The sequence below is a fragment of the Hippoglossus stenolepis genome, chromosome 18 (genome assembly GCF_022539355.2).
Source record: "Hippoglossus stenolepis isolate QCI-W04-F060 chromosome 18, HSTE1.2, whole genome shotgun sequence".
In the NCBI taxonomy this organism is placed as follows: domain Eukaryota; kingdom Metazoa; phylum Chordata; class Actinopteri; order Pleuronectiformes; family Pleuronectidae; genus Hippoglossus; species Hippoglossus stenolepis.
In genome coordinates this window covers 19652722-19771517 of record NC_061500.1, presented here as the reverse complement: position 1 = coordinate 19771517, position 118796 = coordinate 19652722, and the positions used below count along the sequence as shown (strand labels likewise).

At 40.6% G+C, this 118796-nt stretch overlaps 4 protein-coding genes across 8 annotated transcripts; 3 read left to right on the top strand and 1 right to left on the bottom strand.

The window, feature by feature from the left end:
• The first annotated feature begins 12406 nt into the window (after nt 1–12406).
• On the top strand, nt 12407–41213 carry xrcc4 (X-ray repair complementing defective repair in Chinese hamster cells 4). Of its 3 annotated transcripts, none has more exons than XM_035184798.2 (8): nt 12407–12542; nt 16789–16932; nt 20747–20937; nt 24822–24988; nt 26314–26445; nt 26834–26967; nt 29672–29813; nt 40123–41213. In XM_035184798.2, exons 2-8 carry the CDS (start codon nt 16791–16793, stop codon nt 40223–40225), a joined length of 1011 nt encoding a protein of 336 aa, XP_035040689.1. In that variant the 5' UTR covers nt 12407–12542; nt 16789–16790; the 3' UTR covers nt 40226–41213. The 3 variants fall into 3 exon arrangements, with proteins under 3 accessions (XP_035040689.1, XP_035040686.2, XP_035040687.2); XM_035184795.2 differs by lacking the exon at nt 40123–41213 and adding an exon at nt 30242–35034; XM_035184796.2 differs by lacking the exon at nt 40123–41213 and adding an exon at nt 30242–35036 and having other exon boundaries at nt 12424–12489.
• A 1362-nt stretch (nt 41214–42575) lies between these two features.
• Nucleotides 42576–72136, top strand: LOC118125511 (versican core protein). Its single transcript, XM_047344392.1, has 16 exons — nt 42576–42908; nt 43956–44033; nt 46572–47012; nt 48515–48689; nt 48827–48954; nt 49729–50025; nt 54019–54984; nt 57517–57707; nt 58099–59698; nt 60310–60423; nt 60562–60675; nt 65822–65980; nt 66754–66836; nt 68060–68204; nt 68899–69081; nt 69210–72136. Exons 2-16 carry the CDS (start codon nt 43967–43969, stop codon nt 69464–69466), a joined length of 4920 nt encoding a protein of 1639 aa, XP_047200348.1. The 5' UTR covers nt 42576–42908; nt 43956–43966; the 3' UTR covers nt 69467–72136.
• Nucleotides 72137–73192: 1056 nt separating this feature from the next.
• Nucleotides 73193–100939, bottom strand: LOC118125512 (hyaluronan and proteoglycan link protein 1). 3 transcript variants are annotated; one of them, XM_035184177.2, is made up of 6 exons: nt 100823–100939; nt 83055–83187; nt 80406–80569; nt 78951–79149; nt 77689–77991; nt 73193–77017 (listed from the first exon to the last, which is right to left on the bottom strand). In XM_035184177.2, the coding sequence occupies exons 2-6, from the start codon at nt 83158–83160 to the stop codon at nt 76728–76730; spliced, it is 1062 nt and encodes a 353-aa protein (XP_035040068.1). In that variant the 5' UTR covers nt 83161–83187; nt 100823–100939; the 3' UTR covers nt 73193–76727. The 3 variants fall into 3 exon arrangements, with proteins under 3 accessions (XP_035040068.1, XP_035040066.1, XP_035040067.1); XM_035184175.2 differs by lacking the exon at nt 100823–100939 and adding an exon at nt 100498–100779; XM_035184176.2 differs by lacking the exon at nt 100823–100939 and adding an exon at nt 83677–83801.
• A 13708-nt stretch (nt 100940–114647) lies between these two features.
• cetn3 (centrin 3) lies at nt 114648–118513 on the top strand. The gene is made up of 5 exons (XM_035183820.2): nt 114648–114782; nt 115327–115462; nt 116374–116488; nt 116619–116810; nt 117963–118513. The coding sequence occupies exons 1-5, from the start codon at nt 114766–114768 to the stop codon at nt 118004–118006; spliced, it is 504 nt and encodes a 167-aa protein (XP_035039711.1). The 5' UTR covers nt 114648–114765; the 3' UTR covers nt 118007–118513.
• The last annotated feature ends 283 nt before the right edge of the window (nt 118514–118796 follow it).

The window sequence follows — 118796 nt, the reverse complement described above, 5'->3', positions numbered from 1 at the left end:
TCGAGTTGTCAAAGCTGGGGGGGAGGGGGGGCAGTTGAGCCTGTGCCTGAATAGAGCCTCATGTGACCCATCAATAAGGTAGACAACACCCTGACTTATCCAAAACACTGATCCTCAATCATAATGTGTCAGCAGCTAACAGTGGGAAACACAGACTCTCAGAGGACTCCTCATGCACTGCAGCTCACTCCAGATTGTTTTAATGACGATAAAGTGTTTTTGTTTTCCGGGACACAGAAATAAGATTAATGTGTGTGTGCATGTGTGACTTCCCCCGGGGAGCATGAAACAAGGTCTTACATCAATGATGAGGCAAAAGAAAAACCATCAACTCTTTGAAACTCCGATCAGTTTTCAGTCAATGGCAGATATATCTTGGCGTATGAGAAAAGTAGTGAAAATACTACCAGTGCTGCGACCCCCTGTAGTCGCAGCTATGATAGATCCTATTGGGAACTGTTTGAAACAAATCCTTCCAATATTGTTGAGACATTTCATTCAAGAACAAAAATGGTGGCGCTTCATAAAAAAGTCTTCTTGCTGCACCAGCCAGTCATCACTGTCATTTAGAGCTGTCTTCGCTGGGAGCCTGGCTAAAACCTTCAGAAGCATTTTTGAAGTCCATCTGAAGTCTGTCTGATAAGTCACACATATTGTACTGGTTGTCTGGTTCTGGTGATGTGTTCACAGACTAACTTCTGAATATCAGAAGATTGCCTCAGTGGAGCTGACTTTACAGCTTCTTGTTTTAGCTGTGCCAAACTTTCATCCTCATCTTGGATCAGCCTTCAAAACCGAATCGGTCTCGTTACTTTGTTTCATGGGTTACATACTGCTAATCAAAGAAATGACTTGCAGAGGAAATGCTATAGAATGTGCATTAGTTCCTTGCATTAGTGTTGACATATTATTTTGCTGACCAGTTAAAGACACTGTAGGTTTTACTTGTTTGTTCTAGCTCACGCTGAGAAGGGTTGGTTTTCCTCACAAGACTCCCTGGTTGGGTAAAAGTGAAGCATAAAGTAAACACAACTGTGGGAGGGAGGGGACTGCCTCCTGGAGGTTACCCTCAGAAGACCCCCCCCCCCCATGCCTGGTTACCACAGAGCCTGATACGTTCTCATGGAGGCAGACTGAAACTGCAGCCAGAGAGCCGCTGCACACTGCCAGCGCACAGCTCATTTAGACTGATTACACAATGCGACCAAATGTTTTATCAACAGGAGAGAATACTGTGTGTGTGTGTGTGTGTGTGTGTGTGTGTGTGTGTGTGTGTGTGTGTGTGTGTGTGTGTGTGTGTGTGTGTGTGTGTGTGTGTGTGTGTGTGTGTGTGTGTGTGTGTGTGCGCGCGCTCCTCATAACAAAAGCACAGAGGACTCATTCACAGACATATCCTGGTTCCAATTTAAGAGAAGCTCAGAGGGCTCTTTCCTCCAACTATTTTCTTTCTGTCACTGGATTGCCCAACATCCACCCTTCACCCTGTTCTACTCCTGAGCTTTTTCTGAACAGAAATACATCTTTATATTTCAACACCACAGTGTTTCTCCTACGACAATGCCTACAAACAAAAAGTTGTTTACAACATCTTTAGTCATGTTAGAAGCATGGCTGGTTCAGAATTTATCAGCAAGTCAACTTTGGTCCAGAACTGTTTAAGAACCAAACATTACACGGTCCACACTTGCACTCATAGACTGGAAATAAGGATGGACGACGTGTCCACCTTCTCCCACTATCCAGAAATGAAGCCAAAATACCCTGGATGTTAAAGCTGTGATCTTGTGCAGTTGGAGCCAGAGTCTATGCAGTAGCAATCAGGGAGAGCAGCCTTTGGTAGTAAGGTCCTATCAATACAAGCAATCGACCAATCATGAGTCAGTCGCACTCTCAGCTGTCAATCATAACCCCTCATCCTTTAGATCATCAAATAATTGATTGAAACCAAACTTGCTGGAAAAATAAACACTTGAACCTACATCAGATGTTGATAAGAACTACCTAAACGGACAGAAACCATCTTTGAGAAAGAAATATCTGATTAATAATGTATTTTTACTTTTTTTTTGTTTGGTCCATGTCAAAACCACTAACATGAACACATGCTTCTAATGCGTGACAGACGCAAAAATGAAAAAAACAAAAAGAAAGCAGTCTCTTGGTGAAAAAGCAGTGTCATACATATTTAGGACACCGACAAAGATGTCAAGAGAGTCTGTGGTGATAAGAGCCAACAATGATGTTGGGATGCTGTAAACATGATCACGTGATCTCCGCAGTGAAGTTAATACATTGTCTGAATAATGCAGAGGATTTGTTGCTGTTGTGAACGTGCCTGTGCAGAGAAACCTCCTGCTCTGTTGTTCATGTGTGAAAGACAAACTGCCGGTCAAGTCAGTAGCCAATTCTTAGTCTTTTACCCGGAGGTCATATCTGAAAACAAATGGGGGATGTAGGATTTGTTGCCAGGGATCAAGATGCTTTGGCTTTACTTTAGAAGAGCCGTCATGACTGCCATCTTTATTCACAGTGTATGCTTGCACTACACTTGCAGCAGGTGGTATTGCACCAATTTGTTGTTTCCCTTCTGCTGATAAACCTCAAAGAAGAAGAGGGTTACATAGCTGTTGAAAATAATTCACCGATTTGTTTGTTTTAAATTGAAGTCACCACACTCTGCACCTGAAGGTTTTGTAAAGCATCTCGCTGCTGCTTTTGTTCATGTTTTCTCAGAATGTTGGAGATTTTCTTGCGGTAGCCCCTCCCATAGCCACTGATGTCAGTGGCTCCAACTTGTGGACCAGCAAGTTGTAGATCCGTGATGAATTATCATGAGGTCTTGTACAGACTTCCATGTTACCTACAGAATGAAGTTTAATGACTGTGATGATCCTTTTCATCACATGTTCTGCCAACATATTTGATCACTGCATATACGCTTATAGTGACTCCTACATTAAAGTGTTCTGTTCAGACTCTCATAACTTTTGATCAATATAGCGAAAGATCCTGGTCTTGATCAATAAGGCTCACAGAGATTATATATTAAGCAATAACCTTAACCAAAGAACTGTTGTTGACTAAACCACAGACTCAACTTTGGATGTGAACCTAGGCCTACATAGTAAGGTGGGAAACTAAAATACTTTGGTTCAGCAGCACACATGCAGAACAGTTTATACAGCAAATGGCATTTGAGCACTTTCAAGTGTCTTGTTTATTTAAAGGATGTTTCTATTCATTTGGGGGGATTTATACATCGTCTGTTACGACCTGTCCAGTTGTCAAAGCAGCTAAAGTTATCAATGAAACAGAGAGAGATTGTTTATACAAACAAAAATAAGTGTACAGGTAGGGAGATTTGTTTTTACAATAAACATCCGAGAACAATCTAAATTATAAGGTAATTCACACAGTTTCTGAGTGGTACTATTTGTCCTTCAAAAAAAAGGTCATCTCAATGTATGCCTCCATTTACAATTCATTTTAAATTACAACAGATCCCTCCGTCTTTAGTTTTCCTGTATACAGGATAAAGATGATTTTCCGTGTTAGTTCTTCTCACACCAAACAGACACAGGAAGTGTCTCCACGGGACGATTTAATGCTATTGTTACTTCAGCTGGCCTGGATGCAGATTCATCCCATTCTAAGCCCTCCATGCAGGACTGCTGCTCGAGTTTCTGGGCCCCCCTGACAACAGCTCATGGAGGTCCCTTTAACAGTAAATATCCATAAGCTCCGTCATGTACCAAGAACCCCCCCAGACCCCGATTCAAGCTCCTCTGCCCCTCTCTAGTGCCCCTGCCTCCAAAACTAGGCCAGCCCTAATGAACTTCACTGCCTACATTTATGGACTGTGTTTTAACTGCCCTCCTTGTGAGAGAGGGGTTGATGGGCTGAGGAGAGGGACAGCTGTGGGGCTTTTTTTTGTGCAAATGTTGCTAAATTTCACAGCATCAACAGTGTGCTGGCTTTATTGCCCCACTACATGCCACTGTAATGGAAGCCTTATTTTGAACATTGATAAATAGGTAGAAGTGTGACTCATCAGGGAGTGGTGATGCAAAATAACTACAAAGAGATACAAAACAAATACAAGAGACACAACATAAAAGAGACTAAAAACAAACATAAAAGAGATTCAATACAAACATGTAGAGACTCAAAACAAACACAAAAGTGACTCAAAAGAATAAAATTCAGAGACTCAAAGACACATAGACTAAAAACAAGGGACTCGTAAATATATACAGTTTCAAATCCACCAAAGTGACTCAAAACACAAAGCTACTTAAAATACAACTAGACTAAAAAAATAAAGACACAATTTTTTGTTTTTTTATACATTTTTTAAATACACACAAACAAACCACAAAAAAAGAAACTGAAACAAACAGACCAAACACAAGACTGAATCTGAACACAGGTAGTTCTTCAGATTCAGTCTTGTTCATCTTGAGAGTGAAGACAGAAAAACAATGAACACATTTTCTATGAGAAAAAATGATAAAAACCTACAAAAACTCATTAAGTATATACTCTGTTTTGATATACTTCATAACACATCTTTTAAAATGTGGATCCCAGCATGTGTCTTTTTATTTACTGTGTGTGCATCCAAAAGGTTGGTTTAAAAAATGGATGATATCCATAGTGACATATTAAGCAAATACTAGAATATGTTCATGTTCATTGTGTTGTTCATTGAAGAATCATTCATTCCAATAAAATTGTGGCAATGCTTTGGAATATAGGTTGAATCTTCCCAGTTTACAGATAAAAAAGCATCCACTGTCAAACGTCTCTGTGTCTCTTTGGAGCTGTTGATGAGGGACATACAGAGATGTTTCATATAGCTGTTACAGTTTATTAACCTCATCCATGAAAAAAAGCCATCAATGAGTGACAAAGCCTGCAAAATTATATTTCTGAAGTCTGAACATAACTTCAGTGACAAAGACACCGCTGATCCTCAGGGACCCCAGGGAGCTGCAGTAAGTTGGTCAGGAGTTGTCCTCGGGCAAACACAACTACCAGGAAATGCTTGTTACCTGAAGTTTGAGCTGGAAGTCATTACCGCAGAATCTAGCCTGAAGAGCTTGCGGCTACTGGGTGTAGGCGATGCTGAAGACAGGCGGAAGGATCCCTGAGTAGTACAGAGAAGGGAGAGATGAAAGTGAAGAATTACGGCTAATGATGGAGGAGAGGAGAAAATGAAGGTTGGAAGTCTATTGGAGCTAATAAGACTGTGCTCTGTGGTCAAGCCCTCTGGTGATGCCAGGAGCCACTGGGAAACATGTTTCTGCTTATCTGATATGTCCAGGCAACTTCTGAGGGCTCTCGTTGAGTCCACTGGACAAAACATAGTCAGGGCCACTTTCTCATTATGCAGTACTGTGGAGTAACATAGTGCTTGTTTCCTAATAAATAATGGACAGCAACACAGAAGAAGAAGAAGAATTGTGTAATACACTTATTAATAAAGAATATATTTATGATGTCATTGCATAATTTTTATTATAATCAAATTACCAATGAAGCTGCTCTCATTTACATTAATTTCTGTTTTAATTTCTGACAGCCCAACCTCTCGTTCATAGGGTCACACCGGTGACTGAAAAGTGGCTAAGATTTGCCCCAATTTGCGCTTCTTTAGAAAAAACATTTTTTCAAGCTGAGCTTCATCCCTCACCAAGTTCTTTGTAGATCTGTAAATGGTAAATGATTTGTATTTATATTTTAGTGCTTTCTTAGTCTTGATGACCACTCAAAGCACTTTACTGTTTTGCCATTCACCCTTACAGTGCATCTATTTCTCCATCACTCATACACTGCTGTCAGGAGCAAAGTGGGGTTCAGTATCTTGCCGTTTGGCACCCGAAATAGGTTTGGAATGGGATTGAACCGCCGATCCTCTGGTTAGTGGATGGCCCGCTCTTCCACAGCAGCCCAATAATACAGCAACATTGCTGAAAACAGCAACTTTTACAACCTGTCTGAATATCTGGCCACCATCAGATTTTGTTTTTGTTGCGATATCATGTCACATAACAGCAATCAAGGTAAGTGCAGTGTCATCTTTTAACTGAGAAATTGGAAATGAGACAAATGAAACAAATTGGGAGGAACTTAAAATAGTTCCACATTTTTTATGGGCCATTAATTCTTGCTCGTGCTGTTAATCCAATCATGGTGATTGTTGGTTTTCCAGTAGCCCAAAATCGGCCCTGAATAGCCCTGAAGTTGTCCTTAAAAACAGAATCCAGCTCACCTTCCAAAAACACTGTACTTAACTTTGCAGATACTGTCTTCTCTGCCTGTTCTCATCGACACCTACCAAACCAAACACAGTGCCAATCTAAATAAATGACCCCAAACCCTGGAGAGAGCACAAGTTTGTTGACCTTTTCTATCTCCAATTCCTCAGAGGTCTGTCAGGATCAACCAAACCGAAATTCTGTGAATTCTCAGCAGCTGCTTTTGAGCTGACTATGGGCATGCTCATAAATAAACATTTGAGGCTTGTTATATCATTTAGGCACAAGTTATCGCTGGTTATCACTCAGCAGGAGGAAACCACATTATAGAGGAGAAACTCCTCAGCTCTTGAGTAACCCAGCTTCACTTGGCCCACATAAAGAATATTTGTGTGTGTTTTTGACCACAGATCCAGCTACATTACTGGACAGAAAATAGCATTGTTTAACCAAAATGTTGCTTAACACAGTTGGATTTACGTGTGTATCTCATCTCACACAGCCCCACAGTGGAGTCAACGGATTGTTAGCAAGTACATCAACAACCCAAACTAATAAAAACAATAACAAAAACCAAGGCCAGATATGTGTTTACATAGACGTCAGGAAGTCAATTTGGTTAACTGATGAGGCTGCATTATGAAGGCCTGTGGGCAGGATGGAGGAGGCTGTGTCCAAAACTGTATCCAATTAAATACAGATTATACAATACTTTACTTTCAGTTGTGAACCTTAGCGTCTCAAGTGTTTTGGCCTTGTAATCAATGATGCAGGCCGAACTTGAGGGTACACTGAGGCTAAAGGTAAATCTGACTGGCTACTGGCTTGTATATCAGTAATCTGAAAGCCATGTGGCCCACTCAGTAGATCAGACATCATTACCTCTTTAGCCTTTTTAAACTAGCGCATTCCAATTGTAGAACATAGGACGAGATGGAGAATATCCCTTGTATGTTCTACTGCACTAATTAATGCCTACTGCCAGTTGATGTTATCGGTTGTATCGATGTCGATTTTAGGGACATGTCTTCAGTTGTGTACCTTAGCGTCATTAGTTGTTTTGGCCTTTTAATCACAAGACACCCTCTTCTAAGGCAGACCAACAACAGGTTGATCAGACCTGGGTGCATGTCCCTAGCATCTTGGGGCCCAGTTGGGATCTTTCCTTCTGATCCAGAGCCATTGGCTGCAGTGTGTGATGCTTCTTTTATGGTCTGGCGCAGGGCTTGTCTGTGGATTCCCAGATCTCTGAGCAACCTGATGGTGGATGTTGCAAGGAAACCCCTGCAGCCAACCCTAACTATTTCTCTTCAGCCACGTTGCTCTGCCTCAAATGCCATGTCTGCATACTTCAGCATTTTCCTCTCATTCGCTTCATCAACATTATCCTACCAGGGTACTGTCAATTCTATTAAATAGATGATGTGCAGTGTGTTGGACCAGAGTATCAGGTCAGGTCTTGGGGTGTTAGTTACAATATGTGATGGGACTGTAAGCCACTGGCCCACGTCCACCAACATCTCCCAGTCTCGGGCTTGCTCCAACTGACCACTCCTGGTCCCAGGAGGAGGCCCTCTCTGTCCCTGTTCCCCCTCTCTGACATATTTGTCCTTTGAACTGCTTTTGATGTTTGATGTTCTCTTCGTTTCTATTGTTGCTGCAAGGCATTTGAGTACCTGGTTGTGTCTCCATGTACATGAATACCTACCTTGGGAAAGATGTTACAACCAGTGAGGATGTGCCTGAGGGTAGCTGGAGTTGAGCATAGTGGGCAGGATAGATCCTCGTTCAGACGCTGCTGTCGATTTTTTGGGTGAGGGAAGGACGTCATAGGTTGCTTTAAGCAGGAGGCTAATCCTACTTGCTTCCATTCCCCACAGGTCCTTTAAGCTGATCTTTCGTTTCTCTATGCTCTCCCTTTTTATCCACTGCCCTTGTCTGGCTTGAGTGACAGCCTTTGCACATCTTGCTGCCTCTTCCTGACGCTGAAAAAATATTAAATAAATACATTTCTTACTTGCTTTTCTTAAAAAAATTACATAAATTTCTGCATTTGTTTGTCATCAGGATTATGCAAAAACTAATGCACGGTTTTCCACAAAGGTTTGTGGTAAGATGGACCAAGAAAGAACCCATTTAATTTTGTTGCAGATCCAGAGAAAGGGGCGAATCCATAACATCACTTTCTTTAACATTTTTATATTTTCACCAATATAAAAAAGCATGGTTTTTGATTTAAAAAAAGCTATGAGTAAGTGCTATTTGGTGCAACTTGGTTGACTTTAAGTGGGGTGTGCCATTCGAGTTATAATTATTTTGGTATTGTAAGGTTTTGCTTGGAGAAGAACGAGAGAATGTGTGTGCAAAGTGGTGCAGTCTATGGATTAAACTCAGTTTCTCAGCTCAGACATGTGGACAGTATTTCTTCTTCAAAACTACCACCAGAAAATGATAAAGCTGAGAATTTCAAATTTTGGCTTTAATGCAAGACATATCCTTACTTACTCATGGAATAAAAAAAATAGAATCACTAACTTGCTAATTAATGGAATATTGATTTTAAAATGGAACGTAATTGAGTTGGTGGCTTCTTATCCTATCATATAAAAAGGATTTAGTTATCTGAGGTTTATATGAGTAAGAAGAGATGATTACAAACTGCAAAGTGGGACAAAGTCTCCGATGAACATCCTGTGAGACAGTAAACAGTCTGAAAAGATATTAAAAACTAGTTAATGAGAAACAAAAGCTGAACAGGAAATAATTAGCACTGGGGTCAACAAAAACAGAGCAAACTAACACAAGTTCATTACCAAGTCTTTCTATTTTTTTTGATTTAGTACAGGAGGTCCCCACCTCTGACCCTAACCCTTCAGGGTAAAAAGCAGCCAAGACAATGGAAAGTCCCATCCAGAGTTAATAATATTATCAATCATTCATAAGTTACTCATTATCACTAACACCATATGAGCAGATAGAGCTTTCCTCTCTCAGAGGCGTTCCAACTTTGTTTAATGCCCAGGGTATAATGAAGGTCTAAACACTGCCATAGAAATAATGATAATAATAATCTCATGGTGAAGCTTCACATAGTAATTATACATACACTTACAAAACAATACAGTACAAATTCGCCGCTGCACTTTCCCTAGGCCACATGCCAAGTGTGTCAGCCATTAAGATGAATGGTCCACGAGATATGCGTTCCACATACAGGACAGACAGACAGACAGACAGACAGACAGACAGACAGACAGACAGACAGATGTTTGTGGAATGAATCGGTAGATGCCTTTGAAAGTTTATGGCAAGAATTTTTTAGTCGCCTTGTTTCCTTGCTGTCATTACTGAAAATCATGAAAACTCAATATTAGTTGTTGCTTCAGCCATTTCCACAGGTATTACAATGAATATATCAAAGCGGCCCCACTGAGGCCTTATATGTTTGGGGCTCCGATTTTGGTGCTTTGCCCACTGATAAGTCAGTTTCAGCTTGTTGGCCTTTTGTGGTGAGTGAGTTTGAGGTTGTGAGTTTGTCACTGATTTTTTAGTAAACAAGTCAGAATTATCTTGCAGAATCTCTGACTTCAAATTAATATTTCCCACGGTCCTTGACACATGTGCACTTGGAGGCCGTCTGGGAGAGCTGTACAGGTTATTCAGTCGATTCTAATCATGCTCTCACACACACACACACACACACACACACACACACACACACACACACACACACACACACACACACACACACACACACACACACACACACACACACACACACACACACACACACACTATACGTTTCTGTGGAGAATCAGCTGATGTGGGCCCCCTGTTTCTGTGTGTGTCCTTTAATGCCCGATCAGCCTCCCAAGGCAATTATTCTTGGAGAGAGTGTCTGTTTGCAGAACTCAAATCATGCTCTTTCCGTAATCCCTTCATTTCCCTCTCAACAACATGTGGCAAACAGCTTGTTGCCTTTGCCTCGCTGACAGGGAAACCAAATCAACACAGAGAGACACTGAGAGAGGGAAGAATATTATTGCTTTGACTTGCTTCATCTGTCTGGTTTTTAAGTTGTCCTGAATATATAGCCTTCACAAATTCCCTGTGGAACTATGTCAGGACATATCTAATACTAAAAATATTTGTCTGGTAATCTCAGTAAGTCCATTGTATTAGCTTCGCTACACTGGCTTCCAGTTAAATCTAGAATAGAATTTAAAATTATCCTCCTCACCTTCAAGGCCCTTAATAATTTGCCACCATTATACCTCAAAGAGCTGATAGTACCTTATCAACCCACTAGAGCACTGCACTCCCAGAATTCAGGCTTACTTGTCGTCCCTAAAGTCTCTAAAAGTAGAGTAGGAGCCAGAGCTTTCAGCGATCAAGCTCCTCTCCTGTGGAATCATCTCCCACTTTCAGTTCGGGAGGCAGACACCATCTGTACGTTTTAAGAGTAGGCTTAAAACCTTCCTTTACGATAAAGCTTATAGTTAGAACCGGTCCAGGCTTGTCTTAGACCTGCTCTTAGTTATGCTGCTATAGGTTTAGAATGTCGGGGGACACATGACACACGGAGCTTCTCCTTCCTCTTCTCCATCCTGATCACATCAAATAAAATTAATATCTCATCAATACATGTTACTGACTTGACTTCTTCCCCGGAGTCCCTTTGCCTTATCGTCCGCAGATCCAGGGCCGCGTGGCTGATCATGACAATAATGGCGGATCCTGTATCGTGTTGGCATCTGATAGTGGTGGTGGACCACGATCGAGGTGGCAGCTGATGGTGGATCCTGATGGCGGCAGTGGACAATGACTGTGAACTATAATGGCATCCGATCTTGATGGTGGATCATGATCTTGCTGGCTGCTGACCATAGACTATGATTGCAGCAGGACTGCTTGATATATAGTATTTCTCCTCGGATCCTCGACCGTTACTGACAATAATCCATCAATTCATTGACCTTCAGTTATGCTTTAAAATGTTTATTCTTATCAATGCTGCTAAAACCCTTATCTTGATGATGTTCTCCTTTACACTTGACATCTACTGCACTTCTGTCCGTCCTGGGAGAGGGATCCCTCACATGTGGCTCTCTCTGAGGTTTCTACCTTCTTTTTACCCTGTTAAAAGGGTTTTTTAGTAGTTTTTCCTTGCTCTTGTTGAGGGTTAAGGGCAGAGGATGTCACACCTTGTTAGTTTAAAAAGGCACAGAGGTAATGATGTCTGATCTACTGAGCGGGCTACATGGCTTTCATAGTACTGCCATACAAGCCAGTAGACAGTCAGATTTACCTTTGGCCTCAGTGTACCCTCAGGTTCGGCTTATAACGCTATTGCAATTAAAAGCCTGGAACACCTGATGACACAAAGGTACACAAATGAAGATATGTCACTAACATCCACCGGAGTCTGCATGAACGGGACCAAAGGTGTTATTGATGTGTAAAGCCCTATGAGACAAATTGTGATTTGTGAATATGGGCTATACAAATAAAATTTGATTGATTGATTGATATAGTATGTTGTTTCAGTGGTACAGAACATTTCCAGTGAAATAACGTCACTGCTGATATTTCTATGTTTTAATGTTAATATGTTTAATATGTTTAATATGTTTTAAATGTTTTGAGTGTAAACTTGAAATCTTAAGACCGCACTAATTGGAGGTGTCTCTTTGGATAAAAAGCGTCAGCTAAATGACATGTAATGTAATATAATGTAATTGTTGGTCACATTAAACCAAAATCCTGAATTTGTCTCCCGTGCTCACTTTAGTGGAAACTTTGCCTCAATTTCTTATAATTTCATCAAACTGATGGAATGTGACTACATAGTTTAAAACGTGTTTGAGTTCTGTGGCAGTGGATTCAGGAGGTCCCATCCAACGACGTGCTGCTGCTGTGTGCACTGAACCTCTGTATGCAGACATTTCACATAATGAACATTTGCTGTTTCCATTAAAACGGTTTTAACATGCACATGTAAGTATTCAAAAAAATCAAATCAAATCAAATTGTTGATCGTGGATAATTTCTCTCCTATAAATGAAAATTGGTTGCTTTTGATAAAATGTATTGATGATGACTTGTATGACTTGTTTAACCTGCCTCCCCGCCCCCGAGATCAGCTGTTAAGCTCCGTCGCAGAGTGATGACGTAGAATCCCAGTGCCCGGCGCTGCTGTGGGTTGTGGTTGAAGTGAAGCAAACGAAAGGTGGGGATTTCCTCCGTGAGACAAACCGAGGGCCCGACACGGTGAAGCTGCGGGTGAGATAGAAAGTGGTGGAGGTGTGGACGCTGTGACTTGTAGGTGTTTTAAGAAGAAAACCGAGCCTGGTAGCAGCAGGACAGTGGCTCACCCCCCCCCCCTCTTTTACTGAAGGCTTCGTTTTGTACAGTGTTCGTCTGTGTCGTCACCAGTTGAACAATAATATGAGCACGAACCCCTGGATCAGGGGACGTGAAAGCTGTCCAACAACATTTATAAGCACTGATTTACGATACAAAGGAGCCCTATGGTCACACGTGCTAGATTACAAACTGCTAGGTCTCATCAGATTACATGATAACAAATAGAAACTGTATTGCTAACTTAATCCTGTGACAACTTTGCAGACAGCTGAATATTAGTTGCATTTAGAGAAAAGAAAAGTTAAAGACAGTTGAATTAGTTGGATGTGTTGAAAAGCATTGCTTAGCTGAAAAACCTGCAAGCCAAAGTTGAGCCGAGGTTTTGAAAGTTGGAGTCTGTACCTAAAAGAGTTGAAATGCAGACTCAACAATCGGGGGAAAAAAGATGAATCCTGATTGAAGCAAGATTTCAGAATTAGATTCAATAAATTGCTTTGAAACCATCTCAGCTAATTGAATGTGGGAGCTGAGAGTGGATCATGTCGCTGAAACAGGATATGCGTACAAAGCTGAACGTAGAAATAAATGACTTAAAACCGCTCTAAATGAATGAGGTGGTTCACGTAGAAAAGTGTGTGTGGAGGTAGCAATTGAGTTGAGGATCATAATATCAATGAGCTTTCCCCACAGGGATAATAACAATGTTTATTTAATCAGCCGCTCAGCGACACCTGCTTGTATGTACATGCAAAATGAAGCAGACATGACCATTTCAAAATCATCGAGCTGGAGATGCCTGTAGTCAATCAAGTCTGTGGGGCTGCTTCCAGCTCCTCTGGTTGTTAAAGTTTGTGGAAAAAAATCCATTGAGCACACAGCGTGAAAAAGCACAACGTTGTTTATAAATTAGCTTTAAATTGTGAGTAAACTTTAATTGTGAAGTATATGATGTGGGAGCTACAAGAGAAGTATAAGCATTTCTTAAATGACATCCTTTGAAAGTACATTGTGAGGATTATCTAGTGCTGACATCATTGTGTGAATGACAGACGTCAAGCTGAATGTTTTGATGTTTGAATGGTTGAAATTGGTTGAACTACTGTATGGTAGGAGTGGTTGAAGACTGAAGAAAAACACATGGCAAACAATCATGTGAATGCTGAATCAGCTGAATCTGCTTTAGTCTGTTGAATATCCACCTAAGTTCACCCAGTTAAGCAAACGTTAAGCTATATGCTGCAACGCTTTTCCCCTTTTCTGCTGTCCTTTGAGGGTGAGATGCACACTCCTGCATGAGAAGAAAGTCACACCAAATTCCATTTAACGATTACGTTTATCCAAATACAGCTTCCATAATCACCAATGATTCTCTGAGGACAGAAAAACTGAGGTCATGGGTACAAGTCTTAGCAAAAGTAAATCAAAATTAAAAAGCAGAAACAATTAGTCAGTTAATCGTGGATGGACGGAACACAGATCAACTCAGTGATTATCATACCGGCAAGATGTCAGGCTCTGGTGACAGCTTTTCCATTGTGGGGATTATCTCCTTTACCCTGTTTTTTTTAAGGCTGCCTGCAACTAATAACTAGTTAGACTATCAATTATTCTGCAGCAGTGATCCAATTTAACATAGTTACATTACATACACTGAAATTGAGATCAGGACAGCCGAGTGGAAGAACTGACATCCCTGCTGAACACTGGAACCAGCCAATCCACCGTTTGGAAAAACTTCTTAATATAAACCATCCCCACTTTGTTGAAATTCAGAAATTTTCCCCCCAAAATACAGAAGACATGACCTCAGTGTCCTCACTAACTACATTTTTTTCCAAATGAGATTTTGCTTGTACTGCGCATATATTTACTTGTGAAGCAGGTGTGAAAAGGATGTTGTTAAAGATGAAGCTTCTGTTGTGCTCTGTAGAAACATGTGTCTGGCTGAGTTAGGAAGCATGCTGCTGTGGTCAGTCATTAGTATCCAGCTAACTGAGGTGCAAGTTTCTCTCCTTCACCCTGCTCAGCCTGTACTTACACCTAATGAGAGGTTGTGTATTAGTGCATTACAGTGCTTACAGCGCTGTGATAACACGGTCTGCGTGGAGCTGGACTAATCATTTACAAGAGCCCTGCTCATTTTGGTCTTTACACGACCAAATGGCACTAAGAAAAACCAATGTTTAACAATAACATAATTCTCCTTCTAACATGAGGTCTGCGCATTTTTCAGTGAAGTGAACAGATAATTAATGCCTCACTTTTTGGCTCGCTCAGGTTACACAGTAAATCACTGTAGCAACACCTCGCTGTGTGAGCAGACTTCCCTGAATATCAAACTTCTAACAGCCAACACAACAGTTTGGATATTCTGTAACTTTCCAATAAAACAATGCTCACCAGCAGCCTTATCATCAGAAATAAGCTAAGCTGAGCAACATCGTCACAGTAACGTGATTGACACGAGGTCCGACACTCCTCAGGCTCTAATTGGTTGTTTAGAAATGGGAGCATTGAATTCTCCCTACAACATGTCATTGCTACAAGCATCAGCCATCTTATCTAGTCTCATCTACTACTGTCAGGACATCGTGACAGTTTTAGCAAATATGACTACATTTTATTTTTGTAAATGTAAAATACTAATAGTAATGTTTTCACTGCTGTCTGATTATTTTTCAGCAGGATTATAATCTATAATATATAATAATGTGATTTAAAAACTGAACCAACTTGCACCAAACTTAGTAGAAGGATGAGATCTGGATCATTTACTGATAATTTGAATGTTAGTGCCTCCATGCAGGCAACTGTCATAGCCAAAGTCCTTGATTTCAGACAAAGGTAGTCAAAAAGCCTCTAATTTTGAGCAGATGAACATTTTTAGCTGACATTTTAACATCAAACAAACATGCTCTCCTTCTTTATTTCAAATTTTGAAAAGGCAAAAATAAATAATAAATAAGAATTGAAAATTACATTAAGAATCAGTGACCAGATAATTAAATAGGTGACTCAAGTGTTTGATAGCAGTTGAGTTCACAGTTCTGAAACAGCAAACAGGCAGACCTTGTGTGTTTCCTCTTTTGGAGGCCTTTAGGTTTCTCATGGCCAAGCCTCATGGGGTCCCTGATGTTTGATCCACTCTCTGCGGACCCTCAATATGTCTTTTATTCTATCTATAATTTAATTCCTCTGCCCCCTGCTGAATGCTGCTGCATGGATAAATTCACAGCATATCAACTCATTGCTGTAAAACCAGACCCATAGTCAGGAGGTTGAGTCATTTAGCTGGAAGCTGGAAGCTGTGGTGAGGGGAGGTGAAGCGTCGGCTGAACAGCAGGCTGCAACAAATGCCAGGAAAATGATGTAACAGCAGCGGGAGTGATGACAGGTTTGCACCAGCTCTGTACACCTTCACCAATTAGGGCTGTCAGCTCACTCTGCCAGTCACAAGTTTGTGAACAACCTGTCTTTTAGTGTTTCACTGTTTTGGGTAACATCTGAAGCGACATGCTCATTACAAACATCCTCAGGAAAGAACAAACAAAATCAGGACGACTTTAATTTGACAAAAAAAGACACGGATCCGATTGAAAATGGCCCAGTGAAGAAGGACTTAGGGAATTTAGCATTATATTGTCCGACTTATTGTTCATGTTTCTATCAAACAGACCCGTAGTAACTCAGTATCCCCTGTTCCCATATCCCACAGTTATCATTTCCAGTAAGACTCATCCAAAAAATTGAGTTTGCCACTGGAAATTTGAGGAACTTATTGTTTATTTTGGCTTAAAGGAGACATCATACGTCATAATGTATTATGTGTATGTGGCCTATTGTGATTTTTTTGTGTGTTTTGTGTTTTGTTGAGGATAGGAGCTCCCTTTACCACAGACTTAGCATTTTTTATCTTTGCTGACCTTTGTCCTAGTTAAAAATACACACAAATTATGTGAATGAAGTGATGACAAGAACCGATGAGAAATTAGGTTTCACGTCATATTTTGCAGCAACGAATAACCCCAAAACATTCAATTTATAATGATATGAAATGGTGAATGCAAGAAAGCATCATATTTAAGTGGCTGAAAATCTGGTAACTATAATAAATTAAGCGGTTTCTTTAACCTTGTCTGTTTTTTTGTTGTTTTTTTTGCAGAGATGCACACCTCAGTGCGTGAAATTGATGTCTCCTCTCAGCCTGACTCCACCTACTTCCTGCGGGTGGACTGGAGGGGGCAGAGCCTAGGTTCAGGCTTCCAGTTGGTGCTAACTGATGGACAGGGAGCATGGAGAGGAGAAGGTAAAGACCTAGCCAAGCATGACCTCACAGCACGTCTTCACACGTTTTACACGTCTGACATGACGGATTTTCACTCGCCTGATATATGGTCAACCTCACCTGTTTGACCAAGCACACCTTTCTCACTTCACCTGTGCTCATTTTAGAGAGCACCATCGTTGACCTTCTCAGCTGCTCTGACAGTTACAGCCAGCCGTAGATTTATTAGTGTCCCCTACAACAGCCTGAACCCTCTCATGCCAAGATTCTTCAAGGAGCTGGAATCCAAGCTGGCTTCATGCAGATCCTACAGGATCATTACAGACATCCATTTTGTAACTCATGCCCAAGGATTATTACTGCGTGAGATCTGGGAATTTACAAGCAAAGACAAACACTTTTCTGCCACTGTCCTGAAGCAGCAGCACATTGAGTGTATAACATAGTTTACAAAAACATAAAGTGAATTATAAAATACATAAGAGCCAAAGCATAATGCAAGAGCTATGTCCCATAAGCATACAATTAAAACTAAGTGGTGGATTAAATTTCTTAATAAATGAATGCATAAGTCATTTTCTAAAAGAATCTTGCCATTGATCACAACCTAATATTCCAAATAAGTTAGAAGGTCTGAGAGTTTGTGTTCCAAACACCTCCTGTTATTCTCTTTTTCTTCGCTGAAGTAAGTTTTGATTGAGAGTTCCACATTGTGTATTCAGAGATTTCTCTCTCTGCAAACCACTACTTGTTATCTTGTGTGATTGCGCACTATAACCTGTTAGTTTTAACAGGTCTCTCCTTTGACCTTGGACATCAAAAAGGTGCTTTCACTCACATAACAGCGTCTGGAGGCATGTTTTCCTTTCAGCAGCCTTTTCTCTGAAGGCTCACGCTGTTAGTGTGAAAGAAATCCTAACAGCACCTCAGGATCCAGATGTTTCTGAGCAAGAACTGTTGAGATGCAGTCACTGCATTTGTGATGTAATATTTTCTTATCCATTGTTGACTTTAATTTGTTATCAATCAATCAATCAATCAAATTTTATTTGTATAGCCCATATTCACAAATCACAATTTGTCTCATAGGGCTTTAACAAGGTGTGACATCCTCTGCCCTTAACCCTCAACAAGAGTCAGGAAAAACTACTTAAAAACCCTTTTAACAGGGAAAAAAGAACGTAGAAACCTCAGAGAGAGCCACATGTGAGGGATCCCTCTCCCAGGACGGACAGAAGTGCAATAGATGTCAAGTGTAAAGGAGAACATCAGAAAGATAAAGGTTTTAGCAGCATTGATAAGGGTAAACATTTTGAAGTATAACTGAAGGTCAATGAATTGGTGGATTAATGTCATTAATGGTCAAGTGTCTGAGGAGAAATACTATATATCAAGCAGTCCTGCTGCAATCATAGTCTATGGTCAGCAGCCAGCAAGATCATGATCCACCATCAAGATCGGTTGCCATTATAGTCCACAGTCATTGTCCACTGCCGCCATTAGGATCCATCATCAGCTGCCACCTCGGTCGTGGTCCACCACCAGTATCTGATGCCAACACGATAAAGGATCTGCCTTTATTATCACGATCAGCCAGCACGATGCAGAATCCGCCATACTGGATCCACCATTACGACCTCTGATACGTGATCCACAGATCCTAATCCATGATGTGGCCACAGCCGCGGCCCTGGATCTGCGGACGATAAGGCAAAGGGACTCCGGGGAAGAAGTCAAGTCAGTAACATGTATTGATGGGATATGAATTACTTTGATGTGATAACGATTGAGAAGAGGAAGGAGAAGCTGGAAAGAGAAGCTCCGTGTGTCATGTGTCCCCCGACCTTCTAGACCTATAGCAGTTATATAATCGATATTGTATACATATCATTTTATACAGCCTTACTTTTTATGTCATCACCTCAGCAAGACTCATGACAGTAGACATGTTTGTGCAACTGTCCATCCCAGTCTCCAGTAGGCAGCATCTCAGCAATAACCTAAAGAGATTTTTTTTTTAAAGGTTCAGTGTGTAAGATTTAGGTGAAAGGGATCTATTGGCAGATATTGAATATAAAATAATCCTAGTGATGTTTTCACTTGTGTGTTTCATCAAATTGTACGAATTGTTGTTTTCTTTACCCCACAATGGGCCATTTATATTTAAAAACTTAATATTTACATCAGGAGTGGGTCCTCTCTACGGACGCTGCCATGTTTTCTTACAGTAGCTCAGACTGGACAAACTAAATACCTTTTTGAGTTTTTATAACAACTGTAGCTACCACAGGTTCTCTTTCATTTTTGGAAGGGGAGGGTGAGGTGATGGGCATTCAGCTGCAACATGCAACTTTACCACTAGATGTCACTAAATTCTACACACTGAACCTTTAAATTTGACACAAATCTTTAATTGGACTCAAAGAATAACTAATCACTTAGTTAGTGGTCACCCGTCCCTCACCAGACATGATTTTGACCACAACAACAGGATTTAATGTCCAAATTATGTCAATTTATCAGAAAAGTGTTGAATAAGCTGGGATTGTGTTTTTTTCTTTCATTTCCAAAAGGTCAAAGGTCAACTTAACTGTAACATCATAATGTTCTGCAAAACACTCTTCTGGCCATTATTTAACACTATACATCAGGAACACAAGCAGAGACTGTGGCCATATTTCCTGACTCTGGACTGGCTGGTTGATTCTAGTTCTCTGTAGTTCTGTTGCTGCTGCATGACAAACACTCAGGGTTCTGTTTTAATGATCTAAGCTCATGGTCCAAAGCTCATGGCACAAGTGCAAACCAAACCATTTTTTTCTATTTAATGACAGGAAAAGGTTGCTGCACCAGGTTCCAAAATATTTTGTTTACACCAAACTTGACGTGACTAGCATAATGCGACCCAGACAAGGCTCCAGAGAAGACAAGGAATTGAGAATACGAGCTTTGTGTGTCTCTTGATTGTCTTGTGGACAGGGTGCTGGCTTCTCTGGCAAATCCACAAAATGCTCAATGCAGTAGTTGTAATTACTTCAGCTAGTATTCTTCCTCTTTTCCAGGGGAGAACAGGCAAGTATTTACAAGTTGTGTTACTCACTACTATACTTACTACTCACACGTGTAACGGCAGTAAACAAAAATGGTCCTGCGGCGCACATCGTGAATGTAATGTGACATTAAAATTTGCTTCACGTTTGATCTCTTAATTAATCCTGGGTGTGTTTTGGGCGGAACATGCTCACATCCCCATTAAAAGCCAGGTACTCCTGCACCTCGGTGGATTGATATTATAATGTGGATATATATATATATATATATATATATATATATATTTATTTAAAATTTATTTTGCAATAATTATTGATATTGTTTTATTGCCCTACTTTAAAATAACTTTGAAATGAACACATTGAGACATCTCTGTACAGCCACTGAGCACGATAGGTGACTGCAGACTAGGTTTTCGCCATTCGCTTTCCGCTGCTTCAAGATAGCAATGCACCAGCAATGCGCCTGATCACACCTCATTTTAACATGCTCATGGGTGCTCAGATGCACGTTGCTGCAGTTGCATTTTAATAATGTATGTGCTGGATGGAAAGAAGACAGCTGTGAGTGTATGTCTGAAACTAGTAAAGACACTTGTGTTGCACTTGGCGCCGCATTACCTGGTGTTAGAAAGAACTCTTGGTGGTGTTACAGCTGTTTGATTGCATATGCTTACACACTGCCCGTATTTATATATTTTCCTGTTTTCAGTATATACATTTTTCTGTGAATGTTGAGCAGGTAATTCAGGGTTACCCTTGTTGTGTTTGTGTTCTGTGTGCAGTGAGGGACGCAGCGCTGTGTGAGGAGGCGAAGGAGCTGGAGATGCAGAAGGAGAGGTACATCCAGGACCTCCAGCAAGCACTGACTGGGACAGAGAGCTCCATCACCTACAGCTTCACCCTGACGCCGTCTCCACCAAACCACAGGTCCACGGTTACACTGGCATATGAGAAGGTGCAGAAAGACATCTCAGTAAGTGCCACAAAAACACAACTCTGACACAGAAAAGTCATTAGTCTTTTTATTGTATCTCAGCACAGATAACTGCAGGAGTTGATATACGAGCACATTTCACTCTGGCTTCATGGTCAGACATGTTTGTGTGACTGTGTTTATTTAAATTTCTCTCTGCCCCCACTGATGAGTCACCAGGTTCACTTAAAGAATGTAGTAGTAAACGTAGTAAAACATCAGTAAAATGTGGAGGTGATTGTTGACATTAGAGTCATGTTAAGAGCTGGCACTGTTAATGTTTCACATGACGTCAGTACTGCGTTTACTGTAGATAATGGTGCACCCTCATTTACCATGGCTGTTTAAAACCTCCAGAGAAAAGTGCACCAATGCTTGTTTTATTTTCCTGACTGAACTGAGGAAGAGATGAATGGTGTTAAAGTTGAGTCTGCTCTCACCTTCAGCTGGTCATGTTTTTCTAGAATCTTGAGTAGAGTCGTGGCTTCATATGATGGTTACAGTGGTACCTCACCACAGACGTGCAGTCAGTTAACCTATCTAAACGAATAATGACTACAAAGAATCATGTGTGATGAGAGACATTCCGATCATAGTAAGTTTCTGGGCACAGTCTTTTAAATAGCTTGGGTTGTTGAAAATATGATTTTCATTTGGTTCATAAATAATCTTCATTTCAGCAGGTCAAAAATATATTTAACTTTCATAGTGAACCCTGTGGCAAACTGTTTGCACATCAGCACATTTAGTCTGATTTATCATGTAACAAATAATCCATTTAAATGCACCATCGACTTTACATGTTCAAAATGACTTTTTAAAAAGTCATCAGAGGATTTGGGGACACGTGGTTGAAATAAATTGAAAATGAAAAATCCTATTTTTGACTATCATCTGATTTGATCTGTGAAAAAGAATGTTAATAGGAGTTATTGTTAACTTCTAGCAAACTCCAGACGTAGGAGTTAAAAGTGTAACCTGGGTGTTGACTGAAAGGACTTTACCAATCTGATGGCCTTTGGCAATGTACTGAGTTATCCCTGTTCAGGGGTCAGTTGTGTGGACACATTCATTCATTATGTTGACACAAACCTTTGTTGCCATGGTAGTTATGACAGAATGGAATTGTACATACGTCTTTTGAGGTAAAAGGGAAATGAACTGATCCCATTTTTTACAAATTTTTGTTTTTACAGAAGTGTACTGTTATGTGTCATCAGATGGTTTCGCTTGCTCACCATAAAATTCATAAGTCATAAAGTTATGAGTCATAATGAAAGGCTTCGGTCTAATTCCTGGTCATTTCCCTGTAATCGCAGCCCCTGTCCACCGCTGCAAAACACCAGCAGAGACTCACACATGTACAGGTGTTACATGAGGTGGTTAGCATACCAAACGTGTGTGTTTGGGCTCATGCAGTTTGTCAGCGTGCGCTCTGTGTGATGTGTATGTTTCTCTGTGATGACTGAGACATGTGGTATCAATGTTTCATAAGTGATTCCTGTTATTGGATCAATTGACATCAATAGATTTAAAGTGCAAGGTTTATTCACTCAACTGATCCAGTTTGTGTAGTAAAATCAGACTTTTTATCCACCATTGGCGATTCACAGCTGTTATAGTTTTCGTTGTATAACATTTAATGTGTCCGAAAAATCTGTTTATATCTGGTATATACAATTTGTGCCCAATGTTTTGAAAACAACTATGTGTGGAAAACAAAGGTAAAAGCGGGTGGTTGACTAACCAGAAGGTTGGTGGGCAGACACTGAACCCCATCCCCCTGTGTGTGAGTGGCAAAACTGTACTATAAAGTTCTTTGAGTGGTCATCAAGACTAGGAAAGCTCAATTTAAAAACAAACCATTGACCATAAAAATGTCTTTTTATCTTTTACTTATATTCCAGGGATCTTAACAGGGTGATTACTTGAGCCCAGTCCTCCTGTCCTCTGAAGTTTTGACTCCTGTGTTCATAAGCGTGCAGGCGTATTAATGTCTTTAACATTCACCAGCTCTATGTTAATGTTGCAGTAAATTTAGAATAGGTGGAGTTGCCCTCTGAGGTTTCTCCCTAAATAAAAGTGTCCAGTAGTTAATTAATGTAGACCTGTGAGTAAGAAGCAGCTTTTGAAACAAACGTGTCTCTATGACAACATGAGAAACTTTTTCCAGCACTGTCCAGCCAACATGCTGGTGTCTCAGACCAGTCCACAACATCCTCTTTGACCAGATGCTTTACAGCCCAGATGCCTGAAGAGCCTGCAAGTACCTGAATGTGTTCGGTGAAACTCTAACCATTAAAAGCGTAATACTGACCAAGAGTAGGATGAGGCAACACCTGGAAGTGTTTGCCAGAAGAGCTCAGAAGAGGTATTTCCATTTCGAGCACTATTTTAGCTGGCTGTGTAGTCTGAGGTTATTTATTTAACATTTCTAAGAGGTGGTGAAGTAATGGCTGGCAAATATTAGACACTATTAGACAAAGGCAGAGGGTGGGAAGGAGAGATTAGAAATAAAACAAAAAAGAGAAGACATACATCTGATTTATTGACTTAAATAGAAAATTAATTGTAATGACACGGTTATTGTTATGAAATTGTATAATTAGGGAAAAGTGATACAATGGAAAATTAACAACAGCAGTGAGTCATTGATTAAATAATCCACCGCACTGACTGTTTGTCTCTCTTACCCAGTCTGTACAGACACACAGCTGTGCCTCTCACCTCTGTAAAGGTCACTTATTTAGGGAGGTGATGGTTGCAGAGGTCAGGGGTGATTGGCACTGTTCTGCCTGTTATCTGTGCGCAAACGTGATTAGGGGAAAACTTTATCCCCCAGGGGACAGTCGTCTTATACTGCATGTCTGTGAGAAGGCCAAAAACTTAAACTAACATAGGAAGAAAACAAATATTGTAGCCTGTGGAAGATTAATGTTCTCTAAAGCTGTGCTAATCCGTGTGTTTATGTTTTTATACATCAAGTATGGATCAGATGAATGTAATAGAAGTAACCCCTGGGGATGAATCACAAAGATGTGTCACCTGACAATCTGCATTGTTTTGATTTGCTCTGCTCACATTAGCCTTATTTTCAGCAGCAGACAGCTGTTCTCATGTAGAAAAGCTCAGATAAAGCTGCTGTCCACTGGTGCAACTGGTGATTATAGAGCTAGATGTGTCCCTCAGAAGATGGTGGAGACCAAACACAGCTAAAAAAGAGCTAATATTGCTCTGTGTAAATCAGCAAGTTCACATCAACAACTTTGTAATGTGAAAAAGTGTTGTTTTGAGATGGTAAGTGGCAAAACAAACCTAAATTATTAAGTTAGCTCTAATGAAAAATTGGATATAAATCAATGCTGCCTTTGCTGAATGACATAAACCATTTTAAAGACGGCAATATTTCAGAATACAATCTGTTTCATAATATAGTTTTTATTTATGCTTTTTGGGAAATCATTCTGTCTTCCATCTCTTGCTGGTTTGTTCGTTTGTCCTTAAAAAGGTTAATGGATTTCATAACAAACACTGATGTCTAATACAGTGTGTGTTGCTTCAGTCATCGCAGGTTGGCTTAGCTTGTCAAAAAGATCAGCACAACCTGGAAAACTCAGAACATAATTCTTCCAAATAGAAAAAAGACAATGAAAAACAACTGGAGTTTTTGGTTAGCATCATCAATAAGATCTGTTTAACATTGATAAGAATGTCACACTGGCAGGGTTTTGGGTTTGACTCTCCTCTGTCCCTTCATATACAGAAACTGCATTTGCCATTTAGTGAAAGTCTGTGGGCAACAGTGAAAACACTGGAATTAATATGCCGTGTCCATTGTGCCAGAGTTTTATGATCTTTCTTTCACTTTTGTTCTCTTGCTACAGTTCAGGCTGGGTTCTGTTTTGTTGAAGTCTGTCGCAGAGCCAGCGGAGGCTGTGAGGGAGTTACTGATTCACAGTCTGCAGAAGGGAAATACACTGGACCACCAGAACCAGGATCTAGAGGAGGAGAACCGGAAACTAAGACAAGAACAGCAACGCATCACTGCAGAGTAAACACACATGACACACAGAAACCAGTGTCTCCACTACTCGGAATCAGAAACAGACGGGTTCTACCGAAGAGTTCACTGAAAGTTGAGGGAATATCTGGGATATACAGTACAGTAGTTTTCAAAACATATTTATGACGTTAAATGGTGGTTTACAGCTGGTATATCACTTCAAATCACACTGCAGTGGAAACTAAATAGCTTTACTCCAGGATTTGTACTTAACTTGAGTTTTGCCATCTTCATGCCAGTTTAAACTTCAACTCCAAGACATGTCAGAAAATCTTGTACATTTTACCTAATTTCATGTGTCTGTTAGTTACACTTACTTTGCAAATTATGGTTTTGATTGATTTTGACTGATTGTGCTTGAGTACTAGTGTAATAGTCTACATGTTCCAGAACTATTAGACCTACAGGTCTACAATGTCATTTTTATATGTCATGTCAAATTGTATTGTTTGCGTGCTGGACGTTGTGTGCAGAGCTTTTTATAAACAGTCTATGGTGCAGAGTGAAGTTAAACAATTTTGCATTCATTCTAACTGTTTTTTCAGTTTTTTTATAGTCAAAATCTTCAAAATAAGATTACACGTACAAAGAATCAATTACAAATACCTTAATATATCACCATCCAATATTGATCCAAACAAACAGTTGTTCTCACTGATGTATTCGGGAGCTCTGTGATGCTGAAGAATTCATTCAAACCTTTATTATACAGTGAAAGGCCACTGAGAGCAAGCTCTCTTTTTCAATACAAATATACAGTATAAGAAACAACATCCACCAATGTAAAAAGATAGATTGATAAGCAATACAACAATATAAATTATAAGAAACGATAAAAGTGATAAAACAAATGATGTTGGGTATATTAATCAAAAAAAGACAAACGCACATTTATTTGTATAGCACATTATCATACAGGGTGGTCATTTAATGCACTTTTAAGAAATAAAAGAAGCACAAACGTGCAGATTAGAAGCGTAAAACATTTATAAAAAAGTATAGAATCGATGTAAAGCACAAATTTTTAATTATGTTAAAGTTAAGGCTCAATTATACAACACATTCATGATTATAGTAAATCAGAGTCTGATGTTTTGATGTTCATATGCAGTGCAGCATACCTTCTTTAATTCTTGGCTTTATTTAAAATCAGCCCCTTGACTCCTCCATCCATCACGGTCAGCTGTAGTGGTGTTATATTTCTCTGTGTGTTGGTTTCATAGGAGGTTTATGGATAAAGTTACGAAGAAAAGTTGTGACTTCCACATTTTAAGACTTTTATGTATTTTTTTCTGTGTTTCTTTATTTCTAAGCATGAAGCGATACGTTGGTGGTAAAGAAGCCCTGGAGACAGAGCTCTACTCTCGATTTGTCCTCGTCTTGAATGAGAAGAAGGCAAAGATCCGCAGTCTGCAGGAAACTGTCTCACAACTGCAGGAATCCAGGTTTACCGCTTATAGTTGGATGTTGTCCATGTGTATCTCCTTCAAACTCAGCTTTTGCATTGGAGAAGGTGAAAGATTCCATGTTTAAACTTCATCTGATAGTTCAGCTACTTTCAGATTAAATGATGAACAGTCAGTGTCAGCACTTGGTTATCCACAAACACTACAACACTTTTATCTGTTTCAGATGATTCACCTTCAGATTTTCAGAAATGAACTCACATACATTTACTTTAGAGTAATGAATATTAAAAGAAAATTGTCCACGGAGTCATTTCCTGTGTGGTTAAAATCATGTGACATATATTTACATATATTTCTAAACTGTTGTGTTCCACATTGTAGAACAGAAAGAATAATTTTCTGTCTCTGGTTTCTGTTGTGGAAGTTCTGAGGGAGAGAAAAATAAGGATTCAGTAAAATCCCACCAAACAGCAGCAGAGGAGGATGAATATGGAGGGAGCACTGACGAGGAGCCAGAGGAAGTGAAGTGCACGGCAGCCTCCACTTTACAATCCCGGGGTAAGATCTCTGCCAGTGAAGCCCCCTACTCTTCTGCTTCTGGGTTTTACCTCAAACTTTGCATTGTCCCACCTCCATTAACCCGTGCTCCGGTGAATCATGAAAAAAAGACTGCAAATAGGCTCCTGACTGACACAAAGAATTTCCGTTACAGCTTCTTTTAGTGATTTTTCTTTACCTTGATGAACTTGATTTAACCATGATTTTTCAACCTAATGTAAACTCAACATAATACCAATTCAGAGACAAAAAATAGCAAAAAACGTGTTTTGAAAGACAAACTCTGAGGGGCTGCAAGACAAGCAGATGCTGCTTAGCTTGTTTTTCTGATAACTTAAGTTAAAAACCACCAAAATCTAAGAAGTGAATCATTAACATTTGACTTAAAACTGGTTTAAAAAATCTATTTGGACTCTTCTGTCAGGCAAACAACAGATCCACTAAGGGGGATATGATGCCACTGATAGGCGACCAAATGAAACACATGGTTACCCTGATTAAAACTCGAGATTTCCCTAGATGTGAAAATTACTGGAAATATTTGGGATAAAGAAAGTTTTCAACATATACAATATAGGACTTGTTGTTTTTACACATTTTAAATGTACATATTATTTCTAAAAAAGATGAGAAAAGATAAAACTTTGTTTATACCACACTGGAAAAACTCACTAAGATATACTTTAAAAATGACGATGTGAACCAATATTAACTGTAACCAAAATGAACAAAATATCCAATATATCATGCATAATTATTGATAGAACCTCAAATCTGAAGTACCACATGTTGTAGTACAGAGCTTAGTGAAACAAAAACAAGGCTACACTGCTTTCAGTTTTATTTTTGTGTAACTGAGCCTATTGTTTATTGATGTGTCTCGGTAGGTAGGGAGGGAAAGTTGGTTGGACGGAAAGAAAGAATTTGATCTCAGTAACAGCAGCTTATGTCTGATCACCCCTCCTCCTGCTAATGTTAGCAGTTGTTGAATGAGTAAAGTCAAAATTCTCCATATTACCTCACAGTTTTTATTCCTGTCAAGATTCCTTTAGAGCAGGGACTTTTCCAGGAAGCGTAGTTCCAGGCCAAACTCTTGACTCTATTATTATGTCCAGACATTTCTCTTAGTCAACATGATGGCAGTTGACAGAATGAGTTTTCATACGGGAACATTCACGAAGCATCTACTGAGAGTACTTCATTTTGTCGTTTGAGAGGATTAGTTAACATTAAATCACACAGGGCAGAAAATGGCTGTTGCAGGTGTTCTGACTGTGCTTCAAAGTCACTGAGAGCAGAGAAGAGCAGTAACATAACTTACTTCAAAACACAACAATATTAGTGCTAGTTGTGAAAAAAGCTAAATATAACTTTTCACTTTTGTGAAATATGAGAATGATATTTTTTTGGAGCCGTTGCCATGAGAACTGAGTGTGTTTGCACCATTTCTGTGTTTTTCATGCCCAGAAACTAAGCATGACATCACTGAGAAGGAATTGTGTAATGCAGAGTAGCGAGCCTGCGAAATGACATCCCAGAACACCTTTGAAAACAAGCAGCTTCCGAGGCTGACGTTACACTTCATCAACCTTTACACTTCTGCTCCAATGTGGCCCGGGTGGGATTAAAGTGTCGTCAGCAGGAGGATGGATGTTATGGGTGTAGGTGTGCGTTTAAGATGGATGTGAACAGAACATTAGTTACCCATCATGCAACTGAGACAGATTTTGCCCTTCTCTCAGCAGATTTTTCCACTTTCTCACATGTGTGAATTGTCCACAACCAAGTCGGGTTTCTTTGATGAATTAATGTTATTTTTTTTTTTTGTGGTGACGCACGCCCGAATGTTTCCTGGGACTTCCCCTGCTTCTCTCTGGGAGAAAGCTCGCAGGATTTGTATTGTTTCTGTTGCTAAGACAATAAGTCAGGTTGCTGCATGTTTCCAGTTATTGCCAACAGGTTTAGGGAGAAGAGGGTAGGGAAGAGGATTAGGGGACAGGAGTAAATCTGGGGTTATGGTTTGTGTTTTGTCCTGTGTGGTAGAGTATGCATAGATTCTACTGCTACTGCTGTGAAAGCCGTGCGTGTGTGTGTGTGTGTGTGTGTCCCGCCCAATTATAAAAAAGGTGATTTCTACATCTTCGAGTTCCCTTGGGCACTAACTACCATGAGGTAAATATTTGGGGCTATTATTGAAATATCACAGTAACACAGTAGAGCCCCTTTGTAGCGCAGAGTTTTGGATACGTGGATATGTTATTTAGTGTAGCTTCGTTTATCATTAGTGTTTTTATGTTGTGAAAAAATGCTGTTAAATGCAAGGTGATCACGGGTTGGCAGCAAAAGGTGTACACATCCTCGCTCGTGTGACCCAGTTTTTTCAGTGCCTGAAATCAAGATTGATTGTCAGGCTCATATACCGCATGGCAAACCAAGACCCTCATGCTTCAAGTTATGCAACTCCAATCCCACAGTATGAGGATATTACATTTATTTTTGTCTTGAATTCTGCCTGAGATATCTGATGAGTCAAATTGAATTAATTTTGCAGATTATTTGAAGTTTCCCATCTGTGTCCATAATTCAGGGACAGGATATGATATACTAATGATCTCAGATATTGATTCACAGATCAATTAAATAATATTGACCATCTGTCTCTCCTTTAGGCCACTGTTTTATGTCTGGTTCATGCTCTCCACAGACTCCTCTACACCAAGCCCACTGGATGGCAGCCTAAAGGACATCACAGACGTGGCCCCCTGTCGCAAACGGCGGTTTCGTCACCTCAAGGCCTCGGACCCTGCGCTTAAAAGACCAAACCAACAGACTTCCCATAGAAAGAGGTAGGAGTCTGTCTGCTTAGCATTTCTACCAGCTTGTCATTTGCATGTGTCTTGCTGATTGTCCGTGTTGCTATAGTTTTGTTTAGACACTGTGTGAAAAGTAATTCCTCCTCCATAATATTCCCCTGCTTTATGGTGTCAGTTAATGCCTTTTCTGGAGCAGTTTACTGGCCTGGTAGCACATAAACCATTCATAGAAATCTCCTTAAATGTGTTCATGTAGTCAGGGTGTGACATCTCCAACCTTAAATAGCACACACCAATGCACAATCTATTTAAACACACTTTATTGTTACAAGTTAAAACAACCTCCCTATTTTACTATAGAGAAACAAATACTTAGTGTTATATGGTGTCTTTCTTATTTTCTTTGTGAATTCCATCCCTTTGTCTCATCTTTCCTTTCCTTTCCCTTCCTTTGCCCACAGAACCCCCCTCCTCTTCTTCTTTTCCTCCCCCCTCAACCACACTTGTCTTGAATGGGGAAAATCAAACATCATAAAAGTTCCATGTCAGGGATCTTCTTTATGTCGGGCAATTACACCCAATCTACCGCAGCTCTCTAAGATTTTAACCTTTGGACCTGAACATTCACATGGTTGGAGGATGCCCCCACTAAATTGCTGTTGAGCTGTACGTGAAGTATACACAAGGCTAAAGTGGCAGTAGAGCTAATCTCATTGGTATGGTAGCAGTCAGTTGAAACCAGGGATTGACCACAACACAATCAGTGACGTAAATATGTGAAGGGATGTCGAGAGCTATGTAGCAAAGTATGTGTTTCACAGGGAACACGTGTACATAAACACGCCGCTCTGATTGTTTTTCATTAATTTATGGTATCGTGTATGAAAGGAAAAATAGCACAGTGCAAGGTCAGAATTTGTATTTGACCACTGTGATGATGCAGTTGGGGTATCAATGTAGAAGGCTCCAATAAAACAAACCTGTGTCAACATTTGGTGGCGCTAGAGGCTTGGTGAAGTAAGGCATGCTAACTCACAGGGCTAATTTGCAAGCTAACTACTAATACCAATGACTGTATATAAAGATAGACAACAGGTCTCCTCTTTCTCGCACTGCACAAAAATGAGGCCAAAATAACTCTGATACAGGCGCTGGTCATTTGGACCCAGAGTCTGTACAATAGTGATCATGGAGTGGAGCTGTGGTATCAAAGTCCTGTCTATTTACCCATCCTACCAATCTATAGATTTGTTCCTAGCATTGTCAATAATTAATTATACGTTTTCACATATTATTCAAAAGTCATATTGATGATACCCTACTTTACTTTGGTTTCCAAGATTCCTGTTGTAAAGTACAAATCATAAAAGTTGGAAGTGAAAGATTTTACAAAAATGCCAGCCATACAACATTCAATGCCAACAAGGCAAATTAAAATCAGAGATGATGATTCAAAATAAATGGTTGTATTAAAAGTGATGCAATGTTTTTTTACTACATCACTTTTTTTCACCTTATTTCATATTCTCAACGCACTAATGGAAGTAACAGTGGTCGTTAGCTGTGAGGCGAACTGTAGCTCTGATGAGGTCGGAGGCAGTTTTCGTGTCTCAGACTAAACATGTCCCTCCACACTGAGCTACATAAAGTATGTGACATGTTTTGCCATAGATGACTGCAGAGCTGAGCGGGAGTCAAGAAGTACCTTTATTACATCACTGAACTGAAGAGAAGTGTAGTTTGGTTTGACCATCAGTTTAACCTTTTTCCAGCAGCAAAGCAGTTGCAGCAGCAGTTTCCACTCGTGTCCCCTTCTGTTACGGCCAAGAGAAAGTCCAGCTGTACACCTTTAGGGCGTTTACTGCATTCCTCTTAGAGGTAATATCAAATTCTGCTCTCACGGTTTATTGGCGATAAAAGACCAGTGTTGTCCTGCAGGTTTATGATTTATGCTGCTGGGCTTCAACCACTTCAAGATTATGTCTTCTCTATCAGACTGTCTGTTTTATCTCTTTAACCACCCAAACACATGCTGCCGTGGCTTTAGGCGGGCCAGCTGGTGATGAGACGATCGCTAGAGTCAGCCTCAGGAGGGAAGACTTCTTTTCCATCCTGCAGTTTTTATGTGAATGCACAGCTTCACTAATGAGTTTGTGGAAAACATCAGGAAGCTGCATCAGAACACACGTCATATGTTCATAGTATGGTCTTTGTTGTTAAAACTCTTACAAAGAGCATGGAAAATTATAGGTTACAACAAAACATATTTTCTCACTTAGTCCTAGGTGTCTCTCAATGCATATAGTTGTGGTTTTATTTGTCAGTGGACTGGGACATCCAGTCTCCAGTACACGGGAACTGCTTTCTGCTTAAGAGGTCTCTTTGACCTTTGTTGACAATAGCTACATATTTTCAGTATTTTAAGTATCGAGAAGTTTGACAGAAAAAGGTTTTATGCCCACTTGAGGTACTACTCTACTCTCTTATAACAGCAGTCGGGGTGTCAATGTAGAAGGATCCAGCAACACAAATCTGCTTGGTGGTGCTAGCAGCTTGGTGATGCTTGGTGATGCCTTTTTAGCAACATTTGAAAAGTTTGCTTCAAATATGCTTGAGCATTGGAACAACAGGCTTTAACAGCACTGCAAATTAACTTCATCCACCTTTGACATGTTGGGTTTGAGAGATCGATCTCTGATGTCTCGTTGAGCGTAACATATATTTACCCTGCACGCTGTTTTTTTGTGTTTATGTACAAAATAACTCAACACCACATAGACAGATTCTGACCAAACTCAATCAAAGGTATAGATTAAGGTCAACTACAATATCTTTATCTCCGCAGATACCATCTAAAGCCTATATTGTCACAAAGAAGTAAGAAAAGTATCCATCAATCAAATCTTACATCTTCAGCCCATATTCCCAAATCACAATTTGCCTCATAGGGCTTAACAAGGTGTGACATCCTCTGCTCTTAACCCTAGACTGGAGCGAGGAAGCACCCCCAAAATAAAACCTTTTAAAGAGAAAACAATATGGAGAAACCTCAGAGTAGGCTGTGAGGGATCCCTGTCTCAAGATGGACAGAAGTGTTGTGTGTAAGTTGTAAGTAATTAATTTGAGTAGGCATATTGTATGGGTAAAGCAATCTAGTTGCAATCATAATCCACAATCAGCTGCCACAACAATCCACGATGTGGCAGCACGAGCATTCAACAATAAAGCACAAGGACACCGGGGAATAAGTCAAGCCAGTAACATGTATTGATGGGACATTAAACAGGATGATCATTCTGTTATTTTTTAGCTAGTTGCTGTTGACATACACCTCTATGTGATATTCGGTTTGGTGATCCTGAAGAGGAATTTCTTTGAGTTTGTGTTTACAGAAAGAACTGAAAACGGACCCCTGAATTGAGCAAATTACTCTTTAGGGGAGAACTTTGGAGCATATTCACTGAAGGGTAAATGTGTTTTTTTTTTGTTTGGTTCACCAAATCCTTTCATTTCTTAGACATTGTTGAATGCTGTTATACTCTTGTCTTAACACAGTGCAGCAGGGGGTCCGGGGTCTTGGACTTGAAGTGGGGAGCCAAAGTCAGCCACTGATCTCAAAGGACAACTTTCTTCTTTTCTCCTCTCTGTTGTTTCTAGAGTTGCTGCTGAGTCAGACTATCACACAGTTCTGAAGAACTGCTGCCGCACATCCAAAACCTAGCAATACTACTGCTCTTGTGCCCATGTGTCCCATTCGCCAGGTTTTCATTTGGGACATGGCCATTTAGAAACTCTTCCAAAGCAATGTCTCAATCGGACATTGACTCTGTAGTTGTCCAATAGAGGGTGAATATATCGTGTCTAAGCTCCTCTTAGCACCAATGGCTGTGCCACATGCAGATGGCTGTAAATGGTGCCATCCATCCCCGACTGCTGTCACTAGTTGGTAGTGTTGCCCATTACAGGCTCATTACCAACTCTGACTGCTACAACAAGAAGCAGCAGTGAGCCTATGAGCAGCTGTGGTTGGATGTTTGATGGCTGCAGAAGCTGCCCACCCCCTACCCCCCTGAGCTGGCAAACACTCGCTGTAAAAGAGAGGCCTTTGTCTGAGATGGCTAACTTGGGGGGCTAGAGTTGTTGGCAGCCCTACACCCAACTATTGTTTTTGGCCATTTCCATTACTCCTCAACTCATTCGGCTTCCTGTGATACCTCCATATTTATCTGCATATAGGTCATCCACAGAGGAGACAGAGAGGAGGAAGAGAAGCAAGAGCAGAAAATTAAGGGAGTGAAAGAGCCTGCAGAGAGTTAAATGAAGTCCATATGAACAGAAGACAAGGATGACTAATTACAGGGATTGCGCAACATCTTGGGAGATAAACTGCCTTACTTCTCCCTCAGAGCCGACACATGTTGTGTAGCCGCTTAACAAAGACACATAAATCCAGCTGTAACTCAAAAGAACAAACATCTTCTCTGCAGATTTTTGAAATCAATAAACATGGTACAACATGTTAATTACTGAGCTTTAGAGATGACGATAGCTGTGTTTTCAAACTTTGGACCGAGCCAGACTGTTTCCCTCTGCTGCTTTTTAAGCTAAGCTAAGCATGTCCTGACTCCTGCTCTGTAGTGAATACACAGACATGAGACTGAATATCCATCTTTTCATCTCCCTCTTTATCAGAAAATAATTCTATTTCTCAAAATGTTGAACTATTCACTCATTAACAAAACAAGCATCATTGTGGTCCTCTGGGTTTGACACATCACTAAAAACTAGACAAGTTTTAAGTTTTTATTGTTCAACAGCTGGCTGTTCTGATGCTCATGTTCATTTTTTTTGACATATTGTAGTTATCTGTTAATGTGTCCGTCGGATCTTCAGAAGTGTCAGTGTACTAAGGTGTAAGGTTTGCCTTTGCCATGAAAAAAAAACTTGCAGTGAGACACTCTCTCTCCTTCTCACAGGGACCAGCTCTGTGAACTATCAAACATCGCTCCTAGCCATCACAGATAATCACTGCAAGACACGGGACTGGTAGGGTTTTAAGTATGTGTTTGCATTTTGCTTTACACTAGGATCAGCACCGTTTTTATAGGTTGTTGTGAGCTGTGGAACTCTGTATAACATGTGAATATAGTTTATGAACAGTTTTACTCTCGGCACTGGACCCTCCTAAAAGGATCAATACGAAGATATAGGAAAAAAAACGTACACACACGTATATCCTGTTCTAATTATGTTTATTTTGTGTGATGTATCTCAATATATATATATATATATATATATAAACAAAGTGGGGATCGAACATCATGCTTTGGTCAAACTGCTCACAACTTATTTGCAACCTGCACCTTCAATGATAGACATAAAGTAAGATTAATGAAATATAATTTTTTCCTTGAACATCAGTTTTGTATCATTTGGATATTTTTCTAAGTGAATTACTTCTATCTTTACTTAGCATCCTAAGACCCTTGACTAGTTCAGAGTCCATAAATGGATAAATTAGGTGAAATTGATTTTTAAAAGTATTGGAACATTTGTAATGTGGCTGTGGAAAAGCTAGTACATATTGTAGATTTACTTTGTCACACATTTCAAATGCAGAAGCTTTCTAGCTAACGGCTTGCCAATAACACACGTGATAATATTGCAGTATCAAAAAAATCTTGTTAGAGGTGAAAAGGTTGGTGTGTGGATAAATGTTAAAGTGGATAAGTGCTATGGGAATGAATAATGCCATACAGAATCACATGATTCATATCACATGATTTGTATGTTCCTCAAGCTTCTGCTCCAGCAGAGCACACAAATGATGGCAGCTGATAAAATCATACACGTGGACCATTAGGATACTGAAATGTTCCTCAAATTAATTTAATAAAAACTCTGTCACCAAGCTTCCATTACTTTAACACATTTATGGTTTTGCTTCGTTTGACCTTTGACTGACGCTCTCTTCTTCTGCAGTAGTGCAATAAACTACTGCTTATCTCAATGAATCAACTTCTAATATTCACCTAACAGTAGTGGGTGGAAAGGTCTGTGAAGATTCTCAGCCATTGAGGTCATGGTATCTTCAGGAGTTGTAAACATCGGTAACTGGACTCAAGTTTCTCGAAGATGTTTCACCTCGCATCCAAAAGGCTTCTTCGATTCTCACTGACTGGTGGTGAGTTGTGGATATTTAACCTCTTGTGGGTTATTACCTACCATGAGGGTCATGTTGAATATGCAGGTCGTTGACCCCTGGCCAACTTTTGGGCCGTTAATCCATCAACACTCCTACTCTCTCCAAGAGTAGGAGTGTTGATGGATTAACGGCCCAAAAGTTGGCCAGGGGTCAACGACCCAAGATGGATTAATGGATAATCGTGCAGAGGATCTTCTGTTTTCTTCGGACAATCTGCTGACTTTATACAAGGTGACTGGTTGGAGAGATCCCACAGAAAGTCTGGGTCTTACTCAGACATTTGCGGTCACACATGCAGTCCCTTGCGAAGAATGTTCTGAGGATCTCCGGAGTTCAGTGCATGTCTAAAATCAGCTTATCTTAGGTGACTAATAGTTTGTGCCGCAGACCACCTTCTTTGTTGAGTGATAGTCATATCCAAGTCGATGAAGATGGCTTTACTCACTCCTCTTTCATTTTTTCTTCTCTACCCAAAATAGAGACATTACCATTCTCTACATAGTGTCACTTTGCTTAAAGGGATAGTTCACTGAAAACTCACTCATTATCTACTCACCACCATGCCGATAGAGGGTGGGTGAAGTGTTTGAGTCCACAAAACACTTTTGGAGTTTCAGGGGTAAACAGCGTTGCAGCGAAATCCAATCCAATGACGACTTGAAACGGCGCCATTTACACCGTGTTTTTAGCCTAAATGTCCGCTACCGGAAATAGCGATGCGACCGCGCAGCCTTGGGTAAGAGCTTTTTTTACATTTGAAGATGTGGTCACCATTTACTTCAATTGGATTTGACTGTAATGCTGTTTACTCCTAAAACTCCGAAAGTGTTTTGAAGACTCAAACACTTCACCAACCCCTCCATCAGCATAGTGGTGAGTAGATAATGAGTGAATTTTCGTTTTTGGGTGAACTAAATAAAGTATTTAGATACACTTGGGTCTCTATAAACCAAAGTGGCATCATTTTCCACACATTTTCATTTCATCATAATTATCAATATGATTAACCAAAATTCTGTGTTACATAAAAGCACCATATCCTCAAATATGTTCAAAAGAAGGATATGCATCTTAACTTTATACTCGACAGGGATGTGAATGTAGATTTTTCTTTTCATTTTTCAATTCTGTGAACACCAGAAATGAAATTCTGTTCAACGTCATTGTAATATTTAAAAGGAGAAATTGATATACAGAGCAACTAAAGCCTACACTCTCTGAAAAGACATAACTAGTATCGTAAAGTGTTTTTGTCACAATTTGATGCACTGAACCTTTAAGCGATAGAACTTTGGGTTTAACATAATCTGCATCTATATAAAACATTCCTTCTGCCCAACTTGGTCCAAAGTGAATCTCTGTTAAGTGACGTAAGCAACAGAACAGCGTGCTGCACCTCTGGTATGTCACCATACCAGCTCTGTGGGGGGGCTCCTGTGCGCCCAATTCCTGAGCTTAACCTCACCTCTGAGGATTGAAGCCGCTCACGTCACGTCCCCTTCTGCCATGTGTTGAAGTCTCTGGTGGTCCTCTGTGGCAGCGTGGAACAGCTTCCTCTCTGCAGTGAACACGTCTCTTGTTTCCTGGTAACTGGTTCCAGCAGTGCAGTGCTTTTTGTCATACAGTTGGTATTGATTTAAACAAGCTCAGGGTCTCTCTTCTCATCGTTACTGTGAGGATGGTTTGGAAGCAGAAAGTGTCCCATCTTATGTCCTTGTTTCAGAATCACCTTTATTAGCCAAGTATGTTTGTGCATACGAGGAATTTACGTAGATGATGTCTTGTATTTCTAATTCTAAGCTCACAGTGCTTAACTGGGTTTGTGGGTGGTCCGCAGGTCACCTTTAATTCAGGTTCGCCAGTCATTCACACGTGCAGTTAGGTGAAAGGTGAGATGAGATCTATGTTAGATGGTTTACAGAAGGAGAGGGGGTTTAAAGAATTTTCTGCTTTTGTCCTTTAATTTCAGATTATTTAGTTTTGACAAATCTTGGTCCTGATTGCTTCCTCCTACAGATATCCACATTAATAAGGTCACAGGATTTATCTACTCTTGAATTAAAACCTTTTTTAATGCCATTTTCTTCAGTCAACTTACTTTTGTGCGATGACATTTAGTTTGTTTGTGTAGGACTGATGTTAGAGCCTGCAATTCTTTTTTTCACTTCAATCTAAATGAAGTAATTACCTATTTTTTATCTCTGTTTTTGGTCTCCACCACCATCCTGGCCTGTCTGCTGTGTGCTGCTCAGCAGTTAGTGGACAGTGTCTTTTTTTTTTTTTACAGAAGTTTTCCTGAACACTTTCTCTACTGTGTCCAAAAACAACACAATAAGAGCAGTGGGAGTGAATCACCAGGGTTGTGGAAACTAAACGTCTTATAACCCAAGAGTGAGCTTGGGTGAAAAGATGCTAAAGCGCTCTGTAGAGCTGTAAGGAATTCCAGAATCAGGTGGGCTGATTTAACTTAACGGGTTGAGATGTTTTAATTATTTACATTCATCGCAAACCATCAATGTAGTGCATTTTTACTTGGTTGCTCTAAGAAATCTCACCTATGAAAGCAGGTATTCAAATAATGGCTGAGTGATTTTAAAAAATAACCAGGAAGTGCAGTTACCTATAGTCCACTCTCACAATTCACACAGTTCTTTTCTACTTTGCCGTACTTCTGATGAATTTTGAGGTACCGTCAACAAAACTCACCACCAAAAAATGTTGGGTTTTTTTCACTCTATATGGCTTTATAAGGAGGGAAGTGAGGAAAACTTGTATCCAAAAAATAATGACATGAAGAATCCAGCTCCGCTCAAAGTGGTTTGAAAAATGTAAAAGGCCTTTATTTAAATTGGCTTGAAGCTGTAAAATACACCAACGCGTATCGGACGGACCTGGATTCTTCATGCCATTTTATTTTATTTTTTTTACATGTATTCCCTTTCATGAGCAACAGTGGTTTGAGGGACACCAGTAGCGCTCCTGCCATCTCTTTCATTTACCGGGAAGTGTTCTGGTTCATTCATGGTGTTGAGTTTGCATTGAATTGGGGACAATGAAAATTTGTATGTATTACCTGTTTTTCTCTGCCGTTAAAATAGAGAGAGACCCAGCCAACTATGAGTCTTCACGTTAAATAGTATTTAATACTTTTTTATTAGTAATAAAAAAATCGTTTTACAGTGTCAAAGAGAACTGGACTCATGTTGATTCTATCTTTAAATAATCTTTTTGTCAGTCTCCACTTCTCCCAGCCAAGAAATAGTCTGGAACATCAGTCCAATCTACAAAGAACACATTGGTAAACAGACCAAATATTGTTTTTTAATCAGAGAGTTTTAGAGGTTCTAAGTTTGTTGCTTTTGGACAGACCCTGGCTTGCTTTCTAAGCTAAGCTAGCAAACAGCTCGCTGTAGTTTCATAATCACTGTAGTTGTGAGAGTGGTGGCAGTCTAAACATTTAACAATTTCCACCAATGTTTAAGACTGAAGCCCCCCCCCCAAAAAAAAAAAAATATAGCTCTGGTGACCAGTTGGACTACTGCGTTTTCCCCCTCCCCTCTGTTTCACTCCTTCTCTCCCTTGATCCCCTCTTGCCCTCTCTTCTCTGCTACCCACTGTGCATGTTTGATCCCTCGTCCTCTGTATCTCTGAAATTCTGCTTTCTTGCTCTTAAACATCACATGATGCCACATTCAAGTGAAGACAGAATGCAGGAGCGTCTGTGAAGTAAGCACAGGCCTCTACGTGGTAAAGCACACAGTATTTTGTTGTAGACCACTTAAGATGGGGGAGCTGCTGGGCCTTGATTATACACATGCACACACACACGCACAAACACCTACCTATCTACACACAGGTATAAAAGTTGCCCATGTGTTTCTAGTCTTGCTCCCTATGGGCCACATGATACACTTCCCGTCTCAACAGGAAAACTCTCCTGTAAACCAGCCTCATTAGCCCACTGACCTGTGTGTGTGTGTGTGTGTGTGTGTGTGTGTGTGTGTGTGTGTGTGTGTGTGTGTGTGTGTGTGTGTGTGTGTGTGTGTGTGTGTGTGTGTGTGTGTGTGTGTGTGTGTGTGTGTGTGTGTGTGTGTGTGTGTGTGTGTGTGTGTGTGTGTGTGTGTGTACGCTGCACAGGAGTGACTCCCCTGCAGGATCCAGTAAGCAGCAGACTCCCCAGCGCTCTTCAGATGCTGCGACAGCAAGTTCAGCAGCAGAGGACCTGTTTGAGGATTTTTGACGCATCACTTCCCGACTGTGCTGTACAGATGAACTGTTGACTGATGTATGTTGGTAAAGTTCTGATATTTTTATACTGGATCAAGCCCTGAAGCTCAAGTGTGAGTTTTTGGCCAGGATCAAAATATTGTCTCGACCAGTGGAAACGATATAAAGGCAAAGTTGAGGAAACTACCAGTTCAACATAGAAAGTCACGACCACAGCCGTAAGGATCGGAGGACTTCTTGTCATCACCTTCACCCGCGCCTGCCAACTTAATCTTTGAATCAGACCGTGTAGGTCCCTGTCTGGTAGAATTTTATAGTCATGGGGAGGGAGTTAAAAATTCAAGAAAGAATTATGATTGGACGCAGCACGAGCAAACACTCCTGGGTGCAGGATAAGTCATCAAACAGCTGAAGGTGTTTTACATGACGGGAAAAAACAGACACTTAGATGTAAAAATATTATGAAACTCTGAAAGAATCTTCAAATCTTAAATGTTTAAATGAGAACTTTTCCAGCTGATGACTTGAGTGTTGGTTAGCTACCCTGAGACCTGATTTAATATGAACTGCTTTATCTTTTGGTTAATGCAGCAGATGAATAGTAAAGTATCTGGGCTCCGGCTGTGATAATACACTGGACAATGAAAAACACAATACTGTGATGGTGTTTTACACGTTACAGATTAATCAAGTTACCAGAGTAGTCAACTGCTGGCCCCACCACAGACCAGAGGTTTTAGTGAAGAGCACACATCACTCTGGCCATTCGTTTACAGTATGTATCACAGCATTGTCATCAAACCTCCTCATTCAGTTTCTCCATTCAGTCGTTCCTTTGATCCGTCACCTGACTGTGACGTTCAGGGGACTGATGTTTAGAAATCATTATGTATTTTCAAGACGTATGTGATTCTAAATTGTGATTTTGTGATTACATATTACAAATGTGTCTACAAAATTTGTATTTGTACCAATAAAACATGTAAATATTGTATTTTAAATTGCAATATGTGTGTATTTGTACATGTACGTGTCAGTTTCTTAAACCCTGTTCACACCTGGGAATTAAATGTGTCCCAGATGATCACAGGCACAGGTGTGAAAGCAAAAAGCATCCTGGATATGTTTATGACATGTTAACATCTTCTGACTTGGATGACTCTCAGAGTTGGTCTGGTCTGCTCATGCTCATTTTTTTTATAGCTATGTGACCGTAAATGTGTCCAGAGCCACAATGAAGGACCTTCTCAGCTGATGTCTGTGTAAGACAGTTTCTGAAATTGCATTAGTTCTGTTTGTCCACAACGTCAGACATTTTTGAAAAGCCCATACATATGTTAGGTGACTCCCAGTTCACTTAGTCTTGGATTGGCCTGCTTTTGATTGCAAGTTGAAAGTAAAAGGCTTAAAGTCCTGTTGGTTTGGAAGCTGCCGTTTAGAAAAAGCATCTTGCTGCTGCTGCTGTCACTCATGCTTTCTCCAAATGGCAGAGAACTTTGTGTGAAAGCTCCTCCCACAGCTGCTGACCTGTGTGGTTCCAACCGTAGACTGTATATAAAGATGGATGACGCATCCTCACTTCCTCCCACGATCCTTGAAAACACAAAAAATGTATTCTGCATACGAACGCTACAATCTTGCGCATTTATTGCCATAGTCAGTGCAGTAGAGATCATTGGAGCCAGAGTCTGCGCAGTAGCGGTTGGGGAAGTAGTAGTGAGTTCCCATCGATACAAGCACTTGAGCAATCGTGAGTCAATCTGAGCTGTCTATCATGACCTTTTACCCCATTTTCATAACATCAAATGTATCTGAATATTAGCACTTGAACACATCAGTGTGATAAAAACTACCTCAAATGACAGAAACCATGTTTGTGATATTTCTTTTATGTTTGTTTTGACGTTTGAGGTTGTTCCATGTCCCATCTACTAACATGGAAGAAGCAGTATTTAGGATACAGCAGCCCGCCACAAAGTAGAGATCAAGACGATTTGGCTTCACTTTTCGGGAGCCGTCATGTCGTCCATCTTAATACAGTCTATGGTTCCAACTTCTGAATCAGCAATGCATGGAGCTGGTTCTAGGTTAGGCACCAGCACAGCATCACTGGAAACCGGCTAATTGCCACTAATTCTAAATATACTGTCAAGATGCATTCAGGGAAATGTAGTATCCACAGATTTTGGAGCTTCACCCTGAGTCAGGCCATTCCTCTGCCTCTGCTGAACTGATTTTGATCATTCTTTTTTGTGTCTCTCTTCTAAATCCTTCATTCTTGATGGAAGAACAGCATTAAATCAGTGGAATGACCCTTTAATGTGGAAGTTTGTCTCCCACTCAGGCTTTCCCCATTCTCACTTCCTCCGACTACACCTCCCACTCTCTCTCTGCCATTCACCCTTAATCATCCTTATTCTGTCCCACAACCCCCACCCAGCCTCCAGTGGGCGGTGTGCGGACATGTGCGCCCCTCCTCTCCCATAGTGTCTGCATAATAGTGGCCGTGGAATGGATTTGAACTTGCAGCCAGAGCTGAGAGGTGGAAGAGGTCCGGACACCAGGCGTCTGTGTGAGAGGAGCCGCCGCACCACAGGGATCAAACCTCCGGGACTTTCGTTTGCAGAAAGTTTTCACTGATAACCCGGACGCAAGCCAGCTGGATTTTCTGACTTTTTAAAAATAGCGTTAACAAGGTAGGATATTTGTATTATTGCTAAATTTGTATTTAATTTCCTGTTGAGGTTTCGGGCACAGAATCTAGTGTAAATAGTTTTCAGGAGGGAACATGAAGCTGATGCTCCACTGTGCGCGTCTCTCATCCACAGGAGCAGCAGAGCTTGTGGGTGGGCAGGAATGTTCCCACACTGATAATAGGGAAGGATGAGAGACGTGATAAGTTGGGACCAGTTTGGTCCGTTTACAGCCACTGGTAAATGAACCACGTGATGTGTTGATTAGCTTTATCACCACAGCGATTCTGGTATCTGGTTCCCTGACAGCTGTGAGCGCACATCTGTTCTCTTTGCTCCAGTGTCATTAATGTCACATAAAAAAGAATATTAAATTAATCTATGTAGAAATACGTGCTCCATAGATCCTTTACTAAAGTAAAAGTAAAAAAAAAACACCACTTGAAACAGTTCTGAATGCACAATTTGCCTATGTTGATTATATTCATGTATTTTGACTTAAGTATCAAAAGTATTCACTGGCTCATTTCAGAGTGTAAAATCATCATATACAGTATTGTGTTGTAGCTGGGGACTGATTTGATCTGCTTCATGTTGTTGGTTAGTTAATCATGTTTTCTATCTAAACCCTGAAGTTGCAAAGTACAGAGCAATTAAAGTATATATGATAAGGAGTAGAAGTATGAAACAGGTTAAAGTGAAAATACTCAAGTAGAGCAAGTATTTCAAAACCAATAGAGCTTGAGTAAAAGTACTGTATACTTTCCTCTACTGTCACTAGGTACACTGTGCTGTAATAAACCCTGAATCATATGAAGCTGCTCAGCACTTTCAGTTATGTTTCTCCAGAAGTCATTTACTCAACAGGAAATTACTGATTTATTGTTTGTCTTCTTTTCTCAAGTAAAGATGCTAAAGTCTAAAGTAGCAGACAAGAGAAATGCCTGCATTCAACTAAAGAATTTTTCATTCCTTTACTGTTTTTTCCCTGACACTGAACAGAAGTCAAAAAATGTTATCATTCACTGAATCCTCACTCTTTTCCCGCAGATCGTTTTGAGATGTTTCCTCACATCCTCACATACCTGCTGTGTCTGGTGTGTCTGGGTTCTGCTCGTCCTCAACCAGGTGAGTCACCTGTTGCCCAAAACAATGTGACTGAAGCCTGAAACCAAACTTTGTCACCACTCATCAGTTTTTCTTTCCTTTCCTCATGCGCCTCTTACATAGGCCTAATAACACACGTGCCAAGTCGCAGGTCCAAGACCGACAGTGGAAAGAGATTCATGCTCCAGCACACGAGGACACATTCACTCTGAATTGGAAATCTGTTCTGAACATGTGTTTTCCAGTAATCACACTCTCACTACGTAAAGTTTCTTGCATCTAGCAGCAATCAGACTGTGGAAGCCAGGGTCTGATTGCTGCTGCCTTTGCTGCCAACATTGAAAAGCCAAACTTCCATGGCCCTGAAAAATCATCCATGCGTTAATTATCCTATATTATTACTTATCCTTGAAGGGTCACATTGAGCCTAAAGTGGGTTACACTCTGGAGAGGTCGCCAGGGTCGGCATGTGGACCCCGTTCAGATCTGGTATTAGTATCTGTCCTGGGTGATACAGACAGTGCTGAGTACGAGTGTGAACCCACCCAAATGGATGTTGAGATCCAATCCGAAAGACATTTACACCTCACATTCACACGAATATTTGGATCCTGCAATCACGTAGTCAGCGTCCTGTTTTCGACACTTTTTTGAAGGGGCACTGTTGCTGCATCCTGGGTTTAGGACGACAATAATTGTTATTGATTGAAAGAAATGCAAACAAGCCAGAGTGTTTTTTATCTCTGATAGCAGGATGATAATCGGAGCAGGCAGACCATTGTCCACCACTGATACAGCACGGAGGAGAAAGGTCTGGCTATGCAAGACTGAAGAAAAGGAAACATCCACAAATACTTACAGAACTCATACATACAATTTGGAAGTTTGTTTATGATTATTATCTTGATGTTCCTCAATATTAGCGTTTGGCTGTCAAGAAGGAATTCCATATTTTTTCAATTTATTTTTAGAATAATACATTTTGGTTCAGCTTACAAGTCAATTTGTAATTGTATCCTCATTTCTTTATATATAGACAGTCTTTAGATTTTAAAATGTACTGGTGCGTTTCTCTGGGCTGTAGCACTGGAGTTTGTGAGCATGCAGTACCATTTTGACCACCAGGGGGCCCTTTGAGTAAGTTTAACACATTTTGATGCATGGGGTGGTAGAAGATCTCTATAGTATATCACATATACTACTCAACCGATTTACATGAAATATTGCGGACGGGTGGGACATGACTTTGGTGCTGATCTGGATCACAGCGCAGATCTGACAATTTGTTTCCACTTTCTTTAACATTGTGATTTAGGGCATTTTATTCCCGTTCATTTTTCAGTGAATAATTATTGATCTGGATTCTGCCATTTAATTTTTTGTGTTTGTCTTTATTCGACAGTTGTCACCTACCCTGGACAAAAAAATCTACAAAGCTGAAATAATTGACGATTTCGTTCAATTTATTTCAATAGTTATCTATCTTTTTCTCACAAATTTCAACTTTATTTCCTTCCATTGCATACAGGAACTAGCATTCCCACTAAACGAACTATAGTGACCTGTTATTAGCTCAGCCAGGCGGTGTCTCTGCTGTCGGCTGAAATATCTCAGAAACTGTGTGATGGATTTTGACGACATTTGGTTCTGACACTCATGCTCCCCTCAGAATGAACTGTAACAATTCTGGTGGTGCTCTGATTTTTTATCTAGCGCCATCATCAGGTCAAGATTTTGATGTGTCCTATATTTCGGTTTATGATTTTGTGTACCAACAAAATCCCCATCCCCATCAACCTCCTATGTACTTTGTGTTTAGTGCTAATTAGCAAATGCTAGCATGCTAAAACACGAGACTAAGATTGTGCACACAGTAAATATTATACCTTCTAAACATCAGTATGTTGTTATGCTCATATTAGCATTTAAATCAACAGCCTCTCGAAAACCTATTTGGAACAGTTATGATCATATATTTTATAGGCCTCCTCCTTTAATATACACAACTGTTATATACACAGCCTGTAGTCTTTAAAGAAAAAACATGCACTGATAACAAAAATTCAATTCTCTCATGTATTTTCCTTCTGTTAAAATGTCTATTGGGACAGTACATTTCTACTTTGACAATTAATAATTGAACAGCTTTTACGAGTCTGTATGATTGATTTAGGTTCATGGCTAAAATTTAGGTTTTCCAGTTTTTCTAGCACATTACAGTACAGATTTTGCCTTTCACCCACACAGTACAATGCATATATTTACACTGAGAAGGGGAAAGGACACTTCAACATGCAGAATGGGGAGAACTGGATTAAACCTGTGACCTTCTGGGCCACAGCTCAGTTTTTTGGAAATTTTTTTAGCAGCTAAACATTTTCTTTTAAATTTGTTTTTAATGAGTATAAATGACAAATGAAAACAAACTAACAAAAAGCTTTTCAGACAACTTCTAGTGTGACTCTTGATATGACGTACAACAGATCTAGACAGTAACTGTGTATTACACCATTTTGACACAAAGACACACACACACTCATGCAGGATCCTGTTTTCCAGCGCCACCACACTCAGTGGGAGTGGAGAAGAACTCACCTGCAGCCGGCTCTCTGTCAGGCCGAGTGGTGCTGCCATGTCACTTCTCCATGATGCCAGATTCTCCCAGCAGCTTGGCATACACTCCCTCACCCACCACACACACCTTTACACCTGGACCTCTCCTCCCTGCCGATGCTCCTCACACTGAGGAGGAGCAGCTGAGAATCAAGTGGACAAAGCTGGAAGGAGAGGGAGAGAGGGTGGTGCTGGTGGCCCAGGCAGGGTTGGTCAAAGTGGGGCCAGAATACAAGAGCAGGGTGTCTGTGCCCAGTCACCCGCTGTCGGTCGGGGACGCCTCTCTGATCATAGTGAAGCTAAGGGCCAGTGACGCAGGACTGTACCGCTGTGAGGTGATGCATGGGATGGAGGACACTCAGGACACTGTAAGCCTTAATGTCACTGGTGAGTCAAGCAAACACTCACACACACACACACATACATATACACACACAGCCAATTATTCACTTTTATTGGTCACATTAACAGTCTATGTAAAGAGTCTACAAACTGGTTCATTGCCTGAATCCAGATGTGAGAAGCTGGCAGAGACTTCACTGATGCTTTCAGATGGGGAGGCTCTGTCTTAAATATTAATTCAAGCTTGTGCACATATTGTTTTCATGAAATCTGCACCGACAAAGAGTTTTACATTGTTAATGGTTCAGATAACTACTGATTTAATACTGTGAGACCCTACCCACCTATACTGTGTGTAGTGAAAGGGACAGGGGTATACAGGTAAAACACGTTTTCTGCAGTAACACAGTGATAGCTGTCTGTTCATCCATGGGTACATTGTAAACAGGAGCCGATTCTGGTAGGCCACAGTGTAACTCACTGCCTCCAGGGCAACCTTAGGTTTCCTGTTTACATACAAAGAATAATTACAGCTCTTATAACAATAAATCAAGTTTTTCTATTTTGAATTATCGATAGATATTAGTGTAAAACCTGTGGATTACACCAAAGATTTGTCCCAGACAGAAATTAGATACCTCCAGCCACAGAAAGTCCAATCATTACACAACAGAACAGGGAAACATAAACCAGTCCGCTATTTCAGCTGTCATCCTCAGAATACATCTAACTGTTGTCCAGTGTCATTAGCTCCTTTATTTTCTGCTGGAATCTGGGAGGATATCCTGGCAGAGCTGCAGGAGGATGTGAATAGATGACTGAGCTGGTAAATGGAGAGTTGTTTATCGCTCATAGGGGGCGTCTTTGTCAGCAGCTGCTGGACAAAGCTCTCTGTTCAGTATTAATGTGGAATCTGTGTAAATGTCTGAGAGCAAGGGTTTGCTCATTAGATGGATAATCCTCCTCAGAACGCTTTGGGGTTTCCACTGGATGAGCTCTGATGGCAGGAGCCCAGACATCTTTAATATTCACTGAAGTGTGAGGTCCGATGCAACTTTGACCGTCATGTACAAAATACTATATATAGTATTTACAGTATATACACTATACTGAAGGTCAAATCACTGTCTGTCCTGAAAGGAAACCCCTCTTATAGAAAAAGGCCACTGCACCTCTTCTTATCCAGCAGCACTGAAGTAGATCTAAAGCTATTGATCAATCATTTCCTGACTAGCCAATAAGTCAATCAAGAAATTTTGACAATGAATTAATTGTTTTAGTAATTTTTTTTTTTTTCTGTCACAAATTGGTTTTCTTAATAACATTTCTACTTAGTGTTGGTACAAATAATACAACAAATACACCACAAGCAAAAAAATAACCAAATAATATCTAAATAGATGAATAAAAAAGCGATGACTCAGTAACAATTACAGATTGGACACAAACACCACTCCAAATGAATCATCATGTTGCTCTGCGACTGCAGCCCTCGTCACTGCACAACTCTGCACATATTTATTATATTGTTTATCACTTGTGTCCAGGTGTGGTGTTCCACTACAGAGCCAGCACCAGCCGCTACACCCTGGATTTCCCTGGCGCTGTGGAGGCGTGTCATGCTGTAGATGCCTCCGTCGCTACACCAGAACAGCTGAAGGCTGCTTTTGAGGACGGCTTGGACCAGTGTGATGCAGGCTGGCTCGCCGACCAGTCAGTCAGGTGTGTTTTAAAAGAATTATTTGTCATTGAGCTGGAAGTCGTTTTCAGAGAAAAGAAGGTTTGTTAGGACTTATACATTGACAGAAATAACTTGATATGGTGATTTGCTCTTAAATTCTGTGCGCTGCTTTTTATAGATATCCAATCACCGTGCCCCGTCCTGGCTGTGCAGGTGATCTGACGAACAAGCCAGGAGTGAGAACATACGGCATCCGACCCCCCACAGAGAAATATGATGTGTACTGCTTTGCAGACAAATTTCATGGTAAATTCACAAGTACATTTCACGAAAGAGTGGGAGCAGATAGCTAGCATGACACTGTCCAACCTTTTAAAAATACACCTTCTAACACATTTTGAACTTCTACAAAAAAGGCAAGTTCAAATAGTAAAACATATTTTCTGAACCCACCTGGTTCTGCGACTTCTTGCCTGACTTTTCTCCCTTTTTTCTGTATAGTGCAAAAGTTGTATTGTCTTATTGTGTCGCACGCCACCCATTTATGGCTATTAACTTCTCGTTTGGTCTCAACACACCTTTGTTCATTGTAATAAGAACTCTTTGTGTCTACAATTCCTCCTTCTTGTTTGCATTTGATGCCGCACTTCCCTCCAACGATCACATTGGTTTGTTAACTGCGCCTTTTGTAAAATATGATTTTTTACCTTTGTTAATATTTCTTAGATGCTCCCACTTCTCCACTCAAGGTCCTCTGGTTTCATTGTTGGGCTTTTGACCATATTGCATGATATTTAGAAGCAGCAGCAACAGAATCTGTCCATGTCCACTTTTGAGCCCTGAATAATGACAAGTTTGAAAATGTGTGACATAGTCAAAAGCTCCACAAACAGCAACTAAGGGGGCCATGACTGGAGATTGCTTTAAGATCTTCTCTCTGCAAGGTCAAGATTGATCTGTTAAAGTGCAAAAATATTCGAAGGTATACTTTGGTTTAATGTAAACAGCTTCCATACATTGTAAAAGTGCTTTTACAGCACCAAACCTTTGACTAACTTTATCTTTCTGCTTTGTCTGAAGGCGAGGTCTTCTTCCCTCCATCTATTAGCGTCAAAGTCACCTTGCAGCAGGCAAGAGAGGAGTGTGAGAAACACGATGCCGTGCTGGCGTCGCCTGGTCAGTTGTTTGCAGCCTGGAGGGCGGGGCTGAACAGATGCGACTACGGTTGGCTGTCTGACGGCAGCGCCCGCTACCCCATCACCTTCCCCAAGCCTCAGTGTGGAGGGGGCCAGCTGGGCGTTCGCACACTGTACAAGTACGAAAACCAAACTGGCTACCCAGACCCCTCGGAAAAGCATGGACTTTTCTGCTTCAAGGGTAAGAATGAAAGCCACAGTAGTACTCACGGGTGGAAGTCAGACATTTTCTTGACAAAGTTTAAAGCCATGATCCTTTGCACCCTAATGGTAAGAGTCATATTTATGACAGCCAGCAGAGGTGTTTGTAACTTGAACAGATATGTACGTGACTGTCACAAATGTCGTCTTCCTCTCACATAACATTATAAATAATCATAGTTGTATAAATGATGTAAATCAGCAAAACTTTACAAACTAAAGGCTTCATTATTCTCTAAATGAACTAGTTTGTCCAACAACGTCTAAAATAATGTTCCCTTGAAGGCAGGGAGAGGAGCATGCACAGCCATCTAACGGCTTTCACATATTTTTATAGTCTCAACACCATGAATCGTAAAAATGGAGATAAGGACTCACAAGTCTCCAAGTCTTTTCTGACAAGATTATTTTTAAGATGAAAATGTGCAACAGAAAATTGACGATGAGAAATCCCAGAGTTTTGGTTTGCACTAGAGGACAAGCATATTTCCGGAAGAGTTGAAGTACTGCAGTGGATGCTAGTAAGCAGAGGGATTTTCTATTGGCTCAGATTAAATTTGAGTTTTTGAATTTAAGAAGGCCTGATTAAGTAAAACTCTCCAGGATCCCCAAAAAGTCTGGAAGAGAGAATGTGTTCTGTCCTTTCATGAATCGTCTTGAGACTTTTAAAGCTAACAAGGACAGTTGTCTCTCATGATGCTTTATGTAGTTGGGCATGAATAAATAATAATGATTTTGTTCCTTCCACTCCTGTAATTGGCACAAAGTCATGTCAAGTCAGTTTAACTTTTTTTTCTGAAGTTAGACAAAGAAATGAAAGCAAATGAAGATTTATATGAGAGGCTATAATATATGAATAAAGACAAACAGTTTTTGAATAAAGTTTTTGAATAAAAACTGTATATGACCATTTAAGGTTAAATAAATAAATAGATTTAGGCTGACGCAGCTCTAGACTGATCCATAAGTTAAAATCACTGACACATACGTGACACATGAAGTCACAAGATAACTGGAGCTGACTTCATAAACGGCGAGGTGTGTTATGGCTACGAGCACACTACAATCTGCAGTCGCCTAAAAGCAGTTGAGCGTAAAGACGAGGAAACACAGAGGGATGAGAGAGAACAAACAGTATTAAAACCCAAACATGAGAAGAATGAACTCCCACTATCCTGTTTATAGTGGGGCACTTTTTTTTTTATGAGGGGAAAAAACCAACTCCTTGCACTCTCACACAGATACTGCAGAAAATGGACAGGTCCCTAATGCTTCACAGCTGGACCCTGCCCAAAAACACACACACACACACACACACACACACACACACACACACACACACACACACACACACACACACACACACACACACACACACACACACACACACACACACACACACACACACACACACACACACACACACACACACACACACACACACACACACAGATTGACAGACAGACTGACACAGGGAGGAGAAGGTGGAAAAGAGGGGGATTGCAGAGCTACTTCTCCCATAAGTAACATCATCGAAAAAACACAAACCTTAAAAAGAGAGGTCAGCTCAGTGTGTGCAGTGTGAAGTAGATATGCAGCAAAGGAACTGAGTATACACTTTGAGTATGATGCTTTACAGATGATATAATTGCAAGCAGTCTCATGTCTGGCAGCATCAAGGTACTTTCTGGACCTGAAGACTGCGTGATGTTTTCTGCCAAGCATTAAGTGAGGTGGCAGAGCTGCAGGAGAGAGTTAATGTACAGAGAAGTGACAGTATGAGGACAGACCCCAGCCCAGCCAGATGATCGCAGCTCGCCAAACACATGACATCATATCTGGGCAGGGCCAAACACGCAGCCAGGGTCGTGGTGCGAAAGACCAGAGCAGAATACGGAGAATCCCCAGAGTCTGCAGGCCAGTCAGCAGTAAACACCACTAGTATGTTCCGCAGTGGAAGAAGTACTCAGATCCTTTACTCAAGCAACATAATAAAACAATGTTAAACTGTTAAAATCACAATCTCAATTAAAGCAAAGGAATGGACCCTGGCAGCTAGGTTCCACTATACCATTACAATGGAAACAAAGTTGCAAGTGCACCAGAGGGAATGGAAGATGACACTCTGATTGTTTTATTGCACGTTACACCCAAAATACACCCATGATCTATAGATACCAAGAAAAAACCCTTTGAACCACATAGTGGATTTGGAAACAAACCAAATGCACTTGCTCCATGATGTTAACATACAACCCGTAGACCTCTTGAAAGTGAAACAACTGGACAATGACTGTGTTTGAACCTGTTGTCTAGCTATCAATATTGTATCATATTTCAGAATTCCAAAATAAGCAGTATTTGAATAGCATTAAAATGGAAAAACCTCACGCAAAGGTACGTCACAATCACACGTAATACTTAAGTAAATCTACTCAGTTACTTTCCTCGTGCTGGTAGAAAGAGTTGGAGGACGTGTGGAAGAAGGGAACCCCACCTACCCCTCACCCCATCCATCCTTACGAAGGAGAGTCAATTACATCTCGTTTATTGGAGCATTATGTCAGTGACGTTCAAAGCCTGCTGCTCACTCCCAAGACACTAACTACATGAACTCAGCACTTAGACACACACAAAGCACAGCATTGTATGTGTGTTTGGGACCCTGGTTTCCTGCCTTTTCTCATATGGTATGTATTCCACATAATGAGATAGAAATCTTCACTAAGCATCAGACTATTTTGAAGAGGTCTTTGCGAGAAAAGCCTTGTGGTCTGTTCAGAGTTGTGACTAGTGTTTGTTTAGAGTAGAAAGAAGAAGATGGATTTAAGTTTTAGCGAGGGAATTACTGTATGTCGCTCTCTGGACAACATTTCCTGAAACAATTAGGCTTTCAGTCGCTGTTATTTTTCTGACACCACTGGCTCTGTCGTCTCGGGGCCTGAAAATGTTTTACTCTGGACACGTGACTTCATGTTTCAAAAATCAAAGCTGCTACATTTCCTTTTATAGTCTGCTGTAAGCTAACGGCAGTCCTACAGCAGCATGATTAGCATTTTCTAGATAGTGCCAGTTTCTTTTTTTGAGTGAGTCATGATAATACTGCTTCACTGTGCAAACATCTCTTCTTGGATATAGCTGAAGGGGGCTGTTTTCTAACAAGCCAGACTGTAGCCCACTCTTGACAGATTAGGGAATAATCTCCACTTCTGTGGAGCATTTCCCAAAGAATACCATGTTGATTATTCCACGGTTATTATTATCTCGACATGTCAGTATAGTTTTTGGCAGAAACCTTTTTGGTGTGGCATTCATACCCAGTCAGACATCAGAAATGTGATACTCAGCCTTTTGCATATACAGCACATGACGTGACGGTCACAAATATCAGAGAGAACTTCAAGATATCATTCACTGGGACATTCCTACAAGTTTGTTACGCAGACAATTCTCAAAAATCGGAACCAGCCAGATGTATGAATAGGCAATTATGTTTTCACCCTGACATGGATGAACTCTGATATGGAAAATTATGCTGAGTTTCTCCTCCCCCTCCCCTGTGACGCCTGTGTCATCCTATCTTGCATAGTTTTATTTGCATGTAAAATATGATTTAAACGATCATATCAACACCAAACAAATTTAGCACAGATATTTAATCAGTATAAAACATGAGCTGTTTATGAACATATTTAATTTAAAACCATCTAACCATCCTGTGTGTGTACCATCAGGTACACACACAGGAACCATCTAATCACACAGCTTCAGTTTCTATAACATACGCAGCAAAGTCAAGCTGAAGATTATAGTGTTAAGAAATCAGTCTGCATCTTAAATGAACTCTTGGTTTCTGGGTGGATTTTTGATGAATATAGTGACTATGGCAACATGTTTAAGAAAGTTTAAGTTTGAGCCCCATGTTTCTGTAAAGGTAAGATGGGAATATTTTCTCTGCCTCCCTCTCTTACAGCCTATCTACCAGAGCCGACTACCATGAGCCCAGCGACGACTCCAGCTGTGTACAAACCTCACGACCCAACATACGATCCCCACACTACAACACTGTGGCCACTCTCAGACCCTGAAAGGGCTGAAATTCAAACAAGAAGACCAGAGCCGGCTGCATACTCTCCAACAGAGAGGCCACACACAGCCTCACCAGATCAACTTGGGGCCCTCCACACCTCCCCCCACACCACAGCTTCGGTGACCCCCACTCCCAGCTTAGACAACGATGATGTTCAGAGTTTCGGCATCAACAAGGTGGAGTCGGTACCAGTTAGAGGACACGTTGTGGTCCCCATGGAGCTCCCTCCCTTACCCACCCTCCCCTCCCAGACTGAACAACTTGACATCTCCCAAGGGGGGGGGGAGGGGGGCCAGGCGGGGTCGGGCCGAGGTGAGAGCGGGCAGGGAGGCAGCGGTGACGACGGCTCCAGTAGGGCTGAGGCAGGAGCAGTGGAGACCCCATCACAGGTGTCGGCAGAAACCGTATCAATACCGAGTCGGCTTCTAGAAACGACCATGGGGCCGGAGCTGAGCGTGGAAACCACATTGAGACCATCACAGCTTCCAGAGATCACCCCACAGCATGTTGGCCCAGGGATGCTCACCCCAGAGGTCGTCACCCCAGAGGTCGTCACCCCAGAGGTGCTCACCCCAGAGGTCGTCACCCCAGAGGTGCTCACCCCAGAGGTCGTCACTCCAGAGGTCGTCACTCCAGAGGTCGTCACTCCAGAGCCGTGCCTCCCTGTTGGTAGTGGAGATGATGGGCGAGAAGATCCTGCTGTGGTTTTTAAAGAGGACGTCCCCACTAGAGCGACGCTCACTTTTGACCTCGACCAATCGTTGTCCATTCCTGCTGTAGGTGAAGAGTCATCAGCCAAACCCCCATTCCATCTCATCATCGTCAATGTGCACAACCAGAATCAGTCAGGTAAGCAAGTCCTTTGGTTGTTTTATACCTTCCCTCATTTCGCAGCTGATCACACACACCATATTGATTTTTGATTGAGTGTTTCCTATTTAATCCTATTTTTTTATTACAGAGAATATGGTTTAGAGCTGCTTTAAATATTTATACAATGGAACAAAACATTATTGGTCACTTGTGTTGTATAAAGACCAAACTGTAATTGAGGGAGCTGCAGTGTTATTTTTTTATATCGTAAAACTTAAGTATCTACATCACTAGGAGTGCTACTTAATATTTATAAAAAATATATAAACAAAACAATAAAATATACAATTAACGTTCTCCAAAGTACGTGTTGGTAGGCATATATTTCTGAGCTGTGGACTGAACCATGCTAGCTGTTTCCCCTCTGCTGAGAAAGTAGCTACCTGTACTTTCCTTTAAAGGATAAGTTTTGAACATACAGTAACTACTCAATTTTTGAAGATGTTTTATGTCATGTCTCCACAATTGAAACCTATATTTGTTCGTATGTGAGCTGCAATGCATTTCCCACTGCACCTTTTTTTTCAACCGTCTTGGGCTTTGGGACCCAATAGTTCCACGTGGAATATGAAACCGCTGGGTCTTTTTCTTTCAGAATGACCTCATGTTTGTTACGGCGTGCTGTCGGGGACTAAACAGTAATCTTTGTATTTGTGCACTCATCAATCCACACACACACACACACACACACACACATACAAATTCACATTGTTTGCAGAGCCAGATGTGGAAAGTTATGAAGTCAGTCATCTCCACTTGGCCAGTTTTGTAGCTTAACATGCTGTAAACACATCACAGCGCCTCCCATGGGAAAGCAGTGGAGCCCCTATATCACAGCAAATCTTTCTTTAACTTCACCTTTCTGTCTTTTTCTCCCACACAATGATTCTCTGGTGGTCTGATGGAGTGATTGGCCTCTGTTCTCTTTGGCGGGCATGTCTATAGAGCTGTGTGTTGACGTTCAGGTTTAAATGTCTGTCAAAAGAGCTGGAAACAAAACACTGAGCTTGACCTTAATTTCCTTTTTGCTTTCAGGAGCTGCCTGAATTTCTGTAACTAACAACTTATCCAGAAACCTCTTTCTTTCCCCATATTTTATTTGTTGTATCACCACCATGGAAGAATGACAGAAGGCGTCCAATAGGCATACACCCCGGGGCCTTAGGTTCTCAGGGGGCCCCAGAGCTTGATCCTCTGGTTAAAGTGATTGTTATAAACATTTATTCCTGAATAGTCCAAGAACTCAATGAAAAAACAGGGATATCCCAATCATTTTCAAATCCTTGATAATAATATTATTAGTAATATGGAGTCTGCTTGTCTGATCTGCCACTAAAAAATATTTTCAGATGTATTTTCCTGATCAGTTGGTTAATCATTCTCTTAAACCAAAATTACAGAAAATAACATAAAATAGCAATTTGAACTTCGCAGTTGGACATAATCAGTTTCAAGAGTTTATTTTATCTGACCAATTGTCCAAAACCCAAGATGTTAAATTGATCTCACATAACAAAGAAAAAAGTCAAAGCTTCACATTTAAGAAGCTGGAATCAGCAAAAACAAACCTGCAGATTAAACAGGCATGATAATGAAAGGGACTTCTTATCAGTAATACAAATATTGGAGGATGGAATGACAAACATATTTCAGTCATATATTTTGTTTTGCTCAATGTTAAAGATATTATAAAAACAAAGAAAATAAAAATAACTATAAATGGTCCTTAACTTAGTCATTCTGGGCTTGTTTAGGGCCCTAAAATCATTAAATTCACCCCTACATCAACCACCCCCCCCCATCCACAGCCAAGTGGTGCCATCTCTACTAGTTGTATTTATTATTGAAACGTTAAAGGCCTATTCAATCACATGAGGCCCACCAGCTCACTGTTTCCTCGAACTTGAGGAAATTGGAAAAACTGAAGCGTTGATTGTTTTGATGTTAAGTCTCTCCTCTTCCATGAGGTATCAAGTTTGGAGTTCCACGGAAACTTTTGAGACATTGGGCAACACACTGAGGCAATCGCAACTGGTGAGATTGGTTCAGTTTAAAGACTGTAGCCCACTGACTGGTCACAGTGTTATGTCTCTGTTCGTCCTCCTAAAGTAACTGATACAGTAACTAAACTCAGGTGTGTGCTCCCACAACACAGTGTTCATGTGTACAATGACGTCGAACTGAGGAGAGACAAGCATTCATTGTCTGAGAGCAGCCCCTGGCACCAACTGACCTTAATCATAAGCAACACAGACCCGACTGTTTACCGTCCAGCTATTCACTTTGGCTCATTTTAATCAACATCAGAAATGAGCTACTTTTGGATCCTGGAGTGAAACCACTGATATATAGGACTGAGAAAAGATAAGCTGTTCTCAGGGCTGGTTTATTGAACTTTTTGCATTATCTTGCCAAGTATTAGGGTGAGGAGTGCCTGAGTGTTGAAAACTAAACCCAGGCAGTCACCTTTTATTTTCTTTTAACACTTATTTATTTGTTTGTCTCTAGTTGACCACATCCTGGAAATCTTAAACCAGCCTGGAAACAGCATCGCCGGCTCCCAGTCCCTGTTCCCCCAGATCACTGACCTTTCACATGTGACCAGCGAAGCTATCCAGGGCAGCGGAGACATAGACTCTCTGGAGCCCTCACCCATCAACCTGCCTCCAACTGTCAGCTTTTTCAATGGAAAACACGAGGTAGTTGGACGTTTTTAAGGATCATCTTGGTTCTTTCCAACCTGAGTTTATTTTTCGTAGTTTTGTCCGTTGTTTCTATCATTAATGATATTGCTATAATATATGTTCTCGTGGTTTGTCCTTGGTGTTTTCTTGCTGCTACTTTTGCAGTTTTTATTGGGATTTCAAACGAGTTTAATCAAACAAAATGATACAGATTTTTTGTGCAATAAGAAGAACAGCTAAATCAACCTCTGAAGAGAAAGTTTTGGGTTATTGCCTATAATTTTTGGTTAAATATTTTCATTTTTTTGTCCATGCCCATTACAGTTCAGTTTTGATTTGATCAAAATGTGACACATTTCCCCATTTCCTGTATTGACCTGTCTTCCTGCCTCTCTGATCTGACCAGGTGACATTTGAGCCAGAGCAGCCAGAGGAAGCTCGAGGGGATCAGTTTGAGACGGCTACTCCTGTTCGAGTAGAAGACATGGAAGTGGAGGAGAAGGAGGACGGGGAAAGCGTGACTCCTTTTGACTACAGTGTCTTAGAAATCCAAACAGAGGCGACACCGCCAGAGGAAACCAGTGATGCAGTCACTCACCCTGCAAATATGTATCCAGATGTGGTAACAGACTCGGACACTGACGTATACAAGGTCCCTTATGTCTTTACAGACTTTGAGAGCGTCAGAACTCAAAAACCAGATCAGATCACCACAACCCCAGCCATGCACCATGTCTCATCACTAGCATCCACCACACTATCAACACCAGTCCTCTCTGGTGTCTCCCAGCCTGTCATTGATGTTGTCTCTGCCTGTGAGGACACACAGGGTTCTCCAAACTGTGACACAGACGCTGCTACACAGGAGGGCTCCGCACATGATGCTTTGCCCACTCCAGCTGCAGACAGCCGGTTGAGCATGATTACCGATGAGGCCGAAATTGGGGGGACGGAGTTACCAACTTTTATCCCAGACACACAGTCACGAGAAACCACCACACAGACTCAGACTGAAGACTTTGAAGCATCTGCCTCCGGAGATGAAGCTTCAGGACAAGATGAAGCTTCAGGACAAGACCCACCGGAGACACCTGGACTTACCAGCACACACCCACCGATTTATTCGACCCTTCACACCCAGCAGCCTCAACCTGCAGCAGGTACCGAAGTAACAGAAGTCCCTGAAGTTTTACAGGCTGTTGACACAGTTACAGAAACAGGCTCAGGTGCGGAGCAGCTGTCTGGAGAGAGGGAGGTTTCTGAGGAACAGCGCAATCTGGTTGACCTTCCCAGAGAGGTTGCTGTTACTGTTTTACCAGCTGTGGTGGAAGTTTTAGAGCACACCACTCTCCCTACACACATGAAGAACACAACCTCTGAATCTAGCACATCAAAACCCTTCACACATCACTCCTCTGCTGTCACAGACGATAAGAAACATCCTGCTGTTACCGCTGAGCCTGCACCCACAACCTCTGAATCTAGCACATCAAAACCCTTCACACATCGCTCCTCTGCTGTCACAGACGATAAGAAACATCCTGCTGTTACCGCTGAGCCTGCACCCACAACCTCTGAATCTAGCACATCAAAACCCTTCACACATCGCTCCTCTGCTGTCACAGACGATAAGAAACATCCTGCTGTTACCGCTGAGCCTGCACCCACAACCTCTGATGGCGACGACACGCACCCCACCAACCCTTACAGAGACCAGGCTCTACAGTCCACCACAAGTTCCTATAAGTATGTAAGCCAGCCAATGCTGTCCACCACATTGTACACATTCGACCAAAGCACCCACTCCGTCCCCCAGTGGGCACTGTCCCCCGACCCAGCTGCCACCCCTCTCCCAGAGGATGATTTCGTGGATTACGACAGAGAGATTGTCCCTTCTCTGGTGGAGTCGCTGCCTCAGATACCAGAAGAGACCATGGCCACAGAGCAACCACAGGCTGGCACTGATTCAGCTTACTCTGTGGAGGCCAGCACTGTGAATGTCAGAGGTACTGTTCTGGAGCTATTTCAATGTTGTCCTATTCATAGGATGTTTGAGAATGAGGAAAATCCATAGTTTCCTTAGCCTACAAATCTACCTGTGTCTAAAATCTTTAAATTGTTTGTTTGAAAAATAGATAGGAATTTTCTGCCATGTTCTAAGACACACATTATAACACAAGTCATTGCCAATCAGAGCCAGGGCCGATTACGACCCGTGTCTATTGTAGGGTCGTTTAACGCCGATTTTTTTGTCTGCGATTCCCACTGCAGACAAAAGTTAGTGGGTGTTAGAGAGGCTTTTTAACCACTGGAAAATGGGTTGAAGAGAAGTTGACATGTCCCAGGAATAGAGGGAACATCTCTAATAATCCTCGTAGACATGGAGCAGCCGTGCACTGCAATTTAGCTTCGATCTAATTAGAATCAATTAATAGAAGTATGTTGAAAAGTTTAATTTATTTTATCATGATAACCTTGTGTGGATGCTTTCTGTAGAACAACTTGCACAAGTAACACATAGGTTCCATTGCGGTGACAGGACATGTCATCACTGCTCATGATGCACTTACGAGCATGTTATTCATGGGTTTTCCTTTGCATTGGGCTATTTGTGTAGATCTCCTACCGTGCTCAACTGGTGTGTGTCAGAATGGAGGCTCCTGCTACAAGAGGGGAGCACAAGATATCTGCGTGTGTGCACCTGGATACACTGGGCAGCACTGTGAAACAGGTACACACACACACACACACACTACGCTATCGAGCACAGAGACAGATAACTTTATATATTTTTTTACAAACTGTGCTGACCCCATAGTGACAGATGGATGGCGTGGAATAATAACAGGCTTGTGCTGTGTGTCTGCAGATGTTGATGAGTGTCAGTCTAACCCGTGTCTGAATGGAGCCACCTGTCTGGATGGAGTCAACTCCTTCACCTGTCTCTGCCTGCCCAGCTACGCAGGAGAGCTCTGTGAACAAGGTCAGCCCCTCCTCAATAATTACATTCAATAACTGTTCAAGATGAAAGCCCTACGGGAAAATTTTTCATCAACTAACACTTTACTATAATTCAAGTCTTATTTGTATTTGAAATCTATTGGTGATAATAGCTGATGGAATGTATTTCATGTGGGACGAGGAGCCGGTACTCGAACCACTGACCTTCTGGTTAGTGAACAACTTGCTCTAACTCTAGCTCAAGTAACAAATGGATACAAGTTTTTTCAAAAAACAATAATATAGTGTAATATGTTCACATTAATTCAATAACTCAACCCTTGCAGCCAAATCCTACTTTGCAGGATTGACAGTGTGGTGCCACGTTGCAATCAAAACACCTATTTATCCAGATCATCTGAAGCACTTTATTTGAAGGTAGAACTGAAAGTGGACGGAAGCCTGAAATGTTGCTAATAGTCTCTCCTGTCCTGAATATTGCTGAATATTATTGTCCTACTGAATATTATTGTTGTGTGTTTGTATGAGACATTCATTTGTGAATAGTCAAAGCTTTGACAGACAGAGAGAGATGAGGACAACAAACTGACCTGAATGTTTTTGGCTTTTGTTTTTTTTAGGGGATCATCTAGACTAGTTTGGTTATTCAACACACTTCTCACATCTTGCAAATTTTGTTGAAATATGTAACCCTGTCACATGGTCATGTTACTGTCCCAGTGGTAAACATGATTGGAGACTTGTGACACACAAAACTATCATTACGATTAAAATAGCTATTCATAATTAATATTGATGTATACTGAATAATGTTGGATTACAGTTTCATAATAATAATAATAATAATACAAATGTTCAAAGCTTCAAAGCATTCAGGTCAGATTTTATGTTTTTTCTTTCAACACCTTGTGAAGGAAATATGTAGAGGTTTCTTTATCACATGGCAGCTACTGTTTGTTGACAGGTTAGTTTCTTTTTGTCATGGTGTTGCTGTTTTATCACTGATTATAAGCAAAACTACAAAACAGTATCCGACCAAAAGTGAAGTTATATTCTTAGAAGCGATCTTATCATGTGTAGTAGGCACCCATGTGCACACAGGTGGATACATAATGTAGTCTGAGGTTATGTCTCTGGTCTCCAGCTGTCCTGCAGCACTGGGCGTTGGCTCCTCGGCAGATTAGTTCCAGCCTCTCGTCCAACATTTCTGTCATTACTCAGCAGCTAATTGAGGTTCAGGCCAACAAGTCCACTCCAGGGATTAATATTTTCCATGAAAATTCACCAGCTTTAAGGGGCTGACATTTTAATATGTCTTCCTGTTATTCTATGCGCAGAAGTAAGGCGTTATTATGTTAGAATATGACATGATAAGGCCACATTCCTCATTACATACTACAGTCTAGTTGTATATGGCGTAACATTAAAATAATGGCTAATGCATCAGTTCAGTTATTCTAGTAACAGCTTTAATAGACAAGGGATTGTCAAAGTCCATTGTCAAAGTTTATCACTGACCTGCCTACAATTATTTCTTAAACTTGAATGACTGAGGACATATTGTACATTAATACATTACACAGCTTTATGCATCATATATTGTTACATGTTTACAAAATTCACACATTTATACCGACTGAAAGCTCCTTTTAAGCTCTTTAGGAAAAAGACACCAATTTTAAGTTTTGCATTGTTTAAGTACAATGTAACTAGAATGTAAAAGTAAAAGTACCTACTGCCACTATGCAGTATGCAGAATGGTCTCTGTCAGATTCATATTACCTCATACTACATGTATAATTATTAATGACGCATTAACATTAAGCAGAAATAGAGGGGATTCTAGTTTCTACATAAATCTGTGACTTAATTTACTGTTCAACGTACTGTATATTCTTATTTACATTAATCTCCAAAGTAACCACTAAATATAAAGGTAGTGATGTAATAACTATGTTATGGCCTCTTAACATGTTGTAGGCATAGATGAGTATGAAATAGCATTAAAGTAAAGCACTCAAGTAAAGTAAAAGTTATTAAGTAGTAAATGCACTAAGTTAATTTTGATCAGCGTTGGTTTAAATATATGTAAAATTGAACGTCTTTATTTATTAGTGTATTGTTTTCAATCCTCTTTTCACTACCACTGCATTACAAAAAGTTGTATAAACAAGAAGTGGAAATCTGAGTGTGCAGGGTGTATCAATGTGAATCCATTTAAAGGTTGTATGCAACTTGGATGTAAATACAATCCCTGTGTAGTTTATACAGTGCATCTTCATACAGTAGTTGGCAGACAGAGGAGCAGACACAGATGTCCTCTCGTAGTTTTCTGCCAGTGGAAAGAAGGAGAAAGAAACAGATAATTGCTCCATTATTTTGCCAGAAAGCTTTTGCAGCTGTGTGGCTAAATACTGCCTCAGACTTATTAAACTCTTTATTAAAGTCAGGCTCCCCCTCATCTTCTGGAAGAGGCACTGTTTGGGCTGGCCCTCTGTACCCAACCAATTCCCTCTTTATATCAGAATGGTGCTGTGTGACTTCCAAACTGCCAGAAGGAGAGTCATGGATTACTGCTCCGCATTTATTAGTGGGCATGGAGACCTCACCTGACCCTCCAGGTGGCTACACAGTGGAGTTGTAAAGACGAAGTGGGCTGACGATAGCTAATATCCCAAAGCCTCGACAGCAACTTTCCATCACGGCTTTATTGGCATGCTCATTATCCTGAAGCCATTGATACAAAGCAGCCATTGTTTACTGAGCCTGCCAAAGCAGAGAGCTGATTATATAGTTTAAAGTCATTGCATATCAAACTAAATGTGTGTGTTAGGCCTGAACTGTGTGTAAGAGGGGTGTGTGTGTGTGTGTGTGTGTGTGTGTGTGTGTGTGTGTGTGTGTGTGTGTGTGTGTGTGTGTGTGTGTGCGTGTGTGTGTGTGTGTGTGTGCGTGTGTGTGTGTTTGACCTGCAGACAACTGGAGAGTTGTGAGGGTTAATGAAGTCCATCTTTATGTTACTGAGCTTATTGAATGAGGGGCCATTGTTCCCCAGCTGGCCCTCAACTCCCCGACTCTCTCAGTCTCTCTCTCGCTCTCTCTCTCGCTCTCTCTCTCTCTGGCCTGAACAACAGTTTGATGAGAAATAAACAAATCGGAGCTGTTGTGTAGCTGCAATAGGCTCAATGTTACAACACTGTGGGTCCAAACCAACTTGACAGTGACAGTATTAAGAGCCTTGTTCCAAACAGGACTGTTACACGGAATGTGAATTATATTTCATCACACACTATAAAACCGACAACCACATCCAGACTACAACATTTCTGAATCAGAGAAGATGTGGACATCTTCTGTTGGTTGTTTATTGAGAGTTTGGAGCAGTTGCTCTATGTGACCTTTTTGGTTCGAACAAACTCGGGTCTGTTTGGCTGTTTAGTGCGACTTGTTCGGGCCATCGTGGAAGCTATTCTAACTCTGCGCTTGTGCCGTGTTTTGTTTACATCTATTTATTCATTTGGCCAAAGTGACCTACAAATTACCCACAGTCCAGGACATGGGCGGATTAAGGTGAAGTCATTGAGAAATGCCTCAAATCAAAGTGCCACAATGTTGCAGGTGCATTCAAGAAAATAAAGTGAACAGTACGTGCCTAGAATAGTTTTTTCGTTTTTGAGAAAGTGCTTTAGAGTCAAATTAATTCAGACATTTTGGATTTCCTTCCTCACAGTGACAGTAGGACTAGTCATCTTTCATTTGCAGATCATATGGAACGGAGGTCTCACACACATGCATGAGGTAGTTGAGGTGGGTGGGTGCTGTGCTAGAGTTAACTCTGCTAGCACCAATAGGAAGCCTGCAGAGGCTCTGTGCTTACTTGTATTAACATGTGTTTCTAATCTGATCACAATTGCACAGCTCTAAGTTCGTCAGTGCAAACCTGGCATGAGAGCGCATCTCTACATGAGTTTCCAATGAGCACTATTGATTGTATCTCACTTCCCCTGCATACATGTAAACAAACACGTGCATCATTCCCATTTGCAGAGACTAAATAGGTTGTTGTTTTTGACTGGTGGGAGGCAGCAGTGCACTTCCCATGCCTAGTCTCAAGAAGGAGAAATTAATACAATAAGGACTGGTCCTCTTCTTTGGTGTGGTCCATACAAATCAAATCAACCAAGATGTGTGACGCATACTTCTCTATGGGCTGTTTTTTATTTTCAGACATTGTGGACAAAGCAAACTTGTGCAATCTGAATTCGTAGCTTCAATGTTTTCTCGACCTGATAGAAATTAATACTCACCCCAACCCTTCCTCTGATTGGGTTACGTTTAGTGTTAGAGATGAAATAACATCACGCCACACAGGGGCAGAGTAGGGTCTTCATCCAACTTGGAGGGAAAATAACATGAACGAGTGTAAATTAGTAAGTAGGCTACTTCAACTTACACAGAGGACAACAGTTGGCACACAGTTAAAAGAGCTCTCATGCGTCCCAGAACACCTCTGAATGTGGTCTTAGTGATCAGATCTCAAATGTGTCAATGTGTCTTGGGTGCATTCACCTCTGTACTTAGAGCTGTCCACCAGTGACCAGATCACTTGAAACTCCTGTCAGTGCCAGGTCTGAACAGGGCCAGATAATAATGAAATGAGGAGTGACATTAGCTTTCTTCAGCTGGACGAAGCTCAGATGTGATGCTGCACTTTAGACCATTTGCGGATGTTGAACTGTCCGCGCTGCAGCCTTGCCAGAAGAATGTTAACAGTAGTCACAGCCAGAAATGACCAGTGGTGACATGACTTGTTGATAGGTGCAACATTCTCAGGGAAAGTTATGTCATCATATCATAGTATAATTTCAACGACACTTCAGAACGCAGACTGAAGGTGCTGGGGATTGAACCACTTACCTTTTGGTTAATGGACAACCCTCTCTACCAGCTAAGCTTTCAAAGTATCATCAAGTACTGTGAATCCACTGCTGAGTCAATACAACTGTCAGCATGCTTATTGTTTGTATTAGTACAGGATCATACAATAAAATCTTCACCACAGGGTGTTTATAGAAACAGTATGTTATTGTAAAGCTGATGGTGTTTTTACAACTTTATTCAATATTAAGCAACACAGTTATTTCACTATTTCCTTGTGTTCCTCTCCGCAGACACTGAGGTGTGTGGATTTGGTTGGCAGAAGTTCCAGTCCCACTGCTATAAGTACTTCACACACCGTCGCACCTGGGACGCTGCTGAGAGGGAGTGTCGGCTGCACGGCGCCCACCTGGCCAGTATCCTGTCACAGGAGGAACACCTGTTCGTCAACCGTAAGTCCACGATGTGGCACCGGCGCAGTCCAATCGAGCTACAGCTGTGTTGCGGCATTCTCCGTCATTATAGATAGAAGATAGATAATCGTCCTTAACTTAATCTTCCAAACAATTCTTATGATCATTGAAGTCTACTGAGAAGCTGAGCTAACAGGTCGACACTCCAAGTCCAAATCCAACGTCAGATTAAAAAATATATATTAACTCTATTTTTGTGCCTCCCATTGATAATCACAGTAAGCATGCATCTCTAAAGCAGGTCTAGAACTGTGTTGGAGAGCTAAAGCCTCAATGCTGTGTAGGTCTGTGCTGTAATCCACAGATGAGTGTCAGGAAGATAGAATGAGTAATAAAACGTAGTTAGTTCAAACAGAGAGGAGACAAAGAGTTTCCATGAAAGACCAAAGCCCATTGTGTTTTCAACATGTTGACGTCCAGTTTATTTGTCAAAGCTGTTGACTGGGAAGAAATGGGCTTGTGCAGTTTCCAAACATTTCCTCTGCTTCCAGCCGTCTCTCATTTGTTCACACCCTTGATTATTTTCCTCTGCCCCTGATGCCATGCACATGTTCAAACCACAAACAAGCTCTCCTCAAAAGCATGTGCAAGGGGATAATCCTGATCCCATGCGTCCAGATAGCCACTAACCAGCTGCTTTATGCTAAAGGTGGAGGCTGCTCTCTGACATTAAAACCTTCCCCATGTTTCCTACTGTGTGAGTTACATCAATGCAGACTCAAAGTTAGTTTCTGGTGTGTTTTGCTCTGCAGGCCTGGGCAGCGATTACCAGTGGATTGGCCTTAATGACAAGATGTTTGAGAGGGACTTCAGGTGGACTGATGGCCAGCCAATGGTAAGACAATCACACAGTTTAACAGAGTGGTCCGCAGACAACTGTGTCTGCTCTGTCTCTACCGATGGCAATGTCATTCGTCCTCTTCCATCTAGACTAATCTGAGTCATTGTCTATTTGATGGATTGCCAAGAAATTGAGTGCTGACATTCTCAGGTCCCAGAGGATGAATCAGGCTTGTTTTGTTAATCCTCTGACTTTTCCTTTATGGCACCGTTAGGTTGACAATTGTGGTTTTGGGTGAAATATCTCGACCACCATTGGATGGATTGTCATGACATCTGGTTCAGGCCTTCATTCTTTAGCATGAATTGTAATAACTCTGGTGACTTTCTATTTCTTTTTCAAAGAAGCAGACAAGGTAGAGGTTTAACAAGTTTTCTTTTCAGCATTATTTAAGGTGCTGAGTAGGGCTGAAATATTTAGTCAATTATTTAGTCCAAACAGAAACTATTTATAAATTGTCCATTCAATCATTGGACAAAAGTAGTCAATATTCACCCATCCGGGCCTCTTCAATCTGAGAATTAGCTTTTTTCTTTCTAATTTTAAAATAAATTTCAACTTTTGGTCAGACCTAACAATTTGAAGATGGCAACTTCAGCATGTGAGCTGACTTATGCAGTGGAAATGGAGGATGATGAGAGGAGAGGGACTGAAATCTGACACTGGGGTGATTCTGTTGTAATGTGTTATCATTCAGAATAAGGGCACACCCTTACTGGGGTGAACTTTGTTAAGAGTTGTATGTGTGCATACAGTAGAGTACCTGTTTTGTACAGGACAACAGCATGCAGACAGTCAGTGTGTTCATTTTCTCTTTTTCATGGTCATGTCTAATTGTACAAACTATACAAACTAATCTTATCGGTGGATTTCAGCCTCAGAAAGCTTTTAGTCTGTTTAAGGCTGAGGTGATGGTTGTCTCAGTAGCACCACTCTCTGGTCTCTCAATGACTTACACCCAGCCACATGTGATGAAAAATCCCCATCCCCTCATGGGGAGAGGCAGGGATTCCATGGCCCTTACACAGACATATGTTTCTGTATATTTGAGCTCTATAAACCGTGGCAGGGTATTAGTGAAAATCATCTTAAGTTTCCGCATATGATGAACTGGTGACCCAGTTTGGAGATTTTTAAGGCAGCGTACAGAGGTATTAGGTACTGACTTAAGCCTTTTTACAGTTCACAGTAAAGTAGTAGAAATTGTGTTCTGACAGCAATACGACCACTGGAGGCCGAACCAGCCGGACAGCTTCTTCCAGTCAGGAGAGGACTGTGTGGTGATGATTTGGCACGAGGGAGGACAGTGGAACGATGTGCCCTGCAACTATCACCTGACTTTCACCTGCAAAAAGGGAACAGGTATGGTCATGAAGTAACACACAAAACTCTCAAAATAAGATTTCTCTGACCCTGTTGACGTTTGTGAGGGGCTGTAAGTCGAGCTGCTGCTAACATTTCCTCAGCTTGTCTTTATGATAACTTAAGATCGAGACATCCGATGACTGAAATCCTTCATCTGGTTAAAATATGTAATTAAAATCAACCAAGATCTAAAGTTGAATCATAAAATGAAACATAAAATCTAGATAAAAAGTGAATTTTGACTCTTTCATGAGACAGACACAACACTGACAAATGTACAAAGGGGATGTGATGCCACTGCAAGTGACCAAATGAAACGCACCGTTATCTCGAATAACAAGTTTGAAAATATAATAAAACACAATATTATTTAAGAACGCGACTCAACAACATGAACAACACAGGTCTAGTTTTTTTTCAAACATTTTGGAAAAATGTGGAAAAGTTACATATTAACACTTTAAAATGACTGACTGTATGAAAACAGAGACTGGTCCTCACTAGCAACAAGATGAGAACTCAGCTCTATCATATATTTTTTTAGAAAGACTAACAAAAGCTGCCTCAGTCACTTATCATGTTTAAATCCGATGCTCTCCAGATCAGATCTCAGAAAAGTTAAACTCCAGTTTGCCCACTGCTACTTTGTATTTTTGAATTTAATTTCTCTTTTTTGTTTGCTTCAATTAAGTGTCATGTGGACAGCCCCCTGTGGTGAAAGACACTCGAGTGTTTGGGGCCATGAAGCCTCGATATGAGATCAACTCCCTGCTACGCTATCACTGTAAACAGGGTTTCATCCAGAGACATGTCCCTACGATACGCTGCCGTGCAAACGGCCAATGGGACACGCCCAAAGTCACCTGCACCAGCCGTGAGTATTAACATCAGACTGTAGGACGATGTACTGTATCAGCACTTTGCTTCATTATTACAATCCTGTACAATGTTTTGAAGTGTTCTCACTTATTAATCTCTCTTCTTATAAATCTTTTCTCTTAGCTGCAACTTACCACAAGTCATTTGCTCCCCGGCACCGGAACAACAACAGCAGCAGCGAGCAACAAAACAGCCACCAGAACCATCACATTCATCACAGCAAGAGTCCTCAGAAAGAAACTCAAAACCAAGAGCAACAGCAGAGTTACAGCAGCCTGCAGAGCTTCTGGAACCCTTTTCAGAAGCGAGTCCAGCAGCAGCTGAGGGAGAAGAGGGAAGTGCATGTCCAAACACACAGGGAAGATCAGATGAGACACTGATTCGGTTTGTGGCTTTTATAAATCAGCTATGCTGCGGCAGCCAATCACAGCAGGCCTGCCATCACGGAGTCATCGATAGACAGATAGAGCGGTGTACTGAACTGTCTATCAATGGCTCTGAAAAGAACAAGAGGGATGTTTCACCAGCACATTGTCCACAAACACTCCAGGATCTGAACAGTAACACAAATGAGAAGTTAGTATATTCAGCAAGTTAAATCAGATTATATCACACCTGCCTATAATGTCACAATGTTCTTAACAGGAAGGTGCTGTAATCACGTCACTGTGTGGTTAACTTAATCGTCAGATACCACACAGCTGGTCTGTGACATCAGATTTTGTTTCTGTGTTCACTTTCTCCTGAACCGACAGAGAATCTGAACACACTTTGTCAACCCAGTGACGTGTGGGAAATCTTAGTTTAAAGGTACCATGTGTTTTTTGTATTTTTATGAACCAACAAAGATATATAACATATTTAGATATAACATATTTACTTTCATTGTTTCTCAACGAAATGAGTATGATCTGTGAGGCCTAATGCTATAAACTAGAAGGGAAGGGAATGGATCTTAAAAATTAGTTTTGGCTACTGCTTTGTTAAAATAAGAGGTAAAAGAATTGAGATTTCCACTTGTGCCTAGCAGCTCTTAAAAAACCAAAATGTCAGTGGTCGAGTTGTATTGTGGGTAATGTAGGCGTCAGGTTGTGGAAAAGACGAATAATACTATTTACTGCATATAAAGATGGACAACACGGGACGGGAAGTGTTAATTTGTCCAGTAAAATTGGAGTTGGTTAGTCATTTGATAAAAACAAGTTGAAACATCATGGTTGAAAGCTAAGACTGAATCATGGTTGGTTTAGCACATGTATCAATGGGACACTTCATCCCCAGATTGCTATGGCATGTCTGTGGCTCCAAATGGCCAATATGGTGGGGCGTTTGTATCCGGGGTACTCTAGCTTCATTTCTGGATAGTGGGAGGAAGTGGGGACCCGTCATCCATCTGTATGTACAGTCGATGGTGTTAACCATGCAGCATGAATGGAACAATAGGTTTCCATCCAAATGTAGAGCATGTATTTGGAGAAAATCTGCAAAATAAAAAGGAAGTGAATCCACATTTCCACCAACACAGCTCCAACAAAGAAACCCACATGAGAGAACATGATGTAAATCTGACATTCCTGTCAGTTTCATACGAGGAAGGTTCCAGACTCCTCGTCGCTCCAAACACTTCTGTGGTTTTCCTCTCTTTATGTACATATGTGTTTATCTACATATCCACATAGGTAGATGGAAATCCAGCTGATGCAGAAGTGCAGTGTTACATGAGTGAACTACCTAGGCTACCAAAACAGGGCCCAGTGATATCTTCCTCTGTGTCTGTAACCCTTCCCTTGTCAGGTTGTAGCAGCTCTTCGAAAGTCTTCTGACTGGTCTTCAGCTGTCTTGTCTTTGTTGGCGTATTGCTGCATTTCTTGGCACATTATCACTTCACTGTGACACAGAGACAAGATGCTAACATAACTCTGTAAACCTGTTGCTCCACAGTGCTAATGCGCCACTATTGGTCTAAATTCACACAAGGTACCTTTAATATTGGGAAGATTCTGCACATAACTAAATAAGCAGTAGTGTCAGTCTCAAAACCAAAACACACTATTCATTGAAATATTTGTGTTTTATTTTAATATGAGCCCAGTGGTTTTGAGAATAGTTATAATGTTATTGATAGACTATAAAAAGCATGAATTCATCACTTTAAATTATTATCATGAAACATCTTCACTTTGTCTAGTTTTGGGCTGTGCTGCTTACTATGACAATTCTTTTTTACTGGTTTATCTCCCTTGTAGTTTTTTTGTACAAAATATTTTAACACAGAAAATGATTTTTAAAGGAGAGATGGGAGATTTAAAGAGCGGCACACAGAGCTAAAGAGAGGTTATGAATGTGTGTGCTGTGGCTATTAATCATAGGATATATAATATAGATACTATATAAAGCCATATGAATTTAACTTATTGTATACTTTAAACCTATGAATGGACTGTGATATCAAATGAAGGTCATAGGAAGTAGTTCTGTTATGATGACTTCCTTTCTGTTTACTGTCATGCTGTTTCTTGCGGAGAGAACTTCTCATCATTTACATGAGTGGATGTTCGCTGCGTCTGTTTAGCAACCTTAGCTATTCCAGCTGTTGGGGCCTCTTATTTTGCTGTGGGTATTTTTGAGAGTATCTCGCTTGAAAATGTTCTACATAGTTATGCTGGGTTTTGTACGTGTTCTCAGCTACATGTAGTTTGTTGCTTTCTGCTGCACATGTGGAAACTGTGTTTTTAACTCAACTGATATGGGAATGTGAAAAAGCCACGTAGAGGCAACTTAAACATCATCAACAATATTTTGTAATTGATCCTGACACATTGTAGGTAGATACATTTTCCTTTTTATATATTGTTTGTCTATGTATATGCATTTTTTAAAAGTTCTTTTTCTACTCTGTGTGGTTGATCGGGTTTACTGTGTCTGTGGCACAAGAGCTTATGTTTTATGTTACTGTGTCTTTTTCCAGTCAAGTTACTGTAAAATGTTCATCATCCTGGTTTCATTGTCATTGTCAGCTGTGTGTGCAATAATACCAACTCATACCACAACCTGTTCTGTTTGTGGAGTTTTATTCCGAATCACAGTATTTGAATGAAGAGCCTTGCAATAAGTTCAATTATTTCTTTCTTGATCTGGGTGGTAAACACTGACTTGAGGCAGTTTCCATTCCAAAGTATTATAGGTATATTTCCAAACACACAGTTTTATTTCAGAGGATTAAGCTGTAATGGAGAAGTGCAAGAGCCCGGTGCATGTAGGTGACACACTCACATGATTTGTGAATATAGGCTATACAAATAAAAATGTATTGAAGATTGACACACAACACTTGTTAGCTTGGAATATTTTATTATTTTTGACAATAGGCAGAAATATAGAGTATATCCAGACTCATCCTTTAACTCAGCTTGTCAGTCCGGTCTGCCATAAGAGAAGAGTCTCAAAGGATGATGTCTCGTGAGTGCTGAAGAGTTTGAGTTAGCAGATAAGGACATTTTAATTAAGTTTCTTAGGCTTCCATGTTGATTTTCACCTTTATAACAATAACTATATGTTATATAGTATAAACATTACATAGGCTTATTTGTAGACTTCTGAAGTAAATGAATGCGGATGTAAAGTGCTTTGAGATCATGTATGTTATGATTTGGCGCTGTATAAACGAATGGTGGTCTGACACCTGAGTTGTCCTACTTTGCCACAGTCAAACAAACAGCCTTCTACAAACGTAAAAAACCCAACACGTCACCTACAATGTCGTCACTCAGTTCCTAAAACAGTTATGTGCTTTGGCAACATTCTGTATTTCAGTTGCAAAATCCACTGAAAGCAGCACCATGAATGGCCTTGGTGTTTCTGTCAGGAAAACATTTGTGTAAGCAGCGCCCCTCCCTTTGGAAACACGTTGAGCACATTACTGCATTACACAGGAACTGCACCTGCACTCTCTCTGCAAACAGCCCTCCTAAAGTCCACCTCAGCCCAACATGAACGCTGCTGACTTTTATTTTCTTTTGGGATGTCTCATAAAATGTCATGATGTATTTTTGGATGATAGGTCACCTCAGTGAGTCTTGTGTAAAGAGACAGAGACAGAGACATAGTTTATGTATTCGTTTATTGTCCTTTGTCTTTGGGTCCCTTGTATGGTGCAGTTATGAACTTAGCTCCTGATGAGAAAAGTTAGTCACACAATACACGAAAAATAAAAGGCAATAGATTTGCTGTTTCTTTAAACCTTCAAAGACATTTTGTGAAATATGCGTATTCACTTTTTTTGCTGAGCGCTACACGAGAGGATTGATGCCACTCTCATGTCTGCACTCTAAATATGAAGCGTGATCTGCTTAGTTCTGTATAAAGACTTGAACTATGGGGAAACAGATAGCATCTCTCAAGCTTTCTAATAAACAACCTACATTTTGTTTAAGTTCAGTCAATAAGTCAGCTTTAGAAGCAGGACACTTGCTGTTTCCATCTATTTCTAGTCTTTATGCGATGCTAAGCTAACCGGGTGCAGGCTGCAGTTATCATCAACAGACAGATATGAGTCACAATCTGCACCTGTAAAATTATTTGATGTATTAACATTAACATTCACATGTTACATCTTGTGTTTAATTCGTACTCAAACTGAAATGTAAAAACAACCAGTCATAGTTTTATGGTTTGTTTTCCAGCTGTCACTGTTTTCTCAGCGTGGAAACTCTCTGCACACCCTTCACCAGGCTCAGGTGGATGACCTCAACCAGCGTCTGTGCAAGCTCGAACTGGGTGTGCTAAAAATGATCAATGTGCACCGTTAATGATACCCCCCGATGGAAGAAGCCCTCAGCACCTCCATGCAGGAATTATTGGTATTTTGAATGTATTGTATTTCTGTCTCCTTCAGCAGGCCGCTGCAGGTTGGCTGCTTTGTCTGAACGGTGAGCCAGAGACAGGTCGACCAGTTCAGAGCTGAGATAGCAATCAGGTTGCCAGTTGCTGCCAGGAAAAGCATGCTCACTCAGAACCTGGCTTAGTCCCATCAGTGACCTCAGCGCTCTGTACATTACTCTGTGTTTGTTCTGTAAAAGTCAACATGTTGTTTATTTTACCTGTCATCCAGAAGTGGGTTAAATCTTCAACAGTGTCTACTGTCTGCCCAGAAAGAGCAGTGTTAATAATGGCACCTGATTTATTTTTTTGCAATTTTTTGCAATTTTTATTCATTGTATTAACAAACAAGTAGGGCATTTTAGTCTAGTTTTGTTTGACAGTTTTTTGTTCATTCTTAACTTTTAGGTTTTAACCATTTTGAGGCTTTGGCTGTCTTTAACTCACTTTACAACATACTGTCCAATGTCTGGGTTTAGCTTGAGAGAAGCGGTTAAAACAGATTTCCAGATTTGAAACCACTCATTCCTTCGGGAAGCCAATAAGCACCAAAGACAACCATCTGAAAGTAATGTTACATCCACAGCCCCTGATATTGTTACGTAGCTTATCTTCTTATAAATGTTAATGTGCTGTCCTGTCTATTTTTATGGTTTATCCCAGATGTTTTGCTGCTGCTCCCTTTAAATCTTTCAGTTTGTGCACCTAGCCCATGAATTTGTTTTCCCTTTGCTCTCCACTACATCATCATCTGAAGACGTTTTGGGCAGCTGAGCTGTCAGGAGCTACAAAGCGTCATTCCACCTGTAATGTTCAAAAATAACTAATGTCCATTCATCCACATATCAGATTATTGTTGAGTTATTAACATTTGATGAAAATCATATTGTTTTTATTGTTCATTTGCTCACTCATAATTTTCACGATGAAAAAAAATCATCACAACTTTTTGTTGACAAAGTTGATAAAGATCAAATGTGTGTTCTGAGCAATATTAACACTTTAATCCAATCTGTGCTGACACAAAAATACCCTTTAAAAGACATCCCACTACGGCATAACAGGTAAAATTATAATGTTTTTCTATTGTCCCTCTCAGATTTGCACGTGTAAGGTTTGGAGCGTTGGGGTCACAAATGGGTCTAAAGCTTTGGCTCTGCTCATTCACTATAAGAAACTACAGTCTTTGTATCAAAAATAGCAGTTTATCAAGGCGCTAGATAGATAGTGTGTAGATTTACACTGAGAGCTACTTTGCTGTGTGCTTGTTGAAGCTATGTCATGCTGTGAAGTTGAAGCCAAACAGAGATACAGCCACAAAGGTCTACTTCATTGTAACTATTCTGCAACACGATACGTTTCCTAATATTGCAAGGAATCTTCTATTGCCAGATAAGATGAACTATTGTTTGCCTCATCCTCTTTTCTAGATATCTTCTTTATGTTCAGTGCAAAATCAACGTCTTCTTTTAGGACTGTGGATTTTTGTACTTTTACCACTTTTGTTTATGTAAACCAAAGCGACTTGGATAGTTTGGCAAGAAAGACAAAAAAAAATTATGTAAATAATTCGACAGTATATCAAAAAATATTCATTAACAGAAATACATCTTCAGATAATCACATTCTACATACTTAGAAAACAAGCAATGCTAACATTTGGATGTTGCTTTTTCTAATAATTTTAGTGATGAGACTGATGTTTGGTCCAACACATTTGTATAAAAACCTAAAATACTGGACGATATGATGAAGTACAAAGTACCAGTCGTAGCACCTTGTTAAGAATGGACAGCAACGATCAGTTTGGTTGTGCTAGGCTTGTGGTCCTATCTGACAAGTTTGAGAGGATCTTAGCGACCTCTGTTGACGCCTCATTTCAGCTGCATTTCATGGCTTGCAGTTGTTCCTGGTCTTGAATAAAACAAGATAAGTGCCCAAAGTATCATTCCAACCATGAGACATTTTGCTGTTAAATTGTTCTCAGTTTATATGCGTGGTTCCTTCTTACTTCACATGCCTAGTCCATTCTTGAAAGACAGTATGGCTGTAGCCCACCCTATCAACCCACCCCTCTCAAATGCATAGAGTGCTGCAGGAATGAGTCCTATATTCCAGAAATAAGTTAGTATTTTTGCACTACCGGTACCTTGGCCCTGAAGTCTGTCTGTGTTTGTTTTTTTAATTTCATGAATAAATTACATCAGTACACACCCACTCATGATTTTTCTAAGAGTTACGTGTCTTACAAGTTGGAAGCTCGGTGGTGTTAAAGTTGTGTGTACATGATGTAGTTGCTTTATACCCTAACATTAGCCTTTTACTTCTGGGGATTGTATTTAGACTTCAAAAATGTTCTTTGGGGAACAAAACATGTATCATGAACTTTTGTTTTTAAAAGAGCTCATTACAATAATCATAAAATGAATGGTAAAATCCAATTGTTTATTTATTTTATTTTCTTGAGGGAACCAGTGTGATGTTAACATCTGCATTGGCTTATAAAAACACATCATCCCTGAAGCACTCTATTGATTAAATAATATGTGTAATCCAACCCTCATAGAGTATCGGGTCCAAGATTACAAAGCAACATGACATGACAGTAATGTCATAAGGTTTCCATGAAAAAATTATCACAGTTTGAATGCATTTGTTGTCTCTTTTTCTCTCACTAGTGTGTGTGTGTGTGTGTGTGTGTGTGTGTGCATGCTAATGTGTGCTGTCCGTGTGCGCAGGTTGTTTGTATGTCTGTTTTGTGTTTTAGTTGTTGCCCTTGAAGCAGTACACTCCGTACAGCTTGTGCTTTTTGTCGGGGAAGCCGCTGAACCTGACGGCAGCTTCTGTGGGACTGCAGCGCCGGCGGGGGCTGGAGATGGGATAACGGACACTGCCATCGGCCAGCCAGCCAGCATCACAGCGGTCATAACCCAGCAGCTTCCAGGCGGCGTACATCTGGCCGACTTTGGCAATCTCAGCACCATCTTTTTGACACGCCCTGACGGCCTCGTCATAGGTCAGCTTAGAGGGATGGATCAGGTAGTAGAACCGGCCTAGGTAGATAGAAAGAAATGTAGATAAAAACATCATGTGCAATAAAATATGATAATAAAGCATAATATGTACAGAAAAGAGTAAATGTTTCAATCTACTGACAATAATCCTCTTATATGCAGATGACACTGTAATCTATACTCATGAGAGAGATGCTGAACATGTGGCTGCTTAGATGTTATGAAGAATGAAAAGAGTACAAAGTTGAAAAGGTGTTTGGTAAAACTTGTGGTGGAATACTCCAGTAACATGCAAAGTTCACTGGTAAAACATAGCCAGTATCACACTTACGACACATCTGGTTGTCTGGGCTAATGTCTGGATAAAAAGCAAGTATATCACCCATCTTACATGTATCAGAAACTTACAGCTGCAGTGGGTTTTTCTATCCTAAGTCACCTTGAAGCATGCCATCTATACAATTCAAGTGAAACCCACTGTTGGTTGAATTCCTTTACTTGTAGTAATGAAAGAGGGCTTGCATTGCAAGAAGACACATGTCAAACACAGAGACACTCCGGGCAAACTCAGTGAGTAACTTTTCTTTGTTCAGCCAACAGTGGGAGTGGTTTGACCCCTCAGCCTCCTTGTTTTCATAGGATAATTGTCCTTTGGTGAAATAATAGTAAAACCAAACACACAGTTAGAGAGTATAGTTAAAGTCCTTTACCTTTGTAATGGGAGGTGAAGCAGAAGACATCGTAGTGGTTCTTGTCCTTGTCTCTCAGGCCATAGTTGCGAATGCCTGGTACTGTGTTCTTGCCGCCGCATGGTTCCCTGGGGTTGGTGATGGGATATTGGACCGTGCCATCATTCAGCCAGCCTGCATTGCACCAGTCCATCCCTCCTCTCCATGCATCATACAGCTGATCGAAGGAGGCCACGATGGCATCCTGGTCATGACATGCCCGCACAGCATCGTAGAAATTGAGGTTGTAGCGACCCAGGCGGGGATAATATGGGAAGATAACCCCTATATGGAGAGTTGTGAAAAAGAAAAAAGAGAGCAGAGAAAGAGAAATGATTTACCTGCAGTAATCAGATACAACTGGTTCTGCTTTCGGACATGCTCTGAATTCTGAATAATTTCCTGACATTGTCCGGAGGGGCTGTATGTGAGAACACAAATGTTTTTTAAGAGTTTCTCCTGCCAGCCCCCTGGTAAAAACTCTGATAATGCCCCAATGAGAAAACAGCAGGAGATCCTCAGGAGGATACACTGCGAGCAAGTAGTTGCGATGATGTTTCAAACACACAACATTTACAAAGCTGAAAAACACATAAAGAAACAAATATCTCAGGATGCAAAAGCGGTGTTATGCACGTAGAAGAAACAGACGAAGATGTCAAGAGAGCTTTTGTTAAAAGGGCCCGATGCCAGTGTCAATGTGCTATAAACGAAAACAGTGAATTCATTCGTTATGAGCTGCTTCTGAATGCTGGACTACCTCTCTTCTGAACGCTCCAGAGACTTCTGTGTTGTTGTGAACGTGTCTGTCCGGAGAATCTCCTGCTGTCTGGACTCAATTGTGTGGACATTCTCTGCACAAGTGTTCACGTCTGAGAACTGCTTGGGATCCATCCTCTGGGCTTTTCAATTAAATCTTAAGATTGAACCTAATGACAGAGAGTGAAAGCACATTTCTCTATGTCAGCCTGCTGCCAGCGTTTCTGGTTTCAGGCAGTAACGGCTGATGTCTCTGGCTCCTCTCAGGCATAATGAAGCTGCTCTGACACTGATGTGCGCTATGCTTACAGAAAACACTTGCTCCTGACATTCCCCCAAGCAGTCTCTGCTGTTGGAGCTAAATTTAGCTCCACTGCAGCCTGTTACAATATAATGAAGTTAAATAGACGTTTTATTTTTGGACAGTTCATGAAACGTTCTCATTCTTCCCCATTGTAAAGACTTGCTTTACCCAAACATCATACCTTCAAGGTCAAGAGACACCACCACTGTTCCATCTTCCAGCCCATCAATTACTTCACATTTATATCTCCCGTAATCCTCCAGGGTGATTTCTGTGATGACCAGAGAGGCATCCATGGGAGAAGAGCCTTGTAGGTGGACCCGTCCATGGAAACTGCCATAACTTCTCTTGTGATAATCCATGACAACAAAAACATCCACCTAGAGCAAGATGAAGAGCAGTGAGTTCATGATGCCAAGATCCTATGCTCCAAAATTGAGTGCCGAACATTACTCCTGTAAAATGGCAAGGGGGATAAGAATTATGAAATCCAGAGCATCAACTGACAACTTAATAAAAAGATCAGCATGTGACTTTCTGTTAGGCAGCAGAAAATAGGGCTCTGTTCAGGCCTAAATTCAGATTGTGGTTAAAGTTAGAAACCGAGCACATTGATAGATATGACTAGGTCTAAAGAAAATCAGGTTTTTGGTTGGGTCTTCTAAGGGCACAAGTGACATGTCAGCTTTGTCACATTTAAAAAGATATATTAGTTTTCTTATTTGTATAAAGAAGTAATTAAATTGATTAAAACTATTTTGATGAATTGCACAAGTATCATTAGTTTTTGGACAAAACAAAACACTTGAGGTGGGTTGACTTATTATAGACTAAAGGATTATAGTTTTAAAATATATTTAATCAACAGATTAATCAGTAATTAAAATAGCAGCTCTACATTCATTGTTTTTACCACAATGTTTCTCTGAGGCCAAAAGAACATTTAGAATTATATTTTAGACCTGCATTCTTTACATTCTTCTCTTTTCTAGTGCATTGTTCACATTTCAACTGTGGATCAGTGGAACAGTTCCAGCTTTGCTTGTACTGCGCATTTGCATTGCAGCCCGTTCTCCCAGAAAAGGCTTGCTAAGGGCAAACTAATTACAGACAAAATGAACACCTACGTTCACTGTTAAATGATTTAAAGGTCCAGTGTGTAAGATTTAGGTGAAAAGGAAATTGAATATAAAAATAATCCTAGGTATGTTTTCACTAGTGGGTTTCATCTAAATTGTCTAAATTGTTCTTTTCTTTACCCGAGAATGGGCCCTTTATATTTAAATACTTTATATTTCCATCTGGAGCGGGTTCTCGCTATGGAGGCCGCCATGTTTTTTTACAGTAACCCAGACTGGACAAACTAAACATCTTTTGAGTTTTTATGACAACTGAAGGCTGCCACAGGTTCTCTTTCATGTTTAGAAGGAGAGGGTGAGATGAGGGGCATTTAGCTGCAACATGCAACTTCACCACTAGGTGTCACTAAATTCTACACACCGAACCTTTAAAAAAACCTTCACTGTCAGCATTAAACGTTTGTGACATACATGAATACAGGTACAATTTGAGAAATTGAATTTTAAAAAACATGACGCAGATTCAACTATCTGCCAGTAATAAAGTGACCACTAACCTCTTTCAGGTAGTCTGAGGTCAGCTTGGTCCATTTGATCCTCATCTTGCGATTGGGTGCCAGTGATTGGTCTCTTTGGATCTTGCAAGGTAAGGTAGCGTTCCCTCCTCGCCTTGACACCACCTTTGACTGTTCTGCCATCACCGAAAGTTGAGGGCCATTTTCTGCAACACAGAGGCACACTCAGAAATCCGAGACAAATCCACGTAAACAATGCACATATCAATTGCCACTCTGTGTGGACCTATGCTCTCACACACATTTTGAGAACAGTCTTATTTTGCTGATGAAATTCAATATATCGTTCTAGAGTATAAGTGTTAAAAGGAATAGATGAACATTTTGCAAATACTCCCATTTGCTTTCTTTACAAGGTGAGAGAGAGAGAGAGAGAGAGAGAGAGAGAGAGAGAGAGAGAGAGAGAGAGAGAGAGACTAACAGAGGCTGAGTGAATCAATGAGCTGTGTCTACCTTTACAATGAAATAAGACTTTGTCCACTTGAAGAAATAGAAAATCTATATTTGTAGTAGTGGCCCTAAATAAATCAATTTATGTGAAACACTTAGAAGTGTAAAAATATTTTGGTTTATTATGAAACTGGTCAGAAGATGTCAGCTGAGTAGGCAGTCTTTCATATGTGGCCCAGGACACATTCATGTTCACTCAGCTAAAAGAATGGCCACCAAACACACAGATCATCAAATAAATACCAACAGATCTGCAAACTTACTAAAAAGTAACAGATAATATAAGATATATAATAAATAAATTATCACCAATCAAATGAAAAAAACTAAACTGACTGAGTTTGCGCTGGTTGAGGAGATAATCTGAAAGTTATGAGAGAAACCTCAGTACAGTTTAGAGGTGAGGCTGCAGAGTGTCACTGCTGAGATGATTCTAATGGATGCTAATTGTAAGTCGCTTTGGATAAAAGCGTCAGCTAAATGACATGTAATGTAATGATTCAGGAGCTAGAGCTGAAGAAGCAGTTCAGAGGAACTGCAAACTCTCATGATCCATTATACACATTGGATCAATGGGCCATTAGCTCTTTAACCAGCTGGACTGATAAAAACATGCATGCTCATGCAGCAGGCAGAGTGACATGCTGTGCTGGTCAGGCAGAGCACAAGGAGCAAACCAATGTGAAAACCCTGTGACCGAGGCTGGAGGTCTCAGCAGCAGATCACATGCAAATATAAATACTCTTGTGTTCACAGGCAATTCTTTCATTTTGTACATTTGGTTTGACTTTTTGGTGATCACTTGTTTCCCCGGCAGGATGTCAGACAGTAGGACATTACTTAACTGCTCCTGGAGATAACATTTATCGATTTGTTTCACCTATCAGAGCAGCACAGATCCAATCTCAGGAGATATTGGTGTTAAGGGCTACCAGATCTTAAAGGAATAGTTCAGGAAGAGCTTTTCTGAGCATGAGTTGAGAATACCATGTGGGTAGGCTTTCAGTCTAAATGTATTTCAAATTCTAAAGAATAAATAAAAAATTAATCTGAATATTAGATGTCGGCTAATCAAGGTAAACAATGGTGGAGCCAATCCTCTAGATGCTGCCATTTAACCGCAGCAGAGGAAGATGGAGGGACTAACAGAGCTGCAGTCAAAGCTAAGATGATGGAAAACCATGTGGAAATGTCACATTTAGTTTCATGTGTTAATGTGAAAAATGTTCCAATCTCATTATCTCACACACATCTGACGCGATGATAAATCACATGATTCATACACGTCAGTATTTTTCCAATAGTTACTTTATTTATTCGTTATCTATCATTAAAAACAATTGTTTGTTTTTTCAATGGTTAGTTATTGTCTATTTTAGGGAGTGATTTAGTTTACTGTGTTATTAAATAGTTGGTAATTGGCTTGTATTCAATTGTTTGTTTGTTATTAATTAGATATTACTTATCTAGTTATTAGTTCATTTGTTGGTTTTCAGGCAGGGTACACCCTGGACAGGTTGGGTTTTTGGACTGGGGGAGGAAGCTCTAGAGGAAACCCCCACAGGAAGGCCCTGTCTGTCCTCCAGGTTGGAAACCAGTGAGACAACAGTACTACCCACTGCATTATACTGGGCCACTCCTCCTCTCAACATAACAACATTGAGCTGGGCACATATACAGTACAGCAGGATTCTCTGTAGTTTATTTTTATTGTTTTTGTCCTAAATGTTTGGGTGAAGAATCTAAACTTAAAAAAACTATTTTTCACAATGATTAAAGTGCACAAAAACATTTTCATGTGTAAATCCCCTCTCTGATAGCCAAATGAGATAGACAATCCATATCACACCAAGCCAATAATCCCTCACATAGCAGCCTTATCAGCGAGCCACAGGCACAACACACTGATAAACTGAGGAAACAAACGACACTGCAGAGTGAGTGTCACGAACGAAACACAGAAAACAATACTGGAAAAGGTCTCAAAATAATTTCTAACAATTCAGTTTTAATTGTTATATTGTCAACTTGTATAATATACAGTAGTATTGGTGCACATTACATAGTAAGGGCAAGACCTTGCAAAATCTAAGAGAAAATGGCTTGGCGACAGTGGAAAAGGAAAAGCTCCCTTTAAAGAGGAAGAAACCTCCAACAGAAGCAAAGTGAACGTCCACTCACCTGTGACATAGATGGTTCTGGAGTGCTCCAGTTCAGGGTACAGAGTGTCTAAGTCGTTGTCTGCTGCACTCAGAGAAATCAAAACACAGATCAGCACGGGAATCATCTTCACTCACCAACTGGGGTCTGATCACTGCAGAGACACAGAGAGAGGGAGGGTGGGGGGGTTACAGTTCAGCACGTACAGTAACATGATGCTGAGGACAGAGTTTTCCTGTAGTTATATCACATACTGTCAGTGCAAGACCCAGAGAAAGGAACGTTATTCATTTTGTAAGCATGGTCTGCAGCTCAGCTCAGTGGGATACAGTGTTTCTCTCTGCAGCACTGTTCCTCCTCCCGACAGAGCTTTTGTTACTGTGGCAGAGCAGAATATCCTGCATCCTTCACACTTAGCACATCTGCAGCCAAAAACACAACACCTCACATTTTCTTAACTAAGTTGCTCAAATATTCTCAAAACACAAAAATTACAACGAAATTATAGAAAACACAACTTGTCCTTGATGCACAAACCGGACGTCCCATGTGAGGCTACGCATTACACAGGACTACACATGGTGGCAACACACTGAATAACACCGCAATGCAAACACACAATCTGAGTATATACTGTACATACTGTGCAATAAATATTCTGTCATCCAGCAGCGTGAGGAAGCAGCATGTCCCTGTGACACTGACAGTCCACAACTTCACTGAGAGACTCTGCCACAATGCAGCGTCACCCCCACACCTCGGGCTTCATTCACTCTCACACACACACACACACTCTCACACTGCAGCCCATCCTCTACACACACACACACACACACACACACACACACACACACACACACACACACACACACACACACACACACACACACACACACACACACACACACGCACACAAATTCCAAACAGAACAGGATTCACAATCTTACTTCCACTTAAAGGGTGTGTTTTATGGAACTTCAGGGATGCCAGTAATGAAACTAAATTGTTTAATCGAATCCAAATCAAATTTTCTGTTTGTGTGTGTATGTGATGTTTGGAAAAAGAAAATCTAATCAATTCTCAATAATCAAACTTTCACCTTCGTGCGTTCCTGGTCGCTGAATACTCTTCAGATACTCTTGGCATCTAGCACGTATCTGGGCTGCATGCAGCCTGTGACAGTTCATATACAGTAGATGGTGCATTCATGTGGTGTCGGAATAATCAGAATCATTAGTTCCCACCTGGGAGTGTGTATGTGACATGAATCCTTCCTGAGTCAGATTCAGTTTTGTTATTGACTTTATAAATGACCTTTTCAAAAAAGTTAAATGCAAACAGAAATTATTTTTGAAACCATCATCTTCATTTAAATAAGGGCAGCCCTGGACTTCCATAGTGTGCTGGTGTAAGGCTTGTGTGTGAGTTTGGTGATAGTATGCATGTGAGGGGCCAGTCATTTGGATTTGGTTTGATCCCTTCTACAATTCCCCCTCCCACCCTTATCTTCATTCACCCCCCTCTCCAAAATGCTGATGCGCTGCCCCCCCCCCCAACCAGGTGCAGTTCCTGCAGTCAGCAGAATAACCCTGCAGCGCATGCACACACACACACACACACACACACACACACACACACACACACACACACACACACACACACACACACATCACTCTTTACCCCTCCCTACCTGAAAATAGTCATTACGCATACCAGGATGGGGTGATAATGCGATGGAGCACGGGGAGTGAGTGGGGAAAGATGTGATGTGTCCTTTTTGAAGAGGAGAAAAAGTTTGAGTCAGACTGTTCTCTGCAGGACATGCAGCCGGGGAGCAGGTGATGTGTGAAATGAGGATGGAGGGAGGTGATGCCACAGAGATACAGCTAGAAAAAAAATCTACAGCAGGGATGGAGGGAGGGGTGAGGGCTGAGAGGACTCTGCAGCAGCAAAAATGATGCAGGGGAATCGAAGTTTCAAGCTCTATTAGCTCCATTAGCAGTTGTTAACTCAGACCTATTCAACTGTTTGTGAAGGAGAACCACCACATGGATAAGACATCAGCAGTATGTGTCACTGCGTCTGCGATCTCTACAAAAGGTCTACATGTGTCCTCCAGAGTGACATCATTCCTCGGCCTCCATCTGTGTGGAGGGTAAACAAGGCCCAGGTCTTTAAAGTCCAGGTGTGTGTGTGTGTGTGTGTGTGTGTGTGTGTGTGTGTGTGTGTGTGTGTGTGTGTGTGTGTGTGTGTGTGTGTGTGTGTGTGTGTGTGTGCTCTTTTACAGTTATCTTGGTGTGAACCAGTTTGAAAACATTTTGGGAAAGTGAGGACATTTTGGCCACTCCACATTTTCTGACCCACTTTTAATGGACTGTTTGGGGGTTAAGACTTAGGGTTAGAATTAGGTTTAGGTTAGGTTAAGGGTTAGGGTTCGGCATTTAGTTTGGATGGTTAGGTTTAGGGCTAGGGAATGCATTATGCCAATGAGTGTCCTCACTCAGATAGAAGTACAAACATGTGTGTGTGTGTGTGTGTGTGTGTGTGTGTGTGTGTGTGTGTGTGTGTGTGTGTGTGTGTGTGTGTGTGTGTGTGTGTGTGTGTGTGTGTGTGTGTGTGTGTTTGAGGACATATGTCTGGATCAGTTTGTGTCTGCAGAGCATTAACACATGAGGCACTCTGAGGGAAATGTTTTTGGCTGCGTATGGGCCTCACATACCTCGTGACCCCGGCCATCAGAGTTGTCAAGTTGTTGTATTATTCATTTATTTAAGATCATGTTGGGCCCTTTGGCCTTCATTGATAGATCAGTACAAGTGTGAAATGGGGAGAGAAAATGGGGAAGACACACAACAAAGGGGCGGGTTGGAACCAAACCTGCGGCCACTGCAAGAGGACTCAAGCCTCCGAATGCCAAGATTTATTTTTCTTTGTATTTCATTTTCCAGTGAAGATTCAAATGGATAACACTAGGGTTGGGGAATTTACAAGATAGATTCCAACGTCGGTTGTTTTTTTTTTAGGCCATTTGGCGATTTGTCAGTTAATTTTTTGGATATGATGGTCGGCCTCCGAAAATTAACTCAACCGCATAAATTGACCTATGAACTGGCGCTTATCATATGTTATATTAAATGTTATATATATTAATTAATATTCATACATTCATTCCTTCCTCCATCCTGACTTGCTCGCTCACTCTCACAGAGCGGTGAAGTGAGATCCGATCACAAGTGGTCACAACTCACCATATTTGCATTGCTGGTACTGGCTTGCAAATTTAAAATCAATCAATCATAAAATCAATCATAAATTCAGTTAGCAACTCAATGGAAAAGTTAAATTACAAAGCCAAAAGCAATAAATAAATTATTCAGATGTCCAGTTCTCAACACTCCAAGTGTTAGTGGTACAAATGCAAAAAGAAAAAAGAGGCTAATTAAAATACAGCATTCCAGGATCACAATGTTTTCTATAATTAATAGTGTTAACACATTCATCAAATTATAATAACACATATGGGGGACACTTAAAGATTAAGAGATTAAATTAAGAGACAAAATCAGATAACAAGTTGACTCACAAAACTTACATCACTCCAGTGTCAGATTATCATACTGGCTTAACTTGCATGAAACTTGCAAACATTCATGTTCACAAGCCAAGTATTATCTCATATTTATTTTAAAAAACAAAAACAAAAGGAGAGCAAGAAAAAGAAAACACTTCTCGCTCAGATGAGATCAGACTCAGTTACTGGTAAAGTCAGAAATAGTTTGCAGATGGAGCTGAAGTAATCTGTTGTCCTACAGAGAACAGAGGGACCCCTCCCAGGCCCTGAATGCCAAGTAAGTGATGGGATCTGTGACCGGGCCAGTTCAAACACATGCACTTACATACACACATCAATACTGTGGTGACAATTGTTTATTTTGAAAGGACAGCAATTTGTGTAGTCATAGAGTGTATGTGCTGGCATGTTTGGGATCATGAAGTCAGTAGAGATAGTAATATTTTTTCACCAAAATCATTTGCAAAACTTACAGATGATATCAGCCAACAAAATGACCCTGAAACCCTGCTGGCTCTTTTTTAGCCACTTTAGCAGCACAGCTTTAGTAAAGTTGGCTGGTCCACCACTTTGATTCCGACTCATCTATTACAGTACTATAATATGGACTGCCATGAAACACATTTTGTACAGACATTCATGTTTTCCAGAGGATGAATCCTTGTGACTTTGGGGATTTCTTGACATTTCTACTAGAGCCATCATGGGTTGTAATTTTGTGGTTTTAAACAACTTTTCAGACATGAATGTTTCCCCCAGAGTGAACTGTACAAACTTTGGTGACTGAATTTGTCCAATAGTTTGGTTTATGATCAAATACCTCCATCAGCCTCAGCTGTATACTAACTGTATTCCAATTGAGGGACCGCATCCTTATGCTACATTTGAAGACGGATTGCGTCACAGCCGTACGATTAGGCCCATTTCGAAGACCAAATGCGTCCGACAATGCATCCTTTCATTCCGGAGCAACAGAGGCTCCAACAGGTAGATCCTTCATGGGCCCCGGAACTCAATGCGCTTCGGTGAGGAACTGTGAAGATCGGACGTTGCTTACACTTTTAATTGTATCAGGGTTCAACACAACCGAACAGCTTGTGGTACATATTTTAAAAAACAAGGGGCATTAAAATGTCCTCCGTAGAATGCACCATCTCAGTTTAGTTCAGACTTTTCGGTCAGCAGGGCCCACAAAGGAGGCAGCTTTCGTGGTCTGCATAGAAGAAGAAGATGGCCGCTAGGACACAGCTACTGCGTTTAGTGCTAATTAGCACATCTTAGCATGCTAACAAAATAAAATTAGATGGTGAACGTAGTTAACATAAAAAAATCGTACACATGCTGCTAGCTTTTTGCTCAAATCACCATTGTGTATTCTCATTGAGCCCCTGCTGTGGTTGTAGATTCTTGAGGCATTTTCCAACCTGCATTGTTTTTTCTGGGTTGAATCAGATTCTGGTTTCTTGGTTTTTCACTTTTAGTATGATTTGCTTAATAATAATAATAGCTATAATTCTGGAATGGTTTAGTTATGGTGGGTATGTGTTCTGACTATGATCTGACTCAGGGTTAAATAAGTTTGAGCTAAATTAGCTCATCAAGCCGGATGCACTTCCTTGCCACCACAATGACTCCAGACATTCAGGTGGACATTTGGATCTTTATCATGTTTTTTTAAAGGATGAACATTATCACCAGGCTTTCAGTCATGAATTTCTCTTAAGCTTTATAGCTTCTGCTACCATGGTAATCAACATCCAGATCAGTCTTCAAATGCTGCATTTTGTTTGTTTGTTTTACCATATATGCATTATCACAAAAACCCCATGGCCCATGACTTCTGATGAAACCTGCATTCCGCTTGAACTATCCACAGCTGAATATGGTTCTAATCTGCTTTGACATTCAGCAAGTTGCTGTTCAAGTTGGCTGTCTCTTGTAGTGTAAAATGATCTCAAACTGATGTAATAATTTGTAGGACATTCAAATTATTACAGAAATCACAAAGCAACCCAGTGCAATACACTACAGTTCAGTAAATCCCATCAGACTTATTCTCAATGCCGACGCTACCATAATATTATACCATATAGTGTAATGAAAGACTGAAACATGTAGTACTATAGAGCACAAACTCAGCGCTTCACAGAACATGACATTTCCCTCTTTTCTAACTTTGAGTATTGTCATTCATGTGTCACAGCCATTCCAAATCAGTTTATTATCATATTTACAAACGATAATGTGGCTGCTTTGTAAGGTCAATAAGGTCCCAGATCTTGACAAAACTCAAATAAATCATGTCATTTACTGGCAAAAAAACTAACCACAACAAATGTTTGAATGTGTTCTCACAACAGCCACAAGGGTCAAACAAAATAAAACTGCTCTCACACTGAGGTAACATAAAACCGATTGGCAGCTGGGCCCTTAAAGGGGTTTCCACAGTTATGTGTACTGCTGCTTGCAATCGCTTATGAATCATTCCTTAAGGTTGCACAGTCAGTATGTTAACGTGTAATCCTTTGAGGTTGGGTGTCAGTGTGTGTTCCATGTAAATATGTAAGCTGTTTTAAGAAGTGGAACTACAGGATTTAAAAAGCCCCCTTTTAGAATGAGACAATCAAACTCTCAGGTTAAACCATCACAAAGAAATACAGCTGGCACCAACACAGAGTTTCCATTCCTTGTTTGGTTATGCTCTTGTCTTGAGTCAAGCGTTTCTGTTAACACCAGAAAAGCAATTCTTCTCGGTAATATGGTCCATTAGAGCCATGTTTATACGACCTTAAACCTCCTTTCCAGATGATAAACACAGAGCTCTTTCAGACATTAATGGCTCAATAACCTTCTGCAAGACAAATGTACACATGACAACTAATCAAAGTTTAGTTGTTTCTTTTTTTATCTTAACAAAAGACACATTAAATGGGCATGCCCCTGATTTTACATGTGAATGTACGTGCCCTGTTTTGGGGCTTTGTGTTTTAAAGACCCTAATGTGTACATGTGTCCTCTGAAACACAAAGCTATAGAGGGAGTTGTCGTGAATATTGATTGGCGTTAACAGCAGCCAATAGCACTGAATGTGCATCACGCCGCTGCAGCTCGTGACGAAAGCCCTCAGTTGTAGATTCCTTGTACACCAGATGCTATGATTTATAGTCATTGGGAGGGAGACACAGAATAATGAAATGCCCCAGAGTTCAGGATCCAGGGTCAAACGGTTGAAAGTGGATTGGTTTTATAACTTTTTACAAAGACTGAGTATTCCCCAGTATAAGGTAAATGGTCTGTATTTACATGGCGCTTTCCTAGTCTTGATGACCACTCAAAGCGCTTTACAGTAAAAGTTTTATTTTGGCATTCACCCTTTTGTTGTATGGGGGTAATTTGGGGTTCAGTATTTTGCCCAAGGACACTTTGGCATGCAGATAGGGAAGATTGGGGTTGAACCGCCGCCCTTCTGGTTAGAGGACGACTGCTCTACCCCCTCAGCCACAGATGCCCAGACGTATACCCCTCCTTCCACCTTTATAAAAGCCTGATACTGGTTTGATGGTTTGAACGAGTGAGTAGAAAACACGCCAACACCATGTCACCAGTAGAAGCCTGAACGTCTAACATAAGACAGGGCAGATGCATGTAAATTCAAGATTCACTACACTTGGCCATGTTTTTTCATTTGTTGAGAATAAGTTTGCACCATGCCTGCTCTTAGAGTGCCTGTTTCTGAAATCACCACACGTAGCAGCCAATCAGCCAAGCTCAGAGTTGCTCAAATGTAACCTCTTGCACCAATCCGTGTGTAGCTTCAGATAAATATTGAAGCAAGGAATTCAGTGCAGCGTAGAGAAAACATTTCCCAATGCACGCTGAGGTTACAGTTGGGACATTTCTCTGGTTGACTCTCACATACTTTCAGGGCAAATAAAACATTTGCTCAGCTGAGGACCATATTCATCTCACACACCCTCTTCTCATGAGGTTACATCCATTTTAATATGTTTTCAACACAATCTCTGTCTATAGGAGCATTTTAGCTCAGCATCAGTAATGATCCCCATCCATACTATTACACATGAAAACATATACCTATTGACCATTCACATACATTGGGCATGCGTGTGCCAGTGTAAACAGGAAGCTGATCGTCTACTCTGCATTAGGTTGCTTAGATACTGAAAATACTACAGACGAAAAACAACAATGGTAAAAGCAAGAGCAGGGATTTCTTTTTTGGACCGATGGTGAGGTGGAACTGTTACTGACTGTAAGTGTTTACAATCGAGTCATTACTGATAAGAATCAATCAGTAAACTCTGTAGAAGTGTGGACAGCAGGCATAAACGTAGCAGCCAGGATGTGTTTTAAACCTAAAACATATTAGTGTGGATGTAGCCTATTGCCGCTGTACTCTATCACCTCTGATCTCTACATTACATGCACCTAGTCCTACTGTGAAACACGATTTTCTGATTTGACCTAATTAAATCCACATTTGGGATGGTGCATTGCATGTCCATTACTTATGGAAGTGCATCATTACTTCATGTTACCCTTTCACATAGTGTGAATTTATAAAAGACAACTTGAATAACCAAATTTCAGGGATTGTTTATTAAAGAATGCGTCCCTGTCTTTCTTTGTGTCCTACAAGTAAAACTAAGCTGCGATTGGAAGCTGTGCTGCACATAGGGCCCTTTTACACTTGCCAAGTGTTTCATACCTGTATTAACTCTACATGCAGTCTAATACACTTTGATTTCCAGTTTAAAACTCCAAAATAGGACTGGATAAATTAACGCTTAATAGAGAAATCTGAGAAAATCGGACACAATTTTTTCTTCAATCCCTTAATCACACTTTTTCCAATCTGCATACATTTCACTGTTAATTATTACAAAGTTTTCAAGATTACATGAAAATTGGTGGAAGGCTGTGGTATGGGTCCAAATGTTTACTGTTTACCCAGGGTATAATGCAAAATCTGGCATATTTAGGGAACTGATATGATAAATGGTCTGTATTTAGGGGCAATTTGGGGTTGCCCAAGGACACTTCGGATGGGGAAGACTAGGATCGAACCGCCAACCTTCTGGTTAGATGACGACCTCGCTATACCCTCAGCCACAGCCGCTGCAGCTTGATTAAATTTAAGGGGACTGTTGGGCCTTGGCAGAGGTACAGTGTGTGCTCTGCTGAGTGACATTCTAGTTCATTAATGGATTGATTCTACGAGGGATTCAAAACTCCACTCAGGCCTGATAAAATGACAAGGCAGAAATACACGGCAACACAGCTGATGATTTTGCTTAAAAATGTAATAATTAAACACAAATCTTGCAGTACAAGTCACAATAAAACATTTAAACAGCAGCGTTATGAGGGATAATTTGGGGCGACAGTGTCTTGCCCAAGGAGCCAAGGATCAAACCACCAACACCTTTCTTTAGAAAGACAACCCGCTTTATCTCGTCAGACACAGCCACCTACACAAATATTTCATATAGGTACTTAAAAATCATCAAATTCTTTAGTTTCTAGCAAACTAGCACTTGAGAACATTCCTGAGGCTATTGACAGATATACGATGAAGCTGCAGAGGGGGATGAGTGGCCACTTGACCCCCACAAAACCTCCTTCAGAGGAACAAGAAATTATGTGTGAAATGTCAAAAAACCTCAGAGATTAGTTAGAGACCCAGGAGGACATGATAGAGAGGAGCCATGACTGATTAAACCAGATGTTAACTAGCAACGATGTGAAGTACATTTATGTTCAGGAGGCAGACACCCTCTCTATGTTTAAGAGTCGGCTTTAAACTTTCCTTTTGACATTTTCCTTTAAATAAAAAATATAGACATTGATAAACCTCTCCATTTATGTTACACACTGTCTTTTCTAATGAATGTTGTAAATATTGTTATGTTGTTGATGTGTTTTTCTGCATGCGGCATTTATTGCACTTCTATCAGTCCCGGTGTAACAGGCCAAATTAACCCCCGCCCAGATTAAACCTGGGTATACTTTGGCCCAGGCCAGAGTATACCCAGGGGATAAACTGTCCCTTCTATTTCTCCAACCAATATTTTGACATTAAAAAATATATTTAACATAAGGGGAAAATTGAACTTTTATATTGTAGCGAGGACTTGCTAGTCTTAGAAGTTGAAGTTTCAGGACGTAGTAATCTTTGATCTTTGTGGAAGTCTAATATTTTTTCAGTTTTTCTGGTTGAAGTAATAAAAGTCTATGTTTTAGAGTTTTAAGATTTAAGTCAGTTAGCTTTCTCACTTAACTTACCTGACAAAGCTGAACCCCCAATAAAATGTTGAAAAATTAAGTAATTCTTGTGTATATCACTCAACACTACTGATATCATGGGGGTATAATCTGGCTTGAGGGGTATGAATTGGCCTAGGCCATAATATACCCAGGGTATAATCTAGCCTAGGCCCCTTTAACCCCAGGTATAGTCCGGACTGGGGGTATACTATGGCCTGTTACACCGGGAGAGGAAGAGGGATTCCTCACTTGCAGCTCTCTCTGAAATAAAAAAGTCGAGGGAGCTGAGGATGTTGCACCTTATTAAGCCCCATGAGGCAACTTGTGATTAGTGAAGATGGTCTGTACAATACATTATCATGTACTGGCAATTGTGATTAAAAACAGCAAACCAAAGCCATTTAGTAATTGACCAAAAGGACATTTTTGACGTTTAGTAATAGATCACCAGCACTTGATTGATGGAACTTTACTAATAATAAACTCAACTAGCTGCTAGAAAGACATGGAGATGACAGCACAAGTCCAATCACGCTGCATTGTTGTAAACTGTGGTTCATGTCAAAAATGACAGACGTAGTGTAAAGAATTAAAAAACTTGGGTAACTGGATTGATTCTTTGACAAGTTGCATAGCACATGTACAAAGAAGCAAAATTATGACCTAGGGACACAAAGCACTACAAAGACACACAAATCACCCACAAAGAGACACAAAACAACCACAGAGACACAAAACAACCAATAGATAAACAAACAACAACAATGAGACACAAAATGACCACAGAGAGACACAAAACAACCACAAAAAGACACAAAGCAACAACAAAGATACACAAACAACAACAACAAGACACAAAACGAGCACAAAGACACAAAACAACCACAAAGAGACATGAAACAACCACAAAAAGACACAAAGCAACAACAAAGATACACAAACAACAACAACAAGACACAAAACGAGCACAAAGACAGAAAACAACCACAAAGAGACATGAAACAACCACAAAGAGACACATGACGACCACAAAGAGACATGAAATAATAACAAAGAGACATTTACAGCCACAAAGATTCATAAAACAATCACAAAGATACACAAATCAACTACAAGGAGACATGAACTTACCACAAAGAGACATGGAACAACCACAAGGACACACAAATCTACTACAAAGACACATAAACTCATCACAGAGACATAAAACCACCACAATGACTCACGTAATAACAACACAGAGACACAAACTAACCACAAAGAGACACAAAATGACCACAAAGCCACACAAAACCGGCAAAATGGTTTGTGGTGGTTTTGTGTCTCTTTCAGACGTTCTTTCAGGGTCTTACTCCTGTAAGACCCTGTGTGTATGTGGCACAGGCTCTGCTAGATGATCCGACAAGCACTATTTGGGATGACTGTGGAATCGATGTTTGACATCACATTTACACAATTACAGATAAACACAAAAAAGAGTTAACACAACATTTCAAAGGAGGCTGTTCTGGTTGTGTCATGTACACAGTGATGTGCTGCTGTCTAGGGGATATCTATCTGATATGACGTAAATACTCTGGAGAACATTTCAGGTCACCCAGCTGACACTGATACTCCTGTTAAACAGATAAGACTGTCACTGCAGAGATTCAGCTAATCGACACATTTGGTCTTTCAAAACAGTTCACAAAAGTTTCATCAAAACTCTGCTATAAATATATTATACATAATGAAGGAGAAGTTCTGTGACATTCTTTAAATAAACATGGAACCTCTATCCTGCCAAACACAGGCTTCATTTTTGGTACCAAACCTCTAGTGTGTGATGAGGCATTTCCTCTACTCACAACGCTTTTCCGTGGGCGGCTCTCAAGTTGATGGGAAGTGATGCAGGTAAGACGCTATATTCAGCACATGCTTTGGAAAAGAAGTCCGACGTAACCATGCACGCCGACATTTGTTAAAAGCTTGTACTGTATGCATTTGTATGTATGTAGGTGGGGGATCAGCTGTACACACACAGCCTGGGGTATTCACAAATAGCTCAGTATGTTTCCTCATTTAACAGCGCATGTATTTTCCTCAGTGGTTAAAGTGGCGGGTTCAAACCAGTTCACCGCCTACCAACCGATTTTTGCGTCACCGTCACACCACCTTGGCTGCTACAAAGAGTCCTTAGTCTGAAGCACAGTAGGTCTGTGATGGCAGGTTCCGTGGCCAGTGCAAAAACAAGAATCAGGAAATGTTTTAAGGGCTCTAATGACCAATCAGCACGCTCCATATGATTTCTTGAACTAAAATATAAAATGTAACAGCAAACTTGTTTTCCATTAATAGTGAATGTCTCCCAGTTACAAGGTTCAAAGCTATCTTATACCTCCATTGTTTTTAAAACTATTAAAACACACCTGTGAGCCGTACCGTTGCTCTAGGTGACATGTTCCCTCATCACCATTAACACTCACACTGTAGTTTAGTATGAGTCAGTCTCACACACACACACACACACACACACACACACACACACACACACACACACACACACACACACACACACACACACACACACACACACACACACACACACACACACAAATGAAGTAAAGGTTCCAAACCTATTCATCTGGTTTATTGATTCCAAACCAACATAGTTGTGCCAAGATTGCATTTTCTATTGATGAATCAGGGAATGATATTAGTTCAACAAAATTTCCCTTGGGATCAATAAAGTATGTATTAGTTTGTTTTACAGGTTAGAAACCTTGTAAATGAGGATCTGAAAATTGGTCCATGTATGTTGGAAAAACAATTGTGAAATGTTCTTGATTTTTGAAAGAACAAATCTTTATTTTGAAACAGACGTACACACTCCTATTGCAGTCTGTTATTTCACAGTTGAGTTGACTACACCCGATCTTCAGATGTTTGCCCAAACATTTGCGAGCTTGTGAATCACATTCTGGCAGCGTTGTCCCGCAGCTCGGATCTGAAGTCCTACACTGATGTTCTGAAAACAGTCAGGATCCGGGAGGCAGAGCCATTTGCTCCTAACCTTTTGTTTGCTCTCTGCTGAAGTACAGCCCAACCACAGACTGCTCCACCTATGACGGATGTGTTTGAGATGCAGCATGATATTTAGCCCATACACAACAATCAATTACTCTGATACTGTGGGAAATGTCTAAATGTTGACTCCAGCCAAGACTCTGTGGCTTGGGGTTTTGGATCGTGCTAGCAGGACATCTTAAAGATGTTGTCCACCAATGTGGTCCAAAGTGAAAGATCCCAACAATTACATGATGGATTATTGTTACATTCCCTTGAGACAGTCATGCTCCTCTGAGGATGAATTCTCCTTTGACTTTGGAGATTATCTGACTTCCCCTCCTTGTTTAATCAAGCACCTATCATCAGGTCAAATTTAAGTTTGTTCAAGTTTGAGTTATGGCAGTTGGTTAGTAGCAGTCTACATGTCCTTCACTTCATCTCCGCTAATATTTTAGTATACAGGGACAGATTCATTCCCATCTAAGTAGCAAAAAAATCCTGTCCTCAAGATAAAACCTCTGAATTTCTCAATAATGCCAGCAGAGCATGTAGACCAGACACCATTTTCAGGATATATGACACTCCAAGAGCCGAGAGTCTCAACACGTCACCCTCCTCCCATCGCTTACCTCTCTCCCCACGAAGGGTGGGGAGGTTATTTACAACTTTTACCCTCACTGAACCGCATCACTGTTTCTTCTAACTGCCTTCCTTGACCCTGAGGAGAGCCATACAGTTAAAGTTAATGTGTATCTTCATCCCAGACGGGTTGAGTGTTTTGAAGATGGAGATGGTCTGCGTATGCAGGGTTCTTTATCAATCAATCAATCAAATTTTATTTGTATAGCCCATATTCACAAATCAAAATTTGTCTCATAGGGCTTTAACAAGGTGTGACATCATCTGCCCTTAACCTTCAACAAGAGTAAGGGAAAAAAATCTAACTTTTAACAGGGAAAAAAAGAACGTAGAAACCTCAGAGCCACATTTATGCCTCCTCTCATAGTGTCAGAGGGGAAAGCCAGAGGTTAAGGTTCAGTACTGGTCACAGTGTCATGTGTGATATGAAACAGGTTCATACCGTGAGTTTGAGGGCTACATCTCTTTTCTCTCCTCCATGGGTTTCTTGCTTTCTACAGATGACTAGAAAAAAATGCAGTTCCCAAGACATTCCCAAGAGATGAAGTCAAGAGAAGATTACCATAGCTTAGTATAAAGACTGGAAATAGTTGGAAACAGCTAGCTTGGCTCTGTCCAATGTAGGACTAAAAGACTGTGTCTCAAGTCAGGAGCCGCATCCTTCGGAAGCCACATTTACATTTACACAGTTGCGCGACTAGGCTGTCCCGATTTGAAGGCTCCTCGAAATGCGGCCGACGAATGTGTCCTACCAACTCTGAGCAATGGAGGCAATGGAGGCAATGGAGGCAATGGAGACACTCTTATCAAACTTTGCTACTACATGAGGAAATTCTGCATTTTCGGGAACTTTTGTCAACAGCATATTGTTCTAGATCTGGTGAGGATTTGGAGCAGCATGACAGGAAGTGTTTGGGATTGACTCCAAATTTATTTGTGTATGTTCTTGGAAATGAAGGAACATGTCACCAAATGTAACAGGTGTATTCCAAACATTGTAAACGGTACACCTGCTCAACAGCATGTAAAGAATGTGTCTTATTGTTGGTGCTTTACAATTGACTTGCAATTCAACCAATATGAAATATGCTCTAATAGATCATTCTGGCTTATTTTGTATTTTGCCCTGGTACAGTAGGTTTGGCCATCAATCCTCTCATTCATAATAACATGGTGATAACCAAATGAATTAGCAATTGGAGAAATAACAGTGGACAAGTAGCGTTGTGTTCAGAACCCAGACAGCAGTGTTTTCTTCTACACTTTCATTTTTTCTGTATGCATCTTTCTCTCTGAATAAATGTTTTTGCTTCATTTATTCCTGTTAAACAGGAGAACGTTCAGAAAACGTGTCCTTGAGTGTTTGCAACACAAATAGTGGTGAAGAGACACACACACGCACAAGTATATAGAGCAACATTGCCTTCAAAGGTCCAGCCAGTAGCAAACACATCACCCAATACAACAGAAAGTTCTATTCATGAGGGAAATACAGAGACCTCTTCTTGATTAACACTTGAACCCACACAGCCCTGCACACAGCAGAAAAAACACACAACACATGTTAATGTGACCACACAGCCACAAATTCATTGGACCTGTTGTTTCCTGGTCACCACTAATTTACACTAATTGAAGTTGACTGTGCATGTGTGCATGTCACTGCACAGAATCACCCCTCTTTTCAATTGGGGGGTAGTTTGACATGATGACATGAGCCACTGCAGCCCACAGTCTCTGTGTGTGTGCGTGTGCGTGTGTGTGTGTGTGTGTGTGTGTGTGTGTGTGTGCGTGTGTGTGTGTGTGTGTGCGTGTGTGTGTGCGTGCGTGCGTGCGTGCGTGCGTGCGTGCTGGGTGGGTGGGTGGGTGCGGGGGAAATGGGTGGGGGTCAGGGTGGAGCCGCCAAGTCTAAGCCAGCACACACACAGAGAGGGGTTGTTGGGCTGAGTGTCGCTCACAGCCCTGATTTTCTCGACTCCAAATCTCTCGGGCTCAACTGCACAATATGGTCGACCACAATTATGTTTATTCTCACAAATATGATCGTCTGCACTGATGGATGACGAGGGAAGATAAAATTAGCAAGTAACATTTTTCAAAGTTTTACTTAAGGAAGCTATTTGTAAGTTTTGCAAAGAAATGCTAATTCTTCAGGGGAAACTAGACAGTGACAAGACCAGCAAATAATATATGAGGGATACAAGATAGAAATAGAAGCAAAACAAGAGTTAACATTTCCATTGCCATCCACCTCTGGAGACATGTCTTGATGAAAGTTTGATGCTTAACTTCTCTGATAGAGCATCTCCAATAAATTGGTAAAGTTGTTGATGCTAAAATTGGCTATGAAGCAAACGCCAAAACTTATAAAGCCCCTTTAGCGGTGCCCTGTGGGTTTTTCTGGTAAACAGTTATATTTGCAGTGTTTGTCACCACAACAAATTGCATGTATATTAAGTGTTTAATGGACATTTTTTAATGTTTAAAAACTGTGCATTGTCACTTTTTCTTCCATTGCCTTCCATTGCTTGTTACTGGGCTTGTACATGTTAATGTATGATGCAAGCAAACAGGCAACCACTTGTAAAACACATTTCCCTAAAGTTCAACCAGTGGTCAAAAACTCTGCGACGTACATTTCAGTGAAAGTATTACGAGTATTGCTAGTTATATGTGTACAACTGGAAGTAATGGTTGTTTTCATAGTTAATCTAGAATGTATATTTATTTTCAGTTTGTCCTCACATTTGAGGAGATGGGTTCAGCAACTCTTTGAAAACTGGCATAAACTATGAAGCCATTATCATAACTGCAGCTGTGGTCGTAGAAGGACACTGACAGTTTGTTGTCTATAGTCTATAAACATCTTATGAAGCACTTTAATGTTGTAACTATACAGCTGGAGCCAAGTGTTACTACTTTATAAATTGGATTCCATGTGTTTTTAATCGATCATATGCTGTAAAATCTAAGTAGAAAATAATAATACTTAAGTAAAGTCAAGTAAAGTACCCAAACATTGGTGAAAAGGTGAGAAAAATGGCAAAAGGGAGTCACCTATGAAGAGGACCCCAAAACCACCAAATCTGCCCTTTCCAATAAATCTAATACTGTGGTGGAAATACATATCAACACGTGTGTATCAACTCCACCAAAAGCAATTACTACACAGCATGACAACATTACTTGTTTTTGCAACAATTTGAGAACAAAAACACTTGGATCCACGGGGCATCAGCCAGGTCTGTTTTGAGACTTCGACTCTATCTCACATACAATCTGTAGTTTGCACAAAACTGCTCCACTTAACAGAACAAGCTGGGCGTCAATCCGCAGAAATCCATGATTTAAACCATCAACTTCACAGGCTGTCAACAAGTATTGGTTGACTATTTTTAATCAGTGATAACGTCAATGATTTAACTACACATTTGAATTCCTTTATTTTATATTTATTTATAAAGTATGTAGCAAAGCTGCTCTATGGACGTATTTTCCCGATGGACTTCTGCTCTTAGACTATTGCAATTATTAAGATTGTGATAGTGGTAGTGGTGTAATGTATTTGTTTTTGACAGTGTCTTGTTTTGTCTTGTACAATGATCTGAAGTTTTATAACATTATGTATTATTCTTACAAATACTTCAGACTGATTCTGAGTTAGTTACAAAACTGCTCACCTTTAACCGCAGTGTCCCTGGTTTGGCTCTGGCCATGCACTTATCTGTGTTTCATGGCACATATCTCAACTGTGGTTCTCCGCTGTGACTAAGATCATTCACCAGTCAGTAAATATGTCACCAGTCACCTCTGTTTAGCACGCAACCGTCTTCCAACAAGAGAGGGACAATAATTTATTGACAAGCATTCTTTACCGAAATATCTCTCCTCGTAAATAACATAAAAATCCTACTTTACCTTTCTCAGTGCTGCGCTGCGGTGAAAGTCTAAACTCTCCAGCGGTGCGGTCTGAAGCGCAGAACGGTTACGCACGTCAAGGTAAGACGAAGCAGGCGGTGTGGATGTTTCCCGTCTCTTGGCAGATCAAACCAGATCCAACTCCTCTGAGAGCTAGCGGAGTGTGGCACAGAGCTGCGACCAGACGCACGCCTCCCTGCGTCTTTGTGTTTTTTACGCACAGGGATGAGAGGAGGCTGCGCTCTGCCCTCCGCCAAGACGCTGACAAATGTGTGTGCGTGGAACCTCCTGTCAGATTTGCAGGTGTGTATCTGAATGTTTATACCTGGACTTAGATGTGAAGGATGAGACAGATGATCCTTTCGTGCCCGTGTCTGCAGGGTTTGGCAATTTGCCTCACTTCACTGCGGTGGGAATCCGCGGGACTTGAAGTGGTTCTGCGGTCTTTGGGTTTTTGTTTTGTGACACATCTCAACAGATGCATCACACCCATTTAGGGCAAGGTCTCACGCGCACAGCCCCGGTTGCTCAATATCTAATGACAGGCTTGATTTGGAGAGTGGTTGTGCATCTAGCTGCTTCCCGTGTGCTGTCAGCTCTATTGAACATCATGTTTGAAGCTGATGTTTGAAGCAATGAACCATATGAAAAAAAGACAGGCTACACTACACAAAGCAAACAAAGACCATGCAGTGCACAAAGCAATATGCATGCAGTTTTTCCTGACCCATTTCATTTAGCTGGATTACTCATCATTATCTGGATAACTGCAACCTAAAATCGAAACCACACTGATGTAACAAGCAGGGCCGAATCCAAGATCTTAGAAATAGTAAGATCATGAGCCCCAGTTTACCCTAACGTGCCACTTTTTAATATCATTTCAGATTTTCCATATTTCACTGATCATATTTTGTGATGTATTGATTCTTTTATTGTCTCTCACATGAGGAGATTGTGTTGGATTGAGGGAAATGCTGCATACAAACATGGCAAATACAAGCCTGAGGTGAAATGACCAAGCAATGTAATCCAAGCAACCGAGGCATTTAGCTCAATGTATACTCACTGTCCCAGGAATCTTGTGTACTTGTTTTAAGATAAATAAATAATTACGTTTAAAAAAAAAAAATACATTGAAATGAACAGAACAAAAACTTCACATGCGGTTGGACTTTAGTGCAGCTGTGGAGGAACAAGCAGATGAGAGCTGCTCTCAGATATAATACTGCTGAATATAAATTTGGCACATTGCTCAAATCTCTGTCTGTTTTTCATGTTTTGTATAAGGTATGAATTCAGTGTTCTCCCGCACATTCGTCCACAGAGTGCACACTTTGCATCTTCATCTTAAACTCTTTCAAAAATATTTCCACTGAAAGCTTACGGCAGACATCTGGTTACCTTATCATTTCAGAAGAGTGTGCAAACACATGAGGGAGTCCCGGCCAGACTATAAACTACAGTCCCCTTAAATTCAATCAAGTTCCACCAAATTTCACATAGATATCAGCTTGATCAATATCCATGAATTATTCTGTGGGAAATCAGTGAAAATGTTGAAAAACTTGCAATTTAAAGGAACTGAAATAAGAAATCCTGCATCCACCCCCTTATTTAGAACCACAGCAATGAATTCTTTCCTGACCCACACCACATCCTTCCACTCAGTTTCATAGAAAGGCGTTCAGCTGTTTTTGTGTATCCTACAACAAACAAACGGACAGAGGTGACAACATAAACTCCTTGTTGGAGATAAAATAAACCAGGACGCGGTCTTCGTGACAACCAAACCTAAGTGAGAGTTGGCCTCATACCTACAGTTAAATTCTGACATTTTGTTCTCGTCACTTTCTGTCATTCTCTTTTGAAAAAACGCTTTGTGAGTGATGAATCCTGGGGTAGGACGGCCTCAGAAGATTTCACCTGTTGGATCCTTTGTAGCCCGGGGACTGAAGGACTCATGTGTGGTCTGTGAGACTTGGAAGTGGGACGGTCTAGTCCCTCGCTGTTGACAATCCGTCTTCTAAAGCACCCTCTGACAGAGGCGGCATCTGAATTGGGACACAGTTGTGGAGAGAATGATGGAAACATTCAGTTTCTTTCATGTTTTAATGTATGGAATGTTCCAGTCTCCGCATCGCTCCACAAACACCTGATGTTTCGGTCTGTTTCCTGAAAGTGACCAGTCACATGATTCATGCACCTCAGTGTTTAGTCGCTTAGTGTGTATATTGAACTTTATTGCATTATGTTTTAATCATCAGTTCCAAACAAGCAATGGGAAACAACGTACATCAAGATATATCAAGTTTCGAAACGGAAACACTTCCATAGCTGCTGCGGCGCCAACCGCTGACCATGTTGATGATATGCAGATCCAATCAGCTGCCAAACTTCAATATAACTTCCTGTTGTTTTTCGAAACACCTGTATACACATGTCCCATTCATGTCACATACCTCACATGCGACAGTTTGTAAAAACACGGCTGTAAGAAACTGATAGCTGAATGGGACGTGTCCCAGAGGAAGCTCTTCTTGAGTCGACGTCTGTGCAGTCAGTCTAACGCCTAATTAGGAACAGTTCCCGGGTGTTGGGTTGGTCTCCTCTCAGACAAACCACATGCTGTGGAGAATGTTTCACAACACACTCACCCAAGAATTAATTACACTCATTATCACATTCCCCCTACATTCATCCATTCTTCTCTCCCCATCTATCCTCTTATCTCTCTCTTGGCATCACCTCATCTGATTAATATGGTACATTCCCATTATACCTACCTTCCCCCCCCCTCTTTACTGTGTCTTAATCCAGCACATCTGTTGTTTTTGGGGTAAAAGACCATTACAGGGACAGTTTGATCAAGACTGTGGAGGCACGGCGCCAAATGTCAAACAGTTTAGTCTTAAAGCTAACAGCCTCTCAGGGTTACTGAGGACATTACTAAAACAAATTATGAAAGACGGAACATTACATTGGATTGAGATTACCAATTACGTGATTAATCTCTCAATTTTCCTGGAGACTTTGTCAGTATTTTGAAATGAACATGCAGTTAAAATGTTTTTCATTAACCTTGGTTCTCAAATTCAGTGTCTTCCTAAGTGTTGGTTGAATGTAGTAGTTGCAGGTCTGAGGACAGAGGTGTGTGCGCGATATTGTTGCACACGTGGCATTTGTGGGGTGTGCACCATTTACTGATTGTTCATTGTGTCTTGGCTGTTTTTCTTTACATATAAACTTAATGGCTGCTTTGATCTAACTCATACCATGTGGCTGGTTTTATAACACTACCCACAGTCTTTCAGTGGCAAGCAACAAATTACCTTCCACCATGAAATGTACTTGTATCAAAAGAAACCTGCAAAATAAGGAAAGAAATAGACAAAACACATGATCTGATCTTAAAGCTGTGCTGATCGATATTTTTATATTTTGGATTAAATGACTGAACAGAGTCAGGTGTAGCAATGAGCCAGAGAGCAGACCTCAGCTCTACAGAGAGTTTTAATATCTGTTGGCTCAATGTTTTCATAATTGTATGGTTCTGCACTACATACAGTACTTCAGGGGCAATTTGGGGGTCTTGGCCAAGGATGGCTTTGTGGACGACTTGCTCTTCTGCCTTAGCCACTTAGCAGATGTATTTCAGCATTAGGGACGCCTTGGTGTTGCATTATGTTGATTTGTTGACATATTATTGTAGAGTTATAATCAAGTCAGTATGTGCATTTGGCATCATAAAGTCAAAATGCACTGCTAACTGTGATACAGTGGTGCAGTTAGCAAACTGGTTCACTGTGCTATGTTTGCTTTGCTGGCATCGTGTTAGTGGCCCGACTTACACTGCAAATGAGCTTGTTAGCAGGAGCTCTCCCAGCAGGTGGCGTCCATCAAACTGAGTCTGAACAAAGACATCCCGATATGAAGTCTGACTTCCACGCATGCATTATCCTGCACTGTTTTCACAGCAGAGCTTCTCTTCCAGAGATCAGCAAGTGTTGCGCGTAATGTCATGAAGAACAATCACCCTGAATAAGTGTGATCATTTCATGGATATACTGATTACTGATAAAAAAACAAGATTTTTTCCGCTGTGATGCTGTAACTGTCTGTGAATTGTCCCTTTTTACAGTGGAGCCCATGGTGCTGTTTCTGGGCTGTGAAGCCAAACAAGCCACATGCACGGCTCCTGCTCACTTTGCTAAAGCTGCACCATAAACTGCACCACTGGTGCGGTCATTGAGCTTTCCCAGCAAAAGGTTAAAGTGATAAAGAGTTGAAAAGGTCAGCAGTAAGGCTGCCAGCTGTAATGACTGAAGAAGAGGTTTGTAGGAGAGAGTAAATCTTGTCATCAACTTAATGAGCTTTGGTCAGAGTAGGAGTGCTCGTGTGATAGAGGAAAAGCAGCTAAGACTAGCAGAATAACAAACCTGTCTACACTGTCCATTTTAATTAAGTCACCCATATTTTTCAAATATTAAATAGCCAACAGTTTGTGGAATGTAAAATATTGCAGCCATATGAGGTAGCTGGACATTCCAAATTCATTATTGTGAAGCTCAAACAGCCTCCACTCTTCGGCTTTCAGGCTTTCACCCAAATTCTCAACCAGGGCCTGTCACACCCTCCATTCTTGTCAGTGGAATCCAAAGTGAAATTGCCCATTTCAGACTGTTAAATTATGGAGCCGCCCAGGTCCTGAATTGTTTGTTATTTTTAAACCTTGTGCAAAAGAGATAATATTTTGAGCAAGACAGGTAAACAATGTCAAAATAAGTTACATTTTTTAGTAGCTCTACTGTTTTGTTGTAGTTCAAGTTACAACTGTTTCAACAGTTCGTCCTAGAGGTGTTGCATCACTTTGAGTTGGAGCTCTGTTCAGGCCAGTCAAGTTCTTCAAAACCAAATTGGGAAGATCTTTTCTTTATGGAGCAGACTTTTTGCACAGGGAGACTCTAAGATACACTCTCAAAGAGAGTATGCAAACTTTTAAGTTGTATGTGAATAGTAAATTTGAGGGAAAGTAAAGGCGTTTTTTAAGATAAGGGCAATATCACATTGTGCACTGACTCCACTGCTCACCCCAAAATGATCACTGTAAGCAGACTACTTGATCACTATAACCGAATTACTTAAGCAGCATTGTATAGGAACGATTCTGTCAAAAGCTTTTTGATCCATAGAAACGGTTGATCACTATATCCGTGATCACTATATCCGGTTTCCACTGAACGACTATTTCACCTTCTGTGTTCTCCTTTATACATTGTGATGGAGTGTCACAAATGACTCAGGTAGTAAGGTGGTAGTTCACTGGTTATCATGATATTAGACGTACTGAGGATTACATTGTCTAACCCATTTCCATTCATGAGGGTAGGCCTTATCTCATGATAGAATCTGCCAGAGTAAGAGTACTACTGCAGCTTTAAGTGAACAAACCCACATGTGCAGAGTGTGGACAGGGGGTCTTTGTAAGCACAGGGTGGGGTTCAGGAGAATTTGGTTTAATGACATGAACACACACACATGTCTAACACTGAGACTTTCACATGCTGCCCCACCCCAGCAACTTTAATTACATGTAGTAAGGACCCTTCACAGTTCATGTTTTTTAGGAGTCAGTGGTAATGAAGCATTTAGTACTGTTAACACCTTGCATTTTACTCTTGTTGTATTATTTATTAACAAATGCAAAGCAAATTCAGTTTCTCTTTTTAAAGCCTTGGCCTCACCTAAATTATTTTAAATATGAATTTTGAGGATTTGACACAAACCTGGATATTAGTTCTTCTGAGCTCAGTTAAAATTCATGTGGAGCTGTTGTCACAGTAACAAGCTCTTAAATTCAAGCCCACAAGTGCAGGTTTATTCACAACATGAGGATATGTTGAGGGTGACCTTGTTATTAGTTTGTTATTTCCATATCCTGGAGTTACAGAGCAACATAAAGATTCATGTGGAATGATGTTTGTGTTCATCTGATGAATCTAAGTCCAGTATTCTCTCTCTTTTGTATCTGTTTTTGGTCTCCACCACCTTTCGCTGCTAAAAGCTCCTCTTCGTTCACCAGCTGCTCTCTGACTGTGTCTGTCTACTGGTTGCTTCCGAGTAGGTAGTGGACTGCGGCTTATGATAATTGTTTCTGTAAAAACTACCGACCGCGGATTCGTTCGCTTTCTTTCAGAGCGTCCCGTGCGGGCGGTTACTTTTTAACCGGGTTCATCCACTCCTGCCCTCCACGGCTTTATTATATGGAGATTCTTTAAACTTTGTCATTTCACATTCTATCAACGTTTATCTGAGTCCTTCTCTTGTGCTTGTACGTTGTGACACACATCCCTACGCTCCCTGCTCAGCTTTATCAACAAGTATTTGACAGCAAACATCCAGGCTACTGCTCTTCTTAACTTCCAGGTCCAGGTGGAATAGTGATGTAGTAGAGCTGTAATAGCATCTAAGGTGGCTGTCTGGATGATGTTGACTGTCACCTTAACTTTTCTAACCTCAGGATCTTCATGGCGAAGAGATTCAAGACGTTCAGGAGGTTTGGGCCACTGCTCCTCTGATACTAAGAGTTACTGAGGACCGTTGATCCAGTCTTTACATTTGGTGAACGCATCCTGCTGTCAGGCCACAGGATGCATGATCTGCTGGGTTCACGCTGTTGTTAACATTTCTCCATTCCTCAACATCTGATAATTCTCTGATGAAACCAACTCTATTTGCCACAGATGTTTGTAATTTCAATTTCTTCCACGTCATTGGCTGGTATTAGTCTCAGCCCGTCAGCTACAGCCAAAACATGCTCATTAAATAAAATGTCTCCAACAGTCAATGTCTTCTACGTGTATGGCACCACTTTTTCATCCTGAGATATTTGTTTTCTCTCTTAAATTCATTTTTGCGTCTGTTGCATGTTAAAAACCTCCCACACACCGACTTGCTGAGGGTGAATCCTGCAGAGGATCTCCTGCTCTGTTCTCACATCTGGTTAGAGGAACTCCGGAGGCGTTCTAACATAGAGCCCCTCCGGGGACCTTGCCACTTGGCTGCCATCTTGGCAGTGCCCCCAAGTACAGTAATTATATTAGAATAACAAACCAGGCTCCTACTGTATCTAAATTAATTTAGTAAGAGCCATAACTTTACTTTTAGTGGTCATCTGGACCAAAAACTGCAGGTATAGCACCACCAGTCAAATCTGTTCAAACACACTAAAAGGTTTCGGTGACTTTGACCCACAGGTTATACTTCTACTATAACTGCAAGTTTTCACAAGACCAGCATCTTTTACAGCTTAGATGAATGTCATGTAAATTGATATTATGGATACAGTAAGCCCAGAAAAATTCAAAGTACACTTCCCTGTAGTGATTTCTTATTGACTGTGAACACTGAGTTTATGTTGATGTCTTTTGGCCTGTGAAAGGCCGCCACTTTGGATCAGTACTACTTCTGGAGGCCACCTGGGTTCAGGGGAATTTTCGGATTGAATGATCAGCCCACGGAGCAACAACCAATCTGCTCTACCACCCAAGCCACAGGCCTTTGACAAACACAGTTTATGTCTGATGTTGAAACTCACTTCAATGCAACAACAACATTGGCTTGATGTTTCCTGTTCAGTTGTCTTGTCTGGGGTGAAGAATAAAACCACCAGCTTATAGTATGGACTTTATTTTTCAGGATCCTGCAAGTGGTTGGGTTTGTTATAGTCGTCTTAAGCTGTCCATAATGAATCAGGCAATGTTAACAGCACAATACTAACTCAATGGAGTTTTCCTGAAAAGAATGAATCAAACTCTGTCAAGGTAAAAACAGAAGCTGCTTTCTGAGGCCAGGCCTGTACCTCATTTCACCCTGCCCCCTCCGACTCAAACAGCCCACCTCAAACAGGACCGGAAACACACACACACACACACACACACACACACACACACACACACACACACACACACACACACACACACACACACACACACACACACACAGACTGAATGTCGACTGTTCTGTTCTAGCAGCATGCTCACATGTGGCTTATTTAAAAAGCTGCCTCTGTGCAGCCTGCTGATTCTGGATAAGGTAAACACACACTTCGGTCATCATGCCCCCTCCCCGTGTTCACCTCCGCAACAAGAACTAACTTCAAGACCACTCTGGCAGGAGAGAGGAGGAATGAAACACAACCTCTGTCTGAGAGATGGCAACACGGCAGACAGGAGAGCTGGAGTTCAAACACAGGACAGCAGCAGTGAGTCTGCTTATTTCTTTGACCTCACATGTCTGTTTAATATCCAATAGTTTAGGTTGAACCAGCCATGTCTTACTGCACAAACATTTTATGAAAATTTATTTATTTTAAGGGTCAATTGTGTTTGGGAATCCCTCCCATGTTCTGAGAATGGCAGTGTCACATCCAGACTGAAATATCTCCTACGCTATAAGATGTACAACTATGAAACTGTATTGTGATGGCCGCACCAGCAACCACACACACTGAAACTCGGTAACATGGTGGTAACCTCTCTTGATTCCTAATTTGCTGAGTTTGTTTCTTTTTGCACACTTCATTTATTAAATAACTGGACACATTTTGGTTTCATACAACATACTTTTATTTATTAAATCTTTTCTTCTCTGATAAATAATCAAGTTTCTTTGAGTTACCAGTTCCTGGGGGTTGCTGCTGGAGTCATCTGGCCATTTATTCAAAGGAGGCCCAGCTGCAGCAGACAACCTTCACTGGTTACCAGTGGCTGCCCGCATCAGTTTCAAAACATTAGTACTTGCGTACCGTGCTGCGAACGGATCGGGTCCAGTCTACATCCAGGACATGGTCAAACCTTACACCCCAGCCCGTCCACTCAGCTCTGCATCAGCCAATCGGCTTGTTGCTCCCTCACTGCGAGCTAAACACTCAACAAAATCACGACTGTTTGCTGTCCTGGCTCCTTAATGTTGGAACGAGCTCCCCAACGATATCAGGACAGCAGAAAGTCTACACATCTTCCGCTGCAAACTAAAAACACATCCCTTCCGACTATACCTTGAATAAAAAAAAATGTTAAATTAATAAAATTTCAATGTAGCACTTTAGCTACAATTTTTTTTATGATTTCTTGATTCTTATTGTTCTGGGTTTGCACCCTCATGGTTGAATGCACTTTTTGTAAGTCGTTGGATAAAAGCTAAATGTAATGTAATGTAATAAAAAAAATTGCTTAATTTGTGATATTCTCCATCTTCTCCTATGTTGTAAAAGACTTTACATTCAATGCTGAATGTTTTTGGTTCTGTTTTATAGACTTTTTAAGCACTTTTAAATTCCCTTATTGTAAAAACAGTAATTATGTTAGCAAGAAATGTCAAAGACAACCTGCATGGACAAAGACCATTCAAAATTAGTCAAATATGTTTGTCCTTTATTTTTTGCAGGCCATTTTATCTGATCTTGTGTTGATAAAGAAAGAGAATATTGTTGGTGTCACACCCAGCAGTTTGCTTCAGGACATTTAAACCAAACTCCTCTTTTACGGCTCACTGTGGTTGAACACTGTATCAAATATCTGCAGATAAATTTGTCGTTTAGCCAGTTGTAGGCTACTTGTAATTGAGTATTTCTACCTTCTGCTACTGCAGTTAGGAAAGAAATAGTGCCCTTTTTTTCAACTACATTTTTGTCACAGTTGCATTCATTTATATCTTTTCAGATTAAGATTAAATAAAATACCTAGGGTGGGTTTAAAATATCACATTAATATCACATTATTAAAGATTAAATCATTGGCTCTTGACGTCTGACAAAAAAAACTTAATGTTTCATATGTCTCTCGAGTAGTTCCACTACATTGACATTTCCCTACTACATGCTGTTACTGGTAACTGTGTGTGTTGAGGTTACTGCTTTGGTACTTTGACCTAAGTATAGGACCTGAATACTTTATCCATTATTGCATTTTGCATATGGTCTGTGCCTGTCAAGGAATCAGGTCACGATTCTCACCATGTGATAATATTTACATCCATTGATCTTGGGAATTTACGGAACACAGTGAGGAAATGTGGTGGGAGAAAACGAGTCACAGACAATAGTTTTGTCCTGAGGTGAGATAAAACTTTTCTCCCACCATCTATCTCACTACGCACATGTGAGACAGAAGATGCACTGTGAGATAAGCAGAGACCCGGCGGCACCTACTTTACACAGGACTGTCACTGCTGCTGAGAACTCTGTGGGAAATACATGATAGTGGTGAAAAGGATGTCAGGGGTCAACAAGGGATGAAAGCCTTTGAACAGGCTGAATTTGTTTGTGGATAAGGTGGATAACTGCGAAGTGTTTCTCAGAAACGCCTGTCTACCATACGTTTACTCATGACTTATTACATGATGGGAAGAGGAAAGAGAGGAATAAGTCAAAATTCACAAAGTTGATTCTAGGAATATTTCTGATTGCTCAGAACAATGAATTATTAAAGGTGTTGTATTACTTTTTGGAATTGCTACCTAGCCAACATTAACAGCTGTGTACTTATCAGTTTATTAGCATCAAAGTGCATTCCTTTACATGCCGAGATGTAGATATCACATTGTTTTCTTAATTCTTGTTAACTCATTGATAAAATGCCATTAGAATCAGTAAAATGACTGGAGCTTGGTTTACTTCTTGAGATAATAATTAATATTTCGTTTTTGGCACAAAAACAACATTTCATGTTGGTTTCCTCATTCATGTTGGGACGACTGCTGCCCCCTTCCTGTGTACACAGGTCACCAATGATGTGGCTCAGAAACCAGTCCATCATTTCTTTGCTAGCACTGAAGTTAGCATGCTAACCAGCTAGCACCAGCCAATATAGTGGAGACTGAAAGGCTCAACACTGTTGCATTTCCACTAAACAGACCTTGGCTATTGTCTGCTGTGGTAGACCCTGGCCTCCATGGATCTTGTGCTTAGGGCCTGTTATTGTGCTGCCACGATAAGTGCTTCTGTGCTGTCTGTCAGACCAGCCTTTTCCAGCCACTGGTAGGTCCTCCTGATATCAGCCACTTCCTCTGTTTGTCTGTGGCTTGTCCTTCCATGATTGTTCCTCTTCCTCCTCCTCCTCGTCATCATTGGGTTTCTACTGTCTAAGATATTCACTTAGCAGCTCGTCACTTGGGGCCATCTTCCTGATGTAGTCCTGGATTTCCGTTGCCTCATCCTGGATGGTGGCTTTGATACTCACTAGTATATATATATAGTTATATATATATATATAAAATAAAATATACCTCCTTTCGCTCAGTGTACAGCCTCAGGTTCTTGTCTTGATATAAATATATATATATATTTGTATATATATATATAAATATATTTAGTATGTATATATATATATATATATATATATATATGAACGTGACCAAAACCATGCCAGTTTCAGAATTTCTATCCTTGGTTCTTTGATGCCCTACCCCCATCTCCTGCCTCCTGACAGGCAGCACAAGAGGCCACTGTGCTTTGTACCACTGCAGACTTATTAGTGGAGAGCTTACGACTACTCCCAGAAACACTCTGCTCCTCCTAGTTTTGTTCAGAATGCCTCCATGAATATGTCCCTGATGTATACTGTGTTGCCAGATCTTCCAGATTGCAAACATATGGAACCTTGAAACACATAAAGGTAGCAAATGAACTAGTGTAAAGAGTGTTGCTTTAATACCGTTTTTTAAATAAGATGCACATGCGATGGTTTGCTCTAGCTATGCTTGTAGTTTAGGAAAGTAATACAAAGAAGTGGGAGTCCAGGGTGAACATGCTTCAAGTGAAGAACATGGAGGAAAGATGATGGGATGTTTCACTCAGTCCTACCTGAATAAACCATGAGGTGTCTGAAGTGTGTGTCTGGTGCCTTTATCTCTCTGCAGTCTGACTGGGCACTGTAGCTATCTGGATAACAAGAGCCGGGGTCAGGAGGTCGATATTTCACCTGACAATTTGTTTGGCACATCAATTGCAATGCTCAACAATGACCAGCAGATGTCAGTGATACCAGAGTCTTGATTCAGAGGAACTGTTACAACGCTGGTTATAAATGTACTGTCTAAGCAGTTTTAATGTATATGAAATGTTTAAATTCTACATTTGGTGATATATAAGTGATTGAATAGGTGAGTGACAAAGCAACTTCATTATTATTGTTGTTGTTGTTGTTGTTGTTGTTGTTGTTGTTGTTGTTGTTGTTGCTGCTGCAACCACAGTTATGGAGAAACAGGACTTTCTCAGTGGTTTCTCTTGCGTAATGCACTCAGACCTGTGTATCATCATGAGTTAATAGGTACCCTGTCTCAACAGTACATTGTAGTTTACAAGCTACTCTGCAGACATAAAACTGTTACTTTTAAATACATCTTACTACACTAACATTATACATAACATTAACAACGTATTAGTAGCAGAAATGCTTAATCCCATTCCTCAAATTCAAAATCTGTGCTTAGATCAACACTAAATTCTTCCAATACAACACCATAAGATCATGCAACTACATTAGCGTCCCTCTGTAATAACAGGTACCCAGTAGCTGAATGATAACTACACTGTCTTCCCTGAAATGTGCAGATTTTTGTGAAGTTTTATGACCATACTGTACCTTGTAAAATAAATATAATAGTATTTTCATAATGAGTACAGTGATTCTTTCATGGTTTCATCCCAAATGTCCAGATTATTGTCAGCAGTTCATACACATACCATGTAAAGATAGACTATGTGCCCAGTAGTTAAAATATAACTACAGTAAAAGCAGTTTTTAAGATTTCGCATACCTGCACATATTGGTATATAAAGTGCTAGTTCATTATGTTGTGTATGTTGGACTTGTATGTTGGAGGCTGTGATCTAAAGCGATAATGGCCACGCAAATACAGTATCACATAGCCTTAACTTTTCTTGGTAAAAGCATGTTTGTAAAGCAGCAACAGTTTAGAAGAAATCTAATTAACAATCATAATAATAATTAAACTTAACTTTACTTAACAATGGGGGTGTAATGATAAACATCACATAACTGATCACACATTCAGATACACACGTGCATGGTGCATACATACAAAAGGTGGTATTTAACAGCAAAGTTTGACATTTTTTGTGAACATCATGTCACAAGCCCCAAACATTGTAGCACCCTTTTGACTTTGTTTTTTACAATTTAAATTAAACTAGTGCAGAACTAAACATGCCTGTTTAGAATGGGCACATTTCATGCTTGTGTGATTACTAGGTAGATCTATAATGGTCTACAGTATATCTCCAAGTTTATATACAGTCTAAATGGTATACATCTGCAAGTTTATATACAGTCTATATGTTCTATATCTAACTTTATATACAGTCTATATGGTCCATATCTACAAGTTTATATACAGTCTATATGATATATATCTACAAGTTTAAATACAGCCTATATGATCTGCATCTGCAAGTTTATATACAGTCTATATGGTCTATAGCTACAAGTTTATATACAGTCTATATGTTCTATTTCTAAGTTTATATACAGTCTATATCTACAAGTTTATATACAGTCTATATGTTCTATATCTAAGTTTATATACAGTCTATATCTACAAGTTTATATACAGTCTATATGGTCTATATCTGCAAGTTTATGTAGTCTATATGGTATATATCTAAGTTTATATACAGTCTATATGGTCTATATCTACAAGTTTATATACAGTCTATAGATATAGACCATATGGTCTTGATGACCACTCAAAGCTCTTTACAGTACAGTTTTACATTCACCCATTCACACACACACATTCATACAGTGCATCTATTAGCAGCACTTTGTTGTTCTATGAGGGGCAATTCAGGGTTCAGCATCTTGCCCAAGTTCGGCATGCACTTCGGCATGCAGATGGGGAAGACTGGGGATTGAACTGCCGACCTTCAGGTTGGAGGACGACCGCTCTACCCTTCAGCCACAGCCGTAGATATAGGGCCTATAATATAGACTCTATATCTACAACAGAGCAGGTTTGTCTTTGTTCAATGTGGTTGACTTTCAATAAAGTTCAGTAAAGGGGAAAAAATGAATGGCTTAGACCTAAACCAATCCGACAACGCTTTGCTGCTGCTTGGCAACCACCGACCAATAGGAGGCTAGTGTGAAGGCGGGGATAAACGGATTGTAGTGTTGTCCTCTCCGTCGTGTTCAGCGGCAGCAACGTTTGATTTGAACCTTTCAAACATCTTCACCCTCACAGAACATGAGCTTGTCTCTCAGGTAAACAGCCTGTCTCCCGTGCTCTGTCTTCATTCCTCCACCGCGGCTCAGTTTAATGCCCTAACAAGGCTCCCTCCTCTGTGTTAGCTAGCGTTAGCTCGTCTGGCTGTTTGAAAACTCCTCCGTGAAACGAGCTGCTGTTGTTTACTTCTGTTCACTAAGTCCCGCTGTTGTGAGTCTCATGGCTGCTGTGAAACTCCATGGTTCCCTTTCAAGGAGCTCTTACAGTAAATGCTCTGCAGGGATTTCTGCTGCAGTCCTTACAAACCATTTCTCGGTTTGTATTGCGTTCTTTACACTGATTGCTAAAGGAACCTCAGTTAATGGTTTGAAGTGATTTCCAGCATTGTTACTCTAATTTCCTTAGATAATGGTTACCTGTGTGACCCGGGGACACAGGGACACAAATGAGAGTTAGTGGTTCTTGGTCTAGAGCTGTTTCGATGTGGTTATGATGGTTGAATTAGAAGTATAACTCCAGACTGTCTCACAGAATTTGTACTTTACTGTACTGCTCTATAACACTGGCCGTTTATATTTTTAGAGCTGACCTTGCTGCAGACAAAGCCAAACGTCGGAAGAGGAGAGAGCTCACCGAAGACCAGAAACATGAAATCAAAGAAGCGTTCGAGTTGTTTGACACCGACAAAGACAAAGAAATTGATTACCACGAACTCAAGGTTAGCAGCCAAGGACCGCTAGTTATTTTATAGACGACAGACATCTGCTGTACTAACTATTGAGTGTGATACATTCAGATTCACGGAGTGCCATTAACTGTCAACCCTGTATATCAGTGCATTCGAAAACATAGACTTTGAACTCAATATTGGCTCAAACTGTTATCATGATTAATTTCCCTCAAAAATAAGTAATGAAACCAAATCACAGTACAAATTTGATTAATTATTTGTACCAAACAACAGACAATCATGAATAACGCTAATTAAAATGATTTATCATATTCATAGGTTAAGATGCTTTTTAAGTATCCGTTTACTGAAATTGAAAAGATCATCTAAAGCAATTTGTTCTCACATCTCTGGATCATCATCATCATCATCATCATCATCATCATCATCTACATAGAATAGACTTGAATGAGGACTTTATGGCTCTGGTTAGCGCACTCCACCTGCAGGATGTTTTAGAATATGTGGTAACCCTCCTGTTTCTCCCTCCAGACAGCAGTTTAGATAGTCAGGGCTGAGGTTGGTAATACGTTGGTAAACCCTGTAACTCCCAGGGTCACACCAGTGTGACTTTGTTTTAGTATTATTATCAAATATTGCTGCTTTTGCTGAGAAATGTGGTAAAACTGCCTCAAAACTTTATTGCCTTAGATTGTATAAAACCTAACAAAGTTATTCACGGGCCGTACATAGCGAAGGTTTATGGCTCTTGAGATGTTTAGATTCTTCTTCAACTCACAATGTTGGTTTGAGAAATTTTGTAAATGCTCAGCCTAGCTAAGAAACATTGAGTCATGGATAAAGGGGGTGTCAATGTATCCATTGTGAATAATCAATGAATTAAGAAATGTCCTAATACTTACGTTTTGCCACATAATGTTTATGACAATTCCTAACAGGTGGCAATGCGTGCACTCGGCTTCGAGGTGAAGAAGGTGGACGTTCTGAAGATTCTTAAAGACTATGACAGAGAGGGAAACGGAAAAATCACCTTTGAGGATTTCAATGAAGTAGGTAAGTTGGCTTTCACCTCAAATGGAACTGTACAGACAGACACAGTAGAAAGCGAGTGAGATGAATCATGACGCACAGTTTGAACACATGTCTCTGTGCTTCAGTAAACCCTGAACACCTCTTTCCGCAGTGACTGATCGCATCCTGGAGCGAGACCCAAAGGAGGAGATCGTGAAAGCCTTCAAGTTATTTGATGATGACGAATCAGGAAAGATCAGTCTGAGGAACCTGAGGCGTGTGGCAAGAGAACTCGGGGAGAACATCAGTGATGAGGAGCTGCGCAGCATGATTGATGAGTTTGACACAGACGGAGATGGAGAGAGTAAGCGAGTGCGACTGTTTTCACTAAAAGAAACCAACACCTAAATATATGGGGAGCCTTTAGCCATTCTCAAACACACTGTATTGAATTATAATAAAGTGAGGTAGATACGTGGACAGGCGACATGTCTGTTAAAGTTCTAGTCTGTTCTAGGGATCAATGATGCAGAAAGATGTGATAGGTCCCTTCTGAAAACAGATTTATTTTTGCCCCATGTACCGGTAAAAAGACTCAAGGCTTCAATCATATTTCCAGCAAACATCAGGCTAAATGGTGCAGACAGTACAAATGATACAGATGTGATTCTTTACTGTTTAAGGTTGGTGAATTATCAATCACTGGGTGTAACAGCAGCAGTTCACCACACCACGGCCTCAACAGCACCTTCTCAAAATACAACCACACTTATTTGCTTTAATAAAACAAACAGGTTGTCATGCCTACTATTCAGACAGATTTGAGCTTTTACAGTTTTTTCACCTCTAAAATCTAATACAGACAAATATCAACACAGATTTAAAGTCAGTTCACAGTTGAGCCTCCTGCAGAGAGAAGGCGAGTCATCTGTAGATGTGCCACACCCCAGACAGCCAGTAGGGGGCAGACACACAGCACTAAGTCAATAAACCAATAAATTGCTATGTGGCGGTTATACTTGTTGGAACTACAATGTGCATACAGCTCTTCCTGATGGAAACATTAAAAAACATTGTAATCCACATTTAATGTCATAATACATTTGATTTTACATTTTTATTTGAGAGGAATTGTTTTGGATTGTGTATTATGTGTAGTGTGCGGACTGTGAGCTCAAATGAGGCTGAGTACGATCCTGAGCCTGTAAACTGGTGCTGCTTCACCTTTCATATGACAGTGGAGCTGAAAAAATAACCAATTAATTGATTCTTGATTGACAGAATTCATTTGTTCTCACCTGAAAGCAAACTCAGCATCTTAAGGTTTAGTGTGTTGGTCAGACTGAATAGGGCAATTTATTAGACTTACTCAGTTTTCACTGTTTTATTCTCACTCATGTGCAGGTTAACTCTCAAGACAATCTCCGACTCTTCCTCGGAATTTGTTCCCACTGAGTATTAATGTGCAAAGTCATTTTCTGCCTAAACCTTCTCTCTCTGTCTTTCTGTCATCCAGTAAACCAGGAGGAGTTTCTGTCCATCATGACCGGAGACTCCTGATGAGGAGACTGTGTCTGAAGGTGTCAGAGTGAAGCTGGGGGGGCGTTGTGTTGGACTGGTTTTCCAATCTGAGTGAAACGACGTGACTGAACGTGTGTGTGTGAGTATGAAAGTGAACAAGTGTCGATATGGACTCATAGGTTGATTGTCTGACAAGTTGAACATCGACTGCACGGCTCGAGGCAGATGACGCTTAGGCTGTTGTTAAAAGCTGTTGATATCATGCTGGTCTGTTTTTCACCTTTGCTTCAAGTGTTTTTGACTTTTACATGTTTCTGTTTTTAATCAAATGTGGTGTAACTTCGCCTCCAAAATTTGGATCAAAGACCAAACCTTTTTTTTTTATGGATTAGATTCATTGCGTTCAGAAACGGATGTGCTGTGTATTCTGTAACACAGGTTTCATACTGTAGCTGACCATTTCTGATTGGTTGTATGTGGAGTTTACATAACAAATATATTTGAATGTGCTATTTATTTTGTACAAAATAAAATGGTTTGCCAGCAGGTCTTTTTCCTTTATGATTTTCAGTTTGTTTCCAACAACAACTACTCTCCTCAATATTTAAGTAGTTGAGTAGCAAGTCCAAAAAACACAAAACACAATAACACAGTGTATAAATGAAGTTAAAAAACGATTGAAAGTCATCTCAGTCACTTCATTCAGTTCACACATCAGCTTCATCACATACTAATTTAATCTAAGGACATTTGTAGACGGGAAGAGGCCTGGACAGAGGTGTGTGTAGCTACTCTGTCTGTGAATGAGGGAGCTTTAATTATCTTCACA

Excerpts from the sequence above, each read along its gene's own strand:
- LOC118125511 (XM_047344392.1), top strand. The coding sequence starts at position 43,967 with ATGTTTCCTCACATCCTCACATACCTGCTGTGTCTGGTGTGTCTGGGT. Across the intron at positions 65,981-66,753 it reads GGAACACCTGTTCGTCAACC|GCCTGGGCAGCGATTACCAG; the intron begins GTAAGTCCACGA and ends TTTGCTCTGCAG. Across the intron at positions 69,082-69,209 it reads CAAAGTCACCTGCACCAGCC|CTGCAACTTACCACAAGTCA; the intron begins GTGAGTATTAAC and ends CTTTTCTCTTAG.
- xrcc4 (XM_035184796.2), top strand. The coding sequence starts at position 16,791 with ATGCACACCTCAGTGCGTGAAATTGATGTCTCCTCTCAGCCTGACTCC. Across the intron at positions 20,938-24,821 it reads AGGTGCAGAAAGACATCTCA|TTCAGGCTGGGTTCTGTTTT; the intron begins GTAAGTGCCACA and ends CTCTTGCTACAG. Across the intron at positions 24,989-26,313 it reads CAGCAACGCATCACTGCAGA|CATGAAGCGATACGTTGGTG; the intron begins GTAAACACACAT and ends TTTATTTCTAAG.
- LOC118125512 (XM_035184177.2), bottom strand. The coding sequence starts at position 83,160 with ATGATTCCCGTGCTGATCTGTGTTTTGATTTCTCTGAGTGCAGCAGAC. Across the intron at positions 79,150-80,405 it reads CCTCAGACTACCTGAAAGAG|GTGGATGTTTTTGTTGTCAT; the intron begins GTTAGTGGTCAC and ends ATCTTGCTCTAG. Across the intron at positions 77,018-77,688 it reads CTTCACCTCCCATTACAAAG|GCCGGTTCTACTACCTGATC; the intron begins GTAAAGGACTTT and ends CTATCTACCTAG.
- cetn3 (XM_035183820.2), top strand. Across the intron at positions 115,463-116,373 it reads TTGATTACCACGAACTCAAG|GTGGCAATGCGTGCACTCGG; the intron begins GTTAGCAGCCAA and ends AATTCCTAACAG. Across the intron at positions 116,811-117,962 it reads CACAGACGGAGATGGAGAGA|TAAACCAGGAGGAGTTTCTG; the intron begins GTAAGCGAGTGC and ends TCTGTCATCCAG.